Source organism: Anser brachyrhynchus (assembly GCF_964034855.1).
Source record: "Anser brachyrhynchus genome assembly, chromosome: 5".
NCBI lineage: Eukaryota > Metazoa > Chordata > Aves > Anseriformes > Anatidae > Anser > Anser brachyrhynchus.
In genome coordinates, this window is record NC_137699.1 from 35,864,653 (window position 1) to 35,967,312 (window position 102,660).

The 102,660-nt window shown below is 52.3% G+C and overlaps 7 protein-coding genes across 12 annotated transcripts; 4 read left to right on the forward strand and 3 right to left on the reverse strand.

Annotated features, from left to right (window-relative positions):
* The first annotated feature begins 2,281 nt into the window (after nucleotides 1-2,281).
* LOC308196262 (olfactory receptor 5AR1-like) lies at nucleotides 2,282-4,604 on the forward strand. Its single transcript, XM_080595048.1, has one exon. It carries the CDS (start codon nucleotides 3,075-3,077, stop codon nucleotides 4,011-4,013), a length of 939 nt encoding a protein of 312 aa, XP_080451174.1. The 5' UTR covers nucleotides 2,282-3,074; the 3' UTR covers nucleotides 4,014-4,604.
* A 4,399-nt stretch (nucleotides 4,605-9,003) lies between these two features.
* Nucleotides 9,004-10,554, forward strand: LOC308196260 (olfactory receptor 5AP2-like). The gene has a single exon (XM_080595046.1). The coding sequence runs from the start codon at nucleotides 9,505-9,507 to the stop codon at nucleotides 10,501-10,503; it is 999 nt and encodes a 332-aa protein (XP_080451172.1). The 5' UTR covers nucleotides 9,004-9,504; the 3' UTR covers nucleotides 10,504-10,554.
* A 3,905-nt stretch (nucleotides 10,555-14,459) lies between these two features.
* On the forward strand, nucleotides 14,460-15,986 carry LOC308196261 (olfactory receptor 8I2-like). Its single transcript, XM_080595047.1, has one exon. The coding sequence runs from the start codon at nucleotides 14,853-14,855 to the stop codon at nucleotides 15,795-15,797; it is 945 nt and encodes a 314-aa protein (XP_080451173.1). The 5' UTR covers nucleotides 14,460-14,852; the 3' UTR covers nucleotides 15,798-15,986.
* Nucleotides 15,987-18,755: 2,769 nt separating this feature from the next.
* Nucleotides 18,756-21,038, reverse strand: LOC308196579 (olfactory receptor 5J3-like; the record flags this gene model as incomplete). The annotated part of the gene is made up of 1 exon (XM_080595716.1): nucleotides 18,756-21,038. Exon 1 carries the CDS (start codon nucleotides 19,722-19,724, stop codon nucleotides 18,756-18,758), a length of 969 nt encoding a protein of 322 aa, XP_080451842.1. The 5' UTR covers nucleotides 19,725-21,038.
* A 2,307-nt stretch (nucleotides 21,039-23,345) lies between these two features.
* FEN1 (flap structure-specific endonuclease 1) lies at nucleotides 23,346-26,326 on the reverse strand. Of its 2 annotated transcripts, none has more exons than XM_080595034.1 (2): nucleotides 26,222-26,326; nucleotides 23,346-25,476 (listed from the first exon to the last, which is right to left on the reverse strand). In XM_080595034.1, the coding sequence occupies exon 2, from the start codon at nucleotides 25,473-25,475 to the stop codon at nucleotides 24,330-24,332; it is 1,146 nt and encodes a 381-aa protein (XP_080451160.1). In that variant the 5' UTR covers nucleotide 25,476; nucleotides 26,222-26,326; the 3' UTR covers nucleotides 23,346-24,329. The 2 variants fall into 2 exon arrangements, with proteins under 2 accessions (XP_080451160.1, XP_080451161.1); XM_080595035.1 differs by having other exon boundaries at nucleotides 23,346-25,515; nucleotides 26,222-26,250.
* On the forward strand, nucleotides 26,305-27,699 carry TMEM258 (transmembrane protein 258). The gene is made up of 4 exons (XM_080595081.1): nucleotides 26,305-26,430; nucleotides 26,647-26,756; nucleotides 26,839-26,991; nucleotides 27,553-27,699. Exons 1-3 carry the CDS (start codon nucleotides 26,428-26,430, stop codon nucleotides 26,963-26,965), a joined length of 240 nt encoding a protein of 79 aa, XP_080451207.1. The 5' UTR covers nucleotides 26,305-26,427; the 3' UTR covers nucleotides 26,966-26,991; nucleotides 27,553-27,699.
* A 999-nt stretch (nucleotides 27,700-28,698) lies between these two features.
* Nucleotides 28,699-92,466, reverse strand: MYRF (myelin regulatory factor). Of its 5 annotated transcripts, XM_080594945.1 has the most exons (28): nucleotides 92,231-92,466; nucleotides 67,617-67,704; nucleotides 66,464-66,799; nucleotides 62,431-62,492; nucleotides 57,580-57,889; nucleotides 56,963-57,135; nucleotides 56,519-56,642; nucleotides 46,637-46,832; nucleotides 46,112-46,188; nucleotides 45,702-45,812; nucleotides 45,322-45,412; nucleotides 43,594-43,794; nucleotides 42,783-42,891; nucleotides 42,091-42,200; nucleotides 40,580-40,740; nucleotides 39,987-40,059; nucleotides 39,578-39,666; nucleotides 39,154-39,222; nucleotides 38,400-38,480; nucleotides 36,330-36,415; nucleotides 35,954-36,115; nucleotides 35,057-35,162; nucleotides 34,869-34,957; nucleotides 34,226-34,313; nucleotides 33,812-33,886; nucleotides 33,557-33,659; nucleotides 33,038-33,112; nucleotides 28,699-32,662 (listed from the first exon to the last, which is right to left on the reverse strand). In XM_080594945.1, exons 1-28 carry the CDS (start codon nucleotides 92,274-92,276, stop codon nucleotides 32,576-32,578), a joined length of 3,378 nt encoding a protein of 1,125 aa, XP_080451071.1. In that variant the 5' UTR covers nucleotides 92,277-92,466; the 3' UTR covers nucleotides 28,699-32,575. The 5 variants fall into 5 exon arrangements, with proteins under 5 accessions (XP_080451071.1, XP_080451072.1, XP_080451069.1 ...); XM_080594946.1 differs by lacking the exon at nucleotides 38,400-38,480; XM_080594943.1 differs by having other exon boundaries at nucleotides 34,869-35,162.
* Nucleotides 92,467-102,660: the final 10,194 nt, after the last annotated feature.

A 102,660-nucleotide genomic window follows, 5' to 3' on the forward strand; every position in this document is an offset into this window, starting at 1 on the left:
AATACCATCTCTTTCCAAAATATACTGAGATCATTCTGATCTTTCAGTAGAGGTAGAGCAGTAGAACGACCCTGTTCTCTGTTAAAAGGGAGGAAAAAACAGGCTGCTGAGATGTTCCTGGGAATGTCTGGAACATAGAAAAAGGTTTAGAGGACTGCCATCCTCAGTCATGTTCTGACAGGTGGGTCCAATACAGCCCTCCCCATTCTAATTGTCAGTAGTCTGGAAGTGGTTCAGGCTCATTCATTGTCTGGAGGCTTGGGCCAGCCGTCATCTCCGTGATCCCAGCCATCTGCGCAGGCATCCAGCCAGCACCGATTACTGCAGCATAAGCTGCTTACAAGAGGTGTTTGAGATGCTTGGAGTAAATTGCCCTTTGGATCTACCTTCCCATCTTGCCCTTGGTTTTCAGAGGGGATTGTGAAGAGTAACTCGTACTCGTTGGGATCTCTACCAGTTCTGTCTCTTGAGGTTACCAATTGTTGTCACAGGTTCTTGATATTTGTGACACCAATGTTGCTGTAGTCCAGGAATTAGCATAGGATTTTGCATCATCCTGCATGCATAGTTAAGCCTTTGTTAGTAGTTCAAGCTGTTATGACTCATGGACTCCCAGTAAGGAGCCAGCAGCATACAACCAAGACTCGCTTCTCTCAGAAACCTGAACTGTAGCCAAGGCAAGGACAAACACCCCCTCCCTGAGGAGGGGAGTCTTTTGCCCACAGAGATTTGCAGACACCCGTATAAAGGCAACACGTTGATGTAAGTGAAGAACTTCACCTGACAGAAATATACATGAGGCTCTTGAAACCTCAGGAGAGATGTTCTTGTTTACCTGGAAACTGTGAGGATGGCTTCAAGTTTTAATCCCCAAGATTTACCATGCATGTTTCCTGAGTCTGTAGTTCAATCCGAAGTGGAAGACAAAGTGGCCTCCATCCACAGGTCAAGGTGACCGTTCCCTGAATGGTCAGGGTGAGCTCTGTTGGGACTGTCCTCCTCTGGTATAAACCTCTGCAGCTATACTACCTTCAGGGAGGCTGCTCTGATTTACACCAGCTAAAGGTTTTCTCCTCTGTCTTGGTTAAAGGTGAAATATTTCTGCTGGGATGCACTTGGAATGCACACCAGTATATGAATTCAAAAGTGTGCAGGGATCAAAAGTCATGGTGCTTATGGTATCTTTAAGGAGCCTGTGAGAAGAAGAGAGGAGAGCACTCTCAAGGAGGAATTAACCCACCCACCAAGCCTGAGACAAAGTGTATGTGTTCAGCTGATGGAAAAGGGCTCTGCAATGAGTCTTCTGATCCTGATGCTCACCTGATGGGGTAAGACTTTGATCTTCATCTTTACTCTTGTAAATTTGTAATTGTTCTGTTCTAAACCTTCATGTTATTAGGGACAGAAACCTATATTTTACCCTTTCACTAAGGTAAGCAGCCTGATTATGTGCCTAAATTCAGGCAACGGGAGCTGAGCTCTGTGGTCTCCCCTCTGGCCAAGGGGAGAGGCAGGAGATGCTGGAGGGAGATGAGTTTTGCCTATGAAAAATGGGATGAGGGAAGTCCTCATGAGCATCCTCACCGCAAGGATGCTGTGCTGTGCCACAGCCAAGATTCTTCTGTGAAGTATTTTCTTCACAGATTGCCTCTTAAAACAGTGAATTCTCACACTGGCTCTCTTTTTCCTTTTTTCCTTTGGCTGTTTTCCTCTCTTCTGCCAGAACTGTGAGCCATTCCCTGTTCTCACCTGGAAATGAGATGCAATTCAGTTGGATGCTGCTGCCTAAGCACATTGGGGAAGGCACCAGGTGTTACTTTATATTCCAGGACATCACAGATCCTATTTCTGCCTGGTCTCGGCCAGTACATTACAGCTGGTTCATATTCATATTCATATTCATAAATGCTTGCAGCTCTCTCACCTGACACTTGAATCACTTCTGCAAATCAGGTTTCATCTCCTGGCCCATTTCTGAAAATGCAAGGCATGATGAATGTCATCAATGTATTGTGGTGGTTAATGGTGCCTCATGGCAAGGGCAAGTGATGAGCAGGGATGCAACGGGCTCTGGTCAGCTCAACTCCATAACAGCTTTGAGCATTTATTGATAGACGGATTTATTTTCTATTAAATCCACATGAATTCTTTATACATGGGACCCTAACACCCAGAGTAATGTGTTTGCTCTCAGTGTCATGGGGCAATCAAGACAGATTTTGATGTTTAACACTTAATTGTACATTCTCTAAGTTATATTAATGAAATGTTTGATGCTCATCCCAGTACAAAACTACAGCTTCAGATTCAAATTGCACTCATGGTCTCCCTGGCTTCCTCTCTCCAAGGTTTCTGAGACTAATATTAAACTTTGCATTTATTTCTTGACTTTCAGGATCATGCAACCTCTTCTCACTCCCAAAAACTTTGTCTTTTCCACAGTCTCTCTTCCAAAACCAAGGAAGAAAAGCTATGGTATTTTTACTTTTACCCCAAACTGTTACAGTTGTAGCCAGAAGATGCTGCTGAAGACACAGCCATCCTGTTCAGGGCACCTTCTGATCTGTTCGAAATTGGGGAGGGGAGAGGAGTGAAACAAATAAGGAGAAAGGCTTAATTGCTAGAGAGCAAGGGCAGAGCTGGTAACTTAGCCTATGTCATTTGAATCTCTATCTGATGTTTCATCCATCGATTTCATCAAACTGCAGGTACCAAAATGAGATCCTGAGCTAGAGATGAACCTGACCTAAGGTCTGCCCACAGGCTGGGAGGTAAAATGCCTTCAACAGTGACTTGCTGCAGGCTGGTGTGGGTGTTTAGTAAAGCTGGGATGCCTTCTCTTCTCCTTTCCTTGGACTGTAGAAGACAAGCTCAGACCAGCTGGCTGACTTCTCATGGCAAATGTGTGGTCCCTACTGTCCTAGATCCCTAGAAATGAATGGTCTGGGTATCCTAGCTCCACATGGCGTAAATTGTCAACTTATCCAATTTCAGTTTAAAAATAATTTTAAAAGTCATCATTTTCACTGTCCTGTGTCTTTGTGCTCTCTCCCTTCATAGATATGAGGCCCTGAATGGCAGAGGAGAATCGCACCTCGGTGGCAGAGTTCATTCTTGAGGGCCTGACTGACCAACCAGAGATGAAGGAAGCCCTCTTCGTGGTGTTTCTGCTCATCTACATCATCACCCTTTTGGGCAACATGGGGATAATCATCATCATCCAAGGTGACCCCCGGCTCCACACATCCATGTACTTCTTCCTTGGCAGCCTCTCGGTGGTGGACATCTGCTTCTCCTCTGTGATTGCCCCCAGGACTCTGGTGAACTTCCTATCAGAGAGGAGGACCATTTCCTTTGCTGGCTGCACAGGTCAAACCTTCTTCTACATTGTCTTTGTGACCACCGAGTGCTTCCTGCTGGCTGTCATGGCATATGACCGGTATGTGGCCATCTGTAACCCACTGCTCTATTCAGCCGTTATGACTCGGAGGCTGTGTGTGCAGCTGGTGGTGGCGTCCTACATCGGGGGCATCCTGAACGCCATCATACAGATGACCTTCATCATCAGGCTGCCCTTCTGCAACTCCAACGTCATCAATCACTTCTTCTGCGATGTTCCTCCCCTCCTGGCTCTGTCCTGTGCCAACACCTACATCAATGAGATGATCCTCTTCTCCTTAGCTGGCGTCATTGAGCTTAGCACCATCTCCATCATCCTGTTCTCATACATCTTCATTTCCTTTGCCATCCTGAGGATCCGTTCAGCTGAAGGTAGGCAAAAAGCCTTCTCCACCTGTGTGTCCCACCTGACAGCTGTGACCCTGTTGTATGGGACGACTATCTTCATGTATTTGCGCCCCAGCTCCAGTTACTCCCTGAACACAGATAAGATGGTCTCTGTCTTCTACACAGTGGTGATTCCAATGCTGAACCCACTCATCTACAGCCTGAGGAACCAAGTTGTGAAGGATGCACTGAGGAGAAGAGCAGAAAGAATCACTGTTGGGGTCTGAGCAGAGTTAATGACACAGGAGCGAGCGAAGACCTTGGGAAACCACAAATGCACAGAGCATCATAGGCCAGGACTCAGGCCATCTGGCTGTGGGGCTTTGTCTCAGGCTGTGGAGCCTCCATCCATGCAGGTCTTCCAAACATGCCTGAATGAGGCCATGTGCAACCGTGTAGTGTGAGGTCAGCCCTGCTTTGAGCAGGAGATGGGATTCTTTTGATCAGAAAGGACATCTGGGAGGCCTCTAGTCCTATGAGTGCCAAGTTATACGCATTCACATGTGTGTGTATCCATAAAAATGCAGCAATTCCATATTATACAATGTATTTATATATTATATCCCTTTGTGTTCACATACACATTTGTTACTGATTTCCATGTCAATCCCTAGCTCAAATTAGCTGTAATACCAAGCCGTAGCCCCCTGCTTGGTAAATGAAGGGGTGTGGGACATGCTGTTGTTGGATTTATCAGAAAAATGCCTATACCGGAAAAATGTCAAATAATGTCACAGAACATTTCCTGATCCTGTAGAGTTCAGCAGCATGCCATGATTTGGGATCAGCATTTCTCCTCAGGGTTAACCTGGGCTTACATTTTCTTGGTAAGAAATTAAAAATATTTATGTTATCCAGAAGGGTTCATGAAGGCAGGACATCCCCCCCAGGATTGGACCCAGGATCTGGCTGGGGAGGTGGCTCCTTCAAAAGCTCTTCCTGGGAAAGATGGGAACAATATCTGAATGGGTAAATTATGATGTTTTAGTCTTGGGGGTGAGGTGAGGGGGGGATAACTGTATAAGGTGAATAAGCCAACTGAATATGAAATATGATTTTTTAACTAGGTCTGTTTGAAACCAGGCTGCTAAGTTACCAGAACTTTGCAGAGTTAAATTGATCTTTTAGCTTTTTTTTGGGTAGCCATATGCATTTCTCCATTTTTATTTTTTTCCCTCTCACAATTTCTGCCTTTCAAAGGCTTGAAACAAAGCTGTAATTGGCTTACTAATTTATGCCCACAGTGTCTTGTTAGATACAAAGAAAATATTTTCAGTAGTGGCTGCATCCTGTGATCTTTCACTTCACCATGAGGCAGTGGGGAAAAGGACTTTAAAAGGGGGGGGGGGGAAGAAAAAAGGGGAGGGTAATAATAAAAAATAATAAAAATAACAAAGTATGTACTTCTTACACAAGAAGCAACTCCTGCCACAAATTACAGCTCTCACCTTTCACCATTTTACCTAGAAACTGCTGTGGTTGCTGTGAAATGCTACCGTTCCCCGGGTGGGTTTGCCACAATTATTTTTCCCCACCCCAAAAAACTTTTCTACATTCCTCTAGCACTTCCTCGGTTCAAAGTAATGGGTGTCCCCACAAAGGTCTCTGGAGGGCACTCAGAGGGTCATCTGAGGAGGCGGCCGGGGCTCCTCCCGGATGAGGACTCTTTAACTTGGTGTGAGTTCTACCGTCATTTGAGGAAAAATCCTCTCCCAAACACATCAACCAGTGGAACATAACCCACACAGTGATGTGACCTTGGTCAGCACCTAAAACTTTGAACAATTATTTTTAACACTGAAGTCACCATCCCGAAGCTGACTCTCATTGCTGCTGGCAAGGCAACACGGCTGGCTTGTACAAGTACACCACACACAAAATGTTGTTCCTTGGACGTGCCTTTCCTTCTCAAATGCTGCATTTCATCTGCCACTGAATAAAATCCATTCCTGTGTGCAAATATATGACTTATTGCTTCTGTAAGTGTTGTGCTGTCAGCCCCTAGAGACACACAATGACCAAAGCAGTCTCGTTCAGGTATTAAAAGGGAGTGCTGCAGGGGGGAAATGCTAAATTATTGGCTAGGAAAGTACTGATCAGCATTTCTTGTACATCGTCACCATCTATTGGGCACTGTTGGAAATATCTACTCCTCCTGTTAGCTGAAAACTTTTTTTTTTTTTTTTTTTGGTCCTATTAAGCCTTGGATAACTGAGAGGCTTGGCCTTGAGCAGAAGGACGGAGAAACAGCATGTAGGTAAAACAGGGCCCTTGTGTTGCCTCCACAGTTGGTGACCCATCACAGAACTGGGAGAGAGGGAAACTTTACTGCTGAAATGAGGTTTTAAAATTGAAATGAGGTTTTCAATTCTTCAGTGAGGCCTCAGGTTAGATGAAATCCAGATTGAATCCAGATTGAATTTTTTTTTTAATATAATTTTTATTTTTTATTTTTATAAAAAAATAATCCCAGGTGAGCAGGTCTCCTCAGTGCACTCAGATGCTAAATTAAATGGGTTAGGCTGCTTGTGTGGCTGCCTGGCTCCTACGTAAACATTTTGGATTCATTCTGTTGACATTCCCTGGGAAGAGTGACCCTTCATGGTTAAATTTTGGTTAGGGGGATAGCACTGGAGTCCCCCAACTCCCATTTGTTTTTTCTGGAGCAGATGAAGAGCTGACTTACATCTTCCTCTAGGATGAGCTGCAGCCAGCAGGGCCACACCTCAGCTTCCTGAACAAAGAGCAGGAAGAGTTTCTGGCTGAAAAATAAAGGCAGGTGCATCAAATGGAAAGTAAGGCTTTTCTCATTATAAGCGTAAACTTAAAAAAGTAAGTACTGTATTTCTTATCTCTTGTAGTTTGGACTGGGGGTTGAATGAGTTCAAGAAGAGCCATGATGTGTGTATGTGTGGAATAAGGGCTTTTGAATATAGACATCACATGCATAGTGTGGGGAACTACAAGAAACCATCTCTGGTGATTTTTTAAAATGTATGAAACTGTTAAAGACAAAGTTTTTGAGCTGATGTTGTTCAAATAAAACCTTCTGTTGCCATCAATGCTAAAAGACCTTTGGCTGTAGCTTGCCCTGATGGGTCTCAGGACACGCCTGGGCTCTCCAGAGGCTGAGTTTAGCTCGATGGGACAATTCCCCGGTGCTTGCACTGTTATTCTCCCCGTTACTTCAAGCCGATGAGCCCTGGAAGCACAGGTTGATGCTGTGCACCTCTCCAGCATGAGCAGGGAGCAGCTGGGAGTACAACAACTGTCCTCTGCTTGAGGACAGCAAGGACAGCCGCCCTCAGAGACCAGAGGAGCACTTGTGCAATTTGAAATCTCTTACTAATGAGTCTTTCCTGTACTTTTAGATAATTTGGACTCTAGGACTCCTAAAATAAGAGCAGGACATTTTAGGTCTATATTTTAGGCATGTTCCCATACCAAGATTTTGAGAATATCATTCACAGTGGGAGTGGATGAATGGCTACCTAAGCAGGACAACACATTGCAGACTGCTCTGCAAGGCATTGCTCTGCAGCCAGGGTCTCGTGTCTATACCTTTGTGGTTGAAGTGCTGGAAAAAACTAAGGACGAGCTGCTCAGTGAGTCAAAGAGTGGCTTATTGAATGGTCTTGCAATGGTTTGCCTAAGAAATGCAAGATCTTATTGATTTGAGCAGGTGGTGTAAATGCAGGTCCTTTTCCCATGAGGAAAAACAAGAATATATGTGCTTTTTCTGGCAGCTAGTTAGCAGAATATTGAACTACTGGCTGTCAGCACGAGCAGTGTAGGACCCGAGGCAGGAAGGTATGGGTTTTAGTTTAATTTATCTCCATTCCGGTCAATGTCTTCAAGAAGCAGGGAGATGTGATTCCTGACAGGGAGCTTCAGCTTCCCATTCTGAGATGAAGCCTGTGCCCCTGGTTAATTGTGCAGCTTGGGCCAATCCTCCCGGTGTCCCCATCTCAGCGTCTGGATGCTGCCTCTGGGGTAGGTCCAGACCTGGGCCCCCGCAGCTCCATTTTCATTAGCTGCAGCCTGTCCCCTGGCTCCTCGCAGGGGTCTCAGAGATGCTGCTTCCCCTCAGGCGGTGGAAAAAGTGTCTCTAAATCTCCATTAATAATAACGTGAGGCCAGACACATTGCTCGCAGGACATCTGAAATTAGGTGTCTGGCTCTGGAGCAGAACCTCCCCCCTGAGCAAAGTGTCATAAGATCATGATGGCTTCTAAGTGTGGATCTGCTTGTCAGGTTACAGATAAGATGCACTCTCTCTCTGCTCTCTGGTGTAACACTGTCAAGTGATGATTAATGTTATCCAGGAAAAAAAAATCAATGTTTTTTTATTCCGTCCATTGCAGAGTGTCATTTTAGGAGATGCAGCTTTCTGTCTAGTGAGCAGAGAGAGAGTCTGAATTTATCTTTTACCTCTGGTTTCAGCATCAAGTCCAAAACAAAAACCCAGAAAGACAAGTCCCGGCTCCTATTACTGCTCCACCTTACATGAGGACAAGTTATGCTGGGAGAGGTCGCGTTTTCCAGTGCTTTCACCCAGATGCAGTCTTCCTGGGAGATCTGCTGCCTGAATTCACAGGTGTGCTCACGCTGGACATGGAGCACCCACCCAGGCTCTGATGCTGGCTGGAGGGGTGTTCCTGTCCTTGTCAGAAAAGGCAGGGCAGATTTGACCACATTTAAGCACACAGTATGCTTTAAATTAGATGTATTTAAGCAGAAATGATGCTTAAACTGCAATCTTGATGTGAGCGTGATCTGACTATGACAGGTCTGAACCAATATAGCCAGCTGGTGGATGTGGCACGCATGCTTTGTTATATGCTAACCTGGTACTTTTACTTTCTCCTTTTCTTTGGCTATGTGAAGCTGTACAAATTTGTCCAATGATTAAATCCATTTCCCTGGTGCTTTTGAGCAAACTGCAGGCCAGCAGTAGGGCCCAGGCCATGAGCTGCACCACAATGTCTCCAGCAGCTCCATTGTTTGATGAGGTGAAGCGGCTCCAGAAGGTCCCATCCAGGAGGCGCCGTGGCTAAGGAGCTGCCTGTCTTTGTACCTAGCCAATGACTGTGTTTCATCACTTTCTTTTAGAGAAGAATTCACTAGTTACTCTTCCAAAAGCTTCCAAATTTCTGTCGCCTGCAGTAAGTCTGTACGGGGAGCTCAAAGGGTGGACACTGCAAAGCCACAAGGAACTGGACAGTCTTCTCCTAGGACTCTTCTGAGGGAGTTTATAAGCTTAAGTGGTAGGACTGTGAGACTCCATTTTAGTGCAATATCTCACATTTTTTTATTGTCTCTATCTGCCTCTTCTGCTGCTGATGTCTTTACAGTGTGGATGACTGTGCAACATGCCCTTACGGAGATGTCCTTACAGTGCGATTTCCAATTGCATTCGAAACTTGGGTTCCTTCAAAGAGGTACACAAGGTGTAATGCTGAAGTTTGAAGTTCCTGAAGAAACCACCACTGTCACTGGTCTGATTTTTTGCAAAATGGAGGCCAGAAACACTCACCTTTTTTCTGGTGGGCATATGTATTCATCTATCACTGTACAGAAGACTGTCCTTGAGAACCTGAGGCTTTCTGTAAATCCCTCAGAGATTTATACTGACTTAAAGCTTTGTGGCTGGTAGAAAAGAATTAATACTCAACATTGTTGACAGACTTGGGCCTATTAAGCATTGTCACTTGAAAGATGTATTGTGGGTACACTGCTTGTATACTCAGTATGGTTGAAGATAATTCTACATTTGCACCTGAATTCTTTCTCCTGGGCTTTACGAGCCAAGAAGACCTGCAGGTGATATGCTTTGTCTTATTCCTTGCCATCTATGTGGTCAGCCTAGTGGGAAATCTGGGGGTGATCACATTAATCAGAATCGATTCTTGCCTGCACACACCCATGTACTTCTTCCTCAGCCACTTGTCTCTCCTGGATGCCTGCTACTCCTCCACCATCATCCCTCAGGCCTTGCTGAACTTTTTGGTGAAGAGGAAGGCCATCTCCTTCATGAGGTGTGCCGCTCAACTCTTCTCCTTTGCCACCTGTGCCACTGCTGAGTGCTATGTGCTGGCTGCCATGGCTTACGACCGCTACGTGGCAATTTGCAACCCGCTGCTGTACCCTGTGGTCATGTCCCGGCGGCTCTGCATTGGGATGTTGGCAGGTGCCTACCTGGCCGGAGTGCTCAGCTCAGCTATCCACACGGTTTCCATATTCCATCTCCCGTTCTGCCATTCCAGGAGAATCAACCACTTCTTCTGTGATGGCCCACCATTGCTAGCCCTCTCCTGCTCTGATGCCCGGCTCAGCGGGATGGTGGTTTCTGCTGTGGTGGGCTTCAACGTGCTAAGCACCACGGTCTTCATCCTGGTCTCCTACTGGCTGGTCCTGTCCGTGGTCCTGCAGATCCGCTCTGCAGCCGGGCGGCACAGAGCCTTCTCCACCTGTGCCTCTCACTTGGTCTCCGTCACTTTGTACTACGGCAGCTCCCTCTTCATGTACCTGCGCCCCGGCTCCACAGCCACCTTGGACCATGACAAGGTGGTCTCTGTGCTGTATGCGGTTGTAGTCCCCATGCTGAACCCTCTGATATACAGCCTGAGAAATACAGAAATGAAGAATGCCATCAGGAAAGCACAAGGTAGATTGCTCTCCTTGCTGCCGATCAGAGGTCCCATCAGGGCCAGCTGAAAAGAGAGAGCTAGGCAGGCTTCAATATTACTTCCAATTACACACCTTCCAGCAGCAATTTATTATTTAGTGATTAACAAAAATAATAACCAACTTCATTTCATGCTTCAGAGAGCCAAAGGGAGGACATAGGCACTGGCTTTGCCCCGCACCTTGCTGCTGTTGACATCAGATTGGTCCATGTCTGCTCGCTCATGTCTTCCGTTAATGACTGACGAATTTCCTGACAATATGAGGCTGTTAGCTGAATTTTCCAGCAGTTTGCTTGAGACCATGAATTTAGGTCACATGAAATAATGCTGTGACAATGGTTTTTGTTTGAAATAATCTTTGAAGTCTGGTCTTGTTTTGTTTTGTTTTGTTTCCCTAACTTCAACTGCAGGCTATTTTTTGCCCGATTCACATTGTTTTTCCTATTTCATGAGCCTTATTTTTTAGCCTAGTATTGAATAGGGACAAAGGAAATTAAAAAAAAAAAGAAAGGGGAAATTTTTTTCTACCCAGTTCTGGTACATTGCCAGAACTGACCATCTGGTGCCTTCCAGCAGAAAAACAAATTGACAAAAAAAAAAAAAAAAGCACATTTAAAACCATCTACATGTTTCTCCATCTCACTTCCCCATCTTTACACAGCTTGGTGTTCTCTTCTGTCTGCCACTTCTTCTGTATTTTCTAGGTGTCTGGTATAAAATTATCATTTAATGTTTGTGCTGTTTTATAACGTCTCTTCATCCAGCAGAAGCTTTCAGGAACATCGTCACTCAGACTTTATTAGCATAAACATAGGAAGTCTGAGCTAATTCTGCTGCATCTTCAAAGCAGCTGTGCAAAATGATGCTTTTGAGCAAAGAAAGAGCATGCCATGTGGTCACCACTGAAGTGTATGGAAATATATCTGCTGAGAGGGCTCTCCATGTCAACACTCCAGCAATTCATGCAGCAAATGCTCTGTTAGGTTTGTTTTCAGCAACCTTCAATGCAACGTTAGATCAGCAACCAGCTTTCGCTGTTGCTTATAAAAGAGTTCTGCAGCAAAAGTTTTTGATATCTGGGGATAAATAAAAAACAAACTGCCCTGGGATTGTCTTCCAGTCTTTTCCTATCTGACTCGTGTTTTCTGAGTTTTCTTCCTTGGAGCATTAACCATTCAGAGTAGAGCCAGCTTAGGCTTTCCTGGCAGTCAGTGGACACGTTGGCCTCCTGAAGGACAGTTCAGATTTTGGCTCTCTGCTGCAACCAAGTTAATGCAGGAAGGTACCAAAAAATAACTCAGGCTTGACTGTAATGGTTGCTGTTGACCTGGCATGAAGAAATGTGTTTAGACAAATAATATAGAAGGTATTTAAATGAACATGTAAGCCATTTTATCTACATTTTCCGTATGATGCTCAACCAGTTTTTCTCAAGAGTCCTGCTCCTTTGCACCACGTGCATGCTGGGTCTCTCCCAGACTCCTTTTCAGAGAGAAAAGAGTGGTTCCTTCCAGTGTTGGAAAAAAGGTTAATTCTCTACTGGCAAAATTCAAAGCACACCACCTGGGAGGGAAGCCAGTTGACTAAACACAGCGCTCGAGTGTTGTTTTAGATGCCCCACAGTATTTTGGCTCCTCTTCTCAGAAGCTCTAAGTCTGAGTTATGTTTCCTACCTGCTACCCATCCAGCAGACCCCAAACTCCCAAATGCCCGTAGCCCACTTAAGTAACACATATTCAGGTGACTGGATTCCGTACCCACGTTTGGTCAGATGAAGTCATTTCAGTGACTGTTTGGTTACTAAATGGGATGAGATGTGAGATCCAGCTTTCATCTTCATACCACGTGGGAACACTTTTGAAATTGCAATGCTCTGTATGACAGAACTATTATTTACCATTCAACACGTGCACAAATACTTCTCAGCACCTTCTGGTGCACAGGCAGTTTAGGTTCAGGGAGAAATCTGGGCATTTTGTTGGGAGATGAGTGCCTCGAACTGATGGGATACATGTCCAGACCCCACTGATGCCTTCTGCTTGATGCTTGAGCATTGGGATGTTTATGACGATGGAGAGGCACCCCGATATGTATTTGAGTCATGAGCTGAAGGACCAAACACAGCCCCTGGGATGCCTCCACTAGAAGTTTGAGGAAATAAAAAAAAAATTTGTTTGCTTATTACTGAGAGTTGTATGGTTATGAACAGATCTCAAGCACAAGCACATTAATATGAAAGCTCTCATTAACAAATAGATTTCAGATCACATGAGTCTTCATTGTTTCTCAATATGACAATTTACTTATAAACAGCTAAATTTGAAAACATTTCAAACTAATTTTCCAAGCCCTGGTTCAGTCCAATATTGAAAAGAATACTGATTACAGTGCATCCTTTCTCTCCCAGGCTTCATACTTGGCTTTGCTCAGGGAGCAAGTCCCAAAGGTCAACAAATGACATCTCCCTTGTAAACACACATAGATCTGCCTTATAACCATGCTTATATAAGGCTCAGAAAAATAATTATTTGCAGACACTTGCATAAAAAAATATATTTGCATCTCTCACGTACATCCCTACAGAAAGGGATGGACTCTACAGCTTTCATGCTATGGCTTTGGTGACACAGATCAGAGCCTGCTTTGAAGACGCTGCTGGACCGACTTGATCTCTTTTCTAAGGAAAAGGGTAAGAACCACTCTGCTGTAAAGACAGAACAGTGGAAGCCCCTTAGTGGCAACTTGGGAATGAAATAAGCTCCAGCACAGATTTTCAGCCCTAGGGCATCTGTAGCTTCATTTTCTTTGTCTTATCACATTTCAGGAAAGATCTGGAGGCATGAGTAGAATCATCTGTGTTGGAAAAGACGTTCAAGATCATCACGTCCAACCTTCAAAGAGAGTAAAGGGAAAAGATTCCAGAACAAGTGAGCACAGGGATGTACAACTGAGAAAGGAGGGTAGATAATAGAGGACTTTGGGGGTAATATTGTTTATACCTTGTAGATTTTATAATTGTTTTGCTTTCCAGTGATCAAGTAGCAAGCCTAAGCAAAACAGACCAAAACAAATAAGCAAAAAGAAAGAAAAACAGCCTTAATTAGTATTCCTGTTTATACGGCTGACCAGCAGCCGTTGTCACACATTTCTGTTGGGATGAGAAGAAAATTCAGAAAAAAGCCTTCTGCTCCATGAAGCCCTGCAGTGTGTGCTCATGCTCAGAAGGAGCTTCATCCAAGGTCTTTAACATCTAGAATATTCTGAACTTTGAAGCAGGTTAAGTAAGGTCTGCTTCGCTCCAGGGCTGGGGGCTCATGCAGGAGGTGGTCATAACAGATGGTCTCTTTGGGATGGGCTTGTGCACCTTGAGGGCACCATCAATTTAATTCCCTTGATGAAACTGGATGATTTGTGTCCTCAAAATCATGCTTATTTCTGTTGACAACAAACGGAGGCTATGTCTACATTTCCAGCCTGTGTTGTCCTAGAAGATCTTAGTTCAGTAGAATAAAATGAGTGACCAGGAAATACGCTCAAAGAACATGCTCCTGATCCTACCTAAAACTGATCCAGAAACATTTTAGATGGCTAGTTGAGGTGTAGACATCTGTAGGCAGATCTTCCATCTACAGAGTGACTGGACATGGGAGATGGAAATATCCAGGTAACAGCTAGCTGCAATTTCTGAATTTTGGCTTAATATATTTATTTTAAGACCATTTTTCAATAGGTGGATGTTTGAGTTGGTCGTAGAAAGCTTGCTGCAAGCTCAGCAAAGCTGTGCCAGAGCCAACACCTCTGCTGTTCCCACTGCCTAGCACTGACAGGGATTTTTCTTCAAAACCAGACAAATAAAATAAAATAAAATAAAATAAAAAGAAATACCAATTGCAAGTGCACAGCTTTGTGTCAAAATGAAAAGGCTGTACCCCAACTGGTGATGCTATAGAAGAACACTGATTCTGTCCGGGGGAGGTGGGGGGGGGGAAATGGTGAGAGAAAAATCTTTAAAATTTCCATATTTCCAGAAAGCGGTAGTGGGAATTCCTAGCTTCTCTCTTTTACACATTTTGGAATGTGTTTATTTGACTTTGATTTGTTACACTTGAATAAACTTTATGACTCCTTAGTATATGCTATATAAATCACAGCAGTATTTATTTGCTTTTAATACCTGTGTGATTATAGCCTTCACTTGTTTGACTTGGAAGTTTTGGCTAAAGAGAGTCACCCTGTAATTTTCTAAAAATTATACCACTTTCTATTGCATTTACTGTATGGGTGAAGCTGTGATTCTTCCACAGTATTTCTTTCTCGGAGCTTTATTTCATTGATTCATTTTATTTCTATGCAATTTCACCATAACTTAATAAAAATATGGACGGTGAAAACTTCACAGCTTTGTCCAGCTTCATCCTCTTGGGATTCTCTGATGTTCCAGAGCTACAAACGCCCATGTTCATTATTTTCTTATCATTGTACGCATTATTGGTGATGGGGAACCTGCTGCTGATGCTGCTGATCAACACTGACCCCCAGCTGTACACGCCCATGTATTTCTTCCTGACCAACTTGTCCTTCATGGACCTCTGCCTTTCCTCTGCTGTCATCCCCAAAGCCCTGGAGACCTTCCTGTTTGGGACAAGCAACATCTCTTTTGTGGGCTGCTTTGCCCAGATGCATGTTTTCCTCATGCTCGTCATCTGCGAGTGCTTTCTCCTGGGGGTGATGGCTTACGACCGGTACGCGGACGTGTGCCAGCCACTGCGCTACGCCGCCCTCATGTCCTGGGCACGTTGCTACAAGATGACCGTGCTGGTGTACGCCACGGGCTTCCTCACCTCGCTGGTACACACGGTGCTGGCGGGGAGGTTGACTTTCTGCCAGGCGAGGAGCATCAACCACTTCTTCTGCGAGCTGCCCGCCCTCCTGCACCTCTCCTGCTCCAGCACCCGCCCCAACCACATCCTGCAGGTATGCAGTGCTGAGTTCAACATTGTGGGCTCCATCCTGGTGATCCTGACATCCTACGCCTGCATCCTGTACACAGTCCTGCGCATGCCTTCTGCAGGGAGGCGGCTGAAGGTGTTCTCCACCTGCACCTCCCACCTGGCTGCCGTCACCATCTTCTACATGCCAGGGTTGGTCACCTACATGCTGCCCAGCAAAGCCAGACTGCAAGATGAAGAGAAGCTGGTTTCCATCTTCTACACCGCAGTGACCCCCTTGCTCAACCCCCTGGTCTACAGCCTGAGGAACAGGGAGGTGAAGGGGGCTTTGAGGAGGCTGTGGGGCCGAAGTCTGTTCCCACATGTGCCCTGACTTTGAAGCTGCATCGGGAGCTCTGCAGCTCTTTGGTGGTAATGAAGGAATAGTCATTAGCCGTCGTTATTGTTGAGCTTTACAGACAGGGAGATCACACAGCAATAACAGGAACAGAGTACCAACACAGCGAGTCATCCACTTCAAGCAATCACAATTCATTTTAATCATGGCATGAGCCTTCGATAGTCTGTCAGAATAACTGTCAGTGCTTTCCCAGCAAAAACAATATGGTACCATGATGTTTTGTGTATAGGTCATGTTATATGAAAATGTGGCCAGCTAAAGGGATGCTCAAACTGGAAGTAAAGACTTACTGATATTTTCTTTTCCTGATTAGTAAGTTTTTTATGCCCAAACTGCAGATGTGCAAATGAGCTGGAAGAGCTGAGGCTGTGTTTGAGTCAGTGCAGTGATGTTTGGAGAACTGCAGCTTGCTCCAGGCTCTGAATTTCTCTAGGAGTTTTCTGCTTGGGCAGTGCCTAGTTAACAAATTGCATTTTGCAGGAAGGACTCAGGTCTTTCCCTCCCTGGGGGCTGCGCCAGTGACCACAGCACAGGTCTTTGCTCATGCCCATGCCCTGAAGAGCCTCCCCATGGAAAGCTGCCAGGGACATCCTGAGACTGTGGGCATCCAGGTCAAGGTACAGATGTGGACTGAAGTGCAGATTTTCCCTGCTGTATAGAAGAAACATCAGAAACCACAAAGCCATGGCATTGGCTCAGGGGACTTGTATCTGTACTAACAACTCGCCATGGGCACACATAGATTAATTAGCATGTTGCCAGAAGCATGTCCCAATCAAAATCTTCACAAAGATCTTCTTGGGATATGTTTTTTTGTTTTTGTTTTTGTTTTTTTTTACATCTACTTATCTTTTCTTTTTGGATAATGAGAGGCTCAAATTCTTTGTGTGGCAATCACTGAACAACACCTGACAGAATTACGGCTCTTCTGCAGGGTGCAGCATGACTGGGGTGAAAGGTGCTCTAGAGAGAACAGTAGACAGAGAGATTTTTTTAATGTTTAATCAACACATGCCTTATATGTTCAATGAACTATACAATTTCTGGAAGAACATGTACAGCCATTGTTGCTTGTATAAATGCTAAAGTGAATAAATACTGTCTTATTTAAATAAGCGTCTTTGTAAACTATGTTGTTGGTGGTGTTTTTTGTTTCTTTTTTCTAAAAGAGTCATAACAAAGAACGAATGAATGAATGAAATGGCAACCAGTTAAAGCCACTATAGAGCTTTTAAACAAACCTTGCGATGGAGCTTGTATGAAAAGCAGAGGCATTTGTGCAGTGCCCCCCACGAGACAGACGGGGGCTGCTGAAGCGCTTCATTGGGGGTGACTCAGGATAGCAGGGCGAGAACTGTCACACATGGCAGAGGAGCTCGGTGCTCCTTTCTGCTCTGTCCTTCCACCCTTGAAGCAGAGGAACACGTCAGAGCAGATGAAGCGCAGTGCTGGACCTGTTTAGGGTACTGGGTGGGAAAAAAATAGTTCCTCTCTCACTGGGACATCAGAGAGGGCAGCCACGGTCATTGCCCCCACCTGGGACATCCACCTTCAGCCACACATCCACACGTCTCTTCAGTACCTCCAGGGATGGGGACTCCACCACCTCCCCAGGCAGCCTGTTCCAATGCTCAACCACCCTTTCCGTGACTAAATTCTTCCTGACATCCAACCTAGACCTCCCCTGGCACAACTTGAGGCTGCTTCCTCGCATCCTATCACTTGTCACCTGAGATAAGAGACTGACACCCTCCTCACTGTGACCTTCCATGGAGGTGCAGAGAGCAAAGAGGTCTCCCCGCAGCCTCCTTTTCTCCAGGCTAAACAGCCCCAGCTCCCTCAGGCACCCCTCATAACTCTGGTTTTCTTGTCCCTGCACCAGCTTCATTGCTCTTCTCTGAACACATCCCAGCAACTCAATGCCCTTCTTTTAGTGAGGACCCCAAACGGCAAAATGCACGAAATGCTCCTCATGCTGGGCAAGACCATCTAGTGCCCAAGCTGAGAGTAACAGAAGCTTTTGTGAAAGGGTTTACAAAGATTTTTGGTTTGTTTTTCTGTGTTTGCCTCTTGTGAAGTGACCCCTGCTAAGCTGGATGCTCCGGGCATATTTTACTTTATGTTATGCATCCACAGCAGACTTTTACGGCTGAGAAAAAATAAATAAAATAAAATAAAATAAAATAAAATAAAATAAAATAAAATAAAATAAAATAAAATAAAATAAATAAAATAAAATAAAATAAAATAAAATAAAATAAAATAAATAAAATAAAATAAAATAAATAAAATAAAATAAAATAAAATAAAATAAAATAAAATAAAATAAAATAAAATAAAATAAGTTGGGTTATTGTTATAACCAATGCAGTGGTTATGCTTAGGTCATGATCCCCGTGGACATCAAAATAAATCACAGTCACTCAACTATGTAGCATCTTGATAAATACACCAGAGTACAGCACGTAGACTTACTGCCGTCATCACCTGATCACTCAGTTTCTCTGCTCCCTTCCTCTTTCCTTACTTTCCACGGCACATCCTCCTGGAAGAAAATGAGATTATTTTCTTGTAGTTTGCAGAAGTGAGGCTTTTTTTGGTTATACCTCCACAAAGCCCTCCAGTTCTTGAGCTTGCTCCTGGAGGGATCACTGCTTGAATTAGTGCAACTTCTTATGAAACTAAGGCTAAAAGGGAGAATCCTTTTGAGCTTATTTTTACCACCTTCTCTGATATTACCTAATTTCTGAATAAAGCAAGAGGTGACAAGGAAATTCTTATGAGACCCATGGAGACAGGACGTTGGGTAACACTGAGTCTCTGCAAAATTTAAAGCAGGGTTAAAATTTGCTGCATCTGTTTCTCTACAAGTATGTGACTCCTTTCTACTCTGTAGAGCTGATACAAACCTCTTGCTGCTTTCCTTTTACATCAGCTGATAGGGGTCAACTTGGTCAGTGGGCAGCTCGCAAAAATGATTTTTGCTGTGGCTCTTCTGAGCACATCCTTGACCTCCTTGTTCCTCAAGCTGTAGATCACAGGGTTAAGCATAGGGACGACCATGGTGTAGAAGACTGCAGTGACTTTCTCCATTTGCAGTGAGTACTTGGAGCCCGGCTGCATGTGGCTGAGTCCGGCGGGCACGTAGAACAAGGCGACGGTCAGCAGGTGGGAGGCGCAGGTGGAGAAGGCTTTGTGCCTGCCTCTGGCAGACCTGATCCTCAGGATGGAGACGAGGATGTATGCATATGAGATGATGATGACGAAGAGCACGGACATGGAAATGGTCCCGTTGAACGTTACGAGCAAAAGCTCATTGAGGTGGTCGTCAGCGCAGGTGAGTTTCAGCAAAGGGTTGGTGTCACAGAAGTAGTGGTTGATGACATTGGGCCCACAGAACGGCAAGGGCAGCAAGCAACACGTTTGGGTTAGGGAGTTCAAAATCCCCCCCAGGTACGACCCAGCCACCAACTGCACGCAGACTCTCTTGGGCATGGAGACAGCGTAGAGCAGGGGGTTGCAAATAGCTACGTAGCGGTCGTATGCCATCACAGCCAGCAAGAAAACCTCTGTGGTCACGAACACAAGAAAAAAGAAATGCTGAGTGAAGCAGGCAGAGTAAGAAATGGTTTTATTTTCGACCAGGAAGACAATAAGCAGCCTGGGACAAAAGACAGAGGAGTAGCAAAGATCAACGACAGACAAATTGCAGAGGAAGAAGTACATGGGAGTGTGCAGCTGGGGGGTTGTCGTGATCAGTGCGATGAGTCCAAGATTGCCCATCAGGGTGATGAGATAAATCACTGAGAAGACTATGAAGAGAGGAGTCTGCAGCTCAGGCTCACTTGTCAGTCCTAGAAGGATAAACTGGGTCACCACGGTGCTATTGCCTTCAGCCATATCACCACGTATCAGAGTAGCGTACCTGTTGGAAGGAGGAAAGACTGGGAAGTACAAAAAAGCAATGGCATGGCTTGCATATGATGCTGCTATCAGCAAGTACCTTATGTTGACTGCCCACTAAATGTACAAAGCTTCAATAGTCGAGGCACCAGCTAACTCTGGTTAGGTTCCCAGCAAGCCCACACGGGCAGAGCAACTCACCCGAAGCCCTTCAGAAGCTGCATTTTGTCCTCTTTAGTCATGAGGCTGAATTTAAAAATGAGTTTTCGTTTTCAGAAAAAAAGACAGTAATGCATGATTCGAAAAAGCATTTGGAGATGCTGTGGTATATTTGTGAGGACTTTACAGATGTGCTGCCTCCTTTCATTACAAGTGGCAGCAGAAGAGGGGAACATGCTGCTTTGCCCCACGAGAAGGCTGAGTGTGCCGGGGTCATGAAGACGTGGGACAGAATAACTTCTCCCTAACTTCAGAGAGAGAGGAACATCCCCCAGCCAGTGTGGGAATTCAGAGAAACGGGGCTTTGTTACACTTAACGCGTGTGTCTGCTCCAGCTCAATTAGCATTTAAATGTTTTTTCTCCACTCAAGATGGGCATTTTCAGGCTGGGCTTCACCATTGCAGGACTAAGACGTGACTTGTACGTAACATGTATTTAGTAGAAATCTGTTAGTTGTATCCATGGGAATCCAGGAGGTGAGGAACAACAACAAAAAATAAATCATGTATTAGAAGGGTCCATACAGCAGAAAGAAAATAGATGCCTTCACTTTTCAAACCACAAAACACTGTGTACGTAGTATTTTTCTAATCAAGACCCTCCAGTCCCCATTACTCACTCTTTCTAGTGGAGCACAGCAGATTTCAGGAATCCTTCCTATGCCTGGAAGCCTGATTTCTGGTATAAAAAGCTGTTCTCCTGTTAATTAACAATAACATGATTGTGATAAACTGCAGTGGAAAACTTTGTGTAGGGACACGCAGGGAAAAAGAAAAAGGTAGTGGAATGAGATGACCCAGAAGGCAGGCAGGTGGGTGGCACTTGAGATGAACAGCAAGGAAAGAGGGGCTCTAAATCAGAAGCTCCTGGAAGCAAACCTCTATCACCGCATCAGGAAAACCTCCACTGTGTGTCTCAGCACCCTCGTTCCCCTCCTTCTGCTTCTCTGCAGTACTGAGACCTCTCCCTAACGCTCAGCTGTCTCACAGTTTTCAAAGACCCTTGTTCTCCCTTATTAAAGGCATGATTATTACCTACCCAACTCGAGCGTGCTGTTCTCTCTATAGCACATTGCCCCGAAGGGTGGCAGGACGCAGGGGGCAATGCCTGGTGGTTCTGCTCATGCACCAGGCATCAGTGAACGTGTTACTTAAACACCTGCGTTGTAGTGCTTCCCACCAGGGAAACCAAATTTGGGAGCCATTACCACATCCCACTTTTCCTGTATGCAGCTAGAGTCCTACTTACAGTTCCACAGCAGATACCGTCCTCTGTTTACAAATCCCTTTGTGAGTTGCCAACAACCACAGATAGCTGGTAGGCTATTTCTCAGTTTTGACTGCAGCTGCTTTTCCCTTCCACGAAATGAACATCTTCCTGAGTGCACCTGAACACCCTTACCATATAGAAAATCCACCCCACCCTAATGCTGGGACCAAGTTCTCTCTTTCTCAAGCAATGATCAATATTCCATCGGGAGTTGCTCCAGGCACTGCTGCACAGTTTTATTCTGCTTAGTGAAAAATCCCGATGGCCAAAAATCCCCCAGCACCAAAAGTCGTGCCGATTCCTCACGGGCTGAGACCTGTGCAGGTCTCCCAGACTACACGGCTCCTTCATAGCATGCTCCTGCCCTTGGCTTCCCTCTGTCTGCTCTATTCATTTTATGTGTTCAGGGCAGGAGAGCAACTCTTCAAATGTTTTCTCTGAGATTTTGTCCCAATGAGATGGTGACACCTACACAGGGAGCCTCCAGGTAACACCTAGCCATTAGAATTTCAGATGTACGGAAAATGTAGAGTCTAGGTATATTTTGCTAATAAGCTTTTGCTATGTATCAGTAACCTTACAAACGTGAATGCTGTGTGATTTAACCCTACACTGGATTTGAAGCATGTGCCTACAGTCCTGCTTTCCCTGCGTAACACCGCGCTCTTACCCAGCATCCGAACGTGTTTCTGCGATTTGCACACCAAACGTGCATGCTGTCCTAAGGTAGAAAGAAGAAACATGATCCATTTTTCTCCATTCTTAGAAACATTCTGATGTTACACGCGGAGGGAAGTTTGCAGACGCGCCGCTGAGAAGCGAGGCAGAACGGCCACGGCAGCCCTGCCAGGCACCAGCCTTTTGACCAGGGCGGGTTACGCAGCATCCCCAAGGGCTTGTGCAGGGGGACAGCTGCGGGGTTTATTTACTCCTTTGGCCCTCATTGATAAAATCCCCAAAGTAAGTCGCAGCTCAGCAAAGAGTTTCATGCCAACCACAAAGGGGATCATTAGAAACTCTCGTAAGAGTCTGGGTAAGCATGGACTTAGGTCTGGTCTCCCCCGGCTAACCATGTGGAAAGTGCTCATTAACCTTCGTTTGCTCAGTGCTGGTGTGGATGGGGTGAGATGAGGTGGGGGGAGGAACCTTCATTTTGGCAAAGCCACAGGGGGGAAAGAAGCCATATGAGTATGCCAAAAGAAGCTTAATGGGATGCCAAGGTTGGGCAGGTGTGCTCCCCAATTCATGTTAGGAAGGTGGCTCCTAGAGAAGTGGAAGTCTGCTCGAGATGAAAGCGACTACTGGGTGCCTGCCTGAAGGCACCGATCGGTGACGTAGGTACCCAAGCTCCTTATAATCTAATCAACAGTCTGATCTAGCTCTCCGAGCTGCTTCTGCAGGCAGCGAAGGAGAAACACATTCTGCCCTGAAAATGTGCATCAGAAGATGCATCCCATCTGCAACTGCAGATCAGGTTCCTAACATTTAGACAAGCAAATGAGAACAGATTTGTAATTGCTAATAGGTGTGGGTTTGTTTTGTTTTCTGTAGCTTCTTCATTTTCGGACAGCGGTTACATTTGTTCCCTTCACCATGAAATCTTCCCCGTGATGTAGCAGTGCCCACAGCCAAGGAGATTGGCACTGGAACCTTTGTCAAATCCCCCAGACACTGTGGTTTTGAACACACCAAAGATCACGAGTAACAAGGCCTTTCCAGCCCAAGCAGTGGCTATTTGGCAGCTATTAGGTATATCATTAGCTTTGAGCACTGTACGTAGCAAGAGCACTTGGAGCACCTGAAGCTTCAGATTAATTTCCCTACTGAGTGTTGGAGGAGGCTTAAAAAACAGGGTTATCTTAGCAATGTTAATAGAATCCCCCTCTGAAACAAGCCTGGCTTCTTGTTTTGTAAGTCTGCAAAGAGCTGACCCACAGATCTGTTGTCTACAAATCTTTCAAGTCACTGTTAATACCTGGATTAAAACACAAATTTCCTGTATTCAGGCATGAGCTTGATTTGTCAGCTATTGTCAGTAATGGGTTTCCTCTTTAAAACTGAGGTTTTACTTTAGCTGTGCAAGCTTCAGCAACAAGGTTTAAGCTATCACTCCAGAGAATTTGGTAAAAGTATTTGTATATAAATTTTATTCTGGAAAGAAAAAAAAAAAGAAAAGCACATTGCTTCTACAAGTAAAAGGTTACGCAAAATACAGAACAAAATTTAAAAAAAAAGGCATCTTTTTTCTCCTTAGTCTGGGATCTATGTCTCTGTGTGCACAATGTGGAAGGATGTGTTAAGAAATCAAGAGGGTGAGGAGGTTTCCATTTTAGGTTTATTGACATTTTTCTTTTTAAACATAAAATTGAGCCTAGCGGGAAGATTTGGGGTTGGAGAGCTGCAGTTTCAGGTCAGCTTATCCTCGGTTTATGCATTAAGAGCAGGCCAGGGCTTTGGAATCCACAATACAGCTTTTTTTTCCTTTTTTTTTTTTTTAAAACAAAGAAAAATGACTACAGTAAGAGAAGGAAGCCAGTACCTGAGGTCCTCACTAAAGGAAGAAGCTTACGTCATTATTTCAAGTCTCCTCCCAATTCCACCTTGCCTTCCATTCATGTCTCCTCATTTTCTGACTCTGCCGCTTGCACCTTACCTCTTTTTAGATGAGCTGTGTCAGGGAGAAACCTCTCCTCCAATACCTGTGCCTGATTCGCTCTCTAGGTGTTCAGCTTTTTACCTCTTAAATCTGAAGGGATTTGTGGTTGGGTGTCACCTCCCATCCCTGAGGCCTCACTGTCAAAAGCCTCCAACCGACAGAAGCTGCAGCTGAAATGCTGAACGCAGCCCCCTCATTCCTCGCCCACCAGCTTCTTGCCCCTGCCAGCTCCCCCAAGCTGCAGATCTCAGCCCTCTTTGCCCCCCAGCCTTACGCCTTACTACTGCTGCTGAAGCACTCGCATCTTTCACTAGCCTAGCCTTGTTGGAAGGACTTTGACAGCAACCCGCACAGCATCCTTCCAAGCAGTGACACACAGGACAGAAAGACGACTGTTTGTTATTAGCCAAAAATTCCCAGTTGAGCATAAAAACTAACGGCCGGGGTTTGAGTCTGCTTATTTCCCCTTTTTGAACTTGGCTGCGGCATTGTTGGTCTTGGCTTTCTTCTTCGCCGACCCCTTGGACTCAGGCTCCTTGCGCTTGGCCGACGTGATGGAGCCCGTCACCTTGAAGAAGTCATCCAGCCGGCCCTGCGTGCTGCCCTGACGGCTTTTGCTCAGCCTTTTGACACCGTTGCGGACGCGCTCCTCGTTGAACTGTTTCTCCACGCACATGAACTGGACGAGCTGCTCTTCGTTCGGCTCCGTCCACTTCAGCTCGATGTCGTCAGGGTTGACCACGTCTGGCTCTAGAAAGAGCTTCTGGGCCTCCTTGTGCAACCAGTTCTCGGGCAGAGGGTACTTATTGGTGTCTATGTGCTGAACGATCTCCTCAATGGTTTTGTGCTGCCTGATGAGCTCAACGGCCCGCTTGGGCCCGATGCCGCGGATGCTCTCGCAGTAGTCGCAGCCCAGGAGGATGCATAGATCCACAAACTGCTCCCAGGTCAGATCGAGGTCCTGCAGGATACGGTTCAGGTGGAACTCCTGGATGGGCAGCTTCTTAGCCTCGCTGGCAGTAAGATGCCGCATCAGCACGGGACTGCCGAAGGTGAGGCAATCCATATCTTCCGTGGCGGCCGCATAGACCTTCCCTGCCTTCACCAGGGTGGCGCAGCTGGCTTCCGCCTCCCCCGGGGCCTCCACGTAGGGGATGCCCATCAGCATGAGCAGCTTCTTGCACTCGTCAGTGTGCTGCTGGGTCACCTTGACCAGCCTCTTGCTGAACTTCTCGATGTTGGTCTCCTCTCCGGCCTGCTGGGCCTCCTGCAGGTGCTTCTCGGCCTCAGCCCTGCGCTCGGTCCTCTTGGCCAGCTCCCCCGACTTCAGCTGCGGCGGCTTGCCGTCGAAGACGTACACAGGCTTGATGCCGTTCTCCACCATGCGGATGGTGCGGTAGAACATGCCCATCAGGTGGCTGGTGGTCTCGCCCTCCTCGTTCTGCAGCACCTCGGCGCCCTGCCGCACGGCGATCAGGAACTGGTAGATGCTCATGGAGGCGTCGATGGCCACCTTCCGCCCGAAGTACGCCTTGATGTCGTTCTCACGGATGGCGCCGGGCGCCACGTCGGCGATCAGCTTGGCCAGGCCGTGGATCCCCATCCTGCGGGGCACAGGGGCTGCGCTCAGCGCCCGCAGGGGGCTGCGGGGACCGGGCAGGGACAGGGAGATGGGGACGGCTCCCCCCAGCACCGGGAATCCGTGCCCCACAGGCTGCAGACCCTGACACTGATCCCGGTTCCAGACCCCGGCCCTGGCCCCGATTCCATTCCCGGTCCCTGGTCCTGGTCCTGGTCCTGGTCCCGGTCCCACCCCTCAGCCACAGTTCCAGGCCCCGTCCCCATCCCCGGTCCCGGTCCCGGTTCCAGCCCCCGACTCTGGCCTCGGCCCCGCTCCCGGTCCCGTTCTCGGCCCCGCTCCCGGTCCCGTTCTCGGCCCCGCTCCCGGTCCCTGGTCCCGGTCCCGGTTCCAGCCCCCGGCCCCGGCCTCGGCCCCGCTCCCGGTCCCGTTCTCGGCCCCGTTCCCGGTCCCTGGTCCCGGTCACAGCCCCCAGTCCTGGTCCCGGTTCCAGCCCCCGGCCCCGGGTCCAGCTCCCGGCCCCGGGTCCAGCTCCCAGCTCCCGGCCCCGGCCCCGGCCCCGCTCCCGGACCCTGGTCCCGGTCACAACCCCCAGTCCTGGTCCCGGTTCCAGCCCCCGGCCCCAGCCCCGGGCCCCGTGTCCAGCTCCCGGCCCCGGGTCCAGCTCCCGGCCCCGGCCCCGGGTCCAGCTCCCAGCTCCCAGCTCCCAGCTCCCAGCCCCGGCCCCGGCCCCGGCCCCGGCCCCGCCGTTCTCCCCCCGCCGCCATTACCCGCCCCGTCCCGCCGCCGCCGCTCCCGCGCTCAGCCGCGACGCCCGCCGGGAGCCGGCGGAGCCAATGGGGCGCGGCTCCCCCCGCTCCGTCCCCCCGTCCCGGCACGCACCGCTCGCGGTTCCGCTTCCGGCGGGGGCGGGCAGCGGCGGGAGCCGGGGCGACGTGTCGGGACGGGACGGGACGGGACCGGGACCTGGGGCGGCATGGTGGGGCCGGGACCGGGACCGGGGGCTGAGGAAGGGAACCGGGACCGGGACCGGGGCCGGGGCCGGGGCCGGGGAGGAGAACGGGGCCTGGGGCGGAACCGGGAACGGGAACCGGGGCCGGGAATCGGGGGCTGAGGAGGGGAAGCGGGGACGGGGAACGGGGACCGGGGATCCCGGGAACCGCCAGCCCCGCTGCCCGTCGCCGTGCCCCCGCAGGAGCTGGAGGCGATGAGCCGGTACACCAGCCCGGTGAACCCGGCCGTGTTCCCGCACCTCACCGTGGTGCTGCTGGCCATCGGCATGTTCTTCACCGCCTGGTTCTTCGTGTATCCTGCGGGACCGGGGACGGGGACGGGGGTGGCGGTGCCTCGCTGTGCCCCCGTTGTCGCCTTAACCCCCGGCCCGCAGCTATGAGGTGACCTCCACCAAGTACACGCGGGACATCTACAAGGAGCTGCTGATCTCGCTGGTGGCCTCGCTCTTCATGGGCTTCGGCGTCCTGTTCCTGCTGCTGTGGGTCGGTATCTACGTGTGAGGCCGCCCGGCGCCCCCCCGACGGCTGTAAGCTGCCCGAGACCTTCGTGCCGTGCGTGATGTCTGCGTGCAGGGGGTGCCGGGAGACCTGCCCCCAGGGCAGCTGCTCTGTACAAAACCCAGATTTCTTCGGGGGCAGATTTAGGGCATGTAAAGGGCCGGGCCCTGATCCCAGCCTCCGCAGGGCGGCCCCGAGGTTTAAGCAGTGCAGCTGCCTCACAGCACACACCTCTGCCGCTGCTTTTCCTCCATCAGCTGCGCTTCTGCCAGCGCTGAGCTGCAGCGCAGCCACTGGATGATTTTAGTGGGGAGGGGTCCTGTGCCCCTCTGTTATCTGCGGTCAGAACTGGTGTTCATCCCAGTTTGAGGCAGCGAGGAAGTGCGCTTGCTGTGCGCACTCCTCTGCTCAAGGCGTGTTTCTGACCCAGCAGCATCTGGTGGGGGATCTGCCCCCTCGCTGCATGAGGCTTTCTCTGTGCTTGCCTAGCTGCACAGCCCCGGCAGGCTGTGGTTTGAGCAGCTACAGTAGCGTCCAGGGCTGCTCTGGGTAAAGCTGTCTCACCTCCTTCCTCTCTCCTTTGGTTCTAGGTGGGAGGCCCTGCAGAAGCTCTTTTTATATTTCTTTTACACTTCTACAAGGAAGCCTGTGTCAGGCATGGACTGTGCTCCTGTCAGGTGACTGCTGCCAGCACAACAAACCAAACCTGAATAAAGCTGGCTTTGTGATGTACCTGCCTTTGGACTTGCGGTTTGTCTTTCAGATGCTTTTCACCTGGCTTTTTGAAACAGCCTTGATTTCTGCACAAAATCCATGAGCCCTGGGATGGTCCCTGTATTGCACCTGAAATTCCAGCAGCAGTCTCCTTGGCTGCTTTCAGCAGCTGGAACAGCTGTTTGTAAGGAATCGAGCACAGTTTGTATTTCCTTCTAGGCTATTGAACACGCAATTGGAATTGAGCTGGACTTCCTACTGCAGAGAATAGTTAATGCTGTGAAACTGCAGCTGGTGGTGTGTGACACATCCCTGGTGTCAAACTTAGGCAGCTTGACAGTGGCTGTCTTTGGTAGTGGAGTTCCTGGGCTGCAGCGAGTGTGGGAAGCCAGGGGAAGCAGCTGTCAGATGTGGGCAGATTTCAGTGGTGAGAGGGTGTTATGTTGGGGAATTCGTCAGCACTGTGCTGTGGCCCCAAGAGACTGGGGTCACTGATGTGACAAGATCAGAAAGGTGCAGCACAAAGACTGGTTACTTCCTTTCAGCAGCATGAGAAAGGTAAGGAACAGAGGCTTTCTCTCCAAAAAGTCAGCTTTTCTTTGCTAGGTGGGTGTACTTACCTTTGGGCTGTGCAAGAGGAGCCTAAATTTGTAGTCCAGCTTTCAGAGCAATTAAGAGTTCAAAGTTGGAAATTCAACAGATTCTGTACAGATTTAAAGCCCTAATTTCCTATTTGGTAAAGAAGCTTTCCCTCTGTAAGTATTCTCGGATGCCTCTGGGTCTGGACCTGGCCTTTGAGGCATGAGCCATGACCTTACATCTGGTCAAAAGTGTGCTGCATAGCAGTGAGCAGCCACAGCCTGCAGTTGTCCTGACCCCAACCTGTGCACGTCTGGAAGCTCACGCCGAGCAGGTGGCGCTGGAGTTCCTCGGTCTTGTGACAAGCAGCTTATAACTACTGACCCGAAAGGCTGTTTTTTCATAGCAAGGGAGGAACACAGCCAGGAGCCATCCTTGGATACAAAGCAGTATTTATATATTTATTTATATGGGCATATTTACCTCGAGCATAAAACAAAGTCTAAATAAGCCAAACAAAAAAGTGGGGGATCCGGAGACTCAGCACTCAAATTCGGCAAAATATAAATATAAATCAGAAAGAAAGGAGGGAAACCACGCTTGTTTCCCACAAATAAAAACCGATAATCAATAATACCTGCTAAGAAGGCAATTCTACAAACTTGCTGGCAATATACAGTGATTAAAGCTGTGACAGCAACATTTAAACCAAACAAATTAGTGCTTTACTTTTTTTTTTTCTTAATTCTTGCAGTGGTGGCATAGTCTCTATTTACAGGCTTTAAGCTCTAACAGTAGGACAGAATGTTTGTGAATTTGCTTTTGAAACAAACTCCGAAACAGCCAGACTTTGGCAAGTGGCCTCGTATCCATGCTCGTCTTCCTTCCTGCCAAGAATGTCTAGAGAGATGAAGCATCTTGTTTCCAGCTGAAGAGAGGGTTTTCCCCAGGCTGTAAGGCTGGAGACATTGGCTCAGAGCTCCCTCCGTCTCATGCAGGGAAAGGCCTGATTGTTAACTCTCTTGTTACTGATTGGGGATGGGGAACACATCTGTAGTTACCGGTGGGTAGGGCGGGAACCTCTAGGGGCAGTCTGTGCAAACAGCTGTTTCTGTGGCCTTAGAAGCAATCCTATGACCCTTTCATCGCTACAAAACCCTTCTGAGCTCGTTCCTGCCTTGCTGTCATACTGCTGTGCAGCTGCCCGTGGAGCTGGTGTATGATTTGTGATGTACTTTAAGACAAAAGATACGGTTTTCAGCAACATAAGATGCCAAAGATGGCATTCTGAATCTCTGATACTGTGGATCGCTGTCAGGCCCTGTGTTTTTCTGCTGTAAAACAGCTGTATGGGGGCTCGGACCACCCCTTGCACGTTAGGTATTGCCTCCCCTCATTTATTGAGCTAACTGGCCACTGTTTTTGAGGCACGCAGCATTCAGTACACGCATGGGAAACCACCGTTCCCTTGTACAGTCCTGTTAGCAGAAAAAGGCACTAGAGATGTTCCCATAGCCCTTAGGCACTTGGTTCGCTGGGGCCCTCGTAAACCCCTTGGCTAAGCATTGCAGGGACACCTGAGAGACTCCATCTCCTCCTGGGCCACCGCTGCTAGCGTTTCCAGTGATTGATTGCTTCCTTCCCCCCTCGGAGCAGCTTCCCTTGTGGCAGGGGAGAAGCTCGCCTGGCTCTCGGCTGCCCTCGGCCATGACCATCAGTGAGGGGGGTTGGTGGTGGGGATTGCAGGCAGCGCTTTCAGCTCTGGCCCTCACGGCACCGCCCGTTGCCTCTGCGGGGGCTGAAAAAGAGCACGGGCCTCAAGCCCAGTTCGGCAGTAAGGGAAAACAGTGGCTGGGTCTGAGAAGGCTACCTCTCAGCTGAGCAGACCTCGAGGAGCACAGGGCATCGCTCGCCTCAGTAAGGACTTGCCAGCCTGGGCCACTGATTGCCGACTGGAGAGTAAAAGCTGCCAAGAAAGCAACTTCACGGGTTAAGGCTGGGCAAAAATGCCTAGGGCAGGTGGAGAGAAGAGCATCAAGCATCCTCTCCGGAGCACTACGCTGGAGGGTTTCCCTACCAGCTGCTGGCAGCAGAAAATCCTGCTGGAAATGGAGCTGACTGACCTGTTTGTGCATAGGTACTCCCATGCCTTTGGACCTCTTGCTCTCTCTCCAAGCTCCCCAAACTGGGGCAGAAGGCCTTCGTGAGCTTCATTCCCACTTGGCTGCCTCGCACTCCCTGCTCACCCTCCGTTTCCTGGCTGCCCAGGCTTCAGTGCATTTTAGTAACTGGAGCGCATCACCGATGTAGTTCACTGTTTGCTGCCCACAGGCACAGCATGGGAATGAAGGCCTGACCTCAAATCTTCCCTGCAAATAAAGGAAAGGGCCAGGTCCTCTGGAGGCAGGGACACAAACTCACAGTGATGCTGCAAGGAAGTGCAAGGCTATGGCTGCTCTGCTGGGACAAACTCAGAAGGGAGCTCTGAAGCAGGCTGGGGAGGGAAGGCAGGGTAGGGTCCCACGAGGTGCACGCAGGAACCATCTCTCTATCGGCTAAAACATCTTTGCAGCTTCTTTCTCTGGAGCAGCCGAGCCAGCTGGTGGTGGCAGAGGGATTGCTGCATCCATCTCCACTGACGGGAACAAAATGCAGCAGCCAGAGCCTGATGCAGTTTCCCAAAAAACAGTTCGGTTTGAGCTGCCTGCGTCCAGCGACGGGACCGCAAGGGCCAAGGTTGCTCTTCTCTGAAGCCAGCTTTAGAGTTTCCTTCAGGACTGGAGAGTGGTGTTTCCCCCTCTCTGCCCTTCCACAGCAGTGGCTGCTGCTTTCTTAGAAAAATGAGTCACGGCTGTATGGACCCGGTGGTGGCTCAGCCTACAGGAGTGCAGAGGGCTCCTTCTTCAGCGAGAGGGGCTGGGGCAGGACGCATGAGCGCTGGTCGCTCCGACACGTCCCGGCACCGCTGTAGCAGTCAAGCTTTAAGGTGGAGCTTAGCAGTGGCCCCCTTTGGTTTCCTATGTGAGACACACATAGCTCAACAGGGACAGGATTAAGAGACCCATTTTTATACGGCTTAAAAAAAAAATTCAGTAGTTTAGCAAGTTAAGAACTTGTAACAGTAAAAATACCCAAAGTACACTCAACATCACTGCTTTCTGAGAACGGTGACAGCGAGGACCCACAGTCACTGCTGTTTCCTCCTTAGTGGGAGAAAATCAGCCTCTTTTTGCCAGTGCCTGGCAGAGATCCGTTAGCCTGGTGGTGCAGTGAGACCACACCACGCATCCCCAGCGACCCAGCCTGGCTCTGCAGGGCGCGCCGGCTGTTGCCGGTGGTCGTTCTCAGCACATCTGGGTGGAGTGGCTGCGTTGACTCAAGAGACAACTGGGCAGCTCCACATGCACTGTGAGAGGCCACATGCTGCTGGCAAATGAAGGAAACAGGTCCCCACGACACTTAACGCAGGTGGCTTGGGGTAATTTTTCTCCCATGGGTTGATAGCAAGCGTCCCCATGTGTGGTTTGGCCTGGGCACAGCCTCAGCAGCATCTTCAGTGGGGTTCTTATGTTTATCCATCCAGACCTGGATACGGTGACAGAGTACAGTGAGGAGAGGGGGACAGGCAGGGCAAACGTGGAAGCTGCACCTTCTCTTGCTGTCCGCAGAGAATGGTCTGTTCAGGGGTCCTGGGGTCTCCAGGGGTCTGTGGAGGGGGGCTGCAGGGGATGGCCCTGGGCCAACTAGAAGGAACAGAACTCCAGTGTACAACTTCCAGTACGTCCAGGCACAGCCTTCCTTTCCTGGTGAAACTCCAGCGTTTCCCTCTTGGAAAGGGCTCCAGTGTTGAGCAATTCCAGTGTTGCGGAGAACTGATGTGGCACATCCGGGACCACTAGGCCAGTACAGGATGGAGCTCCCATCCGTGCTCTGGGATGTGGCAGACCTGTCCACATTCAGTCCAGCGAAATGCTTTCAAATCCAGTGTCAAAGGGGGCAGGAGAAGTGACGGGAGACACAAGCGTCCCCATAAGGGATGGAGAGGTGTTCGGGGCGTTGTGGGGTGGCGGGAGTTGGTGCTAGGTGAGCCCAGGAGACACTGCAAGGCTGGTTGTGTTTCTGTGGCTTAGGTCCTATGTTCCGTGTGTGCTGTGCTTCAGTGTCTGCATCACCAGCCACAACCAAACCAGCTCCACGCCTGAAGCAGGTGATGGGGGTAAGATGGGGCTGGGGGCTATTGGAGGAGGGTGTACGGGAGTCTCCCCAGTGTCACCAGTCCCCCTCCTCTCTCCAACCAGAGGGCACTGGTGCTGCCAGGACTCACTCACAGAGCCAGTAAAACTGAAAATAATAGTCAGTGAAAAGGTGTCCCATCTGTTCGGGAGTAGTGCTGCAGTTGGCTCGGCCCTATGTGAGAAAGCAAGAAAAGAGCTTACAGACAGAGGCAGGATGCATGCTCCAAGGAGGGGGGGGAATTGTGCCTGAACTATGTGCTGGCACAGACAAAGATCATCATCTGTTCTAGGCCTGTATGTGAGCAGCTGGCTCTATCGCACCGCCCTTCCCCATGTGTGGCTAGGCACTTGTTCCCCGCACCCCCCGAATTACATCTCTCTACTACCTGTGTGCCTTGGAAGGGAACAGCCATGATAGAAAGGGCTGTGGAAGGCTCTCCACACAATGTGGACACTAAACCTGTGCCATGATGATGCCACATTCCCATTGTTCTCCTTCCACTTAGCCCTGGACAAGAGGAAAGGCAAAGCAGCTGCTTGTACTCACAGGCTGTGCTACTCTGAAGTGGTAGGTGAACTCCCTGAAAGACATCATCACGAGAGGCCAACGGTGCGTTGTTTCCTGGGGAAGAAAACAGAGGGGGGGGGAGGATAAGACCAGGGCTGAGCATCCCAGGATGTCCTCCTAGGGCAGACTAGCAAGGAAATGCACAACCCCTCTCTGTCAAGTGACCCTACAGCTGTCTCTGGAGCAGAAGCAGCACCTCCAAGATCAGCAATAGAGCTGGATTAAGAGTGGGGCAAGGAGGCACTTAGACATTTTATCCAGATCCACAGGCATCAAAAGCACTGAGCACTGCGTGACCAGCTGGTGCAGGGATGTCTGAGGTACATTTACATTTACATTTACAATAGTCAGTGCAGAGTACGGCTATCAGAGCACAAAGTCCCTTCAGCAACTCTTGCGCTGCCCTAGCCAGACTGCTCTAGTCCCTTCTGGAGGCATCTGTGTTGTGTTGGGGTGACAATTCACGAGTGTGGATTCTGTAAGCCCAACCCTACCTACCTGCGTGTCCGTGGCATTGGTGGAGCTGTCTGTGCTCACGGCATCCTGGCAGGGGTCGCTGTAGACAAGGCCACAAAGGGAGACGGTCAACGTGGAAGAGGAGCTGGGGAGACAAGATGTGGTGAGACCCTGGAAGGCACCAGCCTCTGCTGTCTCTTACCCAGGACGGGCAACAGACACCACAGTGACATGGCACAGTATCCTGCTGACTTCAGGGGTGCAGAAACACCGAAGAAAGCAGCCCTGCCCACTCACTTCATCTCCAGGGTCAGGTTGGTGTTCACTGCTGTGAGCTGGCTGACAGGGATGCGGTAGGTGAAGTTCCCAGTCCTAGGGAGAAAGAGAGTGCATTAGATCTGATCACAGCATTGCAGCTGGCTGTGAGATGGCCGGGACAGGACCCAAAGTCTCTGTTGGGCTCAGACTTCAGAGGGGAGGGCTTCCCAGGCTAGTTCCCAAGGGCGAGCTCATCATCAAATGCAGTCTTCCTGCACTCTGGGTGAAGGAGCAGGGCTGGACCCCGAGCCCCAGCTCCTCTGTCCAAGGAGCGGCAAGGGCTGCCTCTGGGTGATCGTAGGGAAAGGCCCAAAGCTCCAGGAACTGCCCACCTGCTTCTGGAGCTCCCCAGGATGCCACCAACGTTCGAGCAGCTATCCCAGCCTTGCTCACCTGCATGTGTTGCTGGCTGTGCAGTACTGGGACTGGATGGCCATGTCGATCTCCACGATCCGGATGGAGTGCAGCACTGGGCTTGGTCCTGCAGGTGGGAGACGGGCAATGTAGGAACGGCAAAGGGATGACAGCTGGGGCAGCCTGGGTGAGGAGGGCTGGCAGGGACGCCGGGCACTGAGACTGTCTTTCCGCATCCCCATGCCATCAGAGAGAAGGGCCACACTGCCGCAACGCTGCGCTAACACCACGACCAGCCACGGAGAGCCAGGAGCAAGGCTGCCTCAGGCTCTGCCAGTGGCTGGTCAGCAAACTCCTTTCCCTCTGCTACCAACATGACTGAACCTGTGCGTTTCTTCCTCTAAATCTAATTTGGAAAAGGCTGATTGGTGGGGCTGTGAAGGGAGTTGCCTAACGGCAGCCTCAGAAGGGAACCAAGGGACTAACACGACCAGAAAGCGTAGGGCAGCAGGGGAAGGAAGCGCAGGGCTGGAGGTTGAACCTGGCTGCACTGGAAGAGCTGAGGGCAAACAAGCCACAGCCCAGGGACACAGCGAGGGAACCAGATGATGGAGGATACCCCAGAAGGCTGCCCAGGGGTACGGTGCTGCTGTGGGGATGGAAGAGGAGAGGGCCCACCTACCATCTGTGCTGGGATCCTCTGTGCGGGGCCACTCGCTCACCGGCTGCTTGACGCTGCGCTGCTGCCGGGCCTGCCCCAGCGGGGAGTTGCTGCGGGAGAGCGAGAGGTTGGAGATGTACTTGGATTTGCCCTGGAGGTGGGTGAAGGGGGAGGAGGGGCTGGCATTGGGGCTGCCGAAGCTCTGAGACCTGTCAGGCGTCTTTGGCCACTTGGTGTAGGAGGTCGCTTTTCCGGTGACGCCCCTGGATTTGGCTTTGATATTTGTCACTGGCAGGAGTGAGGTCTGACTTTGGTCTGCAAAGGAAAGGGAGAGAGGTTGCGCTGAGAGGCAGAGGCTGGCAGCATTCCTGCCTCCAAGGCCAGTGCAGAGAGAAGGGCTGTCAGCTCTGGGCTCGTCCTGTCCCAGCGTCACCTCCGGCATTACACCCCCATGTGTAACAGCCTCCATGCCTGGAGAGAATGGTGCAAAACCCTTGCAGCACAGGGAAGCTGTGACAGGCTGTGGGAACAAAGAGCGGGCACCGCACCACCCTTGCATAGGGCAGTATTTAAGGCATGACTCCAGGGCTGTTACAGCTCTGCTCTGACTGCCTGAGGTGCTGTTGCTCCTACAATGGTGATAGAGTAAGAGAGCTTGCAAAAGCCCTGTTTGGGCAGCCAAGAGGCAGCACAGCTCCTGGCCTGCCAAAATCCTGCTCAAAGCAAACACAGGCCTGAGGCCAGACTGCAAGGTATGGCTGCTCGGGCACACTGGCCAGCCTGGCGTAGCCTCTCATGGCCCTGTCCTGGCTGAGCTCCAGAGACCTTCCAGTCCCCACTTACCCTGGCAGCGTGATCAGGGATGTACAAAACCACACCACAAAGGAAGCAAAGGCTGCGCAGCCTGGCAGTCCCACTTTGCCCCCAGCTGCCTCAGCCCCTCCAGGCAGTGGGTGTGGAGGAAACCGGGTACCTTGTGGAGGCTGCATGTCATTTTCATAAGGTGCAGAGAGAGGTGAGAAACCAGGTGAGGGATCTGAGGTGACACAGTGGTGGGACGGACAGCGCAGGGTTGTCCCAGCACCTCCTGCTGGGCTGGTACTTACCTGTCCTGTTAGTGGCATGAGTAGGGCTGGTCTCAGAGAGGGCAACGGAGGAGACGTTGGTGGGAGCAGCAGAGCAGCACATGGAGAAACAAGGTGGGTTGAAGCATGCTAGCACACTGTGACCGGGTGAACTGCTGAGCAAGTCAAGCACATTTGCTGTGACTGCAGGGCAAAGAGGAGAGACACTTGGAATAAGCCAAGGGAAGGAGCATCACACGCCGTCAGCATCCCGTCCATGAAACCACAGCCCCAGGACCTCCCAGCATGAAGACAGCTCCATGTCACTGAGCCCATGGCATGGAGGTACAGCTGTGACCATCACCCAGCACCACAACCCCTGTGTGTCTGCTGTGCCCGCTGCTGTGCTGTGACCTACCGTGCTGTGTGGGGGTCTTGCTACTGGCTCTGTCTGATGCAGCTGTGGATCGCACCATCTGCGTTTTATCAAAGTTCTGGCTTGCCCTGAAATGTAGGGAAACACGAGTGAAAACCTCTACCACAGGGAACCATGGTGTCACTTGTACGTGAAGAGAGAAGCAGCTGTAGCAGTGAGTGGGTCGATGGGACCAGGTACACAGAGCAAGAGCAGGCATAGAGTGCAGTGGTGAGGAGCAGTAAAGACTGGAGTGCTCTGGGAAAGGAAAGCAAGGCAGGAGAGAGGCACACAAGCCACAAAGACAGCTAGGAGAGCTAGGAAATGTCACAAAAGATGGTGTGGCTGTCCCATGGCATGGACAAGCCTAATCTGGTTCAGAGGACACAAGCAATGCTCCCTTGGTGCTCACTGTGGAAAAGACTACTCAGTGAATTTACTTTCTAATAGTGATCTCTGGGGTGGATTTACATGCCTGGGTCTCAGGATGTGAGATACTTCCTCACCTTGTGTTTTGTGTTGTTTTTTGTTTTTTAGAAATACACACAATCCCACCTAGATTTGCCCTACTCAATTTCAGGCATTTCACTGAAGCTGAGGAAGCCACAGGCACCTCATGTGGATGGTGGGGCAAATGTGAAAAGTGAGGAACCACTGCCTGGTGCTGTTTTTCTCCCCTTTTCTTTTTTTCTAGGCACCAGCTACTGCCTGTGGAGAGATGGGATAAACACAGCCTCTTGCCTTCACAGACTGCAGCTGCCCACCAGGCAGAGATTCCTACTCAGTTCCTAACAAAGAAATTAAAGATTTCACCTGTCCAGTCCCTCCTCAGTTCAGTTTGCTCTGTCCCACGTTTTGCTTGTCCTGAAACAATGTCCTATCTGTCCCCTTAGCATTGCTCAAGGTTTATCAAAGATAAATGGAGCCTTTGTTCATTTAGAGAAACCCAAATACCACTGTCACCTGCAAGACTTAACTTATTACATATACTTCTTTTTTTAGTTAAAGGAGACACAATAGTGGTCTCCTGGAGGACACGTGGACACCAGCCTCTGGAGCCAACCTTTATCCCAGCTGAAGATCTACCTCTATCCCTCAAGGTCCTCCACTGCCTTTGTCAACACTTTCCATGCCTGGTTTTATCTTGCGTCCCACGAGCAACTACTTTTTTAATAGCTTCTTGTGAAATACTGCTGTGTAGTTCTAAAAAGAACAAATTAACATGCCTTCCACTGCTCTTTATGCAGCACTTTGTTCAAAGGGTGCTGACAGACAAATAAGACCTGTTTTCCTTTAAAGGGAAGTATGTTGCTGCAGCCCTGCAGATCACATCAACAAAGATGCTTTAAGTGTCTGTTCCCAATTAGTAGCTCAGCCAACTTTCCTGGTGTTGCAGTAAGATATTTAAGGCCATACCTCTCAAACATGCTTTCTATTTATTCTTCTGAAGATATTGCTTTTCCTGAAGTGGCAAAATATAGGAGTGGAGTTTATAGACCAGTTGGACACTTCAGTAACTTGCCTGTTAGTGAGTCAGACACCAGCAGAACTGAGTCAGTAATTCTCAAGCATTCCCGGTAGTAACGGCTCATATAAAGAAACAATTAAGGTTTTGTTGTTGTTATTGTTCTTGTTGTTTTTTTATGTCCTTCTTTTGCACACTAAGCTGTCCTATAATTTAGAGTGACCCTTCATAATAAAACTACTCATATATGAAGAGAGGGTAGGAACATCTTTTGGGCTAATTCTTCAGTCTCCATCCTTTTCAAATACTCCCTTCACTTCTTTCATACTGCCCACTCCTGCTCTACCTGCAGTATGAAACTTCTTTATTTAGCCTTTGATTCACTGCTTCTTCAATCCACTATTCCTAATTTCCCTTTCATATTGCCTGACAGGGTCCATAGTCCTTCCTCCTGGAGCTCCAGCTGCTGAGCTGTATTTGTATCCCTTTCTTTGCCTTCACGTTTTGCCTAAGATTCTTTGTCTTCTGTGGTGCAGATGGGAGAAAGAAGAGGAATTGAGAGAAAGGATGCAACAATTAAATAACAGTAGAATGAAAGAGTAACGTACCGTGGGCATAGAGCGACCGGGACCCCAGGACCCCTGTGCCGAAAGAGGGCCAGGAGACAGGCAGTGGGCACAGCAAAAGAGCTATAGGGCAGTGAAGGGAGAAGGGAAGAAAAGGAGGGTTGGTAGAAGTGAGGAAGGGCAAGGGGGAATGAAAGAGGGCATGGAAGATAATGGAAATGGAAAGACAAGAAAGGGAAAATTAAAGTGAAAGTAGAAAGAAAATGGGTTGGATGGGAGATGTAACCAGAACAAGAGGGAGAGAAGTAGGACAGGGAAAAGAGAGAGAAAAAGAGACTCATTATCTGGTACTGTGAGCTCCCAAAGGAGTGAAGTGTGCTGAAACTGAATGCCCAGCACAGGCTAACCGTGTGCACACTGTGCTGGGGCCACTCCCTCGATACTCTCTCCACATTAAGGACACTGCTTGCAGTCTGCACCCTTGCCTCATACAGACTGGTCCAGCCCCACCAGAGGCAGTGGGACTGTGCTGTTTCAGTCCAGCAGAAGAGGCATCCAAATAACATTCAGACAGGCCATGAGTATGTGAGCAGCCAAACATCAGGACATTTTCTTTTTCTTCTCTGTTCCTCACTTCTTGCTGTGAACAACGTAAGGCTTGGATGCATGGATACAATTGGCTGGCTTTACAGCATGGCTCACTGGAGCTGTGGTTAGTAACCCCATGGTGGCTGCTCTTCCTGCCTCAGACTGCCCCAGGCACCACATCCTTCCCACAGAGCCCAGAGGTACCTACCCATCGATGTCCACAAGGTCCTCCTCACTGCGCAAGCTCAGCACATAGAGTGTGGACATGGACACCACACTGAAAAGACAGAGAGAGGTACAGGCTGAGGACAGGCATGAGGATGGCACATCGCATGATGCTGACCTGCTTCCAAGGGATTTCAGCCCATGAAAGAAACTGGAGGTCCACAGCCCCTCAATGTCCACTTCACAGATGGTAATAAAAGCTAGACCTCCCTGTTCTGAGGCACCCGTAAGCCTCCCTACCACCCCATGGTGCTGGGAAGCCTCCAGGAGGCAGTAAGAAGTGAGACCACTCCTTGGAAATGAAGCAAACTGTGTTTCCAGCACTGCCTGTTTGGTTGGCCCAGCCTAGACCAAGCCAATGAGCTGGAGGGGGATGGTGAAGCAGAAGCCTGGGTGCATGGTCTCACCTGAAGGCCATGATGATGACCAGGGCAATGATGGTGCCTTGCAGGAAGCGCTGACTGATACAGGCCTGCTCCGGGACAACCGATGGTGACTACAAGACAGAAATCCCAATGTCAGCTCAGGACTCTTTATCACTCCGGTCCTCTCTGCTTCTGAACACAGTTCCCACCCATCACATTCCAAACTTTCCTTCTGCTCCCCTGCAAGCCCTGAAACCCCTCAGAGCAGAAGCCAGATAATGCCTTCATTAGGCATGGACAAAAAGGAAAGAGAGATGAGGAAAATGGGAGCAGTCCGGGTCTCTCCCTCTGCAGCATGTGCAGGAAAACACTGGAGAACCATGCAGAAGACTGATCCCAGGCAGACCACCTTCCCCTGCACAGCAACACTTGGTTGGGAGCAGTCCCTTACCTTGCTGGCTACTTTGTGGGGCCTCTTTTTGTGGGGCATGCTTCCTGCACGGCTGAACTGGCTTCCTGCTTGGCTGCAAGGAGAAAGGGGGAATCGAGCTGAGCTGTGCAGGGACAGGCCCTGCCACTGCACCTCGAGTGGTTCTCAGGCAAAACCGTGATTCTCTGCCAGGGAAGAAATCTCTGTGTGACACGACAGTCACAAACCCTTGTCACTCAGCCTGCTCTGGGGGGCAGGTGGGTGCTGGTGCATTGGCCCAGAAAGCCTGAATTCTGCCCCAAACCTTCATAAGCTGACATAGGTCAGTATAACAATTTTGGAAGCGCGAGAAACTCTTTGCTCTGAGAATGCCACTCACTAACTCTGGAAAAACGTGGTGATGATTTCATAGCGTTTTTTTTGGGGCTGGTCGGAGAGCAGGATTTTGGTATGTGTATGCCAGATCCTTCAGCTCTCTGAATCTACTGCAGACCACATAACAACTTGCCAATGCCCCACCACTCCTTCCCATCTCCTCTTTCCCCAAATGGGCTGCCATTCAGGGCTGCCCGGGCTTGAAGAAGACATCCTTTTTGGCTCCCTTGCCCTCATACCTGAATGTCCCAGAGCTCACAGTTGATTTCATGCTGTCGAGCCGTTTGAGCTTGGCCAGTTTGTGACTCCACCTCTCTAGCTCATCGATGCGAGTCTCCAGGTTGTCTGTCAGTTTGCACAGCTCCTTCACAGCTCCCACGTTCTCCATAAATATGCGCTCCTGCCAGGGAACAGGTCAGAAGTCTGAGTGGCCAGGCACATGGAGGCACTCCTTCTCCCCACTATGGATCCATCCACTCTGACTGCTTTCCCGTGCCCTGTTTCACGGGAAAGCCTACACAACACCCCCCCAGCACTGGGGGAGTGGAGACGAGACCCACCCAGTAAGGCACACAGCCCCTGGATGCGAGAACAAGAGTTCTCTTAAAATCCAACCCAAACAATAAGTGTTAGCTCATTGATCCCTGAGAACTGTGTCCTCTGCTGGTGTTACTCCAAGGAGTCCTCCTCAGTCACAAAGGACAGACACAAAGTACTCATCTTCGTCAGGAGCCCTTGGTTAAATTAAGAGAGGAATTCTCCCCACTTGCCCCTTCTCTGCCCCTTCCCAGCCCTCCAAGACTGTCTCCTGCTTGTGGTGCAAGCTGTTGGAGCTATTTTGCATCATTATCCAAAAGCCAGTGGATTCAGACCAATGGAGAGCCCAAATTCAGAAGCTTCTGGAGAGCAGCCTTCCCCCTGCAGCCCCTCTGGTAAAGGCAGGGCTTTCCAGCACAAGCACATCCCTCTGGCGCAAGCACAGCTACATCCCACATACTGCTGCTGGCACTGTGGCATCACCCATGCCTCCTGTCCACCCTCAGGCTCTGCTACTCCATATCCCTGTGCAAAGCTCCCCGAGGCAAGGCAGCACATCTCATTGGCATGCTGGTACAGCACTGAGCTCAGAGGGTTTTGGACACTATGGAAAAGTCCATGGTCCTGGCTACTGCTCGTTAGTGATGTAACTGCAGGGATCTAGGCTTCCACAAAGGATAAACATGGCACTAAGGTCAGTCCTGGCCATTCATACTCTGGGCACTGAGGACAGAGTGATGCAGGAGAAAACCGGCAGCTTTGGGAGAACTTTAGGGATGTGTGCTATAGGAGGCTGTCTCCTCAACGCCCAGAGCAGCAAACAGGCTGCCACAGGTTATGGTGAGGTCAAGTAGCCAGGTGCTCCTGGTTATCTTGACATAACCACCTTATCTTATCTAGAAAGGAGAGATTATGACTAAGAGCCTCCCTGCAGGCAGCTGCCAACAGGGAGTCCTTCCCGAGGGAGATGCTGCCAACTTTCACCAACATCAGGCTAGTTCCTCCCTGCAGATGTCTGCTGTCCACTCAGGTCTGCTCCTGACATCTGAAAGATCAGACAGGTCTGAAACTCGTACAGGTGGTATTGGCTTAGGAACATTTCCCAGGCACCATTCTTTCCTTCTTCCACTTCCAGCTCCATAACTCCCTTGACCCAGGTTCAACAACCTCCCCGGCTTCCCCACCCTTCCTGTCCCTTCGGGCTGCCACTGACCTTGTTTACTACCAGGAAGTTCTCAAGGGTCTTTCCATTGGAAAAGACCAGGTCCCCGGTGTCCTTCACAGCTTCAGGAAGGATCTCCTTTACCTCCTGTGCAATGACACCTGCGTGGAAATGACACAGTGGGTCACAGGGATCTGGACAGCGCTCCTCCTGCCACAAATCTTTTTCTTGCCAGAGCAGTTGTTGGCAGGAGCCCTCCGTGCTGGGGATAAAACAAAGGCTGTCTTCCCCTTCACCCCAGCCTGGGCAGGGCCAAGCAGAGCTCATAAAGAGGCCTCATTGCCTGGGCAGCCCATAGACCACTGAGTCTCAGCTGCGGAAGAAGAGGCTGTTCAGGCAAGGCTGGTTCCCAGATCATGTGGATGGGTATGTGCATTACCCTGCTGTAGCACATGGCTGTGTCCAGGCTCCCTGTGCACCCCTGGAGTGGTAGGTACTTGGAGGAGCCTTACCACAGCCCAAGTGAGGGGCTAGAAGCCACCTATGGGAAATGCCACCTTCTTTCCAGCTCACTAAATAGAGAGCTTTATTAAATGCCTATGCTTCAGAGAGGCCCCCCCTCTCCAGCCCTGTGCCTGGCAGGGCTGCCCCACAAACAAAATGCTACTGTAGGTCATAGAATATAAGGTCCGGTGCTGCAGATGTAAGCAGGGTACCACAGCAGGGTGACACAGGGCCTGTACCTGTCTCAGAGGTATTGTCAATGCCCACTGTGGCTGCAAACTCGGGCTTGTAGTTGTAGTGTACTAGTCGCATACGGGAGATCCTCTTCAGCTGCTCTGTGGTGTCCACCTGGCACAAAACAGACACATGTGCAACTCCTAAGTGGGGTGTTGCTCCTTAAGATCCCATGACTCTGACCCCAGGCAGCAAAACCCACTACAGTTCATGTTAATGCCTTTACAACAGGTCCCAAAGGCAAGAGGTACTTCGTGAAACAGCCCTGAACCCTACTCAGACCAGCTATGGAGACAAAGAACATTTGCACTGGGATTAATGTCCAGTTCTCATCATTGGATATGTTCCTTGGGCAGAGAAGCCAGGAGGAAACCGAGCCCCATTGCACAACCAGGCACAGGGCAGAGGCAGTTTTCGTAAACATGAGACACAACTGCACCAAGCTTTCCTGTACAGAGACATCCAGCTGAGAGGACTTTGGAGCAGAGCTGAGCCTCTCACCCAGGCTCTGGCAAGCCCCAGTGTGCTGCCTGAGGTATTCACTTGTTTTCAGGTTTGTCAGTTTTGCATGTGCTAGTTCTGGTTAACAGTGGAAGTGCCAATATTCTTTAAGACATAATGGACAGGCTGTGTTTGGGACATACAGAGAAAGACAGACTGCTAATGTCATTCCTGTCCAGTCAATAAGAGCTCAGGCTTCCTATGACTTTGTCAAAATCAGCTGCTGAAACAAGCTCACAAGGACACCTACGCTTTCTGCAGTGCCTTTTCAGATCCCTGATCAGCCAAGCCTAGCCTGGTTTGCCTGGCTCTTACCTCCTGGATGTCCTCCTTCACTCGGACGTCTGACGGGTGCATCAGCGAACCCATGACCTTCACATTGCCATGGACCACAAGGGCTTCATCGGGGCGGTCTGTGTTGATGCCAACCCGGCCATGGTGAAAAACAGTATCAGGGAGCTGTGCCCGCTGCCAGAGCACGTCACTGTCGCTCTCAAACTGGCCAGGGTTGGAGGCCTGTAGAGAGACAGGAAATTGGGAACTGGAAAACAGCAGTAAGTAAACCAAGCAGCAAAATGCTGCAGTGCTGTCGGGCAGAGGCATTCTGAGACATGGCCAGAGGGGTGACATCGGGAGAGCCCCACAGTCCTGTCCCACTATGCACCTTGCAGAGGAACTGGTTTGAAGGGAAGGCCACAGGGAACTGGTGGACATCAGAGAGCTCCAAGCACACTGTCCCCCTTAGTGTGGGTGGGAAACAGCTAGGAAACAAAGCTGGGGATAAGCAGAAGCACCCCAACAGCATGGCTGTGTCCTTGCTCTGCAGAAGGGAGCCAGGAATAGGGAAGATCTCAGCTGAAATTGGGGCATGTTGATCCAGGTGGCCTGAGAAGCCAGAGGGGACTTTTGGGATGAAGAGTCCAAGGCACAGGATCTTGGCAGGGATGCCCTCTCCAGCCCGCAGCACACCACATTATGGCCCCAGGAATATCTCAAGGCCAAGCTGTGACAGCATCAGCCCCGCAGGAGGGACAGCAGGCAGTTGGGCAGACAGTCACAGCAGAGCCAGAAGAGGACAAGCAAGGCTACAGAGGTGTGAGAGAGAGCTTTGCAGCAGCACAAAGGAAAGTGGCAGGGATCCACTGTCAGCTCTGGGAACAGATCCCAGCCTGCCCTTGCAACCTTGGCATTCATCTGCTTGTCCTGTCTAAGCCTCTTCCAGCAGGAACCAAATTTATGCCCACTCTGCTCCTCTCTCTAAAGGATAGTCCTTGCCTTTTTGAGCTGCCTGTTATCTCGGCTTTCAGAGCTCTTCCAACAATTCCAACCAGAACCATGCAGGACAGCTGGAGACCATAAGTGATACGGCTGTTGCTCCTGAGCCCCAAATCCTGGGGTTCTGGTCTGCTGCCACAGTTCTGTGACCCACTCACAGGTTGGGAGGGGGTAGTCCAGGCTGCCTGCAATTCCCTGAAGTTCTGGGCACCCTGGAGGCTGTGTAACTCATCATGCCCTTGTTTGCAGACTCCAAGGCCCCTCTGTGTGTGTGTTTTACTCCGTGCCTTCAGGACACAGAGCTGACTGCTCTCCTAACAGAGCCCTTGGAGGGTTTGGGGATGGTGCCTCTCTCTTCCTGCTCCTCTACATTCCCAATTGAGCACTTCCACCTTAGTATGTGCAAAAAGTGCAGCCCTGAGAAGGCACCCCGTCTTGCTGCACCTGGAGGTCTTGTCCTTGCTACGAAGTCCTAACAACTGCTCTCCCAACAGCTCTACTTGGCACCAGGGCAGGGCTGGGACAAGGGGACACCCTCCCTGTCCTGAACCAGGTTCTTGCATGCCCTGAAGCTGCTCTCACCAAACAGATGTGGAAAGGCCGGAGTGAGAACCCAGGTACAGACAGGGATAGCTACAAGTAAGGCAGTGACAGTTTGGAGAAGGTATTCAAGGGCGGGGTGGGGAAAGCCAGAAAGAGAATTGCCCAGGTCACCCAGCGAAGGGCTGGGGGCACCCACAGAGGCTGAGGGAGGAGGGAAGGACTTACTCGGACGATGATGCGCTCAGAAATGTGGGCTGCGAGCGTGTAGTTCTGGTTCTGTGCGTGTGCTTGCAGGGCTACCACGAGCATGAAATACCTGCCAAAAGGGGGGAGAGGTCAGCGTGTCGTCCTGCACTGGGAACTGCTGAGTCTGCCCCAAGGCCGAGGCACCAGGCTGTCATAGTGGGCTTGGCACATCCCCTCTCCCGTCTGCAACCCCTCACAGAACGGGGACAACCATTCCTGTGGCCACAGCAGACATCTCTTTTCCTCCACACAGAAAAGGAGGGACAATGCTGGACCTGCCACTCCCCACGCTGGGGACTGGGACATCCACAGGCCTTGAGAACTCAGAACAGCTTGAAGAAGGTGTCTTTGCTCCTCACCTCTGGTCTGGGTTGGGTTTGCCTTTCTTCCGCATGTTGTTGGCTGTGGTCTCACTGAAGTGCAGCCGCCCCACAGTGACCTTGGTGACCTGTTCTGGAGGCAGGTTGACCCTGGGGAAGGGGAAACAGAGGAGAGAGTGAGGATACTGCTGGAGAGGAGGGTCCTTGGGGAATGGCCATCTCCTGGCCTGTTCCACCAAGGTAGGTCTATGAGCTGGGCACAGAGTGGAGTAGGGAATGTAAAGAAAGGAAAACTTTGCCGTGGGCAACAGAGGATAAAACTGGAGGGTGTGCTACCCACAATACTGTCCCTGAGGCCTCCAGCTCAGCTCCCTTCCCCACCCTCTCCTGCTAATGCTTATTCCCCAGGAGCAATTCCCCGACATGAATGCAGCCTGGGCAATACTCACGTGACAGGGTTGAAGGGCCGTTTGCTGCGGTCTGACTGCGACTGCTCTATGTTGATTGACTGGTTCAAGGCCTCTAACTGAAAAGAAAGGTTTGGGTACGTGACAAAAAGCCCTTCCCCTTCCCGCCGCCTCTTCCCCAGCCTCCACACATGTCAGCTGTCTGCCCAGCCCCTCTTGTGACTCAGCACAACTAAGGAGCAACGCCAAGCTTGGGTGCCATTCTTGTCCAAGCACAGGTGCCTCCCTTGGCAGGGATGAGGTTGAGGGTGAATGGATCTTCCCAAAGTGCCTGCAAACCTCTGGAGCCAAAGGTGAGTGAGAGGCAGCCCTGACGACACCCAGGGGGCAATTGAGTCTGTCTTAGGCCTTATATTTCAAGGTCTGCCTTGTTCTGGCCTTCAGCACTCTCCTACAATCACCCTTATGACTTAGCACGTGAAAGACATGGTGTTGCCTGACCCCAGCTGTTTGCCAAGCTCCCCTTCTCCCTACTGGATTTGCTACTGGCCCTTAGCTCCTGCTTGCCTTCACTCCGTGCAGCTTCAGGTAGAAGCACTCTAAGGGTTTCAGGCCCTCAGGGGTCTTCACATACTTGGGATCTCCAAGCATGCCGATGTAGACCGTGACCTGGAAGTGATTCTTCTTCTGGCACACAAAGGCGTCATCACCCACTGAGAAGTTGAACCCCTTGTCAGCATCGACGCGGTACGTGAGCATGGGGCTGTGGAAAAGGCAGCAGGTGTTAGACCAGATCCCCGAGCACACCACGAGAGGCTTACGTTTGTTGGGGGCAGGACGAGCCATGCACCCAGAAACAGAGGCAACAAGGGGTCTGCAGGGCACGATACATGTCCCAAGTAAACCACCCCGCCTGGGAAGGTCCCTGGGCTCACCTCCACGTGCCACCACAGACGAACAGTGACTGTTCATGAACGGTCCCACCTCAACAGACTGAGGCCACCTCTACCTACACATATGGCCACAAAATAATCCTGAGGCACAGCAAGCACAAGGGAGGAGAAGGAGGGTGTGTTGGGGCAAAGGAGAGAGCGTCACATAGCTGCAGAGCACCAGCACGTGCTGTGCCAGTCGTGCAGGCGGTCCGTCTTGCTCTGCACCAACACTGCTCCGGGGTTCCCAGGTTCAGACATGAACCCAACACCTTGCCCAAGCCCTGCACAGCAATCTGTCCTGTCATGCAGGATAAGAGGCCTGAGAAGGTCTGTATCATCCCCTTAGAGCTGCAAGCATCGCTTGAACAAAGCTTGAGTCTTCAACTGGAAAGAAATGTGGTTCCTGTGACTAGGATTTGATGAGGATGCTGGGGTAAACATCCCTCTATATGCTAAACTACAATACTAACACAATGGAAGAGAGAAGTATACGAGAAGTATACAAGAAGTATAACAGAGAATAAAACAAGCAAACAAAAAAACAAAAAAAACATGACAGCCATGAGCCAGCAGCCAGCATCTCCTTAGCCCTGGCTCAATGCATGCTGGTGACACCGAGCACAAAGCAGCAGCCTGCCCAAAGCCTGGGGCAGACCCTGAGCGCTGCTCGCTGGTGCAGCACCTCGGGCTGGTCCCACAGCTCCGCTCACTCCACCACCGCGCTCCGGATGCTGCCCGTGCTGCCCTACTGCCGGCCGGTGCTGCCTGCGCACCAGGCTCCTGCCGACACCGCCGACACCTGCTTCGGCTGCTGCCAGCAGCTTCCAGCTCCCACTGGCACAGCCAGAGGAGGAAGAGGGGGCCCTGGCTGCCCAGCCAACACGCACCAGCTGGGGAGGTTTAATCTGCATCTCCCTAACAGGCTGGTGGCCATGGGAACGAGGGAAATATGTGGCCTTTGCAGCAAGTCCCCTTTCTCTCACCATCCGAGAGCCCTGACCTGGGCTGGTGGGCCCCTGGGATGTGCTGCCTGCCTGGAGGAGATGCCTCTCGGCTTGCCTTCCCATCAGCAATTTCTAGCAGAACACCAGAATCCCACCTTTTTGCCTTTTTTTTTTCTTGAGCCTAAAGAAATATTCAGGAGGTGAAAGGTAGCTCAGCCTAGCCTCTGACATAAGTCTTAAAAATTACTGAGTACTCTTCCATGAAAACAAACTACCTCTGACTTCCACCTCTAGGTCTCAGTACAGACAGATGGACACTGGGGAGGAGTACAGACTGACAGTGATGGATGGGGCAGACCGCAGCGAACTCCAGGAAGCAGAGACATGCAAGGGCTACTCTCACCCCCCCCACACGCCTGGCTGCCACCTCCTTTCCTCTGCGACAACAGCCCTCCATGCCCTCGCACAGTTACTGCCAGGTGAAGTCTGGGGGGACTTTCCAGGCTGTCATGGATGCCTGTGAGCAAGCAGTCATCGCTTGCACCCGAGGGACCGAGGCCGCCCGTGCCGCCCCTGAACACAAACCAGACGGTGGGAGCAGAGCGCTACCTTAGCCTAGAAGCACGAAAGGAATTCCCCTTTGTGGTCGCCCTCCTCCTGGCCACAACCCCGAGTTCTTCATCTGGCTCTTCTCGCTTGGGCTGGCCCTGGCACCTTCTGTGCTCGCCCGTGGGTGCTGGAGCCCTTTTCCCAGCTGCTTCCACCAAGACGCCCTGCCCCTGAGCTGCCTCCGCATGCCCAGGATCCCAGGCATTAACCACTTGCCTCAGGGGTTTGTAACAGAGAAAGCAGAGGAATGGGAAGGGCTGGCCGAAGTTCCAAACCGTGGATGCTTCCAAAACATGCTCTGGTTAACGTCACTCAAACTGATGGCTGCTAAACACATGCCGAAAACAAGACGACAGGCTCCCCCTGTCTCCAGAAACACTCGGCCCCTCCACAGGCCCGTTCTCAGAGGCCCCCTTTCCCCGAGCTCCCAAAGGACTGAGCTGTCCCGATGGCCGTGACCGGTGCCAACCTCCAGAGTGGGGTCCCTGCTTTCAGAGTGCACCTCACTGCAAATGGTGCATGGGCTGGGGTATCCACCGGATTGTAAATCCCTCCTGGAAGCAGCAAAGCCATGTCCCCACTGCCATGCAGCCTTTCTTTTGCCCCAGGCCCTATCCTCAGGAGGCAAGCTGGCAGCAAGTCTCTCCCAAGAGATGCTCTTCGGTGGGTGGCTGCTGCGACCACAGCGGGCGGAGAGGGAAGGGCAGGTGGCCCCGGGCCAGGAGTTGTTCCTGGGATTAGGGACAACACCAGTCAACAGCTCGGGGACCATTCCTGGGATTAAGGATGACACCAGTCAACAGCTCGGAGCTGTTCCTGGTATTAGGGATGACACCAGTCAACAGCTTGGGGGCAGCCAGAGCAAGGCTGGCTTTTCCCAGAGAGACCTCAAGGGCCAGAGGGCAAAGCGTCAGGAATAAAAGGTCTGGGGTCAAATGGATTATTTTAGCCAGAAGGTTCCCACTGACAAAAGCAGGTTACCGCAGGATTCAGGAGGCCGGGATCAGAGGAGGGGCGGTTTCAGAGCTTTCTCCCTGTGCCAGTTGAGGGTGAGAAGTTACAAACTCCCCACGGACCATGTCTGGCATCCACACTTGGAGGAGCAGGGAGTGCCCACATCCACTACATGAACGTGCAACACTAAGGGAAAGGAAGTGCAAGGAAAAAACATGTCTCTGACAGAATGGGACCTGTATTTAGATCCATGGCAGAGAACGGGATTGTCAGAGGGATGTTCTCACCCCATCAGCCGTTCCCCTTCTGGAAGAAAAAATCTCCCTCATCTCTCTCCTTTTACGGGTTCCCCAGTATCTCAGCCACTCCTAAGACATGATGTCTGGAGTCCCCCTAATTCAAGGACCACGAATTTCACACAGTCTCTGCTTTGTTTCTCTTCCAGGACACAAGCACCAGGATGGGGGACAGGAACCCACAGTCGAGCAGCACCACTGTGCCCTCTCAGCCAGTCTGTGTCAGACTGATACAGCCACGGCCACACTGGTGTGGCCAGGGCTCAGCACCCATGGATGGTCCCTGAGACACACGGCGTGAGGAGGTGAGACTCAGTGACCCATCACCAAGGTATTTCCCAGGCTGGCCAACAGGACTTAGCCCAAGCCACTTTTGTCACTCAACCTAAAACACACCCAGCAGGACGGGACCGTGTCACACTGCTCTCTGTCCCCTGCGGGATCTGCAGCAAGGATAAGCTCAGTGCTGTTTGTGAGGACGGTTCATCCAAATGAGGCTTCTGAAAGCCTGTGGGCATGGAGAGCACTGGTCTGCTTGATGGGAAGGGAACGGCACCAGCCCAGTTCCCAGAGCACAGAGGCAGTGGCCTCAGTGTGGAGAGGTTTCTGTTGAGCGCTGCACTACCCTTCCCCAGCTGCCTTACCTCAAACCGTAAACAAATGGGGAGAGGGAGGAGGGAGCCTGCTGGCATTTATCAGAGCACACTGTCAGGGAGATGAATTACTCCTGCTCCCAGGAGTAAATTAGTGAACTGCCTGGTTCCAGGCCTCTTCAGCACCGCTGCTGGAAACTAGCTAACCCTTTTGAAGGTTCAGCGAGTCTGAAACCACAAGACCAGTGCAAAAGGCCAAGGAGAAACATACTATCAATAAAACTAATCCAGAAACTTTGGTCTCCTTCAACCAACACAGATTCCTCAGCCCACATAACCAAAGCCTGAGACATAAGCCCACCATGCCAAGACACAGATTTCCAGACACTTCCACTTAAATCCATGCTGCAACCCTTCCTTCCTTTCCTCCCTTTGTCCTCTCCTTCACTTCCTTGATCTAGCCTGCTTCTAGGAGGACTGTATACCGAAACGACACACGTGCAGCCCAGGTGAGCCTGGCTCATTTTTGCTCTTCTCCCAGCAGAGAGGGCTGCTGCAGCCCCTGCCTGGGCATGGGCATGTGTTACCATTAACAAAACAACATTCACTGGTGCTAGGTGGGTCTCAGAAGGCAGAAATGCTACCCAGGCAACGCAGGATTAGTTCCAATTCCCCCTGTGGTGTCCCCATGTCATCAAGCTTAGTCAATGGCTGAGAAGGAGCCTGGCCCCAAGGTATAGCACAGAACAGCAAAAAAAAAAAAAAAAAAAAAAAAAAAATAGCTGAAAGGCCCCTACTCTGCAGCTTTCTCCAGGAAAACAACTGAACAGAGATGAATTTTTCTACATATTTATAAGCAAGAGGATGCAAATATGATCTGATGTGACAGCGTCCACTCACTGCAGAAGAAAAAAGAGCTGTTAAATGAGCCTGAATGGTGCTGATATGAGCTGGAACAAACTCTCATGGGGCTACTGATCATTACGAAACATAGTAGGAAACTTCTGAGGAACAAAAATCTTTCAGCATTGGTTATTAGAGCCTTCACCAAGAGCAGCATGAGTAGGGAGAAAAGGTCTCCTCATGTCCCATCACCAGCCAACACTAACGGCAGTGCAATCAGTTCTTCAGGAAGCCTCTGCGCAAGGAACTGGAAAGAAAGGCCAGAGTGGCATCCACATACATGGAAGGACAAACAAGTGGAAGGGGGCGGCAAGTGGCTGCCGGTAGATTCATAGGTGAGCCTGTGCAGCTAGAGCGCTGGATGCAGCTCCTTGTGTGTGCAGAACACACTGCATGACAAGGAGGTTGCTGTGAACTGTGTGCAACATGCACGTGTTACTCATCCTCAGCCAAAGAGTCTGTGACCACGAGAAGAGGAGGCTCAGAGGCGACCTTATCGCACTCTACAGGTACCTTAAAGGAGGCTGTAGCGAGGTGGGGGTTGGTCTGTTCTCCCACATGCCTGGTGACAGGACGAAGGGGAATGGGCTAAAGTTGCGCCAGGGGAGGTTTAGGTTGGATATTAGGCAAAACCTCTTTACTGGAAGGGTTGTTAGGCATTGGAAGGGGCTGCCCAGGGAAGTGGTTGAGTCGCCATCCCTGGAGGTCTTTAAAAGACGTTTAGATTTAGAGCTTAGTGATATGGTTTAGTGGAGGACTTGTTAGAGTTAGGTCAGAGGTTGGACTAGATGATCTTGGAGGTCTCTTCCAACCTAGGTGATTCTGTGATTCTGTGAACTTTTATCTGTTCCCAGGAGACACTGCCAGATCAGACAGCTGGTGGGCACAGTGAACGTACGTGCAAAGTCCTGACAGAAGGCTGGCAAGAGCCCAGCAATTTGAGTTCCTCCCCAGAAAAGCAGTACAGTCAGAGAAGGTGGTACCTTTGGTTGACACAGACAGACTGCTGGATCTCCAAGAAACTCCCAGATCCCACCAGGTTTCAGCATCTCACAGCAAGACGTTCACAGCAGAAAGACAGTCTCATCTATATCTCAAATCTGGAAAAATCTTCTCAGCTAATCAACCTCCAAACATAACAGACTTTGAGACACTTCTGTCCTGCTGTTGGCAGGGGGACCTGCTAAGGGACCCAATTTTGTGAGCACAAGAGGAGCAGCATGGAAAATCATTTAGCTGTATTTTTTGCCCTGTAAGATTGCACTTAGCATGGAACATTATACATAAATCCACAAGCATTCTATTCTGTATAGGTTCAGAAATATACTAGAGTACTGACAAAGCAATCACTGCACTAACCCAACAGAAAGTGTTGTACTTAGATGCAGGAGCAGAGCCAGGAGCAAAGCCGGGTCTCTTCCAGGCAGCAGTAAGTGCTGGACTGGCTTTCTCTGAGGCAGAACAGGAGGAAGATCAAACACTATGAACCAGAGAAATTTGCCCCCATGGAGGCTGTGAGCAGTTGCCCTGCCTCGTGGAAACACTGTGGGTTGGATGCAGGTTCTTCTCCCTTACGTCAGGGTGGATTAGAGTGACTGCTTTTGAGAAGTCAATCTCCTGCATATGCCAGGGCTCAGAGCTGCTCTTTGTGTGCAACAGTCACTGCTGAAACACTGGCAAGCTCTTGACTGGTGAGAAGCCATGCCAGGGTAAGAACCTGAACAGCTTCCTATGGGCTCGTGGCTCAGTCTCTCTCCTTAACGTGCCTTTCTGGTCTCTTTTCTTAAGAACAAGAGTAGGAAAAATCAGATGATTCAGATGATTCAAATTCCTGGGGCTGTGAATAGGTTGCGGGCACCTGGATGACAGGGGGGAAAATATGTTCCCTCTAGGGGCAGGAAACTATAATAGCATATACAAACTGCAGGACAGCTTCCAGCAGAAAACAGACCAGGAATGGCTGGTCTTTGCTTAATGATCTCAGAGGGAATTAAATTGTTGAAATATTCATGGATCTCAAAGAGACACAGATGCCTGCTCATTTGCTGAGTATACCCAACAGGCAGAAAGGAAGAAGGAGACTCCTACCTGCTAAAACATGAGTTGGTTGACCAAAAAAAGCTCTTATAGAAGAAAGAAGGGAAAGTTGAGCTTTTGCAGTGCCTCACAGATCTATTCTGGTGCAGCGCTGTACCAAGAGAACTGTCTAAGTGACTGTCCACTTCGAAAGAGATGTAAGCTCACCATGCACTGCCTCTCCTAGAGCTCCCTGACTGCTAAGCCACCAGAAAAGAGCTGGAGCCCACTGAGGTAGTGCATAACAAAAAAATGTAATCGATCAATCCTTGACCTTAACTTTTTATTTGGGTCAAATCCAGCTCCACACCAAACCGCATGTGAGTTCCTAAAATCTACATGAAGTCATTTCAAAGGAATTTATCCATTACACAACTGGATGATGACCTTAAATGCTGCAGAAGTAGGTTTGTTCTGGCTTTCACCCCAAATCCTAAAAGCAGGTATTAGCAAGTGACCCCAAGCAGAGATCCAAAGAACACAGCAGTGCAGAGCTGGGTTTGTGGGAGTTAAAAGCTGTGGTTCGCAGCAATCCAGCGACTTCTCTGCACCCAGCAGTAAATACTGTGTAGTCTGCATCTGCCATTGTGTCTGTACAATACCGGGGTGCGTGGCAAATCTCTGGAACAGGAACCGTAACATCTGCAAACGGTCTGTGACAAGCTGAAAGAGCTGTGACGCGTTTCAGATGAGAGACCGTTTACCCAACACAGGTAAACAGTGAGATGGAAGGAAAAGGGGGACTCATTATGTCAAAGAGAAAAGTGAGGCCGTGCAAGAGGTCTGCTCCACAATGCGTGGAGCTCTTTGGACCCTGCTGACTATAAAAGGTGCATTCATGCTTCTGCCACACAGTAAAAACCATGCTGAGACTGACAGTGGAGGAGAGGCCACTTCAGGGACCAACAGGTTGTGACCAAGCATTGCCCAAGTCAGAGAAGGGGAGATCACCTCTCTTGATCCCCCTTCTCAGAACCCCTTTGACATGGGGTAAAGACACTGAGAGGCAGTACTGGCACAAAAACAGCCCGTGAGAAGCAAAACAGCAGCAGAAGCCAAAGGTGGCTTTGTCAGGTGGCAAAACCTCAGCACTGTAACTGCCCAGTAATGGCCAGGCCCTGGTTGAAAACCAGGAGACTGAGAGGATGTGTCCAGGCAGCGTGCAAGGTGGTGGGGGCCAGCTACAAACACTGCCCTGTGCAGAAAGCAGGAGCTTGGTATGGGGGCTACAGCATGCACATACGTGGTCAGCGAGAGGTGGCCGGCTTCCCTTGTCCCACAGCCTGCAGAAAAGCAAAGTGAAGGTGGAGAGCAGGGAAGGGCTGCAGGACTGGACTTTGGAGCTACTCACGAGTTTCTAGAAGTAGCCCTCACATCAGTGCAACACATGACAGGAAAAGTTCAGCACTTTGGCAGGTGCCAGGCCATGGCACCCTAAAGACAAGATCTCACACCATGAAGGAAACACTGAAAGTAGAAGAAAAGCTCTGCAGAGGAGTTGCCCACTTCAGCAAACTACCAAATACACTGGGAAAGAGGATCCCAGGCTACGTCACGGATTTAAAACTACCGCACAGGCAGAAACCGCATGAACTTGCCTACACTACACAGTGAAACACAGTCACAAGGTAGAAAGCAGTGGAGAAAATTACCAGGGAGGGAAGAGGAGCGAAGTCTAGTGGGTAGCAAAGAGCATGCTGCTGTTGGTGAAGAAGGCAGCCTTGCGTCTCAGGGTAGAAATCACTAATTATCACGTTATCTCCCTTTTTCTCCTTCCCCCACTAGGAATAGGTCAATTGGGGTGTTGACATTCTACCTGAAGGTGGGAGATGCTTCTTTTATGGAAACAGTTTAGCAAAACGGAAGCAATCACCTCCCCACATTACCCCTCTCCTGCTGTGCTTGCGGAAACAACCACAACCAGAATCTTTGCAAATGACAGGATGTCACCAAAGAAGTAACCACCTAATGGCCACTTCTCTGCAGGGCAACAACCCCCAGCACGCTATGTTAGCAGGAGTCTGAATTAAAGGCGGTATGAAGACGAGGGCAGACTGAGATCTCTGAGCAGGAGCTCTGGGGCTTGCAGCTGCAGCCTCCCTGCACATCACAGACCCTTCCCTGCCTCCACGACTGCTCTTGCCAGGTATCCTTGGCTCCCACCCTGAGCACCGTCTGGGCAAGCTATGATCATAGTCTTGGGTTATTTGGTATCACAAACAACAGAGCACCCCCTCCTCCACGTCCCCTGAGGGGACCCTACCAGCCCCTGGCTGTCCAGAAAGAGGAGGAGGGGAAATGGGGGCGTTTGCTCAGTTCCTGGAACCCAGCCTGCTGCTTGCCAGCTCTCTGTCACCTCTGAGGAATGCAGGGAGGATCCACAGCGGTTTCCTCCTGAGCACTCTTTCCTACAAGGCTCATCCATGTACTGCCCCCACCCTCCTCTGCCCCAGCTTCTCCTGACAGCTCCTGACCCCCCTTCCCACCCAGCCGCTCTCTGCTTCCCCATCTGCCTTGGCCACCCCAGGCTTTCCTCTCCGCCTGCTCCTCTGGCCTCTCTGGCCCTCTGGCTTCCCTCAAAGCTCTCCTCAAACCCTTCTCTCTTCCTTTCTTTCTCTCCTCTTCTCCTCTTCTCCCCGACTACTCCCACTCCTCCTCAAGCTCCTTTCTGTGCTGCTCTCAAGCTGTGCTGAAGTGGCTCTGGATTACATCCAGTCTTTCATGCTATCTATTGTCCTGTAAATCCTAACACACATTTTAAAATCCAGGACATTTTGTAAGCCTGGGAAGGGGAAAAGTGTGCTGCGGGTCCAAACCATGCTCAGGCAAGGCTCTATTTGCCAAAACAACCCCCCATGGCAACCCAAGGTCTAAGTGGCTGCTGAACTGCTTTCTGCTGGCTCCTACAGAAGAGGCCCCATTTCTTAATCCTCCACCATCCCTGTAGAAGTGCAGAGAAGTGACTTTACCAAAGGCACCACAGGGAGAGTATCTCCACCACAGTGCAGGCAAGCAGAGATCAGCAGGTGATAAAAGACAAGGGGAAGCCCAAGGTGAACTTTGTGAGTGGATCCTCCCAGCCTCAGTCCCTTGACACCGATAAATGAAAGGTGAATCTGACTTTGGCTGAATTACTCACAGTTCTTTGTAGTTGGCATCATAGAGAGTTGCCCATTTGTTTTGCTGATGCGGCTGCCACTTTATGGACTGGTAGTTGGGATCCAGGTAGGAACCATTTAAACTGTCATTGTCCTGAATCAGGCCTGCAGCAAGGGGGAAATACGTGTTTCAATTGCACTGACACAGCATCCACTCGGGTTAGAGCACAAGGAAGCAACTTGCATCACCCGTGCTGCCAGCCTCCTGATGGCCAGGGCACTGCCACGGCGCAAGGTCTGGGCCCCAAGGGATGCAGTGCCCTGCCCTCCTCCTGGGGGCCCAGCCAGGAGGAGCCCCACTGGCTGGCACCCTGTGGCCCCCACGTGCCCTCCCACTGGCACCCTGGCCCAGCGGGGTGCCCGGGCTGGCAGCAGGGGTTTGCATGCCGGGGGTATTAAGGGATGGGGGGGTGAAAACCACATACCTGGTGAGAGCGGTCCCGGCTGGTGCCAGGGAGGCGTTTGGACTCTGTCAGGGTTGAGCGGCACGGACCCCATACCTGGCTCCTGCTTTATCAGCCCATTGAGCATCTGTGCATTGAGGGTGTTGGGGGGCGACTCAGAGTGTTTCCTCTTCTTGGCAGGGTGCACCGGGAGGCTGCGAGACCAACAGGAGAGCAAAAGCTGAGCGGGAAAGGAAAAAGCTGCCATCTCACACAAAAACCAAGAACCTCTGTGCCTGAAGCCATGGGCTCTTTCAGCACCCTCACCTCCTTCTCCCACCAGGCTCTGCCCACCCACCCAGTGACGGCCAAGCCCTGTGCCAGGCGTGCACTGAGCCACATCTTGGCTTTTCTCTCATCTCTCCCCACCACCCAGCTCCAAGCTATGCACTGCAATCCCTGCCCCACATTCTGGGTCATCTCCACCTCGACACCTCCCCAGCCCGTTCCCAGAGAACCAGGACACGCCGGTTAACTTGTGGTTAAACCCAGTGGTTTTGCTCACGCACTCCACAAGCCTACATCTCCCATTTCCCCCCACCCCGCCAGGTCCCCAAACCTCCCCAAGGACACAAAGCCCCAGGGCCCCGAGGCCTTACTCTGCTCCGTGCTGCTGGAGTAGCTGGTGCAGCATCTGCGACTGCTGGGCATGGTGCAGGTCGGCCGGCGCCATGCCCTGCCCGATGCCGTAGGGCGGCATCAGGGGCTCAGCCTTCATGTACATGTCCCGCTGCAGGCTGGGGAAGTGAGGGTTGTGCTGGGGCTGGTGCGGGTGGGGAGGAGGTGGGGGGGGGCCCTGCAGGTGGGGGGGTGGCGGCGGAGGCGGCGGCGGAGGGGGGTGCTCCAGGCGAGATGGGGGAGTCATGTGGCACATGTTCTCGGGGGTCATGGTCCGAAGGAGGTGAGGGTCTCGAAAGAGAGAGAGAGAGAGAGAGGCACGCCTGTTAGAGCAGCAGGCAGGGCCACCACCGTGCGTCCAGCCCGTGTCCAGCCTCTGCTCCAAAACCACCCCACCAGAAATTGTTACCAAGCACTCCTCTCCCCTCAAAACCATCCCAACCCTGGCTATCTTCACCAACCCATACCTCCCTACCTCTTCTGCCCAGCCTCAGCACGCCTGCGTCCCTGCAGCCACCCTGTCTGCTTGCAACAGCTGCCTTGCCCTGCGCTGACTTCTCCTCTCAGGCCCCGCAGTGCTCCTGGCATCCCAGGCACCTTCAGGGATACCCAGCATGAGAACTGGAGCACATCTTCCCTTCTTGTGCCCACAGCACTGGCTCGGTGTCAACCTCAGACACTGCCCAGGCGAGCGTGTAGCCAAGTGCTATCTCTGGTGCAAGGATGCAGCAGGGCACTGGCTGGCCAGCTGATGGGGGGACACACAGCCCCACCAAACCTGCTGTCCTGCACTGTCCATCTTCTGCAAGGAGGTGAAACTGGAAGCACAAAGGAAGCAAGCAAGGCCCAGCATCTTGAAGCTCAAAGAACCAAAACTCAAGGGAGAAATAGGTTCTCAGGCTGAGGGAAGATTTTCACAAACATTCCCGGTATTTCCTAAACCTAGCTACCCTGCATGGCCGTTCTGTAGGGAAAGCATGCCTTTAGAAACTCCCAGGCAGCTTTTGTGTTAGCTTTGTATATCCCTTCAAGCAGAACAACCACCAGGCACAATATTGCTGCAGCACCAAGGAGCTGCACAGGCCAAGAAAGTGCAGTGGGGGATAAAGGCCCAGCAGTCAGCAAAAGGCTCTGCCCCAAAGCCTGCGCCTGGAAACACAGAGCTACAGAGAAAGCACCTGGACTTTGCCTAATTTTACTGGTTCTAGGAGTGGCCCAAGGAACGTGCCCAGCAACATGTGCATGTGCCAAAGGCCAACAGTGCCCGGGGCTGCCCAGAGAGCACGGCCCCTTGCACAAAGCCAGCCGGGCTGCCCAGAAGCCAGGGGTGCCTGGACCGACCCCTCCATAGTCCATGCAGAGAGATGTCCCAGGGATGTCCATACCCTGCTTGGGCCAGGGGCAGCAAAAAAGCCTTGCTGATGTGTTAGAGTGCTACTACGCACTACTAAGGACACTCACTGTGCTCTTCTCCGACAGCCAAGGCAGACGAGGGAACAACTAGAGAAGAGCAGGGACAACTGAACACCTCCAGCTCATCAGCGTCACCAGTGAGGATTTCTATGGGGGCAGCATTTGCTTGTTTTTTATTTTTTATATTTTTAATTTAAAACAGAATGAGACTTCGATCTCTAAATTTAAATAAACAAAAAAAAGGCATTCAAATGTGATCCTATCTTCCTCCTCCTCTATGAGAAACTGGACACTAAAGTGATGCCATGATTAGGGTTGATTTGACTATATCACCATCAGAATAAATGCTTGGTGTCTACAGCGGCACGCAAATCCATCTCTCTGCAGCTGCTTAACCATAACGTCAATGCCCAGCAATGCCAGTGCACAGCACAGGGCTTTAACTAAAACCAAAACCCTTTGGGATCTAAGAGCAAAAATTAAAGTGTGTAAAGTAAAGATGGATGATTGAGTATCACTCAACTTGTCTACGGAATGCCTAGAAATTGAACAAAGTAAACAGTACTCATAGCTGTACTAAAGAAAACTAAACACATTGGTAAGAAAGTTGGTGCACTGGCAAACCTGAACAAGCTCAGTGCTCATCTCAGAGCAGAAAACGACTTCTGTGTTCTCTGAGCCCAGGTGCGTTTGTATGACACTGCCTTCAGAACAGTCCTTCCCTTCCATCATAGCATTGAAACAGAAGATCTTAGGTCTGCTCCAAAAGCCTGTACTTGCTAAGGAAATCAACAACAAAGCCCTTGAAGTGACAGCAAAAAGACCACATAAGCTCAGGCTGCCCTCCAGGGACCTCCCCAGAGCCCAGCCCACCAAATCCGCCCCAACACAGCACACGCAGACAGCTTTGGCTGAAAGCTGCGAGCAAGCCAGGTGCCGATGTCTGGCTGAAGCACTCCACCTGAGAGAAGCTGGGACTGAAAGGCCCCAGCAGCCCCAAAACGCGCAGCTGAGCCGCTGATGGAGAACAGGAGCCCTCTGCTGGGCCCCCGCCTGGGGAAACGGGCGGCCTGTTCCCCAGCCCCACAAAACCAGCCCCCACCGACCTCTACAACAGGACGAAGCTCCTCTGTTTTCACAGCCTGTGCTGACAGCCGGGGGTGTCTCTACATTGGGCACGTCCAGGTGTCCCCACAGGGTGCCAAGGTCCCTGCGGAAATAAGGCGCTTGGCCCCAGGGTGGGAAGGGACAGTGACTTCCAAACACCAGACAAAGCTTCTCTGCACCCTGCTCTGGGCATCTGGACATGTATGCTAAGAACCAGCACATTGCACAAGAGAGAAAACACATGCAGGGACCAGCCAAGGCTGTTACAGGCCACTGGGACACGGCGGGGATAGCAGGGAAGATGTCTGCTTGGTCTTTGCTAGGCTGCTCCCCTAAGCAGGTGCCACCGGCCAGCCTTGAGCCGGACACTGAGCTGGGTGGACTTTGGTCACTCAACCACCAGCCAGCGGCTGACTAATGCGGCCCAAACACTTCACCAGAAATCAGAAAACTCCTCCCGCTGCGAGGTCTGGGAAGGAAAGGTGCACTTGCGCAGAGCCCTCCTACCGAAGGCTGCTGGGAGGAGGGCTGCTGCCCGTTCTGCTCCCTTCAAAGGCTTTCTGCTGCTCGACGGGATCCCAGGGCCTTTCCCAGCACAGCTCCAACCGGGCTGCTCTGGCCAGGCTCACAGGCAGCGCTTGTGCTCCCCTGCCTCGCTGGGGCCGCCTCAGGGACAGCCCAGCTGAGCAGCAGGGCCCTGGTGCTGCTGCAGGCAGGCCGGGAGCTCTCCTTCCTCAGGAGCCCAGGCCCAAAAGGCAGGCTTGCTTTAACACAGCGGCTGGGGCTGACAGGTGACATCCCTGGGACGGAGCATCACTGCTTTTCAGCTGAGCACAGAGGGCACCGGGCACGCCATCCCCCTTACCCAGTTCTGCCCCTGCCTTCCTGACCAGCACTTGGCTTCCAGCAGTGCCACCTGGGGCACAGACCGGCACGGCTCAACGACGCAGCCACCAGGCAGCTTTGGTACCGCTCAGCCGATGGATGAAGCTTCTAGGAGCCTCCCAACAACCCGCAGACCGAGCCCCTGCAGACAGACAGCTGCTTCAGGGCTGGCGCAGGAGCCTCGCACCCTCCCCACAAAGCACTGCAAGGAACAAACAGGTCTTCACAGCGTCCTTAGTGACTGTCCTGTCCCTGCCGCGTGGGCGGCCTTGGCACTGGCAGCTGGGAGGCCCGTGCAGCTTTCAAGGGACAACCCGCACCCGCGCGTGCAAGAACATGCCCTCACGGCAGACACTCTGGACACCACATCTTCACCATCTCCACAGCACATCGCAATTTCCACGGGCTTCCAACCCATGGAAGGGACCGGGGCTGATGCGTTTGCTGAAGGCAGGACCTGTGCTCTGTGCTCCCAGCTCGGGTGCTCTCCACAGCCTCCTCTCCTCCCCAAGCAGAGGTGCTGCCGCTCCGCCAGTACGTCAAAGCAGCTCTCCCCATGGTGAGCAACCCGGCCTCTTTGTTATATTTAAGGAAGGGCCAGGAGGAATTCCAGGGATTTTTTTTTAGCAAGATAAACAGAACTCTTGACCTCTTCCATCAAAAAAAAAAAAAAAAAAAGAGCAGGCGCTGTTCCTGGTGGGGACTGGGCTGGAGCCTGGGGAAGAGGGTGCTGCTGATGGGGGGGAAGGGAGACCAGAAGCAACTTTCCCTCCTCACCAAGGAGTTTCTGCCACCAAAGAGCAGTGAAGGTCACCACAGGGACTGAATAACGCTCAGTGGCTTCCCTGTGGGGAGCCGGGAGGGCCTGGCAGCGCCTCTGGCTGTGCCTGGCCGAGTGGGAACTAGCTCTCCCTTGCCCTTTGCAGGGGCAGCAGAAGACCCCCGGGATCAGCTGGCCCCACTGGAGGGGAAGGAAGGGCTGGGAAGGAACTTACTGCTGAACGGCGGGTTCATTTCGGTCTCCCCGAGCCAGGCTCCATTTCAGGGACGCGCTCACGCTCCTTGCCTTTTGCTCACCCAAGGCAGAGGGCAGGACAAGGAGGCTCGCAGGCTCCACATCCCACCCTCCTGGGGACAAGCCACACTGCCGATCTCTCCCCACGTAAGTGGATTCACACCTCGCCTTCTCTCCTGTTCCCTCTCTTGCTCGCTCTCCCCCCTTGCAAAGACTAGCAGGCGAACAATAGGCGAAAGTCTAGGGATATTTACTAACTGATAATATCCCCACGTATTGCAGCCGCCTGTTTTCTCCCGTCTGATAAAGATTTCAGAGCCAACCACTTTCACAGAACAAGAAGGGGGAGGATGTTGGGTTTGGGGTTTTGATTATTAAACTTTTCCCCCCTCTCTCTCTTTTAAGCACTTACCATTCACCTGCTGAGGGGAGTAGGCTTCTGATCCAGAGTCCGGGGGAGAGTCAGGTAAAGTGCTGCAGAGCGATCGGGAAAGAAAAGGGAAGGTCATTTTAAACCAGCTTCCAGCACAACCGATAGGGTCCAGTTTGATAAAGTCACCCTCCAGGCTCTGGTTGGAAATCCCAGAGTGGACCCCCATCACCCCGAGCGTGGCCAGCTGACAAGCTGGGGACTGCCATCGCTGGCACCACTGCCCTGCTCTCCGCAGCGCTGCCCTGGACCTTGGCCACAGGGACAGACATTATGTTGGCATGCCTATGAGACCGCTCCTCTGCTCAGCGGCTCCTGTCCGGTTGAAAGAAGTCAAACAGAAATGTATCTGTTCCCCTGAGAAAGACCCTGTGCTTCACCATGGGTAAATGGGTGGCTCTGGGGGAGCTGGGATCTGATGCACGAAAGCAAAAGCTGGGAAGCCTGTGGGCTGGATTCTGCCGTACGACCTGTACGCACCTGAGCACCACCACAGCTGCCGGCTGTATCACCCTGGCTCTGCTCCACTGGCATCAGGAGCAGGATTTGGCCCTGACTGCAAAATGCAACCAAATAAAAGTGGGAGCTCTCAGCTGCGTTCTACAGCACACCCACGGCTTGGAGACTGCAGGACTGATGACTAGATCCACCGTGTGCAGTGTCAGCACAGGTGCACGGCAGGGAGCTTGTTAGCTTCTGCTTCCTCCCTTATTTTACCTGAAGCCAGAGCACGCTCCAGGCAGCTGGGCCCTTTAGCCATTTCCAAAGCCCCTTCAAAATTAGTCTGAACCATTTTTTTCCTTTTCCTTTTCCCAGCCCCTCCTCAACATGCATGCTCCTGCAGAAGAATCTTGGGCCTCGTACATCTTCAGGCCAAGGTAAATCTTCCACTATGCTGGTACACAAGTGAACAATTTGCTCGTCTCAGATACCAGTTCTTCTTTGGTAGTATTTTGCAGATCAAACATATGGAAAAAATTGAGGCCCTGACACCAGCTAGATTGAGCCATGGTCGCCACAAACCGAAGCTGCAGCAGGGATGAGCAGGGAGAAAGCAGCTCTGGTGGCTGGAGCAAGCGTTGTCTATGCCGTAGAGAAAGCCCATGCAATGTGCTCTGCCCCTGTGCAGGCCTGTGGCAGGGAGATGTCGTGGCAGGGAGATGTCTTGTCTGCCCACTCTGCATCCTGGGTGACATCCAGCCATGGCAAGCCCTGCCATGTTTCAGCAGCCCACCGCTCTGGCAAAGCCTGTTCTTTCTAAGACAGAAATGGCTGCTTTCCTCCCTATCTCCCAACACCAAGCTCCTCATCACAAGCAGATTTTACATGGGGATCCTTTTCCATTCCCCCATCTTACAGCATCAGCTTTGTGGCAGCAAAATAGTCCCAGACAAACCAGTGCTTCTTGTACAAAAGCTGTCCAAAAAGCAAGCGAGAGGCTTAGGGCTGCAGGGGAGGAAAGCTACAGCGCACCATGCACACACCATTCTGAAACCAGATCCCGCTGCTCCGGAGGGCACCCACAACAGCTGTGAACCAGGACACCCACCAGCATCTTCCTGCACCAGAGGAGTCCACGACACAGTAAATGGATTCTCCACGACCAGGTGGTGTGCAGCAGTTGTTGGAGAGGGATGGACTGAGGTAACCCCGACAAAGAGCCCTCAGCACACTTCCCTCATGCTCCACCTTCATTTAGTGGCACCTTTCCATTCCCCTCCTATGCTTGGTCTAGAGCATCCATCACCAGCCTTATTTTCAGGCCCTGTCCAAGCTCTCCACAATGTCCTATGATATTTCCTGTGAATTTATCAGGATTTGTGTCTCAGCAAGCCTCATTCTGGACAACAACAAAAGGGTGAGGGACAATTCAGGGAACAGTAGAGACTGGAAAAGGAGTTGGAACAGAAAGATGGGCACTATCAAACTCACGCAGGCAGGTTGTGCAGGCACAGCCAGCCTATGGACAGAGTTTGCTGGTATTCAACACTGAGACTGCTTCTCTGGGAAAAGCTTAGTACAGCAGAATGAGTCATTCTGTGATGCTGAAGAAATGCTGCCATCAATGCTGAACCAGTTCATCTACACCCAAACCATCTCCATCTCCAACAGTAAGGATTTGCTATGAACCCCACTTCCACTACATGTGATGATCACCAGGTCCTGGTGGAGCCCACTCACATAGCCATATGATCCACCACAGACAAAGCTGCATCTGTCCCCAGCAAATGCCCCAGTGACAGCCTTAAATGATTACAGCGTTCTTCTCTTGGCCACAGCGGTTCCTAATGTCTCCATGAGAGGTTTGCTGTCCTGGTGCAAGTCAAGATGACATGTAGCCAGCAGACAGGTAATCTGGCCTGGTTTATGAATGGAGGAGAGCTATGATCTCACTCATGTATTCTCACATCCTGGAGAATGCCAGATGTATGCAGAAGAAAGGGATATGACAAAGGCATCCCGTCATACCTTTGGGTATAGTTCCCCCTCAGCCACATGCAGCCTTCTGGGTATACAGCAACTGGAATTTATTCTGGGAATAAATTACGTGCAGATTTTGTTTAGATTGCCACATTCTGGAAGATCTTTTCAAGTTCATGCAAAGGGCCAAAGTCATCCCAGTGGAGCTATGTTAGAGCTGAATCATTCGTTCAGTGAGCTGGTGGCTTCCGAGCCCGGGAATCACCACGCCGTACTGGCTGGCAACACTAGAGGGCACACAGCAGAGGGAGAAAAGCCAGACAAGGGCTTGTAGAGATGAGCAGTCCTGGGCCCATCCTCGCTTCTGTGTCCCTTACACCCACAGGCTCCACTGGAGAAGGCACAGAGACTGGCTATGCAGAGAGCACAGCATGACCACCCACCTCCTGTGCCACGGGGACGGGTTGGACCACGACACTGTTCCTTGAGGTACAACCACCACCAACGGGCGAGGCCTCCTGCTGATGGATATGCTGTGGCATGCTTTAATTTCCATCTGCCCTGTTTCAGATCACCTTCTTGTTTTGCTCCCCCGTGGCTGGGGAAGAGCAGCATGGACCAGAGGGATGAGGAGGAAAAAGACACAAGACATAGTCTTCTGTGTGGATCTCCAGGCAGCAAAACTTCATGGAAATGACAGCAGCCTTAGAGAGGTCCCCCTCCCACCATGCCAGCTCCTAGCCCAGATGCTACTGCCATACTCTCCTGGCACACCACGCCGAAGTGCTCTCCACTGAGGTGATCACTGCAGATGGCAGCTGCCATGTCACCATGCTCTCGGCAAGGCCATCACACGGAGCAGGAACCGCATCCTTCCTCCTCCCAGGACTAGTTCTCCAGTTGAGTCCATCAGCAGTACTAAAACTGTTATTCTCTTCCCCTTCACCAGGGCTGCATCCACAGCTTGTTGCAAAGGAATATAAATCCAGCTCAAACACTCTCTCCTCTTGAGTGGAGTATCTAAAACATCAGGCCAAGAGAAATGCATCTCTCTGCCCAACTTAGTTAACACCTTTCCCTGGGATAGTCATGGGAAAATCCTGGAAACTGAGTTTTATTTTGTTCAAATGTATTCTGCATCTCTTCCTTCTTAAACTGGACGGTACCACAATATTCTGATTAGTATTTTTTTTGGAGGGTAGTCCTTTGGAGACCCAGGAGTTGGACTCAACGATCCTTGTGGGTCCCTTCCAACTCAAATATTCTATGATTCTGTGATTCTCCCATCACATGCTTGCAGGTGTAGAGCATGGACAACCCAATCATCCGTCTACCTGCAGAAGTTTGGGATGTCACTGATCCTCCCTAAATCCATGCAGACAGACAAGACCAAAACTGAACAACCTGTCATGAAACTTCAGGACATACGCTTGTGAAAAAGCCTCTCTCTGTGAAGCAAGGGCTTAAAACAGACCGATGAGGTCAGCAGTTAAGGCACTGTGGGAAAAGCTACCTCAGGCCTCCGAACACCACCAGCCTGGAGGAACGCCGGTACCACCACATGCCCTCGTTCTGCCACCCCAGCCCCACTTACCCAGGTGCGTAGGAGGCCTTGGGCTCCGATTTGATTGGAGGGACCACGTTGTTTAGGCAGTGGCCACCAAGGTAGCCCTTGGGCACCACCATGCCATTGTTGTTATTGCAGTTGAGGTGAGCACCGTAGCTGGGTCCGCAAGGGTTGGCCAGAAGAGGACCATGACGGATCGGGATCTGGCCGCCCGGGGGAGGAAGGTGGAGGGAACCGCTGGGAGCGGGGTTGGTGACATGCCCAGCGCTGGCGACGGAGCTGGGAAGAGGCGCGCTGATGGCAGCTGAGCTGGAGGGCTGGGGGTGCGCATAGCCAGCTGAAGCAGGGATGTCAGGGAAACAGCTGAGAGAGAGAAGGGGACAACCTCAGCAGCAGGACAGGCAGATGGTATTTTCCACCCGCTACCCAGCCCTTCAGCAATGGGGACGGAGCCATTCGGGTGATCTGGGACACCCAGAAGATGAGTGAAACAGCCAGCATTGTGGTGGCACGAGCAAGAGCGTACAGGTTGGTCACCCAGGTCAGTGGGACTGACGCAGCCCCAATGCCAGAAAATCCACCCATGGAGCTGTAAAGGCCAGAAGTGCCCAGGAAACCAACCTCAAAGCTTTTGAAGGCACCGGGAGACAGTAGGATCTGTGCTGCACCTTAGGGACCAGCACGGGAAAGCTGCTTTGTCACGTCAGCCCAAGACCCTGCTCCCAACCTATGGCCCAGACCCCACTGGCTGCTGCCCAGGTCTGCCTTCCCCCCCATTTGCCAGTGTACACAGGGAGACCCTTCCCTTCTCCACACTCATGCTGCACTGGGGATTTAATCTTTCACACCAAGCTGCTAGTGCTTGCTTTCACATTGCTCAAATTCAGAAAAAGTCTTTTGCAGTGCCCTCAAGGAGGGAGAAGAGAGGGGACAGAAGACACTGGCTAAGAGACAAGAAACTCAAAGGCAAGAAGCAGGGAAGAGATAGGAGGAAGAACTGGAAATAAATAAGGGAACAAAGAGCTATAAAGGAGGACTCTAGGAGGGACAGTAATACAGCTAGAGCACACAGTGATTTCCAGATTATTTCTCACATTGCAGGACTGGAAATTGCTCAACACCTCTCCACAGAAAACATCAGTGAATACTGTTTCTGTTGTGGAGCAAGGGAAGCACTTACATATCTGGTGAGTCCTCCTTGCTGATGTACTCTTCCAGGATGCTAGTGTCGATGTTAGATGGCTCCAGAGCTCCATTAATGTCATGGCCTGCAAGGGGAGAGGAGGCAGAAGCAAGAGCCATGAGAAGGACATGAAAGGCAAAGGCCCTCACCATGCAGGTCAGAAACACCACCAAAGACCTTTGCCAAGTCAAGAAACCAATCTGAGAAGATTAGTAGATCCTTTGTTTTGAAAAGGACCGTCTGTCCATACCCATTTGCACCCCAGCGTAAAACCAGACAGGGACAGCGCGTACGGGACAAGTCAGGGTGGTGACACAGCCCGGGAAGTTGGACACACAGGTGGGGCTCATCTGCAGCATCCTGCGGGGCACACTCCAACCGTGGGTCAAGGGGGCTTTGTAGGGGCTGGGTTCAGGACACATGGGAGAAGGGAGGTCATGGAACCAGGCCTGAGCTCCACGGAGCACGAGACCCAGTTCTTGCCCAACCACCACCAACTTGGCCGTGACGCAGCCCGCAGCAGCTTTGTCAGCAAAGCTACAAGAGCCGCCGGCCTTGCCGGGGCTGCAGTTAACGGCTGATGGAGGGCCCACAGCAGAGAGCGATCTGTGCAGAGGCCAGGGCCCTGAGGCAGGACTCGGTGGTGCTTTGGGAAAGCTGGAGTCCTTCCCTTTGGACCCTTGCCTCCGCTCTGCAGAACGTGCTGGAATTTCTCCACCGCTGCCATGATGGCCCTGGAGCAGCTCTGGATGCTGCAGGAGCCCTCCTCCCTCTCCTCTCTCCTGCGGGGGCAAGCAGTGGACTTCCCTCTCCTTTCTCCTGGAGGGCTCCTCCTCCCCTCTCCTGCTCTGGGGAAGCTGGGCCGGGTTTTGTTGACAGAAAGTGCTTTCTTTATCTGTCTCTCTGAAGTGGGAGTCTGCAGCCCTCTGGGGTCGGTGCCAGCCCTCGGTGCCAAAGACACTGCCAAGAAAGTGGAAGAGAAGGCCCGCCCCCCCCGCCGCCCCCAGCTCCGATAACGAAGACGGGCCCTTCCCAAGAGGCCCGAATGCTTCACGTCCAAGCACAGTGTCCCCGGCCCAGGAGGAGACCCGCTCACGGCCCCCACCTCCCGCAGGCGAGGTGGTGGGGAAAGGTCAGCCATTGAACCGCAAAACCGAAAACGGGGGGTTTCAGCCCGCACCCGGCCAATTGCAGCACTCCCCTCTGCAAATCCCTTTCATACCAAGACAAGCAAATCGGCAGGAATAAATCCAGCCAGGAATTCTGCCAAACGGACAGGGTGTGTGTGCGGATGGGGGAACTCTCCTTTAGTAACCCTGCCTAGGGGGGACAATCCTGGGCATCCGTTCCCTTGCAGGACACCTAACACTTTGTGCACCATGCGCCTCCACGGCAGAGCCCAGGGACTCCGGGGACAAGGAGGTGACACTCTCCCATGTGAATCCTTGTTACAAAGGGACACATCCAGAGCACAGACATGCAATGCTAGTGCCGGGCTGGCAGTGCAGTGGGACGAGAACAAGGCAGGCAGAGCCTGTGAGGTCCTGAGCTGCACCAGCACCTCCCTCGTAGAGCTGCAGATGCTCCTTCATGACAGCCATGTCCTCTCAACTCCTGAAGCGGCAGAGATGTGGTAGTGACCATGCAGTTGTCCTCCTTCGAGTTGTGGTTGGCTGGAAAGGCTCATCAAGGGCCAGCACCACGGGTGCTTGTGTCCCTCACTCAAGCCCCAGGACCTTCACTATACCCTGCACCTGATTCTTCACCACCTATGGCTCTACCAAGGCACCTCTTGTGCTAGGAGCCACCCCTCGGCTTCCCCCCTGTGAGCATCATCATTGGCCAAAACCTTCTGCCAGGGGTGAGCACTGCCCCTCTCCGCCACCTCGCCCTTGGTCAGACACCAAGCTATAAATCACGATGTGTTTGGCAAACATCCACCTCAAAAGCTATTGGAAGGCCCATCTTCATCCCAAGGCTTAGGGTGGGGACCCAGATTCAAGGAAGCAAAAAAGGCACTTGACCGATTTTGCTGCTTTTTTTCACAAGCTACTGAGCCTGTCCATAAAAAGATCTCAAGATGTCTGACCCCAACAGGATCCCCTCACACCTACACACTCCAACAGCTTCTCCACGGTGGAAGAAGAACCTGGGACCTGTCCAGAAAGGATGGGAAGTCCTCAACAGACAGCAGAGCTGCTGGGCTCACATATTTTTCTGCTACCTTCTCTTAAAAGTCACCTTCAGGAGCGCTCAGCTGAGACCCAGGCAAAGGGTGCGATAAGCAACCTGACGCGAGAGGTGCGTCAGCTGTGCCGCTGTGATAACAGCGTGGCGGGGGGCCGGCTGCGCATGTGTGATGGGAAAAATCTGAAAATAAAGGACTTTCCTCGGCCTGCGGATGGAGGCACTCGCGCCAGCGACAATGAAGCAGGAACGTCGGGGTAGTGAGACTCGCCGGTGTGCCCGCACGAGGAACACCCCACCACCCGTAGCTTCCATGCAGGCCGGGCTCTAACCAAAAGCCAGCTTAGGTGATTAATTAAAAGCTAATACTTCTCCACAGAGTCACGAGCTCCTAATGACACTAACAACACTCCCTCCCCCTCCAACGTGGGGATTAGGAGGGAGTAGGAAGCCACAAAGCAGGGACCCTGGGAAGCATAACACCCACACGGCCCCACACAAGACGGACTCCTGCATCCCCTTGTCCCAGCAGGAGAGAGATGGAGGAGCCCAAGGAGGCCCCAAGCGCTCCTGTGCTGCCAACATTCACCTCCTTGCCATGGGAAGAACAACAGCAATGCCCATGTAGCACCTCCTGCCCTACGGCCCTGCCTCTGCACCAGCACCCGCTCCAAAATGTTCACTAGAGCTTTTGTCACCTGTAACCCCGCTGATGTCCCTGAAGCTCAACAGGACAAATTCTGCCCTCCAGCCTGGAGCAGTGAGCCTGGAGAGGTGCTGCAGTCCCCCGCAGAGCTGCCCAGAGATTACCTTCTTGCAGAGCAGCTTATTAGCATGCTCTGCACACAATGAGCATCGTGGGGCAGGAGGGCACCAGGGCCAAGTAATTCAGCCACGCTGTACAACCCCCCTGCTAACATGCTGACCTCCCTGTACAGACATGGAGAGGCTCCTCAGGTCAAACTCTTACAGGAAAACCTTCCATTTCACCACTCCTTCAGTCGGTGCTGCAAACAAACTCCCAAACCTGCCAGATCCCTTTGTCCTGCCTTCCTCTTGACCCCCACATTTCCACCCCTTCCTCACAAGAGGAAGGAGGAGACCCCAAAGGTAAACTCTGCCAGAAAAACAAGATGTTAAACCCGCAGCACCCTCCTTGTGAGCAGCGCTGGGCGAGCAGAGGCCCCTGTACGTGTGAGAATGTCAGGAATCCCAATGTTTGGACTGGTTTTCTCTGCCTTCCCCAAACCTCCAAACACGATCGACATCCAAACGGAGGTGCTTCCTGCACTGCCATCTCCCCACTGCTCTGTTTGAATGGCGTGGGTCTGCCAGCTCGTCTCTTCTAGCGACATCCTCTTGGCTCAGGGTGCTCCCTGTCCCCTTTTCAGGTGCTCTGCTGCATCCTGTTTTCGATCTGAGATGGGCATGCAGCCTTGGGGCGCTGAAAGAGTTAAAGGTGTCTGGCCCCTGCGAGTCGTCATATTTACAGGTCTGAGAGATTAAACCCAGAATTTACCTCGAGTGATAGGCTGATAAGTTTATGGTATTTCTATTTATAACAGTCCCTCCCCCACCTATTCTTGCTCTGTTGCCTGTCTTCTAATCGCCCATAATCCTGCCTGGGTCACCTGCGGGTGGGAGGAAGGGAGAGAGCTGAGGAACTTCATCCTGGGATCCGCTAACGAGAACCAGATGTGGGAACCTGGAGATGACAACGAGGTCAACTGTTTTCACGGGCTGGGGAACATCAGCGAAGGGTGGGGGAATGCCAGCGATGAGGAGGAAGAGAAGAGGTTGTGCCAAGCCGAGGGCCTCCCCGCAGCACTGTAGCTGTGCAACAGAGGCTGAATTTTTGTTCTCAGTTTCAGGGACCCACCGCAGGGGTGCTGGTTTGAATTAGAAATGAAGCACTCTGCTCTGCCCTGAGTGCTGTGAAAGCCAGTGAGAAGAGGACTGCAATGAAGACAAATGGAAACCCACAGACACTGGTGAGTGTTTGCTGCACGCTTCCATTCCTCTGCTGCCATCTCAGCGCTGTTTGGCTCCCAAAACAGAAAGGCTCAGGAAAGGTACCTGCAACGGCCTCCGCCACGCCTGCACTGAAGGTCTGCCTGTTTCCCCAGGCACTTCTCCTGAAGTGCCGCAGACGTCAGGGCTGTAGTGCTGCTGTGCACTCACTCCAGACAGGACAAGGAGCTCCCAAGGCGCTGTGGAGGCCAAGCCCTGACCCCATGGCCAGGAGGAGGGCAAATACCTGTGGTCTCCAGCATGCGTTGGAACAGGCGCCGAGCCTCAGGAGCACACCAGGCTGAGCAGGACAAATGCTGCCGGGCACTGCTCCCAGCAGCGAGGCATTGCCCGATTCAGCACAGCATCACTCACAAGCTCAGCAGCGGCACACCATGCCTAGACGGTCAGTGCCGCAGCGAGGCGAGGCGCGTGGCCCAACCATGTTCCCCCCAGGTTGTGCAATCGGCAGGCTGGGCTGCCGCATCGGCACATTCCCGGGGCCCCACGCCGCTCTGCACCCCCTTCGCCTTCCTCCCGTGTTTATCCTTCGGCCCTGGAGGATTGGCTGCCGGCCGGGCCGCGAGCACGAGGAATCCAGGCCACGGCTCGCTAACCAAACACCGCCTAAGCCCAGGGAGCTGTGGGGCCAGCGCTTGGCTTCAGATCCGCTCCTTCCAGCCGGCTCTGCCCAGCACAACAGCTCTGGCCCACTCTCGCAGGGAATGGCATCCCCCTGTGCCTGCACTGCTCTGGGATGGGACACTGTGAGGGATGGGAGGCCACGACGGAGTTCTGTCCCTGCCCAGAGGCCTGGGTGACACAGCGGCCAGCTGGGGACAGCGCGCGCCTTGCTGAAGGGACAGCGGGATGAACTCCCCCTCCTGCCACGCTCCCAGCCCAGAGCTGCCCAGAGGGTGCGGAGGGGGGACACATCCCCTTCGGCAGGAGGGAACGCGACCCCGCAGCCCTCGCCTCCCCCCAGATACCGGCCCAGCATTCCTCCTTAATTAATGCTCTTTATTACCTGACTGTAACGATAACCAGTCACTCCCGGCAGAAGTGGCTCCTGTAACCCGAGTGGGACGCCAAGCCAGACCTCTCCCCCATCTCCCCTAAAGAGCTTTCGGGACCACCCCGGAGCGAAGCCTCTGCTGCCCACAGCACAGAAAGGGCCCCCGGGGCCCCCTCCCCGACCTGCAGTGCGGCTCCCTCCCGGGGTGAGCCCCTCCTGACACATGGCTCCCCTTCAGCCCCTCCAGGACAGCCTGCTGGGGTCTGCACAGGCTGCCAGTAGGGGAAACATTTATGTGGTACCAACCCACACAGCTCCATGACTTTGGGGACCTTCACTTGATCCAAGAGCGACGGAGCTGACCTGCACCAGCTGGTTACTCACCCCAACGTGCCATCACCAAGTGGCTCCAGCTGAGTTAAGACACCCTTCTCTGGCACACACAAACCCAGTGCATGCCCCTTCCCACCACAAAGGGCAGCACTGCCTCAGTCGATGCAGAAGTACAGCCGCTACCCCACACCTCCTCCCAGGGACATCATGTTGTCAGCCCACCGCCAAGGACATCACCTGCCCTCCTGAAGCAATGGGGCGGCTCCTGCATCCGCACTGATACAGAGGTGGGGTTTAGCCAAGGCCCCAGATTCCAAGAAAGAGCTGTGGGGTCTGCAGTGGCCAGAAGGACCCTGGAGCAACAACCGGGCTGAACGGCGAGCCAGTGGAAGACCTCCCAGATTACAAGGTGCAACCAAACCATCACTGGGCTGCAGCCCAATGCTGAGGCAGCAGCAGCATCGCCAGCAGCATCCCTGCATCGCCTGGAAAGCCCCCCCTCTGCTCTCACACAGGCCCGCATCTCTTTAGCTTACGTACGCAGAATAGATCTTACAAAAGTGCCTTTGGATAAGCCAGGAAGCGTCAGTAAGTGTTTAACATGTCCTGTCTCAGGCCCACAGCAACCCTTCCTCCCATACCTGTTGCTACTCCTGGCCTCCTAGTATGGAGGTGATACGAGCCAGTATATGAAGCCTGTACAGGTATACAGACAGAGATAATGCCCTCTCTCCCAGGCCCTGGGGAAGACAAGGTGTGTGGTGAGACATCCCAAGGCAGAAGAGGAGGCAAAGGAAAGCATCACGCTACGCAACGGCAGGGCAAGGGCATGTCCCTCAAGGAGCCTTGCAGAAAAAGGCAAGTGGCTCCATACAGAAGAGGTGAGTGAGCCCCATCCTCCCTCCTGAACCCTCTTCTTCCTCCTCCCGCCTTCCTTCTGGCCTCTCCACCAGACACCTGTCAGCACCTTCTCCCTCTTCCAGGCCCTCCCAAATTTCCCCAGCTCCCATCTCTCCTTGTCCGTTCCCTCTCAGAGCCGCTATCCCTCCGGACCCGAGTCCCTTCTCCTTCCGGCTCCCCACCCTGGTCCTGGCCTCTCCTCCGCCCTTGCCAGCTGTGAACCTTGGCTTGGATAGAGCCATTGTCCTCCGGGCATCGGGGCCGAGGAGGAGGAGGGGAAGGTGTGAGAGGGGACACAGTGGAGCGTTTGTGTGTGTCCCCGCTGCCGTCAATGCCCTGCTTGTCAATTCATGCACTAAGATGGCAGAAACAGCAGCACCCACACAAGCGTCGCCATTTGGCGGGTCCAAGGTGCCTGCCCAGGGGGGCACATTGCCCTGTTTGTTTGGAGAACCAGAGGCAGAAGATAACGCCTTTATCTCCCTCCCCAGGCTGAGGGTGCTGGAGGGCTGGGAGGGAGGACAGCAGGACCAGAGAAGGCCACTCCATCTGAGCGCGCTGGCGGCTCCCACAATCGAGCTGAAACAGGGGCACCGCCATGTGAGGCCGGCTCCGTGACCCTTGCGCCCCCGTTCCCTGCCCCAGGAGGAAGATGGAATGGGGAGAGGCCTTCAGCCTCTGGATGCCTTCGCTGAGGCTCCTCCGTGCTGCTGGCTGACCTCCCCATGGCCGAGCAGCACCGCGCGCCCTCCTGAAGCCCTGCTCTGGCTAGGGTTACGGCACACTGGCCACATGGCCGCTCTGCTTGGCCAGCCTCAGGTGAAGGACAGGGCAGAAAAAAGGAGACCTCTAAGCCAAAGCTTCCGCTCTGGCACAGAAACCCCAGCTGTGCTGCTCCTCTCGGCCACTGGCTATACATAGATTGCAAGTTTCGGGGACAGGAGCTTCTGCCGGGTGACGTCCGTGAAGGCCTGGCTCAGCTCTCCTTCCTGTCCGTGTAAACTCTCTTCACTGAGAATTATTATCTGAACATATTGGCGATACGTGAAAAAAAATAAATAAATAAATAAATAAAGATTGCCAGCTACATATTGACATTAAGCAGAGACTATGACCCACTGCCTCGGGCCATGGTCAACAGTGACTGGGAAAGGAAATAAAGAGTCAGGGAGGCAAAGGGACTTGACAAGACTGGCAGAAGGTGCCTGTGCAATGTCACTGCCCTGCTACCGCCAGGCAGAGCGCCTCAGGGACACAGCCCCGGACACTGACCTCGCTGCTGGGCCACTGACACTGCCGGGCTCCTGGAAAGGCTTTGAGGAAACTCAGTGGCCTGGGAGCCACACTGGGGCCCACTTTCAGCCCCCTTGTGAAGACCTGCACAGGAGACTCGGGACTTGGAACTGCGCTGCTTCCCCTGGAAGCCCCCCAGCACAAAACAATCCTTGGGCGTGAAGCTGAACAATCAAACAGCAACAGAATACAAACCTACAGGCAGCCAAGCATCGCCAGGAACACCATGTCCAGATCAGGCGTCTCGTTCCTCCCTTCTAGCTGGGAGGCAACAAGGTCCCTCCTGTCCAGCCTGGACAGCCTCCAGAGGAGGCTGAGTGTACGAAGGCAGAGCTCTTTATCCAGATGGGACTTCTGCCAGGGATTGGGGAGGGCCATCACTGCTTTTGTGCAACCAATCTTTCACAAACAGGAGCATCGGGTCATTGAGATCTTCCTTCTCACACTGCTGGGACATGCAACTGTGCAGCATTTGCTCTTGGCACTACATGGCAATAGCATTTGCTCCAGAAATACTCCTGCAAACACCACAAAGGACACCAAGAGCTTCTTTTATCACTGGTTTCCCCTACCATCACTTCAGGAAGTCCTCATTCACCTCTGCTTAACTGGTGGCACAAACCTCCCAAGACCCAATACCACTTCCCAGCATCCAAGAGCAGAGCAGCACGACCAAAAGAAGCAGACCAGTCAGGCAGACAGGTTCAGGGCAGTCATTTCTTTCCCCAGGAAGGAAAGAAGAAGATTCACGCATCCTGCTTCAGCATCCCAAGTCTTGCTTGGCAGCCACGGAGTATGAACGGGATGTTTGTAGGTACTGCCATGGGTGCACGCTGCCCTAGAGAGCAGTGGTGGGGTTGCCCAGCGTGAATCTTCGTGCTCTGCCACTTGGCTCCGGTTCAGGACTGGTTCATGAGCTGATGTGCCGTGCTTGTGACTTCTTGCCCTCCTTGTGCTCTTGAAGGAGGGATGGACTGAAGGACACTAAACACTACTTCTCTGACTTCATCCATCTTAAGACAATACAGACTTATATCCCTGAGTCCACAGAATTTTACCCAGTGTCCCCCCCCCATCAAACCCAGAACTTCTCGCTGCACTGGACGCATCCTTTGGACAGATGCAGTCCTGAATTAGGCTTCAAAGGATCAATTCATCTCCTGAGAAAGGAGAGACACTAATAAACCTGCACCCTTTTTTTCCTTGTCTCAGTTTGCATGATGCATCTCCATTCCCTTACCTACTAAAGAGCCTTCTGCTCTAAGAAAGCTACTTTTCAGCAAGACGTTCATGGACTAGCTCAGTCACCTTCATACTTTGCCTTTTCCTGAGCTAAACTAAACTTCTCTAGCCAATAATAATTTTAAAAAAAGGCTCAATTAAAATGGTTATTTAAAAAAAAATCTTAGAGATTATTGCCATACTGGCTATTTCCTTATAGGCTTTCAGACTGAATGTTGTTTTTGTTTTGTTTTGTTTTTAATTTTATTTTATTTGCTGTTTGCATTTTCTAACTGTGAGCTTTCTCCTGCACTGGAACATAGCTCCTGCACCAGGGATTTAGCAAACAGTTACCAGACAATACAAATCAGATATGAAACGTCCCGCTTGGATCCCATCCACCCTGCAGGCTCTCTGTGTGTTCTGGGTCTCACTTCAAAGCAGCACGCTGTCCGGAGCAGTGCAAGCGAGGAGAAAAAAGGTGCCTGGCATGCTGCTGGAGGACGTGGGGTGGGGAGGGCAGTGCAGAAGTATTCACACGGACTGGAGGACGAGGAGGTCAGCCTGCTGGGAGGCACTGGCTGCACGTGTGCCTGGAGGCAGAACGGCTCCACGGGCTCTCGACGCACAGAACGAGCAGTGTCCATGCAAAAGTCAAGTGGAGGCAAATTCCGGCACTGAGAGGAGGGCGAGATGTACCCAAAGCGGCAGAACTGTGAGACGAATGTCATGGCAACGTGGCCTGGGCTGCGAGGGGCGGACAACAGCAGATGAGAGGTCCCCACCAAGTAGTGAGTGCAGAAGAGATGCACAGGGAAGGTCAGGGACCTGGGAACCAAACCGAGAGCCCTCTCCTGGCACCTCAACCTGGGCAGACCTCTGGGAGCCATCCCTCCTGTCCTCAGCATGGAGGCCAAGCGGCAGCAACAGCGGCTGCTGCCCAGCGCCGCTCACCCAGCTCCTGCCACAAGAGCAGAGTTCACACGCAGCTCCCGTGCCGCAGCACCTGCTGGGAAAAGCAGGTCACAGGCGAACCAGGCAGCCCGCTGCCAGTGCTGTGACAGAGTCAAGTTACGAAGGAAGGCAAATCACACGAATCGCGTGAGTCATTAGATCAACAGATTAACAAAACTCTTAGAGCCTTCTGTCTAGGCCAGCACAAGGTCACTCACTCCCAGCTTGCCCTGCGGGGCTCCGTGCCGTGCGTCTGGACTTTCATCGCTTCCATTTGGGAGACAATGCCGCAGGCCCACACTCAAAGTCTGGCTGCTCTCCTCGAAGCCTGACCTGAATGCTCCCTTTCTTATCTCCATTCACTGCCAGTGCCTAAATAGCACAAGGATCTCACAGCTGGGCCATTCACTATCTCCTAGCCACAACTGCTCACAGGCCAACTCCTCCGGTCTCGACTGCCATCAACCTGACATCAAAGAGCAGTGTAGTTACTGTCAGAGCCCCCCAGGACTGGTACCAGCACCAAAGCCATTCAGCATTTCTTATTGCTGATCTCCGCCTGGCAAAGTTTGACGGTGGCACACTGACTGGTGGGATAGCAACAAAAAGGAAAAAATATATATATTCATTCTTACAAAGCGTCCTGAATCACCTCTTGAATGCAGCACGTACAGGCTGGGAAACACATAAAAAAAATTCCTAATAGAAAGGCTCCAGTATTTAGGACTAACCACAGCCGCACGAGCCCTTGACATGACATGGCATCTGTGGCGGTGACTGCAGAGTTCCCTGCGCACAAGCAGGCCATCGAGCAGACATAGGAGAAATGGTCCTGGCTTTCTGCACACCACGGCTGGAGTCCACAGCCCACTCGGTGCAGAGGACGATATGGAAATATTGGAGAGGTTTTGGAAAAGATTGAAGTAATACTGCCAGGGATGCATATAAGAAGCTTTACAAAAGCAGGTCCCCGCCTGGGCTATTTGTTGCCGGGAGGCCGAGTGGTGGTGGTTCGGTCCTCACATACAGGAGCTCACATTTGGAGAAAGCGGTCTGCTGGGGGCACGTTGCAGCTTCACAGAGAGGATATGGCAGCTGGTGTGGGAGATTTGACAGTGACAGCCACGAAAGGAGATGTTGTTCCTGGCAGGGAAGAGCAGCTGTCCACGAGGGGTGAAACCCATGGGTCGGGGCCCATCTGCTCCTCCGTGCCTGCTGCAGCCGCAGCAGGCCCAAGGCCCTCGTGCATGACTGCAGTACAGAATCCTAACATTACTGGTCACCATCTTGGGACCTGTCAAAAACTACCCTCAAAGAGTTGCTCTAGGAGCAATTATACTTCTCAGATATCGTAGAGGCCCCTTCTACTTGCAGGGCCCACAGAGCCCTGAATCCCAGACTGCAGAGAGGCAGCAGAAAGCTTCTCAGCAGAGACATAAGAAGTTCAAGGAGACAAGACCAACCTTGCTCAGCACAGAAGGCCACCACCATGGCCTGCTCACTGACTGTCCTTCAGGTTCCTCACGTCACTGGGTAAAAGGTTTCAGAGGTAACTTGGTGATTACAGGTTAATTTAGGATTTTCCGCTCTACAGGAACAATCTGGAAAATATTTTCCTATTTCCTTATCCCCACTGTAGCTCACCAGTCCTGCCAAGGGACTACTGTTGGCTAAATTCATTCAAAGCACGTTACTGCAACTCCTGAGCTCACAAACTGTCCATGCAAGGGGAGCAGAGTGCGCTGACTTTGTCCCGCTGCCCCCACTGCACAGCGCGTGGGGCTTGTCCCTTGCCCAAAGGCTTTCTGCCAGTTGCCAGCTGTGACGGGAGCTTGCCTGGTAGCTGCCACACAAGTGACAAAAACATTCCTTCACCTCACAGGAGAAGTGCTAAAATCTACCACAGACCTAAGCTCCCTCCAAGGGCTGCAGGACAACTCCTCGCTGTCTGTGAACAGCAGCAGGAGCTACGAGTGAAAGGTGACAGAAGAGGCTGGAACGGCTGCGGTGGTGGCTGTGACCAGTTCTGGGGGGGAAGCTGAGTCAAGAGCATGAGCGATGAGAGTCAGCCACCCACCCCCAAGGCAGCACAGCCACTTTGCTTTATTACCCCACTCTCCTTTCTTTTGTGACAGACCCCAACACACCTTTGGAACAGCACTGGTGTAACCCGCAGCCAGGCCCTACCCCACCAGTGAACTTCTGTGCTTCCTTGGGGGGCTCACTGCGCGCTGGGCTCTGTCACTAAACAAAATGCCCCTTTCCCCTTTTGCAGGTTCCTGGGTCTCCCCTAGCAGTCCCTTCACACACTAGGAAAGAGCAATACCACATCTCCAGTTGTGTATGTCAGCGCTTTTGCTTTAGGTCGAGAGCTGAATTAAATCGGACATTTGGCACGATATGCCGCCCGCTCAGTGCTCAGGGAACTCCCCGGAGCCCTTCCACCCAGCTGCACCTGCAGATTGGAAGCAGGATGCCTTCATCCCGGAGAGGCTGACCATCCTGCTGCCCCTCCCGTGCCATCCGTCCCTGTCCTGCTCGCCACAGCAGGAGGGCCACGAGCCGTGCGGGGACAGCAACTGCTGTCCAAGGTACCACTGCTCCCGCACGCCCGCCGCCGCGCTGGAGGCGAGAAATGACATGTCTCTTTCCCTGGACTGTCCGCACCCACCGAGTGAGCACAGCGATCTCCGTAGGTTGTTTTTACAGTACTGGCTCAAAGAGCGTCAGACCCCACGACGTCTCTGCTCACAAGGGGAGAAAGCAGTTCCCAAGATCACTCACCTCTCAAGTCTTCACAGGGGACTACACCAATGCAGGTTTTTAAAGGTTACTGCAAATGAATATCTGACGGTGTGTGCTAAGTCTCTTTGACTCAGTGTCCCCCAGAGAAGTCCTCAGCCCAGGCAGACTCCCAGGGCTGAGCCAAGGGCAAAGGCTATTTTGCACAGTCCAGTGGGATGTATTCGTTCCTGTAAAAGCCCCCAACTACAGCTATATTTTTATTTATTTGTTTGTTTTGTTTTTTAACAGCTAAAACACAAACCCACAAACACACATGATGAGAAGTCCCACAGTTCTCCCAGCAAGGCTAGGATGTGAAGATCAATCTCATGGGTAAATTCTTACTGGCAGCAAAAACAACCATCCCGTTGTTCTTCCACTGCTTTACCTGGAGGTTGCGCTGCTCAAGGCTGTTGCATGGGTCAGGCTAGAAGACCTGATGGTCCTCTTTGGCCTGAAACTCAGTTAAGCCTCGTTATTTTAAGAAAGGTAATTCCAGAAGGTAATTTCATCAGAAGATGCTGCCACTACCTGGGCCTTATGAAATTAGCAAGGAAAGAGGAACAAGCAGTGCTAAGAACAGAGGCAAGAGGTCACTTTACCCCAGGCAGTCCTCAGCTGCCTCTGTAGGTGAGGAGGCCCATCCTTCCACCCAGACCATCACAACTCGAGGGCAGAGCCTGCCTCTCACCACCAGCCTGAAGAGCTGCTATGCAGCCAGCGGTGAGGGCAAGCACCTCGAACTTCCCAGAGGCTCGCTGACACGAGGCTGCTGGATTTATTAACAGTCCCATGACATTGCAGAACAGCAAAACGAGATTTAACACTGCTCTCCTGTATTGACAAAAACCAACAACCAACACCCTGACCCCTTTAAACAACAGGTCAGCCAAAGCACAAATTCTACAGAAGTTGGGCTTCAGCCCTGCCGAAAGAGAGAGCTCCACACATTTCCTTCAGTGACCATCATCCGGGAGCAGCCCGCGTTCCTGAAGCTCATGTCCCCTTCCCATTTGCTAACGTGAATTGTTCACTGGCTGGTCATCACCAGCTCAAAGCACAAAGTAGGGACACATCTGACCAACTTTCTCCATCCTGTTCCTATCTAGCTCTCAGCACTCACTCTGTGTGGTTTAGTTTCCCTAACTGCAGAGAAGAGGGCTGACATAAAAAGCTAAATAAAACCTCACTACCACTCCTGCTCAGAGAGCCAACTGAAAGCACGCCAGCCTGTGTATGAGGGGCCAGACCTCTGCTAGTAAAAAGCACTGTGAGTGCCTAGTGAGGCACTGCTCTGCAGCAGGGGGGGCAAGCGTTTGTGGTGTCTGGTACTAGGCTTGCAAACCATCACAGCTCACTGTCACCAGTACCATCCTCATCTCTTTCAAAGCTAAACTTGGCTTGGGTGAAAACACTGCAGGTTCTGGACAGCCCAGTGGTACAATCACCAGCTTATTTGTGCCTTGGCTATATTAAAAGAACTGCGCTGAAAATTCACATAAAAAACCTGTAAAAGTTCAGTACAAACATCTATCAGTGATCATCCATGATGTTTCAACCACAGATGCCTCCTGGGTATAACAGGGACATAGTGTCCGTGTCTGAAAGCAGGGGAGCAGAAAAGGTCCCTGCCCTGATGTTCCAGAAGAGCATCCTGTTAGACTGCGTTGACTTTTGACCAGTTTCCCCTCTCAAGCCCCTGCACAACCTCCAGCAGCTGAACATTTCATTCTGGGACAAGAAGCCCTGTCTGCAGGTCCCACATTGGTCTATCTGGTGTCCCTTCAGGCCCCGCAATGCCAACAATGAAATTAGTTTTGAAACATCACTTATCACCCCTCTTTCCCCTCTATGTTTTCCACTATGCTGCACGTGAAAACTCATCACCACCCAGCTGTCCATCCCAACAACCCCTCACGAGGGCTGAACTAAAACAGGGGAGATGGACAGATGCTCTCCTACTGCCCACCCAGAACTCCCCACTGACCTCAGGTTTCGATTCGGATGGGATCTCATCAGGGAAAGGACTGTTTCTGCTCTTACACTGAGCTGAGCATGGATCATATTGTCAGCAAGCAGCCAACTGTGAAATGGCTTGATGGCCCTTATAATGCCCTTCTTAGGCTTTTGCTTTACTTTAAGCAGGTGTTTCATTTCCAATAAAGTCAAAGCGCGCTTTTTAGTGCTTTATTGAATCAATGTCCATAACCATTGCTTGTCATAACAGAAGAGATAAGCCAAGATCAAGCTCACTGATAAATTGTTTGGTTTCCTGTTTATCTGGATTTCCAGCAGTTAGCTGTAATCCGCACAACGGAGTAAAAGTTATAAATGATAGCTGCTTATTAATAAGTATTTTCAGGCATACAAAATAAGTGAATCTGCATGTTCCAAATTAAGTTTTATGCTCTCATTATGCAACGTTCACTTCTCAAGGCTGCAAGCAAGAGCAGCTCTGCATGCCCTACAGTCCTTGTCATTAGACAGACAGACAGCTTATAGGACCTAGGCTTCCAACTCTTTGGGGAACCCTGCCTGTGTCTTCCCCAGATCCTGTCCCATGCCCACCCCACACCTTCTGCATCATCTCCTCCCCATCAAGTACTAGCATCTTCTCTTTGGAGAAGGAAATCGGATCTGTTTGGCACTCCAAGTCTCAGGAGGCAATACACCACTGCAATGTTAGGGTGATAAGGAGACCCTACAGAAGAAAAATTCAGTCCCAGCAAAAACTGCTTTCATAACCCTTTTATAAAAATCAGAGACATTAAAGGCTAGACCACGGCTGTCGGCACTGCATGTGCCTATCAGCTCCTTATTTACTTCTGGTCCCTTCCCACACTGCTTCAGCTAGCCTGTTCAGTCTCTATTCACACTATGCACTGGTTTGCAATCACAGCCCCACTTGTTTTTCTCTTCCCAGTGATGCGGCTTGTGACTACTTAGGGCATAATTCAGTACATCTCCTTCAATACACTGCAAATGAATAATGAGAGCAGCAGAAGAAAAGAGGATTTGATAGAGCAAAAGGGATGAGAGATGGGGAAAGGGAAGAGTGGGGAAAAAAGGAAAAGTTCATGCAGTCTAGAGAGGCTAGGAAAACCTTAACCACTGAAGACTGATGCCAGCTCTCCTTCTACTAAGCCCATCACAGCAACTGGAGTGTGAGAGAGAAGCAATGATGCAGCACCAGAGGGAATGGCTCCCACCCCTGCCTGCATCCCTGCACACAAGCCCTAGCCCTGGACACGTCATGGGTTATAATCACAGCCGTGCGGCACCACACCAGGACCTCTTCCCCATGGTTCTCCCTAGCCTCTGCCCTCAAATCCCGACACCAAGCCTATTTAAAACCCCAGTCTTGGCCCTTCCAACCAGCCCTCCTCCCCAGCAAAGCCAGTGAGTGTTTGCTCTCATTCCCCAACAGGTCTGGTACCTCTGCTTTGCCACTCTCTCCAGCCCCGCGGCCCTGCTCCTAGACCCCCCTTTCTCCATTTTCCGTAACCGCATCAAAACAGACGAAGTTCAGGGAGATAAGCGCGGACCCTGAGTATCACGTTGCACTTCCCCTCAGGAAGGAAGCCTTTCATTCAAACACGCCTTGAACGTGCCCTGGGGCATGCTAGAAGGAAGGCATGCTGGATGCGCAAGAGTTTGCCAAAGCATGCCAGTCAGGAGGAGCAAGAGGTTTTATCCATAAGACCCAATGCAGGAGCCAACAGGTAGCCAAGCGCGGTGTCCAAAGCAACCCACCCCCTACATCTAGAAGCACCCCTTCCCACGCACAACGGTCTCCTCCATGGGCTCTGCACCTCCCTTGCTGATCCGACAAGCTCATCTCTCTCTGTCTACCCCGAGCTCTGGAAAAGCCCAAGGCGTCACGGTGCAGGATCTCTCTCCTGCAGGATGCTGCCCCCTGAGCGGGCGCACAGGAGAGGCACCCAGCAAGCACCAGCTTGGGCCCAAGAGCCACGAGCCCCTTCCTGTTTGTGTCTCCAGTCACAGCTGCTCCCCTGTCCTCTGGCAACGCACATGCTAGTTAATCATTCCTCAGACACATTTAGCTTATCGGAGGGTGCAAAGTCCAAGCCCCTACCAGTAATACCACTGGAGAGAGGCAAAGGGGTTACCCAGTGAGCTCTGCCACAGCAACACCACCCCGAGCAGGGAAATCCCAGGCAGAGGTGCACCGTGAGTACACCAAGCCAAGGCCTGGGACCCTGTGAGGGTGGCACCAAGGACAGGCAGACTCCAACAGCACTGCTGCAGGCCAGGGGTCCGTAGGTCACACAGCCTTGCACCATCCTGGCACAGCTCCCAGCTCCAAGGAGTGTTTAGGTCTCACCCCAGCCACAAGGCCGCAGAGCAGAGCAGGACAAGTGCAGCAGGGTCCCAGCTCACTTCCATCTTTAAGAGGCCTCTTCTGGTTTTATTTCTCACTAAACGACCACGGGTAGAGAGTGACAGCAGGGTAGAAAGTGGCGTGGAAGCAGAAAACAAGAAGAGGCCACAACCGCTCAGGTAGGGACATACGTCTGGGCAGTGCCCAGCTCTCCGCAGCGCTAACCCAGCGGCCGCTCCGCCCCAGGGTCCTTGCAGCCAGCAACACAGCAACTGGGATGAGTCCGGCCCCAGACAGCCAGCCCCAGCAAACGCTTTGCTCTAGCAGAAAAGTGAGAGAGAGCAGAGAGAAACCCTGCCTCGCCTACAGCTCTGTGCAGCTGGCGGGTCGCTGGTCACAAGAGGCGGCTCCAGGGCTCCACGGAGGCTTTCATCATCTCTCCTCAGCCCCCAGAGTACATCAGGAAGCTGCTGAGATGCTCTGCACTTCCAAGTGTATATTTCCAGGTCACAAAATCTGCTTTGCCTCCTTACCTTGCAAGCAGCCTTGATTCCAGTGAAGAAGCCAAAGTGCCCCTGCTCTTCATAGGGTCCAGACACCAAGAAACATGGATGGGCAATGGGGGGGCTTTTGGAGAAGTTGTGGTGCTGGTTGTGCTGAAAGCTTTCCTCCTCCAGACTCTACAGTCCCTTGGGCCTCTCTGCGAGATACCACAGGACAGATGCCAGCATACATCCCAGGTTAAGCTCAATGAATGATTCTCAAGCACCAGCTCCTGCTTTGTACCTTAGGGGGAAGCTGGTTTTAACCTCCTGGACAGGATCCACACCCTTAGATCCTACTCACATCAACAGTCCTAACCCTTGTGCCCCCCGAAGCCACGTGAGAGCTTCCACATCCACATCTGCTCTCCAAAAGACCAAGCTTCCACTTCTGCCTTCTCGCACTCATGTCTGTGCCCATGGGACTCCCAGCTCACTGACATCCCAGCAGAGAAACGCTCCCCCTGCAAACACCTCTACGAAAGGGCAGCACCAAGGAAAGCAGAGATCACGTCTGTGCTCCAGGGCACAGCACTGAACGAAGAAACACCTCTCCACAAGGCTCCTGGCCCCAGCCACCCGTTGAGCCCAGTGTGCTAGGACCAGACCAGCACCGCGGCCGCCTGCCCCTTCAGCTCACAGGGCAGGGCCGGTACCTTCATTTCACAACAGGCTTGATGGGGTCAGTGCCAGCACCTTGCAGTGCCTGCCCTCATACGAAGGGATACGGAAGGACCTACAGCTGCGCTTTTCCCTCAGTCGAGCCGGACCCCCCCGTCCCACCGCTCCTGTCGGGCATCTCCTTCCCGCAGCAGCCCTTGTGCAATCCCAGCCTGGGAGCAGCCCGGGTCAGCTCTGAGTCACCAGCATGCCCGTTTCCACCAGCCCGGTCACACCTCCACGCGCCTCCCTTCATCTTCCCCAATGGCCCCCTCTCGCTGCCACCTCCTCTCCTCCCAAGCCCTGCCTGGTCCCTGTCCAGCCATGGCTCGCAGGACACCGGCCTGCGGAGGACACATTAACCAGAGCGCGGACAAAGTACCTCTCGCCGACCCCACGGAGCCTCCGCGGGCGTGGGCACACGTCGCTGTCTGAATCACAACCCACCCCTTATCAGACATCCTCAGGGACCCGCCCTCCTACCAGCAGCTCCCTGGCCTCACTCCATCTGGATGTACCCCATCCTTTTCCCCCAGGAGCTTTGGGGAAGCTGAGGAGTGAGGGCTGCCCCCAGAGAAGTTCCAGCACACTCATGAGGCCACTCTGGAGGCGCTAGCCTTGCTCTAAGAAGCAGACGAGGACAAGTGCTTTGGCTGAAGGCTCTCGGGACCTCCTGCTGCTGGCCCTGCCGGGATGGAGGTAGCAGCTCCCTCTGCCCAGGAACACCTCCCAGAGCTGCAGAGGGCTGCTGATGAGCTCAGGGGAAAGCTTTTCTCTCCTCTCTTCCTCCCTCCTCTGCGCAGGGCCTGGGACGGAGCCATGCTCCCCAGCAGCCTCGCGTTACCTGCCCTCGTTCAGGACACGTGCTGAGCAGGAGCGGACACCAGGCTGGTCGGGCAGGGGAAGCTGGAGATGGAGGGCAGAGACGGGAGGTCCAGCAAATAAATCATGCTGGGAAAAGAGATGGAGAGGGCAGAGAGGAAAGAAAGCTGAGCTGTGGAAGGTAAGGAGGGATCTGTGCAGTTACCTGCTCGGATCCAGCGCATCCTGAGCATGGTGAGAGCAGATGTCAACCTCCCGCCGTGTCCCTGCTCTCCCCCTCTGTCATTATGCTGCCTAGCTCAGCTTGTCCAGGTCCCAGGGCTGCTGCCTGCTGGTTTTTCTATTCCTCCAGGGAAGAGTGGGAGGGCCAGGGAGGAGGCTGGGAGGCTGCTGCTGCACTCTGGGATTTGGGCCTGCGAGGGGATTACCAGGAGGGATGGTCATGTGTTTGTGCTGTACCAGGTTCCCCAGGACCACTCTGTCACGGGCTAACTCTGCTCAGCAAAGGGCTGCGCACAAAGCCTCTTACCTTCCCCGCTGCGCCAGCCCAGCCCCAGAGAGATGGTCACACTGCAAAGCCACCCCTTCCCCGGCCAACCCTCCCGAGAGCCGGGTCTCGGCACGGAGCACCTGGAGCAACACGCAGCAAAGACCACGCCGTGCTTTTCGTGTGGAGCCTGTGATTCTCCGCGGCCTTTCACCAGTGCTTCCCCTCACTCCTATAAGGCCAAAGAGCTCTGCACAAGCACTGCGGGTCAGCCTCTCTCCAGCGCAGCGCCAGAGCTCCAGTATGCACTCAGGGATGCAAGGGCAGACAGCAGCTGGACAGGCAGAGGCTGAACAGCGAACATGAAACCCAGCTCACAAAAAGCCATTCCACTCTGTAACTCAAAGGAGCCACTCTGATCCTCTGTAGTTACATCACTACATCAAGACCTGGTGTCAAAAAATGCATGTGGGGATGGCTGTCCTGGCCCATGGCTGGCTTCTGTCCCTTCTGCTACCACTGTTCTCAGCCACAAGAGACCACCAGTCTCCCCTCTGCACTCCTAAGCAGCCAGGAAGCCTCCAAAGCAGCCCCTTCTTTCTCTACAACTCTTTTGTGCACTCCTCCAAGGTTTGTCCCCCGGCAGAAACAAGGTCGCCATGTGCTCAGCAGTCCCTGGTGAGCTGTAACTCACAGCGGGGGTCACCAGCACTGCCTGCAGCCAGAGCCCCTCCAGCTCAGGGATGCTTTCCCCCCACCGTTTGGCCAGCTCTGAAGAAGAAAGAACGATTCCTCATCTCTCGAGCTCACCGCTTTGCAGTTTCGTGTTGGCAAAAGCTTCACTGGTGGAGTCCTCTGCTGGTTCCTGTCCATCAGCAGATCCCCACGCAGGTGTGCAGCACGCCCAAGCAGCACGCAGACACAGCCCTCATGACGCAGCACGGTGGACGGGGTGCAAACCCACAAGTCCTGGGTTCAGCTCTCTGCCTCGGCCCCCTCATTTCCTCTCTCTGCACCCAGGGAAGACGGGGCGATGGCCCTGACCTCCTGCAGGGCAGCATTTCCTATGCACACGTGGAAAGCGCTCCATAATACACAATAAAAATCACCAAGAAAGGAACCAATACCATTAACACACATATGCAAGCACTCCTACGGGTGAAAACATTCACTAATACAAACACACTTGCTGCCTCACTGATAAACTGCCCGGTGCTCGCCTGCTCCCCCCGAGCCGGGAGGCTCCCGCGACCGCCCCAGCAGCAAGCGCAGCGCCCTGCGCGCAGGGGCACACGGACACACAGCCACCCCGCTTCCAACTGCTCCAGCCACTTGTGCACAGCAAAACATTGTGAGGACCAAGATAAATCTGCTGGGTTTCACGGCTCTCATTGAAAATCCAGCCCCTTCCTTTTTACTGTCTTTCCCAACTAGAGTTCAACTCAAAATCCTCTAAACTTTTTGCGTTCGCTATTCTTTCTCCATCTCTTGCCCTATCCCCGTGCAGCCATCTGCCAAACCGCCCACTCCCCTGCCCCCCAAGCCCAGCTCTGCACATCTTTCCCGATATACATTCTTTAACAACCTCTTATCTCATAAATTAGCCGAGAGAGAGAGGGATCCCGAATAGCTGAGCTCTGTCGTAACTGTTTCCCTTACGCGAGTGGTAGGCAGGGAGGAAGGTAAGGTTTCTAGCAGGATGCCAGCCAAGGGTCAGACACTTTCAACTCCCTACTTTTCCTTTGATACAAAATACAAGCGCTCTGGATAAACACTCCCAATACTATGGAAAGACCAAACTGAGCTCCTTTACCTCCGTTGCCAGAACCCCCAGCATCCCACGCTCTCTCCTCGAAGCTGTCCCAGCCGCCTGCCCGCAGCTCTCCTCGCCAGCTGCGGTACCAAGCCAGGGCAGCAGTGACCCCAGGCCCAGCTGGAGGACGCTGAGGCCACGCTGCCAGCGGTGGCACCCACAGCATCTTCATCCCCGGGAGGGCATGAACCTGGGTCCGATCCACCTCCCCCCTCCGAGGCCGCGCACACTTCCTCCTAGTCCTTTCCCAACATCAGAGCAAAGTCCTAGACGGTTCACATCATTCTTCCACTTCTCCTTCCTTGCAAGTCTCAGATCTCACTGTCACAGAGCGGACAACTACACTCCAGGGAAATAAGGATACCCTGCCCCAGCAGATGCCCAGAGCCCACTTTATGAAAATCAGGGCCCGTCCCTTGCAGCTGAGAAGACCTGAGCCAGGACCCCAGATCTCGGGTGCGCCCGCCCCCAAAGACAAGCCCTGCTCTGCAGCCAGGACCCGCAGCACCGTGGCCGCAGCCACGTGCCAGGATTTGCCCTCGGCAGACACCAGCTCTCTGCCGCACCTCGGGCGAGCACAGCCCCCACTCCCCAAAAGTCTGCGAGAGACCAGTTAATCCTTGTCTGACACTTTGAAATACCGAGCGCTGCTCAAGCACTAAAGGATTACTCTTAAATATGGTGGGGTTGCCTGCAGCCGACTCAGGTATTGTGCAAGCAGCTTCAGGCAAACGAAAGGGAATTCCCTAATTATTCCAAGGCTTTCAGTGTGCAGGAAGAAGAGCCTTTAGCGTGAAATCTCCACTTGAGAGAAGGTGATCTGTGAGAAGAAAAAAGATTTTGCTATAAAAGAAAACTGCAGCTTGTACATGTGTTCCCTGCAGGAAGGGGAACAGCACACACCTTTGAAGAAGTTACAGGGTAGTGAGGAAGCTGGTTCCACTAACGAATTTAGCCCTCTAAATTAATAAACTCGAACAGGTCCATTGTTCATCGTTATATTACGCATCCAGGAACTATTAATCCTTCTGCACACTGAGATTCCAGGGTAAATCCAACTCTGCGCTGCAGAACTGGCCATTTCAGGCCAGTTTTCACTTCCAAATAACCGGGTCAGTTTGGCCGCTGACTCCTTCGGAGCACCGCTACTGGAAGCGTGCACAAGAGGAAAGAGTCTCACTCCTTCACCTCGCTGCACCAACCGAACAGCAACCCTTCGTGCCCAAACTTTCTCCGTTTCCCTTCTTGCCCTCAAGCACCGTGTTGTAACAGCCGCTCTTTAACAGCACCGCCAAAGGGACCAAAGGAAGTAAGGAGCCACGTTGGGCTCTGCGAAAAACCTAAACTCAGAGAAGTTCTTCAAAGGAAGTCACACGAGTAAGTGAATAGCACAGATGGAGAAATCTCCTTCAGCCCTGGTTTTCCTCACTCTCTGTTTTTACATAGACAAGATGCTTTTGGTTCAAGAAGGAGAAAGAAAGAGAACTAGAACGACAGAAAGAAGGAGAAAATCAAAGAGAGAAAGACAAATATAACAAAGAGAAAGAAGGAAAGAGAAAGAGAAGAAGAGTCCCAGGATAGTTGAGGCTGGTAGGGACCTCCTGAGGCCATCTCGTCCAACCTTCCTGCTCAAGCAGGGTCACCTAGAGCACCTGGAAAGAAAGCCAGATGGACAGAAAAAGAAAGAAAGCCTCCAGCCTAAGAAAAGATGCTCTGGGAGAGAACAAGATTCCACTTTTACAAGCAAAAACAAGAGGCAAACAGCTGAAGCCTAACGCCTGTAGATGATGTTGGGGTGCTGAACGAGGGCTGCGTGGGGTGCTGGGGAGGCGCACGGTGCGCCGAGGACAGCAGGTGGGTGGGCAGGGTTAGGAGCTTGGTCCCAGCGGCAACCCCAAAACAAAATGAGCCCCCTGAAGGCTGAGGAGAAAACAGGCTGGGAACACATGATAAGAACCCGCGTGGCGAGGCTTCCGTCCTCGCTAATCCTGTCGCTCCCAGGAACCCAGAACCACGGCTGGAACAAAGAAGGGATGCTTCGGCCTCTGAGGGGACGCGTTACTGAGGCATCGCACGGACACTAGGAGAGGGGAAAGCCAGAGGTAAGCAGCTCGAGCCACGGCTCGGTCCCAGCTTCTCCTGAGAGCATCTTCTGCTTGTGGCGCACCTTCCTCTTCCTCCACGGGTCCAGTCCTCCTGCCAGCCAGAAAAACGGAGGGGCTGTGGTGCTCCCACCCTGGCGGAGCGGAGCGAGCGCAGGCAGCACGCTGCCCAGCGCCCCCGCAGCCAAAGCACAGCACAAGGACCCCCGGGGGAGTCCCACGCTCCAGACCTGACCGTGCACGCAGACAGCTCTCTGCCGACCGCGGGCCGAGCCACAGGCCGTGCTGCCACCAGCACCGGGACCTGTTGATGCAACGAAGCCTCGCTGGGACGGGTGTGTTGTCGCCCCTCGACAGGCCCACGGCCCACACAACCAAAACGTCTGCCTGGGAACGGGCCCACCAGAGAACAAGGGGCACGCGGCGTGGGGCGCAGCACCAGAAAGACAGAAACAAAGACAGCGAGCGGGGAAGAGAAGCAACGAGGGTCAACCAGGAAGAGAGGAACGTGCCAACAAAACCGGCCCAGGGAGAAGCTGCGCTGAGCCAAGGGAGGGACAAGAAAGGGCAGGAGGGTCCCAGCGCCTCCCCAGCAGCACGGCTCAGCCCTACGGACTCCCCAGCTGCCGCGAGCAACCATGTCTCACCCCTGCGTGACAAATTCTCTTAGCAATCACTTTTCCACCCCGGGCTTTGGTAAAAGCTGCCTCCAGTTCGCACTCACGTGAAGGAGGCTGCGCTCTGTGACGGGGTCCGGGCTGCGGGCGGACAGCGGAGCCCTACAGACACCGGTTGAGGCACCGGCTGTTGCGGGGTCCTCTGCCAGCCCCCCCGACGGGTGCCGAAGACGGGCGACGTCCCCGCTGAAGCTGGCAGCGGGGAGCCCGTCCCGGCGGCCGCAGTGCGTGGGGAACACGAGTGGGCAGAAACTCGGCCCCGAGGCGAGCCGGGGGCGGCCAGGAGCCGCGACCCCTGCGCCGAAGTGGCTGCCAGGAGCCCGGCCCGAGGCACGGGGACGGTCCCCGCGGGGCAGCGGGCGGAGAGCGCAGCGCTGCCAGCCCCGGGGCGGCTCCGCGGGGCCCGGAGGATGCGAGCCGGGCCGGGAGCTGCCCAGGCGGCTTGGACCTGCCCCGGGGCTCCGCTTACCTTCAAAGAAGCGCTGCAGAGCCTCCGTCTCGTCCACCACCTCCATAGCTGTGCCATGCACCGGGCGGCCGGGCTACTGTCCGCCGCGGGGCATCCCCCGGGGCCGCTCCGCAGCGCTCCGCAGGGCTCCCGGAGCCGCCGGCGCCCAGCGCGGCCGCCGCTGCCCACCGGCCGGCCCGGGCTCGGGCTCGGGGCTGCGGCGCCGCGCTCCGCCTCCCTCCCTCCGGCCCCGGCCCCGGCCCCGGCCCCGCTCCGCCCCCGCCGCCCGGCGCCCCCCTGGCGGCCCCGGCGGGCAGCGCAGCCCGGGGGCGGCCCCACGGCGGCCGGGGGGCGGCCGGCGAGCGGAGCCGGGGCGCGGGGCGTAAATGAAGTCACAGTTGTCCGAGCGCAGTTAACCAAACGCCGGGCCCCTGCCAGGCGCAGACTGTGGGGCCATTCTCTTCTGGGCAGATAAAGCGCACAATGCGGTTTTGTCCGTCCCCACAAACCAATTCAGAAGGGCAGATTCTCTTACATATATAAATATATTTTTCTCGCTCCCACAGCTGTGCAGTGACCAATTCTTCTCTGGGGAGGGGAGGGGGGCTGAGGTTTGGGGAGAGTAATAGGTCTATTATTTCAGGGATGGAAAGAAAGAGCTCAACAGCCCTTTTTTCTTCTCTCTCCCTCTTTCCATTAAGACAATTGTTATTCTCCGTTACCCCACGGCCCTTGTTCCTGGGCACACGCACTCACATCCCCCCATCTTCGGGCACAAGCTGCGTGGGAAGGAAGCAAAACATTTTCTGTGTCGAAGTTTATTCTCGCTGTGGAGCCCGAGGGCCAGCCCGGCCAGACCCACATCTGCTCGGGGCCAGGCCAGGCGCTAGGCCCTACCAGGTATTAGACCTCAGAATTAAATTCTCCTGGATCTAACAAAGGACGCCACCAGCTCCAAATGCAGCCAGGGCTAACTAGTGACTGGGTTCCTCTCCTGCCCCTGAGCTTGCCAGGACGTCTGGGAGGGAGGCATACATGTTAAAGATCACCTCCAGTCTCCTATGCACACAAGAAGTAGCTACACACAGGGTAAGATGCTCCTTGCCGTAAATAAGGGTATGCAAAGGAGGCCCTTTAGGATCCCTCACGTCTCGCGTGCATCTCTTCCATGTCCCTGTGAGTTCCCAAGCATCACCCGGACCTCGCTCCTGTAATAAGTTACAGGAGTGGCAGGAGGGAGCCGGAGCTTCAGCTGCTCAGGCACAATAAAACAACAGGGGAAGGCCAAGGCTATTCTGGGTCACTTCACTGGTGGCTGCCAAAGCCAGCAAGAGAACCTGTAAACAGGCTGAGCTGGCAGAAGATCAAGTCCCTGCCAGATACGGCATTAGACCCTGAAGTTCAGTCCAAAGATGATCCAAAGACTTGAAAGGCGAATGACCCTCAGACCGATCCGCCTCGGATCCGTAACCCTCTGGATCACCTGCTCCATTCCCTGCCTGGGATTCTCCACCCCAGGGAGTGAATTCCCGTGCGGCGACCGGCTTCAGGCAGACCTCGGTGACCTCTCTGCTGTCCCTCAGCAGCCACACCACAGGCTGGGGCATAGCAGAGCAGCCAGATGCCGTCGTGCCCGCTCCCAGCCCACTGCCGAGCTGGGAGAGCCCTCCGAGAACATCCCACCAGCGACTGGGACGTAGCAGAGCAGCTACCAGCCCCGGCAAGCTGCCTCCCGACAAATACCCGGTGTACTTACGGGGGGAGCAAGATAAACGAATGCTCGGCTCCATTGTCCGCACCACAGAGTTATCATAAGAACAAGCAGGCCGATGGCTCAGAAATAATTTCTGAAATAACTCCGTGTCTTTGGGCAATAGCACGAAGCTCGCCAGGTATTTGCGCACTGCGCACAGCCGGAATATCCCAGACTCAACGTGGTTTTACCTGTGTGGTGCCATTACCGCGGTATCACACACTTCATTATCTTAGTAGTAAGAGGCATCAGTGATTAATAACCGCTACTCCCACTTCTCACAGCGAAGGCAGAAGTCCCAGCTGGCAGCCTGTGAAACACAAGCCACGTCTCCTGATCCCAAGCCAGTGCCCGGTCCCTTGGACCAAATTCCCCCCCAGGGCTGGTGCACCCATCTTTGCTGTGTCTGGACCACTCAAGGTATCGGCTGTCCGCCCTTCTCACCTTCGTTTTTTTCCTGCATGTTTGGATCTCTGTCCCAAGGAGTACTGCTGTCTCATTCCTGGACCTAACTAAAGGGAAAAGACAGTTTGGGCACGCGCTCCTGATGGCACCGAGGCACGCACTCAGGCTCGTCCCTTCTGGAAACGGGACAGTGCACCTGGCCCCTCACTGCAACGAGCTCCGACCCTGGCATGTCAGGGTCGTAATCGTGCAACCCCCAAGAAATACTGGAGAGTTTTGAGCCCAGAAACACTTAAAGGTATTTGATCTACTGTTGTTGCACACTAAGCAGCACCAGGGGATAGAAATCCAGCCCCCATCACAGGGGGCTGTTTGCTGCCTCCCCTCTGCCACTCTCCCTCCCGCTCAGCCCGTGTCCTCCTGTTTCCCCGTCTCTCCCCCTCGGATACACACACACACTCCCTTCCTCATTTCCTCCGGGTCACGCTCTCTGTAAACACTGCTCTCTCTATGCCATGTGGTTGGTCGGGAGCTCGAGCCAAGGAGGGGGTGGAGGGATATTACTCATGGAAGGTGTGGCTGTTGCTCCCTCCAGCGCTAAATTTCAAAGTCCAATTGAAAACAAAAAAAATAATTCAGCAGTGCCCCCCACCCCGCCTCACACCCCGGCACCCCATCAAGCTTCTCAGACACAGCCCTAAGTCTTCTGGGTCTCTTATTACCTTCCCTTGAGCCACTGTCCCGGGGGCCAGGTTAGCAGGCACGAGCCCCCAGGAGCCAGAACCAGCAGCCCGGCTGAGGTGAGGTTCAGCGGAGCAGGGCGCTTGGGCACCAGACGTGGGGTTGCCCTGATGCGGCTGTGCCACCAGATGCCAAAGGAGATGCTGGAGGTGCTGGAACATTCGGCCCCTCACACTAATGGTTCCTGTGTTACGTACTCGGCGCGCGCACACCCACTGGTTTAGCACCTTCACGATATATCAGTTTCAAAGCTGGTTTAGAGCCCACTCGAGTTACAAGAAGCGACGGTGCTCAATTTCACCACAGAAAAAATCAGGGGGCAATGGGGTGCGCCCGTGTCGAAGCGGTCGTACACCAGCAGTCTTCGCGCCTTGTTCCTTTGTGTCCTCTTGGGAAGTGGGCTTACGAAACCGCCCTGTGCGTGCAGCTGTGCCTGCCCTGACTTTAGCCTGTGCTAGTCTGCCTCACCAGCATTTATCGGAGGCACAATTAGGGCAAACTCTACACATTTTACATGTACTAAATAGGACATACTGACACTTCCCCATGGACCCTGTGAACTGTGTTCAGGTGGCCTCCTTAGCTACGCAGTTTCGGAATGCTTCCTGTTGGATATGTCAGCCAGGACTCAGATTTAGTCACACTGCACACGGTTAAAAACGAAGATAAGGCACTACACATGCAGCCCCTGTGCCGTTTCCACAGGTTGCTGTAGCCACTGGGCTTAAAAAGCAGAGAAACCGTAATATGGCCAATCTACTGTCACCCTCGAAGTCTGCGAAGAAGGGCTGCAGAAAGCAGGCAATATTATTGCCAGTATTAGTACTTGTATAGTGTTTGGGTGAGAAAGGGGCTGCTGCGTAAGGGCCTCATGTGGGGATGGTCCGTGCAGCCTCCCCTGCACTCTGCTCGGGGCTTGGAGTCAGCTCAGCCCCAGGGGCTGTGCAGGACTTGTATTTCCCATGGTTATTTGGCTGCACCAGGGGACGGGGAAACTTCTCTCCTTGACCCCACCTGACTTCCCTGGGGAAGAGCTGGTGCTCTTATCTGGTGTGACAATGCTTCTTTGAGCCAGCCAGCGAATTCAGTGTGATCACACGGTGATCCAGAACCTTCAAGCGAAGACTACAGCTTCGATTAGTAACGCCACGGGAATGCAGGCAATGAGGGGAGCCAGAAAGCTGGTGACAAAGCTCCCTCTCACGCAGCACTGGCCCTGTGCACCCGTGTGCTCTGCCCCAGCCACGTCCCCGCAGGCTCCCACCTCCTGCACCCCACCTCCCCGAGCCCCAGCGCTGAGCAAGGCCACCAGAAAGCCAAGGGCCTTTCGCTGCCGGCAGCAGGAGCGTCAGGGAGACATCACTACCCACTCACTAACAGAGACCCCATTTGGGAACGAATCCTTCAGAGGTCTCACAGCAAGTCAGCAACAGAACCAGACTCAGCTCCGGGGTTCTCTCGGTTGTTTTACAATGCCTAGTTTGCGGGATGGTGCTGGCAGGCAGAGCTGGGGAGCTTGCAGATCTCACCAGCTAACTGGTTCGAGGCACTTTGGGAAACCCTCAGATGAGCTCGGGAAGAGCTCGGGAAGAGCTCATCAGATTGACTGACCTGATTAAGGAATTCACAGAGCTCACAGCTGGATTTCAAGGGCTGCAAGGCAAGTGACAGTGCTTAGGAAAGACTCTGCAGGCGCAGGATTCAGACTTGCATTCCATACAGCATGCTGCTCCTCTGGGATGCCGTCAGCCACATAAGCTGCGTGCTGCTCCTCTGTGCTACCACTTAACAGCTATCGGCAGCGTCCATTTTTGATCCAACAAAAGAAACCGCCAAAGAAGATTACAGATTTTAAAGCTGTAAACCTTAACTTGCTTTAGAATCGCAGCAATCTAAGTCTAATATTTCCAGTATTTCTTGATTTATCAGGGCAGAAAGAATGAATTTAGAACTCTGAAGAGTCCAGGAATCCCGCCTTCCTAGTGCGCCAGAGAAAGCACCTACTTCCTTGTTTCACAAATCCCTACTGCTATCCTGTATAATGCTTTCCAACCTTACTATTGCTCCTGAAGCGTTCTCTCTCCTGACATGTACGTAAGGACGAAGTTCCGATAGGAACCAACCGGGGGTTGGAATCAATCCCCATCAGTTTTCGGTTGGAACCGGGTGCTTACCTGCCCCTTGTGCCTTTGAAAATCCAACCTGGAAGCAAGAGGAAAGCACCACCAGACCGCCCACGTCACACTGCAGCGAGGAGCTAAACCGCTGCCCGAGGCTGCGCTCCCCTGGTACTCCGCCAGACCCCGTCAGGGGCAGCGCCACACAGAGCCAGGTTCTGTCCCGCATCTCATCACAGACTGAAGAGGTCACACCGCGGGGACTGCGCCCTGTATTTGCCGTGGTCCGTGCCAGCCAGATGTCACAGAGAGACCGCTCACCTCAGCTGTGTTCTCTTGCTCTGAAATGAACATGCGGTGGAGTCTGGCTCAGATCCCATTGAATTTGACAGTGAACACATCTCTGTGCCACCCCTTCACGCATGGCAGCCTGGCTTAACACTAAATTTAACCTGTGTGGGGAAAATAAGGATCTCTCACACCCTTAGCCAGCATTTGAGGCTGAAATCCCTTAAGGTAATGTAATGTAGTGGGGATGCAGAGAGGAAGGATGCTGGGATGGAGGAAAAAGTGTTTGGAAACCTCACTGAGACAGGATGCAGCAGCTTGAGGCTTGCAGCCAAAGGCTGGTGTATAGTCTCTTCGATGACCATGGCTGAGAAGGGGATTATTTTGTCTCAACAGCAGAAGGCAGGTGGGACGGAGGGTCAGGTTTTGACCTACACTGTGGTAGGCCAGCAAGGTACTGCTGCTGGCATACATAAGAGCTGTGGTATCAAGCAGAGGATGCACAGCACAGGGTGTGAACTAGCTGGCAAGATTACAGAGCGTTTCAGATGCCTGCTGTTCTCTCCAATTCTTACCTCACTTGATGGCCTCAGGCAGGAGGCACTGTGATCTGGATGGCTCAGAAGGGAGACAAATCGGGGGAGCACACGTGTGACATTTCTGCTGAGCTGGGGGCGCAGGGGAAAGGATGAGAGCCTTAACGCTGCTCTGTTTCCTGCTACTATACTCTATCAAAACTTCCTTTTGTTGAACTCGGCACCTTCCTCATGTTCCTGTAATTGGGCTTTGCCTGAGGACACAGAAAGGCAGAGGGAAATGCAAATAGAGCAGCAAGAGGTAACGCTAGCGCAGTACAAAGGAGAGTGTCATTCGCTCTGGGGTCATTGGCCTTGTTAGCTCCAACGCCGCCGATACGGTTATCATGGATGTGTAAGGTACATCCTAGATTGCTCTGCCAGCATGCCGGGAGCAGCCTGCCTGCAGAAGTGAACCCACTCCTCTCTGCTCTCACTCTGTTGCCAGATGCCCCCTGCCACACCACCAGCACTTCCCAGCTCAGCAGAGCTCGCCCTGCTTGCACGCGAGGTGATGCTGAATGAAGGCATGGTGGGAACAGCCAGCTCTGTGCTCCCTGACATTTCAAACCCATTCTCCCTTGAACATTGCTGACGTAACTGGATTCAGCAAGTCTAAATAGGCCAGCTGAAGAACCAGGGATCACGCCACAAGTCCAGTTGGTTGATTCCTTTCCTCAGTTTTGCACTTACACAAAGATTCCAACCTTCAAGACCCTTTCTCCTTACCCTCCAGCCTCACACAGCAAGCATCCTTTTCTATGGGTTCCCTATGGGTTCCTCTGAGGCAGCCAGCAGGCACTCCTATGAAATCAAGGTACACTGAATTCTTCCCCCAGCCCCGACATACATCTCTTCCTCTCCATGGGTCTGGCTGTCTCTCTCTCTCTCTCTAAGCTGCCCAACAGCTTTCATCTTTGTGTTATAGTGTCTCCTTGCCTCAAACACTGCTGCAATTCTTCCCCTTCTCAGCAAGCGTGGTTATTCTGGGAGCCCCCTGCCAGCTGTGCAGAACGAAGGCATTTCATAATGGAAGTTGTGCGGCCACCTAAACAAAACACTGCTTGCTCGGGCTGCCTCTCACTTGCAACTCCTGCCAGTTTCTAGGCAAACTGGAACTCCAGCGGGCCTTGCTGGGAGCCGCCGCCTCAGCTGGAAGGATGCAAAAAATGCTCAGGGAAGAGCCTCCATTCCCAAGAGCTCTGGTTTGTCTTCAAAACAGAGGAAAAAGATGAGCAGAGGTACCCCCTGTACTTTTGGGGCAAGATGTCTCAAATCAACACGCAGCCACAGAAAGCGACCAGTGTGGCTCTGTCAGCAAAGAACCACAGAGAACAAAAACGTCCCAGCGGTGGACACAGAGGCCTTGGCAGACATGACAAACTATCAAAGCTCAGGAACGTGTCCTCCGGCGAAGCCCCTACAGATCAGTACTGATCAGCAGGGCTGGTGCACGAACACACACTCATCCAGGAACACTCCCCACGTACAAGCATTTTGGCACCCGGGGGTGCAGCCACCGCCATGAGGGCCAATGCAGGCCGGTGGAGCTCGGCCAGCCCAAGGAGATCCATCCCATAGAGTCCTTCTCAGGGCAGCCTCCTTCTGCTGAGTCCTCATGCAGAGGCTGGAAGCCTCCTTCGTGATCAGCCAGAGGACAGGGTGAGACGGCAGAGGATGCAACCTCACCCTTCCCCAACGCCCCGTACACACCCAAGGTAGCTCCCACACTGCTGGAGGCGGAAGCTGACTGCTGCAGGCTCGCTCTGTTATCTCCTCTCGGCAAGAAAATGGCACTGATAAATCCCTCGCTGGTTATTCATTAACTGCGAGAGGTTTGTTCCCAAGATGGAGAGAACACCACCATTGATTTAGAAAAAGGATAAAGGAAGGTCACCAGCGAGGGACACCCATTCCAGGAAACCTCTGTGCCCTGGCACCCCAGCTGCTACCAGGAGCACGGGGGCTCGCACCAGCACTGCTGGGATTCAGAACAACTAGGGCAGCACGAGAAACTTGAAAACTCCTTGGGCAGGTTGGGAAGGAGCTCCTGCTGCTCTCATTTCTGGGGCTTTTCCCCACAGAGCTCGTGCCAGTTCACGGTACTGCTGAGGCCTGTCATCCCCAGGCCTGCACTCACCAGCAGCACAGCAAGCGCCGGCAGCAGGCAGAAAGCAGCATTTCAGAGAACCCCTACAGAGGGCAGGTGCCCAAGGCAGGCAGCACAGTGAGCACGGGCACAGCACCCTCTGCTGCAGCACGGCCGAGCGACACTGGACACCATGGAGCAGGCACACCAACCGCAGGCAAGCATCGTGCACCAGCTTCTGCATCTCCAGACAAACAAATCCAAGCTTGACTGAGCTCCTGTGCTGACTTTCATAGGAACAAACGAACTCACAAACGCTGGGCTTGCCTTTCAAGGAAGCTCTGTTACTGGAAGAAGAGCAGCATAACTAGAGATCGCTGAGAAGGCAGGGAAATTCAGATAGTTAGTGTTACAGAAAAGCATGCGTATTCTGAGGTTTCAGAGCAATACATGCAGGCAACGCAGCCCTTCGCTCTATGAGTCGCACCCCTCTGCATGCCCAGCGCTGCTGTCAGGGCCTGACACACCACCACCCACCGCTCTTCCATTTCTACAGTTTTTCCAAGCCTCTCCTTACACTGGGGCAGGCTGACCTGGCTCCTGATGGCTTTGTACCAATCTGGCCTCATAAAACAAGCAAAAGTCACCCTGCAATGGCAAGCAGCATCCCTGTGTTCTCTATTGTACTATTAATTGAAAGAACTAAGTTAGCCAGAGCCACCACCTAGCTAGAAATCCTTCCAGATGTTCTTTTTATTTCCCTTAACATTCTTCCCAAGAAGGATCACTTGGTCAAGTAAGGCTTTACATAATACAACTGACCAGACCATTACCTCTTTTGAAACAGTACAGTCTAAATAACCCCTCGCACCTTGAATTTTTAAAGCACACTTTCTGCACAATCACCTCCAGATCTCTGTTTCTTAACCTTTTCTTTTTCCTGTTTTCTAACTGAAGGACAACCTAGCACATGAAAAAAAGACACTGAACCAGCTTATGAAGTGTTGTTACTGTGGTTGCCATTTACGAGTCATTTAAAAATTAGATTACAGCTTTAACTACTTACGTATTTTCCATTAGTTGACACTCATTTTCTTTTTTTGCTTGGGAATGCATTAGTCTGGTTTACAAATCGTCAGAAAATTTGTTTTCAGGTGTAATTCTGGATGCTTTATGGGCTGCTGGTTGGAAAACTTTCCTCAATAAGCTGTAAATTTCTCCAACAGCCACCAACATACCAAAAAGCCAGAGAGTCATCTGGGAAATAGCAGCTACATCCCTCGCTATGTCCAATAGCTAAGGCTTTTAATAGCAAAACAGGTTTTAAAGCAACATCCACAGTGCCTGCTGTGTACACATTCATATACTTTCTCCTTAGTAACTATATTAAAACAGGCACTCCTAAGCGTGGATTATTTCATGTTTATACAAGAGTAGTATGCAGAGCTTAATGTCTTTCTTTCCTCATGAGAGGAAGTGTTTATAGAAGTAATATCTTTTTATGAGACTACCTGATATAGTTATGGGCAGGGGAAAAAAAAAAAAAACACAAGCAAAGCATCAGCAAGCACTTACACATACCATCGCTTTTTACAGGCATTTTTATAGGAACTCAGTAGTTCAGCCACCTTTGAGCTCTTAATTCCCTGATAGTACTTAGTCTCTTCAGGAACAACCACTACAACTATTCCATGCAGCCATTAATAGGATTATTTTCTTCCAGGCATTCCTTTTCCTGCATTTCTAATGGTTGGTCAGAAAGCTCCTGTTCCTCTGCTGAACCTGTTCCACTGACTTCCCATATTTCTTCTCCCTCTAACAACATAGTCACAGCGTTGCTTTTCCCTTTCTAGAATATATATTACTATGGCATTATTCATCCGTAAACAGCACCAGGCATAGTGCCACCTTACAAACCTACACAAAGATGTGTCCCTTGCTCTGCAGGGCACTTACTGCCAAGCTTCTGTGAAACTTGCTCACCGATTTGAACTCACCTTCTTTGCAGAAAAATTCCAGCACCTTGCCCTTTTCCCACAGGGTAGGCTCCTACACTAGTCTTGCCTGCACTCAGTCCCCCTCTCCCTGCCGCTTTCTCATACCTTTCCAAAGAATCACTCTTACTCAACTGCCTTTGTTCACACTAATGTCTTTGTGTATGGCATGTTGAATTTTAGTACTTGATAGCTAAAACCATCAAGCAGAAGAGAAATTGCTAGAGCTGAGTCTCCTGCTGCTTCCACCCTTGGCTGCACAGGGCCACGCTGGAGCTAGTGACTGCCACACAGAAAGGCAGGGCTCTCTAGGACATGAGGCTCTCTCACAGGACAAGAGGGAACGGCCTCAAGCTGTGTCAAGGGAGGTCCAGGTTGGATAGTAGGAAAAAATTCTTTTCAGAAAGAGGGGTTAGGCATTGGAACAGGTTGTCCAGGGAAGTGGTGGAGTCATAATCCCTGGAGGTGTTTAAGGAGAGGTCGGAACGT

Coding starts and splice junctions, on each gene's coding strand:
- LOC308196262 (XM_080595048.1), top strand. CDS start 3,075: ATGGCAGAGGAGAATCGCACCTCGGTGGCAGAGTTCATTCTTGAGGGC.
- LOC308196260 (XM_080595046.1), top strand. CDS start 9,505: ATGTATTGTGGGTACACTGCTTGTATACTCAGTATGGTTGAAGATAAT.
- LOC308196261 (XM_080595047.1), top strand. CDS start 14,853: ATGGACGGTGAAAACTTCACAGCTTTGTCCAGCTTCATCCTCTTGGGA.
- FEN1 (XM_080595034.1), bottom strand. CDS start 25,475: ATGGGGATCCACGGCCTGGCCAAGCTGATCGCCGACGTGGCGCCCGGC.
- TMEM258 (XM_080595081.1), top strand. Junction 26,757..26,838: donor TTCACCGCCTGGTTCTTCGT/GTATCCTGCGGG, acceptor CCCGGCCCGCAG/CTATGAGGTGACCTCCACCA.
- MYRF (XM_080594943.1), bottom strand. CDS start 92,276: ATGGAGGTGGTGGACGAGACGGAGGCTCTGCAGCGCTTCTTTGAAG. Junction 62,493..66,463: donor AAGGCCTCCTACGCACCTGG/GTAAGTGGGGCT, acceptor ATCGCTCTGCAG/CACTTTACCTGACTCTCCCC. Junction 40,060..40,579: donor GTGAGCTCTGGGACATTCAG/GTATGAGGGCAA, acceptor TTCTCCTTGCAG/CCAAGCAGGAAGCCAGTTCA.